This window comes from Oryctolagus cuniculus, chromosome 4 (genome assembly GCF_051225735.1).
Source record: "Oryctolagus cuniculus isolate XC-2025 breed Fujian yellow rabbit chromosome 4, ASM5122573v1, whole genome shotgun sequence".
In the NCBI taxonomy this organism is placed as follows: Eukaryota; Metazoa; Chordata; class Mammalia; order Lagomorpha; family Leporidae; genus Oryctolagus; species Oryctolagus cuniculus.
In genome coordinates, this window is record NC_142870.1 from 113,407,685 (window position 1) to 113,551,863 (window position 144,179).

Genomic DNA, 144,179 nt, shown 5'->3' on the forward strand with positions numbered 1-144,179 from the left:
CCACCTGTTGGGGTCCTCAGTAAAGCTTCCCACTGCTGCTTTCATCTCATTTAAATCATGCATTTTAAAATAGACCCATATGTTTGGGAGGCCACTGGGTCCCACCACCTCCTCCAGGAATAACATTCCAGCACCCTCTGTGCTAGGGGCTGGAGGTTGATTCTCTGGGAAAGGGAGTGGGGGCTGTTGGCTCCTCAGGAAGCTGAGGGTGTAGTGGCCTTGTGGCATCTATGGGGGCACTATCTTGCAATGGCAGCTCTTTTGTTTGGCTTCACAGTGGACTCTTGATAATAGAGCAAGTTAAGTTAACATTGCTGAATCCAGCTTGCAATTTTTGTAGAGTCCCCGTTTTTTGCTTAAGTGCCATAAAGACCTGTACATAAGGGATTTCTGTCCATTTACCATGCTCATGGCAGTACAGATATAATTGGAAGATGGTATTAGAATCTAAAGTCCCGTATTTTGGCCAGGCTTCCTGATCACCTAGTTTATATTGTAGACAAACAGTGTTACAGAGGGAAATTAGTAATTCCTTCTTTAAGACCCGGGAGTCAAACTGCAACCAGTTTTTGAGAACGCATCCTGTTGTTGCATCACTTGGTGATGAGAGCTGATTTCCCATCTTTGAAGCTTTCTCAGGATCCCTTCCTGGTTACCGGAAACATCACTGAAGAAAAGCCATGGGTTCTTGTCTTCGTGCAAGAAAAAATTCAGGCGTGAGACAGCAATAGAAAGCAAAATAGCAAGGTTTATTAGGGTAGGGCATCCTTAAGAATGGATGGGCAACTCTCCAGACAGAACCTGAGACAGAGTGCAGGAAATACTTTTCTTATGAACCTTCACTTCAGACCTGCTCCTTTTTCAAGACTCGGGTTTTTCAGTTTGGAAGAATTTAGCAAATGTTCTTGTACTTTGGAAGTACCGTGCTTGTGTCTTGAGTGCTGGTTAGAACAGTTCTGTAAGGGCAGCCTGAAAAGCAAGAATAGCTTTGGAGAAGCAGATACTCTTTTCCACAGGTTGCAGCTGTGAGAACTGAATTTTCCTGAAGACTGAGTGAATCTTGTGGAAAGACACAGCCTGCTTGCAATACTCTACTAAATAAATTAATACATTTTTAAGTAGAAAAAAAGGATATCATAGGGTTAAGAGGATGTCAATAGTTCAATGTCGCAAATGAAATATATATTTCAGTGCTTAAGAAGAAATATTGAGATTCTGTTTCAGGCACCTTGGCATATGAAATATTCTAGAAAAAGCACAGTGTTAAAAGTTCTCTGTTATAAAATACGTGGGAAGCCTGAAGAAAATATCACCAAAGTCCTTTAACTACAGAGCTGACTTTGTAGGAGAGTAAAAGGAGACTGAAAACTTAAATGTATAAATTGAAATTCAAGCTGTAGCTCCCATGAGAGTGAATCGTGATTCCTGGATGTTTGAGATGGATGGGGAACATTTAGCAAGAAGAATCCCCCAGATTCGGTTGGTGATCAACTGGACATCACGACTGAGGGAGCCTAATGACTGAGGGAAGATTGAACAAAGGAGTAAACTTTCCAACTTGAGAGGAGAGAGGTATGTAATTAGGAAGGCAGCGAAATAAACACTTGCAGTCCTGGACAGAACTCTGTGTTCCAGTGGGTGATGTTGGTCCAGGTTATGGGGGCACCAGGACTGAAAAGCAGACCTTGGGAATCTGTAGGATAAATAAAGATGATGGCTGCACCCTGAATCTCCTACTCCTACTCCTTTCAATTTCCCAGCTTTCTCTGAGTGTACTTATCAGTCCTTTTATTTCACTGATGATAATACCACAGATGAGAGCAATTTACCAAGTTCCCTAAGACTGTGTGTGTATTGTATATGTTTGTGTGTGTGTGTATGTGTGTGTTGGTGTTGTTAGATGGGGTATGGAGGGTGAAAGATCTAGCTTACTGTCCATTTCTGTATCGGAATGGTATTTGCATTTGTAAATGGTAGCATTTAATTGTTTTAAAATTTTTTGTGAGGGAGAGATAGAAAAATTGTGCTGTCATCCCCTGGTTTACTCCACACTTGCTTTCAACTACCACGGCTGAGTAGCCCTGAAGCAAGAGCCAAGAACTCAATTCCAGGTGTCCCACGTGGGTGGCACAAATCTAATTGCCTGATCCATCAACCACTGCTTCTTAGGCTCTGCATTATCAAGAAGCTGGAACCAGGAGATGGAGCCAGGAACCAGAGCTGGGCATCGTATCCAGATATTCTGATATGGGATGTAGACATTTAGCTGTGTCTTAGCTGCTAGACTAAATGCATGCCCTATAATGGTTACATTTAAATGGTTATGTAACTACCTGCTTAACATTTTTCATTTTTCCTCTTTCTGCTGTCAAAGCATTAAATATTTACTTCTGACCCTTTATGGAAAATATTTGCTGACCTCTGGTCAGCTGTTTTGAATGTAAGTAAAACAGATGGGTTACAGTCCTTATAATTGTCCATTTCACCCCCACAACTAAGTGAAACAATAGAACAAACCAACAATTCTTACAAAGAAAACAAAATAGCTTCTTTGGATGAGCTAAATGTTGTTGGAAAGTATTATTTTATTATATAAATATAAAAATAAACACTGGGAATGCAGCCTGATAATAGAAATGCAGAAATCTTAGATGATCTTCTGGGTTGTTTTTCAATGGATTTTTATAGTTTAAAGCTCAATGCAATGGTTTCAATAAATTAAAGTATCTGGATGATGATTCATACTGGCCGGATGGGGAAATATAGATTTTCGTCTAGTCTTAAAGTTTAAATGCAAAATAGATTTCATCTTCAGAGATAGGAAGAAGAAATTAAGAGTTTATTTTACTCCAAACATGAGACACTTCAGAATTTATATAAAATCTGAAAATGTATCTGATATCTCTTCTGTTTCCTTCATTTGTAATATCAGTATGTTTTAATACATATCAAAAATAAATTATTCACTCTGGGGAGATACTTAATATGCTGAACCAATCAATGAATAATGAATTCCAATTCTTTCTCTTTTTTCACTTAATCAAAAAAAAAAAAAAGGTATGGGAAAGAAACATCCCATTTTGAAGGGACAAACGTCTGTCTTAGCTCCTCTTTCAGTAGCTATGTACCCATTACAAGGTCTTGAATCTCATTGCTTCTGTGACATCAATTGTAAATTGAGGAGTTGGGAGCCAGCGCCTTGGCTCATTAGGCTAATCCTCCGCCTAGTGGCGCCGGCATACCGGGTTCTAGTCCCGGTTGGGGCGCCGGATTCTGTCCCGGTTGCCCCTCTTCCAGGCCAGCTCTCTGCTGTGGCCAGGGAGTGCAGTGGAGGATGGCCCAAGTGCTTGGGCCCTCCACCCCATGGGAGACCAGGAGAAGCACCTGGCTCCTGGCTCCTGCCATCGGATCAGCGCAGTGTGCCGGCCGCAGCGTGCTGGCCGCGGCGGCCATTGGAGGGTGAACCAACGGCAAAGGAAGACCTTTCTCTCTGTCTCTCTCTCTCACTGTCCACTCTGCTTGTCAAAAAAAAAAAAAAAAAAAAAATTGAGGAGTTGGGTAAATTGAGGAGTTGGGCAAGGCCATGGGAAGTATTCATTCATAAAAGGAGTGTGAATTCTATTATAGGCATATTATCAATATTAAATGAATTAATACAAATGAAATTATTTGTAAAAGTATATGACACTACAGGATATTAACCTTGTCTAAGAGGAAAAAGATCTCTAGTTCAGTTAAAATTGTTATTTTAAAAACACTGGCAAATCTGTCATGGTTAATAGTAAAATCATGGCATTTGATTAAAAGCCTTAATTTTTATTTAAGATATGCAAACTTTATGCATTTAATAAATGCCAATTTAGGGACATAGTGATTCTTCCAACCTGCACCCCCACCCTTCTTCCTCCTCCTTCTCATATTCCCATTCTTATTTTTTATTAAAGATCTACTTTCAACTAACTTTATACAAGTAAGATTAACTCTACACAAAGTAAAGAGTTCAACAAATAGTATTGAAAGCAAACAAACACACACACAAACTGCTCTTCAACAGTTGATACAAGGGCTGTTCAAAGTCATCACATCTCAAAGTGTCAATTTCACTGCTATAGATTACTTTTTAGGTACTCTGTAAGTTACCACAGATAGAGGATAACAAATGGTATTTGTCTTTTTAGTACTGGCTTATTTTACTAAGTATAATGGCTTCTAGTTGCATCCATTTTATTGCAAATGACAGGATTTCATTATGTTTTTAGCCACGGTGGAGTATTCCATAGTGTACATATACCATAATTTCTTTAACCAGTCTTCAGTTGACCAACATCTGGGTTGATTTCATATTTTAGCTATTTAGGTTGATTCCATGTCTTAGCTATTGTGAATTGAGCTGCAATAAATGTTGGGGGTACAGAAAAGATTGTGAAATTTTTGTGAAAATTTTCGATCAGTAAAATTCGGGCAATTATAACTGAATGTTATATGTTATATCAATGTTAACATGTACTGTGTTCTGAGTATTTGTGTCTCTCTCACATTCAGTTGCTGAAAGCTTAAGCCCTAGTGTGATGGTTTTAGGATTGAGCCCTTTGGGAGGTAACCAGGTTGTTTAGCTCGTGAAGATGGAGCTCACATGTTTGGGATTTGTGCCCTTTCAAAGAAACTTCCAGAGGGCTAGATGTCCCCTTCTGCCAAGTGAAGCCTGCATGGAGGAGCCGCAAGGAGCCAGAAACCAGCCTCCACCAGACTCCAAGTCAGCCTGGACCTTAGGATTCCCAGACTCCAGAAATGTCTTTAAGCTACCTGGCTTATTGCTTGAATGCACTAAAACAGCATGACTATGTTTTCATTGTATAACAATGTTCATAAAATAGAAATTAGTTCAAAAAGTAGATTTTCTGTTTGTACAAAATTACAGAATAAAAAGCATAAGGCTGTGAAGAAAATGAGAAGCTCAGCTTTACACAAATTGATGTCTGTTAGATAAAATGAAAAGAACTATCTGGCTCAAAATATAATTTTTATTTGTTCATTTATTTTTATGTTTAAATAACCCTTTAATTTGAATATACAGTGCAAAAAATACAAATATTATTTACACACTATGAAGGGACTCAAAGAACTCTAGGGAAGAAAAAGCAAGAAGCTCCAAAATTATCACTATTAATGCCTTATTCAAATATATCAAATACAAAACAAAGACATCAAAGAACTATTCTGTAGTCACTAGGTAACGAAGATACAGACCTACAATATAATTGGGTATGGACTTGTGGAGCATGATGAAACAACACGGAGGCAGTTGGATTGTAGGGTGACATACCGCTCTAGAGAAAAAAGTAGATAAAAAGAACTTATGGAACTATGGATTTATTGGTGAAGCCTATCTAAATTAAAAGAGAAAACAAGGAGTTTTTAAAAATTGTGTAAGTATGTAAAGTTGATTTTGTGTATTTAAGAACTTTTGTTTTATTCTAGGCTTGTTGTTCCTCACACTGATCTCTTTGCCATGTCAGTGTAAATAAATCAAAATTGGCAAAACTTGGTGGTTATCACTTACAAACTGGTTCCTGGATGAGCTTAGGGAAGTCACGTTCCTGAGTGACACCACAGAAGGCTGAGACAGTTGCGATTGGGAGAGCAAAGGAAAGACTCAAATAATCACTGATAGACCTTTCACTTGGCTTCTTTGAAATCACATGAATTTTAACTTTGCATTTTGATGCTAGCAAGTATTGTTGTAAATTCTCACATACATTGCTAAAAAATAAATTTGATAGGCAGGCGCCGTGGCTCAATAGGCTAACCCTCCGCCTGCAGCGCCCACACACCGGGTTCTAGTTCCAGTCAGGGCGCCAGTCCTGTTGCCCCTCTTCCAGGCCAGCTCTCTGCTGTGGCCTGGGAGTGCAGTGGAGGATGGCCCAGGTGCTTGGGCCCTGCACCCGCATGGAAGACCAGGAGAAGCACCTGGCTCCTGGCTTTGGATCAACGTGGTGCGCTGGCCGCAGTGCACCAGCCTCAGTGGCCATTGGAGGGTGAATCAATGGAAAAGGAAGACCTTTCTCTCTGTCTCTCTCTTTCTCACTGTCCACTCTGCCTGTAAAAAAATAAATAAATAAATAAATTCAGAATTTTGTATTGTCCACTGTGGCAGGTGGGGAAAGACATTTTAAGCAAGATAAGACTAATTCTTAGCTATGAGTTTATGTTGAAAAACTTTCTTGTGTGTAACCCACTGACATTGTACTGGAGAGACATGTATCACTGAAGAGAGATAAGAAAGTGTCTGTCAGTCCATATTTTCATTTTAATTTAGTCTAAAAATAAGCAATTTTTTCAGCATTTATGCATTTTAAGATTTCTACTTAGGGAGAAATAGACACATCTTTGTCATCATGCATATATCAACCTGTTGGTAATTCTACTTTGAACTTTGGGAAGTTCAGATGATTTCTGCCCCTATATCTGTCTGCATCTAACACATTAGAGACATGTGGACAATAATCTCATGATTTTTCCATGTTTTTAATGGTTTCAGAAGATATATGTTTCAATAATTTCCCTTAGATTTACCCAAGATCTTCTAAAGTACCTCAGAAAATGAGGCTATGAATTAATCTCTCTCTTTCAAATTTTTTTGAGTTTGGACTTTTCCATCCCTAAAGTGACATTTCTGATATCTTCATATTATGGCTAATTTTGAGACCAAACTTGAAAATATGATTATTATAGGCTTTATTTCCAAAAATGTTGAATACTTTCTGAGCAGGGGATAAATTATCTTAAGAATCAATGCTGGAAAAAGAGAAATAATGAAGTATGAATCTCCTTTCTTTACCAACACAGAATAGCCAGATGTCATTACAGGGACTTTATCAAGAGTACTGGGATTTTTCTTCTAGTGAAATTTGGCTGCTACAACGAAACAAACAACAAACAAACCTCTATGGTCTTGAATAGGTTGACAATCTTGGAAATTTTAAAAAGGAGCTCTTAAAATAGCCAGGCATTTGAAATATTATCAGTAGTACATATGCAGTAAATACAGGAAGTGGCTGAATTGAGAAAGATAGGTATTTTCAAATTATTGCCCAGTGCAGGAAAATGGCAGATCGGCCAAATTCTTTGAAAACTGGCCTTAATGTCAGAGAATGAACTTCAGAAATATTCAATTTGGTGATAGTATGTGACAGTATTATAGACATATGTAAGTACATCCTTTGTTCTTCTGCTCAAAGCTATAAGCAGATTTTACCTTTCCCTGGGCGCATAAATTACCATCCAGCATTATTTTCTGCATTTGCTAAAAGGATCAAGTATAATGGGAACATGGAGTGAGAATGCTTTTGTTTTTGGAAAAATCAAGGACTCAAGTTCCAGGCTGGTCAATTTAAGCCTTGTTATTGTCCAAAATTTCATAACATTCATTCATAGCTATAAAGTGGCCTTGTATTTTCTTTACTGTCTTTTTGTGTTTTTTTTGTTTGTTTGTTTGTTTGTTTTTGTATTCTTGCTTCACTGTCAATGATCTTGACATTCAAGACTCAGCTATAAAAATATAGTGGAAAAATAAACAATGATAACAAAGCATAAATATTTTCTTTCTTGTAAAAAATGGGTTACTTGGTACCTTAAATACAAATGATCAGAAATCCTCTGTAGAAATGCAGAGACTTTTGGTCAGGTTAATTTGAAAATAAAATGCACCTGTAAATTGCATATAAATATGCTTAGAAAAAAACCTCTTAGAGAAAGCAATTATGTTAGTTTTATATTTTTTAAAAAACTTTTTTTAATTTTCATTTTTATTGGAAAGGCAAACACATGCAAGCAAAGTGAGAGAGAGAGAGAGAGAGAGAGAGAGAGGAGAAAGAGTGAAAGATAGCTTTCATTCACTGGTTCACTTTCCAACTGTATTCAACAAGTCAGGCCAAAGACAAGAGCTTGGAACTCAAACCAGTTCTTCCATATGGGTGGCAGGGCCTCATCTACTTGAGCTATCACCTGTTGCCTCCCAGGGAACTTGCATTAGAGGCCAAGCTGGGACTTGAATCCAGGCACTCTGATATAGGTTGTCCCAAGTGGTATCTTAACAGGTCTGTCAAGCTCCTGCCTCTCACAGGGTATTTCTAAAAATTAATTTCTAGAAAATAAAAAGCCCAAAAGCAGTACAAATAGTGGGAATGATTACATTGTTCGCCATATATGTGGCAAGGCATTTGTTTGGAGTAAAATAATTTTTAATGACATAGCATTATATAAATAATGAAACCAATTTTCTTAAAGCAACAAGAAAATTTTGCAAGGAAAAATAATTTTCATTGCCATTTTAAAATTATATTCATCAGGATAGAGTGCATTTTTAAAAAAAATTTCATTTATTTATTTGAGAGGTAGAGCCACAAATGGTGAGAGGGAGAGACAAAGAAAAAGGTCTTCCATCTGCTGGTTCACTTCTCAAATGGTTGCAACAGCCGGAGCTGAGCCTATCTGAAACCAGAAGCCAGGATCCTCCTCTAGGTCTCCCACTTGGGTGCAGGGGCCCAAGTTCTTGGGCCATCTTCCACTGCCTTCTCAGGCTATAGCAGAGAACTGGATTGGAAGAGGAGCAGCGAGGAATAGAACCTGCACCCTCACGGAATGCTGGCGTCGCTGGCAGAGGATTAACCTACTAAGCCACAGTGCCAGCCTCGTATATTCTATTTTATTTTGCTTGCTTTAAATTAGCTTTTTGGAGTAGATATTTGATAACTTTTCAATTAATTAAACTTAATAGCTTATTATTAAAATTTGGGACAGTTTACTTCCCATTCATGGAAAATTACTCTGTGCTTAGAGTAGAGTTCAACACATAATTATAATTTTTTAAATTCAATTCAAAAATGAAAAGTGTGAGTATTTGCTCAGGATCCATTTTTCTATTTTTTTCACTTTTCTATTTTTTAGACATAAAATATCATCAATAATACTTGAAAAGTTTAAGCATAAATACTTTGAGTTAATTTTAGTGCTTCATAAGAGTTGCAAAATTCAGACAATATATCTCCTTATACCTTAATCTCATGTGGTCTTATGTCAATATCTTAACCATAGTAAGTTCATCAAAACTAGGAAATTAACCTTGGCACAATACCATTAACTGAAATACAGAACTGAACTAGGTTTTACCAGCTTTCCTAGTAATACTCCTTTAAAAAAAAAAAAAACACATTTATTTATTTAGTTGAGAGTCAGAATTACAGAGACAGGGAGAGAGAGAGAGAGAGAGAGAGAGAGAGAGAGATTCCATCTGCTGGTTTACTCCCTAGGTGGATGCAACGGCCAGGAGTGGACCAGGCTAAATCCAGGAGTCAGGAGCTTCATCCAGGTCTTCCATGTGGGCAAAAGGAGCCCAAACACTTTGTCCATCTTTTGTGCTTTCCCAGGCCATTAGCAGGGATCTGGATTGGAAGTGGATCAAGTGGGACTCAAGTCAGCGCCCATATGGGATGTCGGCATCACAGGTGGTAGCTTAATCTGCCAGGCCACAATGCCAGCCCTGCTTTTCTGTTCCAGGATCCAGGTCAGGATCTCACATTTAGTTGCTATATCTCATTAGTTCTTTTCCAATTTTTGATGGTGCTTTAGCTTTTCCCAGTCTTCCTTGACCTTGCCACTTTCAAAACTATTGGTCAGTTACTTTGTACACTGTGCCTCAATTTGGGGTTGTTCCTTTCTTTCCCCACATGCAGATGGAAGTTGTGCATTATTTGGAAGGATGCAGAGGTGAGGTGCCTTTCTCAGTACATCATATCAGAAGACCTATGCTGGTGGGATATTTTTATACAGTGATGTTATACTTGATCCTTTGGCTGAGGTGATATCAGCTGGGGTTTTAGCTATAAATTTATTAATTTTCCCTGTGAAATTACTTTTTTTTGGAAAATACACTACCTGGGACTACAACTTAAACTGCTTAAACTTTTAACTCTAATTTTAGAATTTATCATTGTATGTCAAATATGAGAATGTTCAGGGAAATAGCCATCAGAGAAATGCAAATCAAAACCACAATGAGGTTTCAACCAGCCCAGTTAGAATGGTTTTCATAGAGAAATCAACAAACAAATACTGCAGAAGATGTGGGGAAAAAGGTACAGTAATCTACTTTGGTGGGAATGTAAACTGGTAAAACCACTATGGAAGTCATTTTGGTGATAACTGAGAAATCCTACTATAGGCCTACCATGTGACCCAGCCATCCCACTCCTGGGTGTACTCAAGGGAAACGAAATCAACAAATAAAGGAATTATCTGCACCCCCATGTTTATTTCAGGTCAATTTATAAGAGCTAAGAGTTGGAATCAACTTAAATTTCTGTCAACTGAAGACTGGATGAACAAATTATGAGATACGTGCTCTATGGAATACTAGACAGCAGCAAAAAATAATACAAAAAATCCAGTAATTTCAAACAATATAGATGAATCTGGAAAACATTATACTTAGTGAAATAAGCCAGTCACAAAGGGACAAATACCATATGTGTTCTCCCTTATCTTTGATAACTAGTAGAGAACCTAAAAGGAAATCTGTAAAAGTGATGATGACACTTTGAGCAGCAATGACTTGAACAGCCCTTGTCTGGACTGCCAAGGAACTGCAGTTACTTGTTTTGTTGCTTAAGTGCAAATTTTGCCCTTTCAAGTTGATTCTTATTTCCTTTGGTCCTACAACGTGTTTCAGGACATGAAATCAATCAGTTCTCCACAAGCCTTGATTCCTTTTATTGCAAAATGATAGATACTTATGTATGAAGACAAGATCAAATTCAAAGTTCTAAAATTAACTTCATTAGGATATAACTTAGATCCACCAAAAGATTTTGTTTAAAACATGCAATTGAGGGGCCAGCGCTGTGGTGTAGCAGATAAAGCCACTGCCTGTAGTGCCAACATCCCATATGGGCACCGGTTTGAGTCCTGGTTGCTCCACTTCTAATCCAGCTCTCTGCTATGGCCTAGGAAACAGTAGAAGACGGCCCAAGTCCTTGGGCTCCTGCACCCGCGTAGGAGACCTGGAAGAAGGTCCTGGCTCCTGGCTTTGGATCAGCTCAGCTCTGGTCATTGAGGCCGTTTGAGGAGTGAACCAGTGGATGGCAGACATCTCTTTGTCTCTGCCTCTGCCTCTCTCTGTAACTCTTCCTTTCAAATAAATAAATACATATTTTTTAAAAAGATGCAATTGAATCAGGTGTTTGCTTAATTATAAAATATTGACAAAAATATTGTCAAACTATTTTCTAATATGATGGTGCCATTTTATACTCCAACCAAAAATATGTTTTGACTTTTGTTTTTATATAAAATATTATTATACTTATTTTCTTAGCACATTATAAAGAGCAGTAGCATGATGGAAGATCGCTTATTTGTTAAAATGGTTTACTATTTGCTGTGCTACTTCAGGAAGATTTAATACAAGTGCATGAAGAATATGATTAGGAAGTTTGCTTATTTTTTAATCTGACTTATATTCATATTCTGACTTTTATTTATAACTGAAAATTAATGAATTGTATTCCAAGGCCAAAAGTTGTGCAAACAAATAGATGGATTGTTTGACACAATTGTGGTAGTATTTGAAACTGCAAGAAATCTTCCATCTACTGGCACACTTGCCAAATGCCTGGGTAGGGGTGGGGCTGAAACCAGGAGCCTTGAACTCCATCTGGATCTCCTTGAGAGTAGCAGAGACACAAGTACTCCAGCCATTATAGACTGCCGCTCAGGTTTCTTATTAGGAGGAAGTTGGATTGGAGCAGGTGCTGGACTCAAACCAAGGGACTCTGATATGAGAAGTGTTTTAACCACTGTGCCAAACACCAGTCTGAGTATTAGGTTTTTCTATTTTTCAAAATCTCTCTAGTTAGCATTTCAATTTTTTATTTATCTGCTGTAAAATTCATTCCTTGTCATGTACAACTCTATGGATTTTGACAAACATATATAGTCATATATTCACGTTTATCATCATGATGACCAGCACTTTGAAAACTGCCATATGATGTCCTCTGATATTCAGACCTGACTCTACTCCCAGTCCCTAGCAATCAGTTATGCTTCCATCCTGATAGTTTTCTTCTGTTTTGTTCATATTTACAAATTTATTTCATTTATCTTTAAGAGACAGAAATTCCATCTACTTCCATTTATTTCCAAATACCCCCAATACCTGGGCCTGGCTGTAGTCAAAGCCAGAGCTGGGAACTTAGTCCAGGTTTCGCACATAGAAGGCAGAAACTCAAGTATTTTGGCCATCACTACTACTGCTTTCCAAGGTTATTGACAGGAAGCAAGAGTCAAGAGCTGGCGCCTAGGAGCAAGCCTAGGCACTACAACGTGCGTGGATTGTGGGCATTTTAATTGGTATGCTAACTGCCTTATCTCTGACTTTTATCTATGAAATCCATTTCATACTCATATGCAATTGGTTAGATAAGAATTGGTTCCTATGATTTTGTGTTGAAACTTTAAAAATTATTATTTCTAAATACTCAAATTTCACAGGCATAAGTTAAAATAAAAGTTGGGCAAGATCTCTTTATTTTTTGTTTTGTGACATATTAACCTTTGTTTTACTGCATGTGAGTACAAATGAAATTTGTTCAGTGAAGCATAGCTTCAGAAAATGAACTCATATTTGTGAAGTAGAACAAGAACACATGTTTCCTAGGCCAGAGTTGTCCAATGCTTTGATTGTTTTCAAATGGAGTCAAGTAGATTCGATCTTTGCTGTCCATGTGAAAAATAAAATAGACTAAAGATTAATCAAAATAAATGGCCTGAATATTGCTGGGTTAAAAAATGTCTATAGGATTTTAAAATCTACAATTTTGATGGTAGAGGAGAATCAGAGCAATAAGAGATGATCACTTTCTTCAGTTGGAGCCTTTTAGAAGATAACACATGAACACCAAATGACAGGAGGATGGGCTGGAAACTTTCTCATTATGGAAGATATGAAAAAGTTGTGCAAAAACACCCTCTTCATGCTGATTACTAATTCAGAGACTTCTGTTCTAATCAATTAAGTTCATTTTATATTTTGAATTTAATATAAGGTTTAGTGCTTTAAAACATAGACATTTAAAGTTGAACTTAATTTAGAATTTAATATGAAGTATTAAGTTTAAGTCATGTGGACTTACAGTATCCACCAGATTCTTTCTGAGGAATTCCACATATTAATTTGAGTTGATAATTTATGTCTTTATATCAATAAAGCAATGCTAATTCAGGAGTCAGTAATTTCATTTTCCTCTCTGAAACCATGTTAAGAAATTATTAAATATAAGGCATGGTACTGAGATGTCTTATTACAATGGAAAATATACTTTCTTTGGAAGAATAAAATAAATAAAAGGAAAACTTATGTTCCAAATTTCTACAAGGATATATTTTTGACAAATATTCTACACTATAGGATTACAACAAAAATCAATACAATTGTAAAGATTTGAATTTCTAAAATATAGCTAGAGAATTCTAAATCTTAAGATCCAAAGTACTAAAATTTGAGAAAGAAAATTTCTTTATGAAAAAGACAAAGTATCCAAAGGGAATAATGGAAAAACAATCTAGTTTTAAAATGATAGATGTGTGAAGCTGCAAAATCTTCTTACTGCTTGACTATTTTATTTATAATGAAATAGTATTCTAAGTGCAATAATATTATTGATTCATTTCAGACTTAATAGAATTACTGATGCAATTATACAGAAATTGATTTCTGAAACAATAGGGGGCAACAATATCAGCTGAGAAATAATGAATCCAATAATGGTTTGAATAGTTGCCCTACATTTATTTCCTCATCTGTGGGCTCTACTTCTCATGGGCAACACAGTTAAGCTAAATTTGCCTATTTCATGAAGAAAGAAGAAAACCCATTGAAGATCTTCCTAAGAATTGTTAAAATTTTCAAAAATCATCAAGCTTTACATATTTTTATTTTTTTTCTGCTGTATTTTGCTTTAAATAACCTAATACCCCATCCATATACTGATGGCTTTGTTTAAAATTATATAACCAGGTGTTTATACTGCCTATATATTCCTTATTTCATCTCCCTCATTATTATATCTACTATTATATTACTGAATGTGACTAAATATTATATGTAGCAATCATTTTTCTTTTTTTAAAGATTTATTTTATTTATTTGAAAGACAGAGTTACAGAGAGAGGTAGAGAGAGAGAGAGAGAGGTCTGCCATCGATGGTTCACTCCCCAGATGGCCGCTACAGCCAGAGCTGCACCGAAGCCAAGAGCCAGGAGCCTCCTCCTGGTCTCCCACGTGGAGTGCAGGGGCCCGAGGACTTGGGCCATCTTCCTGTAGGACCCCAAAAGCGGTGTCCTTTTGTGACGACCCCAGAAACACAGACTCCAGACCAGACGATGCAAAAGGCAGGAGGCAAATTTTATTTCATTTGCGCAAATGGGCCCTCTACTGCTGCAAGCACCGAGCAAGAGAGAGGAGCCCCGAACAATCATTTTACACAGTTTTTAAAGGGCAAAACCACAAAATTAACATACTATAGGGTGGCGTAAGTTTATTGGGCAACTACAAGGGGAGGAGGTCGTCGAGGAGGAGGAGAAACAGGGGGCTACGTGCCCTACGTGTCTAAGCTTGGATATGGGGAGGGGGTCCTTGAAGAGCAGAAAGGGGTGGCTATGTGCCCTACATGTCTCGCGGTTTCTTTGTTAAGCTTGAACAAGCACAGGGGAGGGGGCTTAGGTGCGTACCAGGATGTTCTGTCGCCCTTATCTCTGGGTAGTAGCCCTTATCTCTGGGTAGTAGCCCTTATCTCTGGGTAGTAGCTATCTGCTTTCTCTGTGAACTTAGTTTACTCCCCATTTCCCAGGACTGTTTTATTAAGGCCATTTTATGGCGACTCTCGGCCGCTCCTTTCATTCCACAGCTTTCCCAGGCCATAACAGAAAGCGGGATTGGAAGAGGAGCAGCTGGGACTTGAACCAACACCCATATGAGATGTAGACACTTCAGGCCAGGCATTAACCCGTTGCACCACAGCGCTGGATCCACAATCATTTTTCTTTATTTCTATTTCCTTGCATTCTTTTGTCCCTGTATAAATGTAATGTTACACAAGATTAAATTCAAATTATTTCAATTATTTTTGATGACTTAAATCTGAGGTGATTATCCCATTTTATAACTTCTTATAGAAATATTTATATGTACATGTCGAAAGGCAATCTCCTATAGTTGTTCTGAATGATTATTTAAGCTTTCTGCTGTTCAAGTTTTATTGTAAACCATGTTGTTTTAAAGAAAACTCACATGTATACTCCAGTAATACCTGGAACATTGCCTTTTTGTGGAATATATTCATGATACATGTCTCAGTTTCATATATCATGTTCTTCAGCACACTTTTCTGAGCTTAATCACATGTTTACCTGGTAACTATATTGGATGTTAATTTGAAAGTATTGTAGGTGTATGCTATTTAAAAATAGCATTATCCCATTTATATTTCTCTAAGCTACATCTATAGTATAAAAGTAAAATTGATATGATACTATTTATCTTCCTATTATGGATTGAATTGGATGAACTAATGACTTGTCTGCTTTCCTGAAGGACATAATATTTCTTATAGCAGGAAATTACACTTTCCTGATTTTTCAATAAGAAGAAACTGTCTAGCTTTTTGGGAAGTTAACAGGAAGGTAAACATAGAAATTGTGGATAATTTGTCCAAAAAAATTATGGATCCTAGAAATATCCTCAAAGTGATATTTAGCTGAACTAAACTCCCAGAGGTTACAAAATTATCTACAAAAGTGGAGGATGATTGAAGCAAAAAGTGAAGATGTTATATTAATTTTATTAGATTTTGAATAAAATTAGAAAATCCTGATGGAATTTCAATGTGAAGAAAACATTTTATTTATTTATATGAGGGGAAATGTTATGATTAACACTCCAGTTTTGATCTTTAAAAACAAATCTTGCTTGGCAAAACAAGCCACATCAGGGGCTGTATTTACTTAGATCAAAATTTTATAATTAGATTTTGGGACAAGTGGGAAACTATATAAATGTTTTGATACAGTAAAGGAAATTAGGGTCAGTCTGTTAAAAATGTGAGGGAAATTTTTACATGTACAAACACCCTGGTTAAGTAAATGAAACAACATTCCTTGAAATAACTTTGTAGAAAATAACTATTTCTGCCTACATATTATGTGCTAGATCCTATGACTTCACCCTACCTCCATAATGATCTAACTGGTCTTTGGACTATGTAAATGATCAAAGACATTTACAAATAAATTATATGATTCTGTTACCTATATGCATAATTGGATAAATCACATTTTAAATTACTAAGATAGAGATATTAAAATTTGATCCTGTAAAAAAATAAATTGCATTTTCCATATATAAACTGATATATTTTAATGTTAGATTAATAATAATTAAGATTTTCATGTATTACATAATAGCTACTTCGTTAACTGTATTCTGAATTATCAAAATAAAAATAACCAGATTAAGATATGAGAGAAGTATTTTACAAATATTATCCATAAATTACCACTGTGATATGGCCTTGATTAAACAAGTTCAGAGTTGGTGAACTCAAGGGGCTTCCATAGCCTAGACAGCTCATGGCAAGAGCCTCAGGTGATTGCTGACATCATAAATAAGAGTGCCAATTGTTAAATCAACAACGGGAGTCACTGGGTACAGGTTCCCCACGTAGGATCTCTGTCCTTAATGTGTATTACTATGAAACTTAAAAACAACACTACTAGTCGAACAATACCCTATACCTTGTGCGGTCGTGTGAGTGCAGCCTGTTGAAATCTGTGGGCAGCCACAGGTAGTCGCTCCCTTTGTTTACACTTAAACATATGAATGGAGACTTCCTGGGCACAGACAATTGGGCTAGGGAGATTCCAGAAGAGGCAGGAAGAATGTAAACCTCTCACAAGAGATAATACAGATAATCAGTCACACCTGAAACCTGCATTTATCACCTAAGTGTTTTATTGTAACCTTAAAAGCCTTTTTGATATGTAAATCTTTTGTGCTCCTTCTTGTAAACAACTGGTCTTGTTTAAATACTACTGGATTTGTTCAATAAAGGAGCCTTGATCAGGACTTGTCTTGGCTCCATTCTTTGCATCCTTGTCCCCGCATTCCCACTCTCTGTTTTAGGAAACCCAGTTCATTGTGCTGCAGGCCGGCACAGAAATCCTTGCTTAGTGTATACTAAGCTGATCTTCAGTATAGGAAGGTAATTGAAAATGAAACTCGATGAAGGGCAGGATGGGAGAGGGAGTGGGGGAGGGGAGGGCCGCGGGAGGGAGGGAGGTTGGGAGGGGAGAAGCCACAACAATGCAAAAGTTGCACTTTGTAAATTCACATTTATTAAATAATAAAAAAGTAAAAAAAACACAAATATTATCCATAAATTAGTTTCAAAAATTATTTGTAAAATAAAGGAAAACAATGAACATAGCTTGCCTGAGTTTTGGTTTTTACAAATGTATGCTACCTACTTGAATTTTCTTTAATGTAATTAGAACTTGATTTTCAGTCTTCCATGATGTTTTTCTTCACTATAAGAAGTATGGTTAGGCCAGCGCCTTGGCTCACTAGGCTAATCCTCCGCCTAGTAGCGTCAGCACGACGGGTTCTAGTCCCGGTTGGGGCGCCGGATTCTGTCCAGGTTGCACCTCTTCCAGGCCAGCTCTCTGCTGTGGCCAGGGAGTGCAGTGGAGGATGGCCCAAGTCCTTGGGCCCTGAACCCCATGGGAGACCAGGAGAAGCACCTGGCTCCTGCCATCGGATCAGCGCGGTATGCCGGCCACAGAGCGCCGGCCGCGGTGGCCATTGGAGGGTGAACCAATGGCAAAGGAAGATCTTTCTCTCTCTCTCTCTCTCTCTCTGCCTGTCAAAAAAAAAAAAAATTAAAAAAAAAAAAAGAAGTATGGTTAGATTTTAGTGAAGGCATTCCTAACGGTGAGTGCTTCAAGATACTCTGGTTAAAGAGTGTACACATTTTTGTTAGGTTAGACATTTTCCAAAGATAAAATCTATAATAGCCCAATCTGTGGATGCACCACTTTGTTTTTAAAAAATTCTACTGAGTGTATCCTTAGGAGTAGAATTACTGGGTCTTATGATAACTGGAATTATACATTTAACATTTTGAAGAACTGCGGCTGCACTCTTTTACAATCATAATAACAATGTGTGAAGGCTCCAGTTTTCCATATCTGCATCAATACTTGTGATTGTATTTAAAATTTTAAACATACTGATATGTAGTAATATTTGTTCTGATTTTGATTTCTTTTTGCCTAAAAATTAAAGTGACAGTTAATATTTTTTCACTTACAAATTTTATTTTCATTTTCCCTCTTCCTCTCTAACAATTGTTGCTGGGCAGGCCTGATGGCAATGAATTACTTAAGTGTTTGGTTATTTGAAGTAATCTTTATTTCTCTTCCAGTTTTGAAGGATAATTTTGTTGAATATAGGATTGCATGTTGGCTTCCCTCCTGCCCCAGCCTCACTTTTAAAACTTAATATTTAATTCCACAGTCTTCTTACATGTGTAGTTTTCTTGAAACTACACAATAATAACATTAATAAGAATTAATATATTATAATAAATATATTAATAATAATAATTATTACTTTTATAATTAGTTATTAATAATATTGTTATTATAACAATAAATATAATAATAATATCCTCTATAGGTAAGGTTTTGTTTTTCTTTTTTTCCCCTATGACTTCCTTCAAAATTTCCTCCTTATCCTTGGTTTTCTGAAATTTGAAGACGATTCTCCTGGAAGTGGTTGTTTTTGGTATTTTGCTTGCTTGGAGTTCTTAGATCTCTGGTTTGGTATCTGTTACTAATTTTGGAAAGTTTTTTTGCAATTTTTTCTTCAAAAATTTCTTCTCCATTTGCCTTGTTTTTTTTCCTTTTGGTGTTGCACAGATATATGTATTACACTTTTGAGTATGACCTACTATTCTTGGATGTCCTCTTTTCTCCTCCCGTCTCCTGCCCAACTCACCTCCTCACTCCTCTCCTCTCCTTTATACTCGTGTTTACCCTGAAGTCTGAGATGTTTCTACTGACCTACTTTGAAATCACTATATTCTTTCTTATTCTGTGCCCAGTCTTCCAATGATGTCTTCCAATTATGTTCTTTAATATTGTCTATTTTATCCACTATACTTAATTATGATAATTTAATTTGTTTGGTAATTCTTTCTTTTCTTTTCTTTTCTTTTCTTTTTTTTTTTTTTTGACAGAGTTAGACAATGAAAGAGAGAGACAGAGAGAGAAAGTTCCTCCTTCAGTTGAGTCACTCCCCAGATGGCTGCTATGGCTGGCGCTGCACAGATCCAAAGCCAGGAGCCAGGGTCTTCTTCCTGGTCTCCCATGGGGTGCAGGGCCCAAGCACTTGGGCCATCCTCCAATGCCTTCCCGGGCCACAGCAGAGAGCTGGACTGGAAGAGGAGCAACTGGGACTAGAACTCAGTGCCCATATGGGAAGCCGGTGCTGCAGGCAAAGGATTAACCAAGTGAGCCATGGCGCCGGCCCCATGTTGGGAATTCTAAAATCTGTCTCTTCTGATTCTACTTCTTTTTTGCTCTGTCTCTTCAAATTGTATTTTCTCTTTTAGCATGTGTTCTGCTTTCTGGTTGAAATCAGTTGTATCCAAGTAATAGGATTGGAGGTTAATTATTCTTCAGTGTTGGATTTTATGCTAATCTGATCAGAAGCTGGGCTGAGCTTTGTGTTGTGCTTCCTGTGGGTACCAGCAGTTTTAAAATCATCTTGTGCCCTCGTTTTGTATCCCCTTCTGAGTGTGGGATTCCTTCAGCACTCCTAGTCAGAGTATCTCATAACTCTGTTGAATGTACTCCTTTGTTATTATGCTGGTTATCTATTGGAGTGGTGGTAAACTATAGAGGAAGGGACATATCCTATAACAATTTGAACTTTGTGTGTCAGAACCATGTTTCTGGGCTCTTTTACAAGTGTTTCTTAGCCTTTAATTCTTTAGAAATAAAGAAACTCTAGAGGGGGTGTGAAGTGGGAGAAAACCCTTCAAGAGAAGGGTGTTACTAGGGATGATGTGCTGAGTGTTTTTTGCAAATATTAATTATGTATAAATGTTAATGATTTCTTAAAAGTCAAATTATTGCAATTTCACAGGTGTAAGAATTTTTTGTGTATGTATTATAAATTTGGACACTATATCTCCTTTCTTCTCTAGGAATAATGTTAATGATTTTCCAAATTCATCTTTTCCACCTGATTTAGGTTAGAATCTGCCAATGAGATGAACTAATGTGAGATATGGCAGACAGAGAAGAATAGAGGATTTTGCTTAAGAAGCTTTAGCTGCTGGAAAATTGTTGTCCTTAGTGTCATGGATCCAAATGGTCATTGAAACTGGTCATTTCACTGGTTCCTGAAACAATTTTGGGCAATTTCCTCCTTTAGTACCATACGCTGAAAATGTTGGTAGGAGTGTCATTATCTTTACCCCCTTGGCTAATGTCCAATGGGTTTGCTAGCATTCAGATCTTTACCTGCATTAAAGTCCTTCACACTTGAACAAATAAAGTAGGTTCTATTTTCATGACCAAACACTGTTTGAAAATATATTTTCCTTTAAATTAGGGCAGATATACATGGTAGAATCTAGATGTGTGTATACATTTTAAATAAACACAAAGAACCTGTGTAGGATCACCATACTTCCCACCATCCTATGCTTGTTGGCCAGAGTTACCGGAGAATCAGAGAAAGAAACAAAGCTGAAATAACAAATCAATAAAAATAAAATAAAATAAAATACTTCTTATATCGGTCTTTGACAAGCATTGTATGATCTGTCACCTCTTCTATGTCATATATACACAGCTAGTCAATTGATTAAATATCTAGGGAATTTTTGCAGAGAATTGAGTTAATACTAGTATATGTTATGTGTCGTGTAAGAAAAAATCTTTTAAAATAGTGAACTATAGGGGCTGGCATGGTGGCATAATAGGCTCAGTCTCTGCCTGCAGTGCCAGCATCTGATGTGGGCTCTGGTTCGTGTCCTGGTTGCTCCTCTTCCAATCCAGCTCTCAGCTTATGGCTTGGGAAGGCAGTAGAAGATGGTCTAAGTGCTTGATCCCCTGCATCCACATGGAAGACCTGAAGGAAGCTCTTGGCTCCTGGCTTCAGATCAGCTCAGCTTGGGCAGCTGTGGCCATGCATGTGGAAAGTGAACAAGCAGATGGAAGACCTCTCTTTCTGTCTCTCCTTCTCTATGTGTGTGACTATACCTCTCAAATAAATAAATAAAATCTTTTAAAAAGTAGTTAACACTATGCCAGTCAACTGTAAACACTTAAAACAATAACACTTGGTAAAAATCAACTATGATTGCTGGTCTCTGTTTCCCCGGTGCCTTTTGACGGTGCTGAGAGGAGACTGACTTCACACTCACAAGTGCACCCAGAGGTGGTTAATGTGGGCTTTTGTAATAAGGAAATAATTCTTTGCATTGGAAAATTTAGAATTGTTTCTTGCTGAATACTAAATTGAGATATAATCTCTAGGAAATGCCTAAATTTCTTTGTGTGGCAATTCCATTAACAACTAAAGTAGTTCTCCTGGTTCTGAAGTCTTTCTTCATTCAGAGTGAAGACACACCAAGCAGCAGAGGTCACCATGACACAAAGGAAGTTAAGAGGTTTGATTCCACAGAGAATTATTTTGGCTTTCTCTGTTTAGAAAATACGTATGCATACATTTCAAACTATCTGCAGCCAAAGAACCAGCGGACTTCCTTCTTGTCAGGCTTCATAGCAAACCAATCACCTTGATATGGTACCCACAGTATCTCCAACGCAATAGAGGAAGACTATGTGATGTGAGCAGTTTTTACTGACTTCTCTAAGGCATTTGCTTTTGCTGTTCATAAATTACCGCTACAAAACTTCAGGGATTTGGGGCCCACTGGTGACTACACAAAACGGTTTGCAATAACGAGGAATTGCACAGGAACCATGGCCATGTGAACATGGATTCAAGGGAGTTACAAATGGGACGCCTGAGGGTATGTTTTATTTTGTCTGCCTGACGATTATCTTACAGTCTAATGTTTTTTGTCTCCCCTGTGTACATGTATGCTGATGATATAGTATGATTTTACAGAAAACAGTGATGCCCTGGGGTAGCCCCAGCAGCTTGTAGTTCAAGTTACTGAGCTGTGTTTTTTCTCTAGAAAGTTGCCTCAAATGAAACCCGAAGCCAAAATTTCAGTCTTCTGTTTTATTTCCAGGTTTCATAAATTCAGCGTCTCATTAATGATTAACAACTAGGTAATGTTTCAGAATAAGCTGAGTAAGCTTTGGTTCTGGATTTTGACCTAACCTTACTTCAGATATTTAAAAAGCACACCTTTCTGTTTTTCAATGACTTTAAAAAGTCTCTGTCGGAAAGGATTGTGTTACTTAAATGTGATTACATCAGCCTTTCTTTTCTTTATGGTAGAGAAGGAGTTGGCTCCATGCCAGCCAGGGTATTTCATGGACAATTGTGACCCTGGTGCACCTGGTTTGACAGGTGTCTAGGTGTCTCTCAGAGGCTCTTAGTGGCTTGCATTATCTTGCACTGTGGAAGCTGACAGAGCCATTGTGATGTGAAAATCTAGGATCTTCAGAGGCAGAATGTATACTAACCCCTGCGACTCACACTAGTGTGCTGGTGTGTATTACTAAGTCAGAGGGGAAAACTGAGAAATTTATTTGCACCAAATGTGGACTTGAAAATCTGTCTCTGATCACTCCTCTAATTATCATAATATATAAACAGCACAATCAAGTACTTAAAGTAACAACTGCAATTGTGATTTTTCATAGAAGAAGGTAATGTAGGACATTCCAAATCATGGAATGATACATGGAACAGTTATTTTAGTTATTTTTTATTTAAATTTAGTTATTTTATTATTTTTTCCCAGTAGAATAACTACAATGCAGGAAGTTGATATGACTTCCCAATTTTATAGAGCCTATTTAAATCAATTATTTATTTAAGCAAATATCTTGGTTTCATAGAGTAGAAATATAAGGTCCATATGATTTTTAGCTTCATTTCATTTCACTCTAGTAACTTTTAAATCATGTATAATAGGAATAAAAGATAAGGAATGAAATAAAATAGAGCACAAATATTTAAAGGAACAGTGCTTAGTCAACTGTCAATCATTTCTTTTGTTCTTGAAAATATTGAATTAATTGTTAGCATAAAGACAGAGCATCTTCATCATATTAAATTAAATGTACTACAGTAAATACATGTAAAAATATTTGGTCCTTCATTGAAACTCAGAACTATCTATTTATTTGTGTTGAATCTTTTTCCTCATGTGTGAATTTAATCATAATTTATAATTTCTCATGACAAAATAGAAAGACTAGATATAATAGTAATTCTAGTTTAGAATATTTATAATTCTTGAGTCAATCATAGAAATACACATTTTGCATGATTACCTACTTCTTGTCATTACAAATATGTTTATACAGAACTGATCCTTAAAATTACAATGAACACAGTACTGGTTTTGCTGCTTTTCTGCCTTTAGGCATGGGTTGAACAGGAAAATCATCAGCCTTGAGGAGCTGTGTTCAAGGCACCATCTACTGTAATTTGGGATTATAGAAAAGCAGTTTTGCAACTAGAGCCAAGATCCAGAAAAGATGCCTGAATAAATGTCAAAGATAAACAGAATGAAAGCATTTCCACTGAGATCTGGTACCAGACAGGGATGCCCACTCTCACCACTGCTATTCAATATAGTTCTGGAAGTTTTAGCCAGAGCTATTAGGCAAGAAAAAGAAATTAAAGGGATACAAATTGGGAAGGAAGAACTCAAACTATCCCTTTTTGCAGATGATATGATTCTTTATTTAGGGTATCCAAAGAACTCTACTAAGAGACTATTGGAACTCATAGCAGAGTTTGGCAAAGTAGCAGGATATAAAATCAATGCACAAAATTCAACAGCCTTTGTATACACAGTCAATGACACAGCTGAGGAAGAACTTCTAAGATCAATCCCATTCACAATAGCTACAAAAACAATCAAATACCTTGGAATAAACTTAACCAAGGACGTTAAAAATATCTACGGTGAAAATTACAAAACCTTAAAGAAAGAAATAGAAGAGGATACCAAAAAAATGGAAAAATCTTCCATGCTCATGGATTGGAAGAATCAATATCATCAAAATGTCCATTCTTCCAAAATCAATTTGCAGATTCAATGTAATACCAATCAAAATACTGAAGACATTCTTCTCAGACCTGGAAAAAATGATGCTGAAATTCATATGGAGACACAGGAGACCTCGAATAGCTAAAGCAATCTTGTACAACAAAAACAAAGCTGGAGGCATCACAATACCAGATTTCAGGACATACTACAGGGCAGTTGTAATCAAAACAGCATGGTACTGGTACAGAAACAGATGGATAGACCAAAGGAACAGAATGCAAACACCAGAAATCAATCCAAACATCTACAGCCAACTTATATTTGATCAAGGATCTAAAACTAATCCCTGGAGTAAGGACAGTCTATTCAATTAATGGCGCTGGGAAAACTGGATTTCCACATGCAGAACCATGAAGCAAGACCCCTACCTTTCACCTTACACAAAAATTCAATCAACATGGATTAAAGACGTAAGTCTACGACCTGACACCATCAAATTATTAGAGAACATTGGAGAAACTCTACAAGATATAGGTACTGGCAAAGACTTCTTGGAAAATACCCCAGAAGCACAGGCAGTCAAAGCCAAAATTAACATTTGGGATTGCATCAAATTAAGAAGTTTCTGTACTTCAAAAGAAACAGTCAGGAAACTGAAGAGGCAACCAACAGCATGGGAAAAAATATTCGCAAACTATGCAACAGATAAAGGGTTGAAAACCAGAATCTACAAAGAAATCAAGAAACTCCACAACATCAAAACAAACAACCCACTTAAGAGATGGGCCAAGGACCTCAATAGACATTTTTCAAAAGAGCAAATCCAAATGGCCAACAGACACATGAAAAAATGTTCAAGATCACTAGCAATCAGGGCAATGCAAATCAAAACCACAATGAGGTTTCACCTCACCCAGGTTAGAAAGGCTCACATTTAGAAATCTACCACCAATAGATGATGGAGAGGATGTGGGGAAAAAGGGACACTAACCCAATGTTGGTGGAAATGCAAATTGGTTAAGCCACTACTGAAGTCAGTCTGGAGATTCCTCAGAAACCTGAATATAATGCTACCAAAGGGACAAATATCATATGTTCACCCTGACTGGCGACAACTAACTGAGCACCAAAGGGGAAACCTGTTGAAGTGAAATGGACACTATGAGAACAGTGACTTGATCAGCTCTTGTCCTGACTGTTGATGTACCTTGTAATACTTTATCCATTTTAGTATTTTCTCTTTGTTTTGTTCTAGTACTATTGGTTGAACTCTGTGATTAACATACAATTATTCTTAGGTGTTTAAATTTTAAGTGAAAAGTGATCCCTGTTAAATATAAGAGTGGGAATAAGAGAGGGAGGAGATGTACAATTTGGGACATGCTCAATCAGACTTGCCCCAAATGGTGCAGTTAGAATCATGCCAGGGGATCCCAATACAATCCCATCAAGGTGGTATGTACCAATGCCATCTCACTAGTCCAAGTGATCAATTTGAGTTCACAATTGATCACACTGACAGGTCTAAGAGTCAAAGGGATCACACAAACAAGTCTAGTGTCTGCTAATACTAAATGATAGATTCAAAAAGGGAGAGAACGATCCATCATGGGAAGTGGGATACACAGTAGACTCATAGAATGGCAGATGTCCTAAATAGCACTCTGGCCTCAGAATCAGCCCTTGAGGCATTCGGATATGGCTGAAGAGCCCATGAGAGTATTTTAGGCATGGAAAGCCAAGACACCCTGGAAAAAAAAATATAAGAAGACCTAAATGGAAGATCTCTGCGAGTGAGATTCCAGTGGAAAGATCAGGGCCATCAAAGAAGGAGGTACCTTTCTCTGAAGGGAGGAGAGAACTTCCACTTTCACTATGACCCTGTCATAATAAGATCGAAGTTGGTTAACTCAAAAGGTTTCCATAGCCTTGGCAACTCATTACTAGAGCCTAGGGAGATTAATGACGCCATAAACAAGAGTGTTGAATTGTTAAGTCAACAACAGGAGTCACTGTGCACTTACTTCTCATGTGGGATCTGTCCTTAGTGTGTTGTCCAATGTGAAGTAATGCTATAACTAGTACTGAAACAGTATTTTACACTTTGTGTTTCTGTGTGGGTGCAAACTGATGAAATCTTTACTTAATATATACTGAATTGATCTTCTGTATATAAGATAATTGAAAATGAATCTTGATGTGAATGGAATGGGAGAGGGAGCGGGAGATGGGAGGGGTGTGAGTGGGAGGGAAATTAAGGGTGGGGGAAGCCATTGTAATCCATAAGCTGTACTTTGAAAATTTATATTTACTAAATAAAAAATAAATTAAAAAATGAAAAAAAGATAAACAGAAAAATAGTATAATAGTATATAAAAATAAAATAATAATAACATATAATTCATATAATATATAATAAAATAATATAAATAATAAAAAATAGCATAACCTCATGCTACCAATCCTCATTGTCATTCTACAGCATTACAACAATTCTTGGGAAGAGCTAAGAGTGGTAAATGCTGTTCTAATAGTCTCCTGAATTTCTAAGTACATAAACTGCATGTAAAATAAGTGACATCTTACTACTGTGACCTGGACATAATATTTAATTATTTTTGATATGAATAACCTTGTCATATAAAATATTCAAGCTATCATTAAGCCATTCCTCTCAACTGACCATACTTACATAACTTATTCACCAGAATAAGAATTGTTTTCAACAATTTGTTTAATTATATTTAAGCAATTATCAATTATTAGTAAAATGCAGGTTAAATCCTAAGATTAATTAGCAACTGATAAATTACACAACCAATGTCATTATTTTGTTATAAAATATAGCATTCAGTACAGCAAATTTCTTACAGAGAAAGGATATAGACACTTATGCTTCCACATAGATTGAACATCCCTATACCATTTGAATTAAAAAAAGAAAAAAAAAAGACATCCAGACTATAGGGGGAGACAGAAGGCCAAATATGAAAGCCTTTTACTGTAACATTCTCAAAGTTAATTGTGAAAGTAAAAAGTATCCACATTTAAAAAATTTATATAAATTATGTGAACTGTTATTTCTAGAAAAGTCAAAATGAAATGCTCTGCATAGGACCAAAGATAAACCTAAGCAGCATATCATATTTGCACAAGGCCACTGAATGTCATGGATATTAGAAACAAACAAAATTGTTAATTTTATGGCAGACTAAGTAGATTTTAGTTTGGTATTCTGTAAGCCCAAGATTGTAAACTCTTATCTACAGAGGCTGTGCAGACAGGGTTTTGTGTAGTAACTTTTGTGCTTCTGGTTGGCACATTAACTACTTTTTAATATGTGAAATTAATACAGACATTTGTGAAAGGTTGTGAAAAATTGTTGTATTTAGAAAAATGGCACAAAAGTGAATTTAAGTCAACGCACATGCATACGTCATTCATTCATTCACATCTTCAACAACAAAAGGTTTTCTACCATTATAGAACTGAATAAGAGTACTAGCTTCAATAGCACCTGCTAAGTACTGGAGTTACACCAGAATGGGCCAATATTGCCCAAGTAAAATTCTACTGTTAAGGCTGAAACAGGTTCAACGCCATTCAATTTCTTTTCTTTTTTCTTTTTTTTTTAACTTTCATTTAATGAATATAAATTTCCAAAGTACAGCTTATGGATTACAATGGCTTCCCCCCATAACGTCCCTCCCACCCGCAACCCTCCCCTTTCCCACTCCCTCTCCCCTTCCATTCACATCAAGATTAATTTTCATTTCTCTTTATGTACAGAAGATCAGTTTAGCATACATTAAGTAAAGATTTCAACAGTTTGCACCCACATAGAAACACAAAGTGAAAAATACTGTTTGAGTACTAGTTATAGCATTAAATCTCAATGTACAGCACACTAAGGACAGAGATCCTACATGAGGAGTAAGTGCACAGTGACTCCTGTTGTTGACTTAACAAATTGACACTCTTGTTTATGACATCAGTAATCACCCTAGGCTCTTGTCATGAGCTGCCAAGGCTATGGAAGCCTTTTGAGTTCACTGACTGATCATATTTAGACAAGGCCATGGTCAAAGTGGAAGTTCTCTGCTCCCTTCACAGAAAGGTACCTCCTTCTTTGATGACCTGTTCTTTCCACTGGGATCTCACTCGCGGAGATCTTTCATTTCGTTTTTTTTTTTTTTTTTTTTTTTTTTCCCCAGAGTGTCTTGGCTTTCCATGCCTGAAATACTCTCATGGGCTTTTCAGCCGGATCCATATAAGGCCATTCAATTTCAACCACAGAAAAACAAATCTTTTGGAGTTCCCATTAGTTTTGTTTGAATTAAGTGATTTTTCTTAGAACTTGTGGTCTTAAGGTTTTACAAAATCCAAAAGGAAAATACAGAAAAAAATCAATACAACAGAGGTTATGTTAAATAAGAGTAACATACAAATCCATACTGAAGATGAAGTAAGTAAAGCCAAACCATTAAAATTGTGAAAATTGTTACTTGTTGGAACCTACACTAGGATTTAGGTAATATATACAATTATTTTCAAGTAGATGATGTTGCTCTAACGTGTCTTTTTCGTCAGTTCACTGTTCAATCAAAAACTCTACACATGTATATTTCTTACTATTATTGCTGCACACAATACTCTAACTATTATTGCTGCACACATTACTCTAACTGCAAAGCTGTCAGTCTCAAATGACTTACAGAATGAAAGGAAATAAGTGGATAGATAGCATTGTAAGAAGAAATAATGAGAATTAGACGATTCGTGAGTTGGCTCTTTTAATCAGCCATCCCAGCCAGCTTGCTAGCAACAAGGGACGGCTTCCAGTGGGGAAGGTCCCGAGGAGTGCCAGTATGGTCACTAGTGACCTCCGTTTTATCCGGGGCTGCAGTAGACAGTTGCTTGTTCTTCATTTTGGCTTTTGCCAGGTTGTAATCCCCAAGAAAGAAAGTAATTTTGCCCTTTCTACAAACATTTCCTTAAGAAATCTGAACCTCCATGCTTTTGTCCCAGATGAGGATACCTTGTTTTTAATTTTGCTTCTTCAGCTTCCTCTGGACTAGTTACTTTATCTTCCTTTTCCTTCTGCTTCTCTGTTGAAGCTATCTCGTGGACTTCTGCAGACAAAGAGGAGACACCAGGAAAAGACAGGATTAGTGGGTGGCAAAGGCTGCCAGGCGCCACCTTAGGACCACCCCACCCCCCAGGCCCGCCCTAGCTCTCCCGGCACCCGCTTGGGCCACCTTCCTTGTGTTGAATTTAAAGCACTGTTGAACTGAAATTAATGGTAGCAGAGATATACTGTGTGTGTGTGTGTGTGTGCGTGTGCTTGTAGTAGCATCTAAATTTTAAATTGGCGAGCTTAAACATAATAGTTTGTCTCTAAAATTTGAATGAAATTGTACAATTTTTAAAATATATGCTGTTCTGTTGGTATGCCTTATGTATACTCCCATCAAAATCCCACTAATAAAAATGTAACTGATAAACTCATCTTTACCAAGGTGACAAATATTGTATATGTGAAATGTTGTTTTGTTATGAAGTACTTTCATGAACAGTAAAAAGAATGACAAATTTTGACATTTTGGATATCTATGTATTGCTGAGGAATAGACCTTATGGGGAAGTTTTGCGTATATGCATGTGTATTCCCTGTATTTAAAAACGTATGGCAAAAGTAAATGTCAACAGCACTTCCTGTAACCAAGTCCAATCTCACTTGAAAATCAAGAAGCAAAATGACAAAAGATACTGGAATGCAGGATAGTAAAGGAATATATGTTTATGTTTTTGCCTTCTTTTGCATCCCTTGTTTCTCTCTCCCTTGCCTGTACTGAGATTTGGTCTTGATTTTCAGCTTCCCTTCTTTCCAGGCTGCTTCTTAAACATTTTGTACTTTGCTGTCCTTATAAATTAGCTATGGATATTCCATTTGTCAGGAGTGCTCTTCTATTCTTGGGCCCTTATGGAAATCCATCCCATCCTTTAAGACCTGGTACTTTCTGTGCGAAAGCTTCCTCAATCAAATGACACTGAAAGTGCTATCATTCATATTTTCATAGTTATTTATTTTCATCAATTCAATCACAATTATATTATCTGGTAACATAAATTCACTGTGCCTTATTGCCTCTATTAGATTGTGATTCTGTTGAGGAATGGAGATGGCTGTGTATTGTAACTCATGCAGAATGCTCAACAGTGCTATACACACAGTCATTACTCAAGCATCCCTTGAAAGATAAATGACATTGATTCAACATGAATATGTCAGCAAACTTCAGACTCTGAAGGCAGTATCACTTTAGGACTTTCGAGATAATGAAATCCTATACAGGAAGTCCTATTTCTTCTATATCCTCACACTGCAATGAAGAATGAATATTTTTCTCTATTAACATTTTTGTTAAAAATGCAATAAATAAATCTAATCTTCCAAAATGGCAAACAAATAAACAAACCTGGCATTGTCAGGGTATGATTTAATAGATACCTCCAACCTTAATTGCTGCTTTGTATTATGAGTTACAATTTGAAGTAAAATGTTGTTAGTGTCAGCTAAAATATATGATAAAATGTAGAACATCATAATGTTGAACAATTAAGCCCTTAGAAGAGTCTAAGTTCTGTTTATAGTTTCCATCTGTATTTTTGTTGTTGTTAAGCTAAGAAAGCAATGCAAAAACTATATTCATTTTTGAAATGGATAGAGCTTCTAGATTTTGGCAGCTCTAATTTGTCTTGTAAAATTTCAGTGACATTTAAGTGTTTTGGTTTTGATGTGTGATGTATTCTTGAAAATTCCTTTGAAATGTATCCAAAATGCTTTTTAATGATGTTGGCATTTGCTGAAACTTTGTATACTTGGTATCTATATGTGTACATGTTGAATTTTTCATAAGGATTGTATTTGTTAGCCAATCAAGTAACTTCAGGTTCTTAAACTATATTGTTTGTTTCTGTACGTTTCCACATGGTTGGATGGAGATTTAGCTGAGTTTGTGCAAATGGAGTACAGAAGAGCTTAATTAATTCCTTTAACAATTGAGCCACTCCTTTGAATATATGCATATGCTGCTCTACTAACAAAACTCATGAACAAATAGATCCATTATTCTCACCATATAAAAAAAAAAAAAACTTAAGAAGGATCAAAACCTGAATTTAAGACCTGAGACTATGAAGTTACTGGAAGAAAAACTCAAAAGACTCCAAGACATTGGTGTACGGGATGACATCTTGGACCCTCAAAGTACAGACAACAAAAGCAAAACTAAACAAAATGGACTATATCAAACTCAGAAGATTTTGTATAACAAAGGAAATATTCATTAGAGACATCTAACAGATTGTGAAAAATATTCGCAAACCAATTATCTGAAAAGGATTAATATCCCAAACATATCAACAACTTAAACACTTAAAACAGCACCAAAATAAAGTTGAGAAATGGGCAAAAGACTGCAATAGAAAGTTTGCAAAAGAAGAAATACGGAGGCTGGCACTGTGGCACAGCGGGTAAAGCTGCCACCTGCAACATCAGCATCCCATATGAGTGCTGATTTGAGTCCCAGCTGCTCCTCTTTTGATCCAAACCCATGCTAATGTGCCTAGGAAAGCAATAGAGGATGGCATGAGTACTTAGGCCTCTGCACCCAGGTGAGAGACCCAGAACACGCTCCTGGCTTCGGACAGGCCTAGCTCTAGCCGTTGTGGCAATTTGGGGAGTGAACCAGCTAATGGAGGACCTCCATCTCTTCTTTATCTCACTGTCTCTCTGTAACTCTTTCATGTAAAATAAAAAAAAAAAAAATCTTTTAAAAAAGAAGAAATACAAATGGCCAATAAATATATGAAAAAAGGCTCAACATCACTAGCCAGCCATCAGGGAAATGCAAATCAAATTATAATCAGATATCACCTCACTCCTGAAAGAATTGCTAAAATCCAAAACTGAGCGAATAACAAAAGCTAGCAAGGATGTGGACAAAGGGGAATGCTTGTACACTGTTGGTGGGGATGTAAATTAGTGCAGCTACTATGGAAAACACAGTGGAGATTTCTTCAAAAATTAGAAATAGACTTGTCATATGATTTAACAATCCCACAACTGGGCACATACCCAAAATTCTTGAGTATGTTGTATCAAAGAGACACCTGCACCACCATGTTTATAGCAGCACTGTTCACCATAGCCAAAATTTGGAAGTATCCAAAGATGAATGGATAAAGAAAATGTGGTATATAAACACAATGGAATATTATTCAGCTTTAAAAGAAAGAATGAAATTCTACCATTTGTAGCAAAATGAAAGCTTTGGAGGATAATATGTTTAGTGAAATAAGCCCAACCTAAAAAGACAAATATCACATGTTCTCATTTATATGTGGGAGCTAAAATTCAAGACACAAATAAAAAAGAAAGAAAAAAAAAGCAATGCCTGGGTGTATCAATATTGCTGCAAATACATTTTTGTAAAACTTTGTTTTACACCTTTCTCAAACCAATGCTTAGGAATGTTATGCTGTAATAATTTTAAAGATCTGTGACAACTTTAAAATTTAGTATACATGGATGAAATGAAAACTGAGTAGTTATTGTTTATAGTCATTGTCTATATTCCCATTAAACGGGGGTCTTTTTGCTTTTACATCTTAAACTTCTTGTGTCCTATGTTGTGCTGTGCATTGTTTTGAGTTCTCAATATAAAATATATTTGACAAAGTGAATAGAAAAGTGAAATAAGAGCTACAGCCATCATCTAAAATTTTTAAATGGACATGCAGTAATTATAAACACTTATTAATATAATGTGATATTTTCATACATATTATACATATAGTGTAATCAAATCAGGGTAATGATCATATCTATCACTCATACTTGTACTATTTATTTATGTTGATGACATTAAAATCTCTCTTTAAGCTATTTGGATATCAAATGCATTACTGTTAACTATATTCCCTGCAGAGAACTAATTATGAACCCGAGGCTCCAAAGGGAAAATGTATTAGGAGAATCTAGGCTTGGTGGGCTTTTAAAACAGTGAAGAGTGAAATATAGTTCTGAATAAATGGTTTACATTTTAGATTCAGTGTAATCAGAGCTTGTGGATGGTGATTAGAACATGCTAGATGCACTTGGTTTGAGATACAGCTGGAGTGTGTGTGTGTGTGTGTGTGTGTGTGTGATGCAGTATTGTGGGTATTGCTAGACTCTTAGATCAATATTGTGCAGGTGGAAGTTGTATGGGAAAGGGGAGAGGCTGAGATTTAGGATCAAGGATCATTCTTCTTAAGGGAGTGATAACTTTTAGTACAAACTCTTTACCCTAAAACACTATGCATTTAGCTGCTGCGAATATGATTTTCCCTTAGTGACACAGACTTTCCTTAAGCATCATGTTCAAACTTCCACTTTGACTATGACCTTGTCTAAATATGATCAGAGTCAGTGAACTCAAAAGGCCTCCATAGCCTTGGCAACTCATGACAAGAGCCTAGGATGATTACTAACGCCATAAACAAGAATGTCAATTTGTTAAGTCAACAACAGGAGTCACTGTGCGCTTACTCCTCATGTAGGATCTATGCCCTTAATGTGCTGTACACTGTGATTGAATGCTGTAACTAATACTCATACAATATTTTACACTTTGTGTTTCTGTGTGGGTAAAAACTGTTGTAAGCTTTACTTAATATATGCTAAATTGATCTTATGTATATAAAGATAATTGAAAATGAATCTTGATGTGAATGGAAGGGGAGAGGGAGCGGGAGAGGGGAGGGTTGCAGGTGGGAGGAAAGTGATGGGGGGGAAGCCATTGTAACCCATAAGCTGTACTTTGGAAATTTATATTCATTAAATAAAAGTTAAAAAAATTCTCAAAATAATTTTGTTATAATCATATTAACATCCTTTATTATTTAAATTTAATTTAAATTTTAATTGTTTCAATATAGTTCATAGATACAATTCTAAGAATATAATGCTGTCTCCTTTCTCCCTCCCTTCTCTGCTCTCTCATCCTCCCTCCCTCTGCCTTTCCCCACTCTCTCTACACTTCTCAGATAACATACCTATAATTTACATTTCAGTCAATGGCTTCATGCTCCTCTAAATAAAGACTTTATGAAGAAAAAGCAAAAGACCCTAGTTAAGTGGAAATATTGGCAGGGCTATAAATAATAATCAAATGGAAAAATAACTGTTTAACCCATTTGCACTCAATGACAAAGCAATCACAGATTATTAAACTATTGCAGTGTACCGTTCTTAACCATTACTTTGACAAAGTATGACACAAAGTTTTACAAAACTATACTTGCAGCAATACTAATACACATAGGAATTTTTTGTTGTTTTTTATTCCTTTTTAAATTTTAGCTCACACATATAAGGGGAGCATGTGGTATTTGTCTTCCTGTTGCCAGCTTATTTCACTCATCATGATGTCCTCCAGTTGCATCCATTTTGCTTCAAGTGGTACAATTCCATTTTTTATAGCTGAATAATTTTCCTCTGTGTATATATGACACATTTTCTTTATTCATTCACATGAATATTTTATTATTCTTAATTTATTTGGCCTGTAACTTAGAACATTGCTAAGATACTTATTTTCGCATTTTTTTCTGTTTAGAAAATTAATTGGAGAAGCTTTGGAAATGATGAGAATATATTAATTAAATAATTAAAATTAAGTAATGATATAATTAATCATATGGTTAACCTATTATATGGGTGAAATTGTGTCTCTTTCCATTTCAGTATTCATATGTTGGAGTTCTACAGTCCAGTAACTCAGGATGTGATCTAATGTGGAAATTGGGTCTTTACAGTGGTAATCAGGAGAAAATGAAATCAGAAGGCTAGATCCTAATCTCACGTGACATTAGACATCTACCTTCCAGAATGGTGATACTATGCATTTCTGTTTAGGCCTCTTAGCTAGTGGTGTTTTACTGTGGCAATCCTTATCAGGACTGGAACTAATGTATTCAGTGCCACTGTATTTTGGAGGTATTTGGTATTTGGTATTTGGAGGTATTTGGTGTACTTCCTTTGAATCTACTTATATACACATCTGTGGGTACACAAACATGCATTCAATTTTATAGGCAACTATCTGTGTTAACATTATAAATGAAGCATTTATCTATCATTTAATTAGCATCCCATACTGAGTTTCACCTAAGTTATGAAAGGGTATAAGAAGGGTTAACTCTAGATCAATTTGTGTCCTGCTGCTTTTCTAGATTCTGATCTGAAAATAATTCTGGCCATTGCTGGGACCTGTCACCACATTGTATCAATAACCGCATCATAGTCTATTTATATGAAATGGAAAGAATCACATTTCTTAGGTGTGTCCAGTCCCAAGCTGTCTTCACAGATGTGCCACTTGTGCATGTGTTCAGGGCCCACCCTTTGTACAATTCCTCCTAGAACTCCATTCCTGGTTTAGTGCTATTGTTTTCCTGTCATGCAACTTTTCACTTTGCACTGGAACCAGCAAATTGCATAGTTTATTCTACCCAGTTCCTCACTGTAGTACTAAGACAATCAGTGGATTCTGCCTACTCTGGAATCCCCAAATTCACTTTTGCTGTTCCTTGTTGTTAGTGGCTTCTCTGAGTCTTCTAATGTTTCATTCTTCAGAAAATGCTTCAGATATTCTTTTTTTTTTTTTTTTTGACAGGCAGAGTTAGACAGTGAGAGAGACAGAGAGAAACGAGAAACGTCTTCCTTCCCTTGGTTCACCCCTCAAATGGCCACTACGGCCTGCGCTGTGCCCATCTGAAGCCAGGAGCTAGGTGCTTCCTCCTGGTCTTCCATGCGGGTACAGGGCCCAAGCACTTGGGCCATCCTCCACTGCCTTACTGGGCCATAGCAGGGAGCTGGACTGGAAGAGGAGCAACCAGGACAGAATCTGGCGCCCCAACAGGGACTAGAATCTGGGGTGCTGGCGCCGCAGGCGGAGGATTAGCCAAGTTAGCCACAGCGCCAGCCCAGATATTCTTGATTATGTGGCTTCTTTTAAATAGCAATTTCTGCCCCAGTGTTTGCATTTTCCCTAGTGACTTACTCTAGCTATCTTTCCATGATTTGATAAAATGTTATCATGAGTAAGATTTTTTTAAAAAAAGATTCTACTGTCATAATAGCAGAGAGACATAGGCATAGTCTTCAGTTAATAAAATATAAGTAGTCAATTTACTTCTAGTCCTATTATTCTAAGACTTGTTGTACTTTGAATTTCTGCTAATAGGAAAATAACTTATTATGAATTAGAAATGTGAGCTATGTCTGCTTGAATTTTTCTAGTGGCAAGTAATAGAAAATTCAGCTAGTGACTCAAAATAGTTCATGAATGATCTTATATCATAAGAAAATCAGAGACAAGGAGTATCCACACTTGCTAATGCAGTTGTTCAGGGGCCTTATTGCTGGTACAATGCATATTTTCCAGTCTGCCTTGTTCTGCTTGTCGGTGAGCTCCTCATGGTTACCTGGGAGCTGCAGCATATCCAGGTATCACAGGCAGACTTGATGGCCTATAATGAAGAAGAGAAGATTTTCCTCCTGCACTTCTCATTTTCTTGACCACCAATTCTTTCTTATGAGCCTCACAACAAATCCTTCCATTTCCATTGACTAGAATTATATCATATCCCCATGACTCAAATACTCACAGTTAGGATGAATGAAGCCATCATGACTGGCCTGCCAGATAGAATTCCTTCCGGGGGTCTTGGGAATCCTTCAGATTTACAGAGGTTATAGTAACCTAATAACAGAAGAGAATTTGGGTCTATTGGAAAAGAGAGAAATTGGGAATTACTATAAGTTAGACAACAAACAATGTCTACCACCCTTAAAATTGAATATATGTAAAATCTACAGTAGAGAATCAGCACTCATGTGCATGTATGTGTGTGTGATCAAGCCAGAGAGGTTTTGCTTTCTCCTTCCCATTAAAATGACTAAACTGTTTTAGCATCAGCCTGGTAGATTGGAGCATGCAGTATCATAATCAAGTAGTGAATAAACAGCTGGCAGTGTGTGGGATGTCCATACTTATTTCTGGATGTGATTCCTGTCCTGAGGCACTGCTAAAGCACTGGGTAATGATTGCTGAATGGCCATTCATCCGAAGGAACAAATAATATGTGAATCTGCCTGGGGATACAACCAGCTAAAATTGGTGGAGTCATGTAATATGCATTTAGCTTGGTCAAGAGAGGAAGCCAGTCATAAGCTCAGGCAGGGTGTAATTGGCTCAGGACAAAAGAATAGATGAGATGATAAGGATTCTGGATAATATCCCCAACTCAGCTGATGCTACTCTCCTTCTTGGCCACTGTGTGGTACCTTTCAGGTACTTCCTTTGTTACAACATAGCAGTTGCACTGATGGCATAACAGTATGATACCACAATACAAAATAAAAATAACAAAGAAAAAATCTAGGAACCATGAGAGCTAGGGAAAATGTTAGGTGCCAAGAATTTCATTTTCTCAGTGTGCATTGTAATGCAAGCACTGGAGAGGATAATAGCCCCCTAGTGGCAGAAAGATGGAATGTTTATACTAACTGACAAAATGCAAGAACTACTAGACGTCCTAATTAAAGTCAGAAGCAAGATTTATTAGCAGGAATTTATGAAAACTGGCTGGGTGGCTAGAAGCCTCTTTATTTCTCTTTGTATCTGATTTTCTCTTTTTCAAAACCATAGGGTAGAAAAAAAGTATTAGTTAAAAGTAAAATGTGTAATTGCGTCATGACAAACTAAGATAAATAAATTCCTGCAGTAAATGATACACAGTTTATAGGAGAGTATTCCTACTCAGCAATTAATGAAATTGATTTAAATATTAGACCTCTAAATCAAAGGTCTAGGAAATGGCCTGTGAATACTTTTATGAATACTTGTATAGTACCTAGAATCCAGAGGGGCCTTCTTATATTGGTGGTATAGGGCAGCGGTAGGATAGCAGTTTTATTTTCAGAATCCATTCCAATGTCCATGCTATATTTTTTGGATCAGCAATGTAATGGAGCAAGCAGCATTAAGCTTTCTTGAAATCCAGAATATATAACATAAGGAAATGTGTTTAAACTTGGGTCTAAGCTTTGTCAAGATGGCAGAAGGGAAAATACACAGAGGGCAGAAGGTGATGTCCACCTCTGAAGCTGGCTTTTTCTGAGATCTTCACATGGCCTTTATGATAAATATCTACACTTGTGTTCCACTGAACAAGAATGTGCCTTTGATACTGACATTATTATTTTTATTTCAGAGATCATTGTTGTCCTGGCTTTTGCCAGTGGCAGATCATTTGTTGCCATATCCAACATGCTATCTCTGAGAATTTATTTTTAGCCTTCTCTGTATTACACTGGTTTCCTGTCTTATCATCTCTCTCTGAATGTAATGATCATATCCTAAACCTGTATTCATTGGGCTTTTTTTTTTTGTATATTTCACTTATGTATTCCAAACAGCATAATTTCGCTCTTCTGACTAGGTTTGTGATTTTTGAAAACGTGTACAAGATGTCACATCACTGACTAGAAGTTTTCCAGGTTCATTTTTCATTTCCTTTTAAGATTGCATATCTCCTAATTTCTGAGTTTGGGCTATTTTATAAAAGTGACAGATCAAATATTAATGTTTCCAGAGGATCAGTCAAAATTTAGTGTCAGAGGTCATAGCTACTTTCCTGCTGGTAAAGAATCTCCCTAAAAATAGAATAAGAGATTTCAGCCATTTTAAAACATGAGAGCATGCATCTTCCACATGGTGGGAAAGTCAAGAGGGGTTGTGTTGGTGGTAATTCCTTGTATGTGCTTCTATTGTTGCTCTTACCATGCTGTAATAATATTGGAACTATTTGCTTACATGGCTACCTTCTTTCTAATTTGTCTGTGTCCAGAGGGAGAGTCCATATCCCACTCATTTTATCTTCTAGAAGCCCAAATCACACAAACACAGTACTGGTAGAAGAGTGGATGTTTAATGAATATGTACCGAATGCATGAAGAATACACAAGAGATGCTTTGTCATTTTGTGCTCTGGAGGAGAGATTTTGGTAAGGGAAGTATCTCCTGGGACAAAGTCCCAGGTTGAAGCTTCAGGGCGAAGAGGCAAGAGAATGGGCTTAGCCAAGATTATTTCCCACCTGCTATGAAGCTGGTGTGGGGGACCCTCTATCATCCTGAATAGGTCAGAACCCCTGGGTAGTCACCTTCTTGACTTCCTGTTCTAAGCTGACACTCAGTTGGGAGTGAAACTGAGACCAGTTTCTACTTCAACTACTTGTCACCGAAGAGTTCTCAGTGTGCTGTAACAACTATCACAGACAGCAGCTCTTGTGTTGAACCCTTTGCTCTGAAGGCTCCGATAGCATTTACATTGCTACTCAGAGTTATAGTCTCACACTGTTCTCATAACAAAAATCCCTCAGGTAAAGGGGCTAATTAAATATACATGGGTTTTCCTTTTGCCAAAGGACAGCCAAATACCACTTCCTTCACATTTGCTTAAGGACAAGAGTATTTCAGTTTCAAAAAGGAATGTGTTTTGTTCTAAAATAAAATGTGGCACCTATGAAATCATATAAGATGTAATTTAAGGAAAACCAGCTCGGTATTATAACAGGATTTTCTTATCAAGCTCTCTCCAGATGCTGCAGCTGTCACTTAGGCCATGCCAATGTCTGGTGTCATGCCAGTTTGATGCAAGTTGGTTCCACTTGTCACCCCTTCAATTTCCCAGATGGCCTCAATTTTAAAGGGCATATTAGCATTATCATAGCCATCTTAAAGATGTGTCTTGGCTTGACTTTAAGCCCGTTTTGTTTCTAAGCCACAAAGTATAATGAAATACCACTGAGATAAAAAGGATTTTATTGTCTATATATGACATCAAATGCTCTAATCTTTGACCAGAGAAATTGAAGATTTTTAAAAAGGTTGTTCTATGAGATACACTGCAGTGTAGCATCAAAGAGAAAGAGAGATGCTTTTAGAACATACTGGTTTAAATAACAGGTAGGGGGGTGCTTTCCCTTGCACATTTTGAAAAACCCCATGCCTGTTTTGTGCACAGAAATAGTCTGTAAAAGACTACAGAACTGTGCGACAAAAATAGAAAATTCTGAAGACATAAATGCAGTCCAAATTAAATTATTAAACAGTAAAATTACTTGATCTGTCAATTATTAATAGCAAATCTCTAGCTTGCTTAAAATACAGATGTTTACCTCAGCACTTTCAGATGCCTTCCGTTTGGAAGATGTTTTGTTGCCTTAATATTATAACATCCAATTTTGTGATAAGGATGTTTGCTTCAGATGAAAGGAAGTCTCCAAGAGACTATTAATTGGCAATAACATTATCTGGCACTCTAAGTCGTGTTCTCTATGTTTGCTTAGAAATCTAGAACTTTAGTTTTTCTTATACACAGAATGGGAATAATGATATCTCCTTCGTGGGTTTGCAGTGAAGCCCAATGGTAGGTAATAGTTTAACAACACGCAGAGGACTTGGTACTCCATAGTTACTGGACTTGCTCTTGTTATAAGAAACACACGAATATGCCTTTTGGAAATATATGATAGGAAAACTTGTTTACAATTGGTTGCATGGATCCAGTTAATTGGGAGAGTTAATCTAAATTTATTTAAAACTCATTAGGACTCTGAATTGTATTATGTAGAGACAGCCAACCTTTGCCTCGCTAGAGGACAAAAGAGGGCTGTGTGTATTTCCTGTAATACAATCAAAGTGAAGTTTTGAGCTGGAAAATCTTCAGATCTATTAGTCCCCAGTCCACCATTAGAACAGAATAGGTCCTCAATCTGCTGCGTGTATAATTGTGCACTGCCCTCATTTGGTCTTGGAACAGAGAATGGCACCATTTCTCAAAAGGACGGAGCAAGGCAGAGGGTTGTTTGGTCAGATAGCGAAATAAATTTTTACGTATTAAATAATTAGTTTTGCAAGAGACATTAAATTACTTTTGCACAATTGAGTTGTGTGTCTAGATCTGTGTTTTATAAAGATGATGCCTTCAGCTGCACCATGCATGCATGCATGTACTGAAGCAAAGAGAAACACACAGGGGAGGAAAGAAAGTACAAAAAGCAGTTTGAAGGATAAATTGTTGGCACGTACTTTCCACATTCTTCATAGAGAAAAATGGCAGAAGATGGCGATGGTGGTTAAAAGATTTTTTTTTTCTGAATGTCGATTTGAATTCTAGTTTTACTATTACTGCCTGTGGAAACTTGGGCAAGTTACCTGAATTCTCTATAATCATGACTCAGCTTCTCTTCTTCATGTTTAAAGCATTGGTAAGGATATCATAGGATTCCTGTGATGACTAAATTCATAGATTTAAATGTATTGAAATCATGAAATGTTTCTTGAATACTCTAACATAAATTGCATAAGAATATCATTTTAGGTGATTGACACTGCCTTTCTTGTCTTAGGAGGGAGAAGAGTAGTTTACATTTTAAATTGGTGCAGAATCAATCTAAATTGCTTACAGTTCTTAAAACATTGTAACAATCCTTTTTTTCTATTTGCAATTTGAGATCTATATTTAAATCATATGATAGTGATTGGTGCTTGGTACAGTGGTTAAAACAATTTGAAATACTTTTATCTCATATTGAAGTGCCTGGGTTTCAGTCCCACCGCCTATTTAAATCCAGTTTCCTGCAATGCACACTCTGGAAGGCAGGAGGTGATGGCTAAAGTATGTGGGTCCCTGTCACCCACATGGAAGGCCTGAATTGAGTTCTGGGCTTCTGACTTTGGACTGACCTGACCCCAGCTGTTGAAGGCATTTGGGAATGGATGGATGATCTCTCACTCCTCTCTCTCTTTCCATCTCTTGTTCTTGCTCTTGTCCTGTATGGATTTCAAAACAAAGTAAAAATAAATAAATTTTAATTATTTTTATTTATGAAAGCAGTAGATTATACGTATTCACATTATGAATCTTGGCAACCCCACAAAGAGAAATTCAACTTTTCCATGTATCCATTTGATAGTTCTGGTCCCGTGGAATTGTTAGCTGGTTAAACAGGAGTACAGTATGTGAAGGTTCCTAAGGAATGAGTACTGCTGTACTCATCTTTATGCCTTGATTTTCACTGTAAGGGAAGAAAGGGTGAAATGCTTAGACAAAAACCTTACCAAATTTGATACAGAGTTACTTTTCAAATAGAGTGGAGCAAGAGTTCCTCCAAGCCATAGGCTCTGTCTGGGCAACTCACGTTTGGAGGGTTCAGCCAGATGGATTATTTTCTTCCATTGGATGTGATTGCTCCAACATGAGCCACCCTAATGTTTAGCATCGTTGTTAGTTTTCACTCTGCTTGTAACCAGCAGTGAGATCTTGCACAGGTCTTGGCTTTCATATTAGGATGTTGTAGACAATAATGCCTTCCTTATTTCATTTCTAAGGTTATTTTGTAAGAACAAAATATTTTGTGAAGCCCTACAAATATCTAGAATTTTAGCCCTATGTCAACTTCTTACCACCAGAGGTCAGAATTGTGGTAAAATCATCTGCTTTCTTCACAAGAACATAACTGCTTGGCGCAAGGCAAAATCAGCAACTTGCAAGCTGATCTTAGTTGAACTTTTTGATCCTTTTATTTATTTATTTTAAACCTATCTCACTCTTATCTTGACATCTGTTAAAAGAAGGTGAGAATATCCACCTTCTGAGGAATGTATAGAGAATTATCTCATTCAGGTATCTGAAAGTGATAAGGAATGAGTTCTCTGTCACGTCTCATTTCAGATGCTTTCTTTATAGAACGATTTTCCACATTCACAAATGCTGATGCCCAAACTGCTTAGATGTATTTGTGGGCTTAATGGGAATGCTCTTAGGATCAGAATGGGGGTTAATATCCACAGTGTTTCCTAGCTATTATGATTATTAATTTTACAGTGCACAACTGTTCATAGCGACTTTACTTATAATATCCCTGAACTGTGGTCAGTCCCGATATTCTTTAAAGAGTGGATGGTCAAACTATGCTTTAGCCTTTTCATGGAATATTGCTTGGTAATTTATAGCAATCAAACTACTGATGTAGGCAACGAGGTGGATGAGTCTCTAGGAAATTATAGGTTGAAATAATCCAGTCTCAAAGGTTTCATATTGTTTTGATTGCTTGATTCTATTTATACAACATTTTGAAATGATAAAATTTTAGAAAAAGAGTATCCACCTACCTTTGATGGTGTTCAGAGACTCTTCAGGGGGAAGGGAGGAACTGGATGGAAGTGGATGTGGTTATAAAGAAGCACAATTGGAGATTCTTCTGGTGTTGGAAGTGTTCACTCTATTGATTGAGTGGTAGACCCCAGATTTGCACACATGTCAAATTGTATAGAACTTAATACACATGAATTCAAATAGAAGTTGGGAATTTGAATAAGACCACTAACTTGTACCAATGTCAATATTCTGGTTGTACTATTATATTGCAAGGATACTTCAAAAAGTTAATATAAAATGGAATTAAAAGATAAATTGGTTTTGGTACAAAAATTTTTGAAATCCACACATAGTTTTTCCATAACACACACTTTCAATGAACTTTTTTTCTTTTTCTTTTTATTAATTTAAAGATAACAGATTTCATGTATTTCGTAGATACAGTTTTAAGAAGATAACCATACTTCTTTCCCTCCTCCTCTCCCTCCTCCTCTCCCTCCCAAAGTCCCCTCCTTCATTCACCTCATTTCCTTTCATTTATTTTTACAAAAACATAATTTTAATCCACTCTATAATCACCAAATTAGTTCATCACTAACCATAACATATAAAAAGTAGGAAGACTACAGCTCCACAGGAGTATAAACAAGGGCTAATAACAACAATCATGTCACAAAGTACCTATCATGCTTAGCTATTTTGATAAGCATCTTCTCTGTTTCATATATCCAGGCTGGCTTTTGAAAAATGTCCTTTCTTGAGTAGTCTAATTCTTCTATAAATAGAAAAGATGTAATAGACTCATTTGTTTATGTTTTCATTTTATTTTTACATATTCAAAGTTCTAATTACAAAACAACAGTTCAATAATGACAAATGGGATTCTGTCCCAGGCCAATTTCCATTGGCAACCATTTTCAACTCATCTACCTGTTAATTTTTATGGAAAATATTACTGTTAAAATGACTTCTATTGTAATCAGATTTTCTTTTTTACTTGATTTGCTTGGCAAATCACAGTCTAGTTTTCTGCAAACCTGAACCTATTTGATAATCATTTCTTCCAGTTTTTCTTTCTCCTGATGATAACCCAGAAACTACTGTCTGGCCTGCAACCAAGTTGTCTCCCAAGTTTTTGTTATGTGCTCTTGGTGATTTTGTTTATCTCCCTTCTTGTATTGGTCCTTGGTTTTTTGATTCCCATGTCTTCCTCATTATTGATTTTCTCTAGCTTCTCTAGTTGATGAGTGAAATTTCAGTGCTCTCTTTGTTTTTGCATTCTATCCTTAAAACTGCTAAACCACTTGTTTGTAACAACTAGTGTATGTGCTACTATGATCATTTGTGTGGAAATGGAGAGAAAGAACTAGACATGTCAGTTACAGAAATAATATCTTTCTTGCAATAGGTTATTGATTTGATAATGATAGTAACTATGGTATTCATTTGAGTCTTTATATTGTACCCAAACTGCTCAGTGGATGGGTCCTCTTGTCAAAGCTCTGTAACTTATATTTGTTATGATTTTCCATTTTGACATGATAGTTGCTATATTCTACGTTATTTGTAACTCTTCTTGGTTAGTTAAAAGGACTTCTAGAATTTTTGTGTGGTAATACATTGTAGGTGTAGCTACAAAGAAAACATCTGATAGCAAGCAAAAAGAAGGCATAAAGATCTATTTTTGTGAATATCCGTTATGTTTACAGAACTCAAAACTTAAAATGACAACTCTTAATCAAAAAGAGAAGCATTTTTGCTAAGCAATGATAAATCTATCTATAATCTAAAGAATTAATTTTTGCAAAAAGTTGCAATAGTGAATATTATTCTATTGTTTCCATGTCATAGCTTTGGTGCAATTAGAAAATATCAGATTAAGAAATATGAGGGCATAGTCACTAACAATGTAGTGTTTTCTCTTAAATATGTTAAATGCTATTGCAATTTTTAAAATATTTATTTTATTTATTTGAAAGGCAGAGTTAAAAAGAGAGAGAGGGAGAGACAGGGAGAGAGAGAGAGAGAGATCTTCCATAAACTAGTTTACTTCCTAAATGGCCGCAATATCTGGCAGGGCGAGGCTGAGGTCAGGAGCCAAGAGATCCTTCCTGGTCCCCCACATTGGGGCAGGGACCCAAGGACTTGAGTCATCTTCTGCTGATTTCCCAGGCACACTAGCATGGACCTGGATCAGAAGTGGAGCAGCCAGGACTCAAGCCAGTGTGCAAATGGGATGCTACACCACAGCATCAGCCCCAACATTGGAAGATTTTTCTCAGGAATATTACTAGATGCACAGTGTGTAGAGAAAGCCACACCATGAGAGCTGTCTGAATAGTTTCCTTGTATTATTTTTTTCTTTAAATTCTTGTGTAGCTTAGAACAGTCTGACATGTGGAAAGGAATGGATTAAAAACATTTTACCTTTGGGGAAGTTGTTGTGGTGTAGCAGCTTAAGGCACTACTTGGGGAGCCCATATCACATGTTCAAATGTTGGTTCAAATGGGGAGCAGTGCACACAGCAGACTCATAGAATAACAATTGCTTTCAGTAACACTCTGACCTCAAAATCAGCCCTTAAGTCTGATTCAACCCTGGATGGCTGAAAAGCCCATGACAGCATTTAAAGCTCAGAAAGCCAAGACATTGTGGCAAAAAAATGTCCTACATGAAGGATCTCTGTGAGTGAGACCCCAGTGGAAAGAAATGGTCATCAAAGAAGGAGGTACCTTTCTCTAAAGTGAGGAGAGAACTTCCACTTTGCTTATGGCCTTGTCTAAATACTGACAGAGTTTGTGGATTCAAAAGGCTTCCATCGCCTTGGCAGCTCATGGCAAGAGCCTTAAGTGGTCATGGACATCATACATAAGAGTGTTAATCATTTAAAAAAAAAATGGGAGTCACTGTGTGCTAACTCCCGGTGCAGGATCTCTGTCCTCAATGAGTTGTATTATGAGAGTTTACTGTAAAACTAGCTCTCAGTTTTTTGTTTTTGTTTTTTTTTTTTTTTGTGAGTGCATGCATGTGTGAATTACTGAAATCTTTATTTAGTATGGAGTTGCCATTCTGTGTACAAAGTTAATTGAAAATAACTCTTAATGGAGAATGGAACTGGAAGGGGCAAGGGAGGAGGAGAAGGAGGGGTGGGAGTGTAGGTGGGAGGGCAAATATTGTGGGAAGACTATTTTCCTAAAATTGTGCTTATTAAAGTTGTAATCTTTAAAAAAATTAATTAATTAAAAATGCTGATTCAAATCCTGGAAACATTGTTTTCAATTCAGCCTCCTGCTAATGCATCCTGGGAGGAAGAAGATGATGACTCAAGTGCCTGGGCACCTGCCATCCACATGGGACCTCCTGCTGGAGTTCCAGACTTCTGGCTTCAGCCTTTCCAGCCTCAAATGTTGTGGGCATCAAAGAGTGAATGAGAAGAAGGAAGATCTGTCTTTCTCCTTTTTTTATTTAGTAAATTTAAATTTCCAAAGTACAGTTAATGGATTACAATGGCTTCCCCCACCCTTAATTTCCCTCCCACTCACACCCCTCCCATCTCCTGCTCCCTCTCCCATTCCATTCACATCAAGATTCATTTTCAATTATCTTTATATACAAAAGATCAGTTCAGTATATATTAAGTAAAGATTTCATCAGTTTGCACCCACACAGAAACACAAAGTGTAAAATACTGTTTCAGTAGTAGTTATAGCATTACTTCACATTGGACAACACATTAAGGACAGATCCCACATGAGAAGTAAGTACACAGTGACTCCTGTTGTTGACTTACCAATTCGACACTCTTGTTTATGGCGTCAGTAATCTCCCTAAGCTCTAGTCATGAGTTGCCAAGGCTATGGAAGCCTTTTGAGTTAACTGACTTCGATCTTATTCTGACAGGGTCATAGTGAAAGTGGAAGTTCTCTCCTCCCTTCAGAGAATGGTACCTCCTTCTTTGATGGCCCTGTTCTTTCCACTGGGATCTCACTCACAGAGATCTTTCATTTAGGTGGTTTTTTTTTTTTTTTTTTTTTTTTTTTTTTTTTTTTTTTTGCCAGGGTGTCTTGGCTTTCCATGCCTAAAATACTCTCATGGGCTCTTCAGCCATATCTGAATGCCCTAAGGGCTGATTCTGAGGCCAGAGTGCTGTTCAGGACATCTGCCATTCTATGAGTCTGCTGTGTATCCTGCTTCCCATGATGAATCGTTCTCTCCCTTTTTGAATCTATCATTTAGTATTAGCAGACACTAGTCTTGTTTGTGTGATCCTTTTTACTCTTAGACCCATCAGTGTGATTAATTGTAAACTGAAATTGATCACTTGGACTAGTGAGATGGCAGTGGTACATGCCACCTTGATGGGATTGTATTGGGATCCCCTGGCATGATTCTAACTCCACCATTTGGGGCAAGTCTGATTGAGCATGTCCCAAATTGTACATCTCCTCCCTCTCTTATTCCCACTGTTATATTTAACAGGGATCACTTTCCAGTTAAATTTAAACACCTAAGAATAATTGTGTGTTAATTACAGAGTTCAACCAATAGTACTAGAACAAAACAAAGAAAAACTAAAATCGATAAAGTATTACATTGTACATCTTTGTCCTTCTTTGTCACTCTACCTTTCAAGTAGATGACAATCAACAAAAACAAACGTTTTAAAATAATTAAAATATTTTCATTTTTATTTTAAAAATAATCTTCCCATGATACAAAGTAGCAAAGAAATACTGCCAATATTCTTAGCATAAGAATAAAAATGGAAAGGTGGTCGCTGAATGCAGTCTCACAGCCTGAGGCTTTCATCAATGCAATTAAATAAATTTTTGTTGAAGTCTTACTGCATATGCCTCATTTTTTATTTTCTTAAACTTTTATTTAATAAATATAAATTTCCAAAATACAACTTTTGGATTATAGTGACTTTTCCCCCCATAACCTCCCTCCCACCTGCAACCATCCCATCTCCCACTCTCTCTCCCATCCCATTCTTCATCAAGATTCATTTTCAATTATCTTTATATACAGAAGATCAACTTGGTATATACTAAGTAAAGATTTCATATATTTTATATATAGAACTTTGTTATGTTCTCTACAACAAGAATCACCCATATGATAAGAAAAAATTCTCCACTCTCAAGATGGCTACAATCTAGTGTTGCTGACCAAATGTACACAGTCACAACAAAACAGAAGGCAAAGCTCCATGGTACAGAACTTAGCAAGTATTAGGGCTGCATAGCGATGAGAAAGTTAAATGTTAACCAGGGAGCTTCAGAAAACCTCCAAGGCAAGAAAGATTTAGTGCTTTCAGTGAGTGGTAGCAGGTCATTCACAAGGGAAAGGATGAAGCTTATGAAATGTCTCACATTTACATGACTTTTCAGCCTCCACAGTTCTGAAAGATTGCTTTTACACTATAATTACACTATAATTATTATTATTGTCCATTTTAAAGAAAAGGAATGTGAAGTGTTAGAACGCCTGAATGACTTTATTAAGGTTATAATTGTTACAAGTGGTTAGAGATAGCATAGTTGAAAAACGATTCCCAAATCTAATCTGATGATGGTTTTAAATATAATCTGCTCTTACTATGTTATGGTTGGCAAAGACCTAGAAATGTCAGTCTCACCAAATGTGATTTTGTGTGCAGGAGCAGAGTGTTTCTTTGATTATAAAGTATCCCTGCAATGATTCTTTAAAAATATTTGCTACAGTGATGGTTTATAAGACTGCTTCCAAACCTTCCATGTCATCAGGTAGATTCAGAAGGATATTTTAAGAGTACACATTCCAGCACCAATCATCACTATACATCCCCATCTATTTTATTTGAGAAACTATTTCTAGTGGCAAAAGATCAGTATTTTTAATTGCTTCTCTAGGAGCTAGAATCATCTGCTAGAAATGGAATAGACCATTCAAAAAAGTAAAATGAGAAATATAATTATTTTCATCATCCATTTCCAATATAAAATTTTGTATCACATCACCTCTACATATAACTAATGAAACTTTTTGATGAAACCTTAGGTGACAATGTCACAAGATTTAAAACTGGAAATATCTGATTAGTTACCGCTTTCAGCTAAGAATGCACACACTCATATCTCAATGATTTTTACTGAAGAATTCTGTCAGGTCCAGGAAGATTCTTCAGTTATTTGACTCTTGGTATATCTCATGAAAACTCTTTATTTGTAAATACAGGACCTGTCTGATTTAAGAAGGAAAAACAACTATGACAACATTTATGTAATGCATATTTTTAAAAGCAAATTTTTCTTCTTGCGTATAGTGCAGTTGATTTACCCACCTACATAAATTATAGAAATGATAAGAAAAATTTTGAAGTCACTGGAAATAAAAAAGATATAGAATAAATGACTTCAGAATAAATTATAACAGGAAGTAGCAAGCAAGCAACCCACCACTAACCACATGCTTCCCTCTGATTTAAAATGCATCAGGCATGGATTCAGTCTCAGTCTGGGAACTGTATCATCCAATCAAAACACTTGCATGATATTAACTGAGTGATTTCTTTTCTCTAGGCCTCTTTCCCATGGCTCAAAATATGGATTACATAGTTTCATAAATTGTAATAAGTGATTTAGTGATTTGATATGCAGATAATGAGATGGTAATGATGATGATGTCTGAGACTCAAGATTACCCAGAGTGCCTTAATAAAAATGCAAACACAAAACCTCCCATCAGACAGGTGCAAAACGGATCTGTATATGGAGATGGTATATGAAAAATGGTGTAATTCTGTAACTTCTTAACTATTTCTTTACAAGTATGATTGGTTGATGTTTACTAATATTGAATGATAAACATTTATTTGAAAAAGTAATTTTAAAACTCTTGATCACACTCTGAAGACATGGCTGATGCTATTCCAGACTATGATAAACGACACTTATTCCATTTCTCACTTTGTCATTTTTCTTTGTGATCTTTGATAAATTATTTTGCTTTATTTCAAAAATGTTTTTATTTATTTCATAGGCAAAGAGACTTAGGGATACAGACAGACAGAGAGCCTCAGGGATCCCAAATACTTGAGGCATCAATGCTGTTTCCCTGGATCTGCATTGTCAGGAAGCTAGAGTCAGGAGCTGGAGCCAAGAATCAAACCCAGGCACTTTGATATCCAATGGGGATTTTTCAACTGGCATTTTAGCTATAAGTCCCATCCTGATATTACCCATACTCACTAATGTAGCAGGGTTATCTGGATTATTTATCATTGAATTTAGAGAAATAGCTCTCATTACCCGATCCATAGTAAGAATTCAAGCTAGCATTCATCATATATTTATTTCAAACTCTATAATATTCATTTCCATCTTTATTAAATGTCACTTGGAGTGAGTATAATTTTTTATGTTGGTGTATAATCCCACATGATTATTCTCCTTACTTACTATTATAAACTGAGTTGGGTTATCCTGAAGCATAGATGTTGAAATCTTAAATCTTAACCCTCAGTATCTCAGAATGTGACAATATTTTGAGATGGAGTTTTTAAACAGGGGAGTGAGTTAAAATGTGGTCATTTTTGTAAGCCATAATCCACTATGACTGGTTGCCTCATTTAAAAAAAAAGCATATTTGAGCATGGACACATTCAGAGGGAAACCCATGTGTTGATACAGGGATTAGTCATCTACAAACCAAGGAGAGAGGCCTTGAACAGACCTTTGTCTCATAGCCCTCAGAATAAACCAACTGTGAAGGAACCTTGACGTCAGAGTTTTACTCTTCACAAATATGAGGAAATTAATTTTTGTTGTTTAAGGCACTGAGTCTGTTGTACTTTGTTAATGCAGCTACAGTAGAGATCCAGTTAGACAAGCTGTTTGAGTGCTAAGTTTTGCAAGGCTTAGCTTAGACATTGCAGCAAGCTGTGTACTCATCCTCTCCTTTTCCCATGTGATGTAGCATCCTGGATTCCATGGGCATAAAGGTGCTCTTTGATGGACAAGACCTTCAAGGCTTCCACAACAGTTGTGAAGTACCAGGGAACTCTCACTCCGAGGGCAAAGGTTGTGCATGTAGTCTGCCCACAGTTATGCTCCAGGAATTTAGGCTTGTAATTAAGGCGATCATTTCCCTCCCTTCCTGGCTCAGAGATTAACCAAAAAGTTGAGCACATTATCTAAGCTATGAAGATATTTTCAAATACGCACTGGATATAAAGAGCCTTTATTGACTGGCGCCACGGCTCACTAGGCTAATCCTCTGCCTTGCGGCTCTGGCACACCGGGTTCTAGTCCCGGTCGGGGCGCCGGATTCTGTCCCGGATGCCCCTCTTCCAGGCCAGCTCTCTGCTGTGGCCAGGGAGTACAGTGGAGGATGGCCCAAGTACTTGGGCCCTGCACCCCATGGGAGACCAGGAGAAGTACCTGGCTCCTGCCATCAGATCAGCGCAGTGCGCCGGCCACGGAGGCCATTGAAGGGTGAACCAACGGCGAAGGAAGACCTTTCTCTCTGTCTCGCTCTCTCACTATCCACTCTGCCTGTCAAAAAAAAAAAAAAAAAAAGCCTTTATTTATCTGACTCTGGAGTTGAGTCAGATAAATAAAGGCTCAAGATCTTTTTGCACAGAGGTAGGCCAGTCTCACAAAAGAAGCAACAGTGACAGATAAGACAAAGAGACTCGAATATATTCATATTTCCACAAATTAAGCTTCAATCCTACTCTTCTAGGATTGGTTATTTTAAGCAAGATATATGTCATCATATTCATGAAAAACACAACTAATACAGGGTATACACAATTTTTGGGAAAAAAAAGAGATACTAACATTCCAAAATACAAGATGCTATTTTCTCATTTTACATAGTAATTTACTTTTAGTTTTGCATATATTATTAAATTCATATAGATAACATATATTTGTTGTAAAATAAGTTCATACATTAAGCAAATAAAGTAAAATGTGATGGCTCATTCTTTATATCTCCCCTCATTCCCTATGGTAAGCATGATTTTCCTTTAGTGTGTAACCTTTAAGAAGTTATTTGTCTACATATGTATAGATCTGTTCTATATACATACAAACAATGAAAATTTTAGAATCATTTTCTTATTTTTTAAGATTTTTGCACAAATTTATGCATATTTATGGGGTACCATGTGAGATTTTGATTCATGTATACATTGTGTAATCTTCAAATCATGGCAATAATATATCCTCAAACATTCATCATTTATATGTATAAGGTGAAAATATCCAAAATCCTGTCTTCTGGCAATTTTATTTTATTTTATTTTATTTTAACTTTTATTTAATGAATATAAATTTCCAAAGTACAGAATATTGATTACAATGGCTTCCCCCCCATAACGTCCCTCCAACCCGCAACCCTCCCCTTATCCACTCCCTCTCCCCTTCCATTCACATCAAATTCATTTTCGATTCTCTCCATATACAGAAGATCAGTTTAGCATACATTAAGTAAAGATTTCAACAGTTTGCTCCCACACAGAAACATAAAGTGAAAAATACTGTTTGAGTACTAGTTATAGCATTAAATCTCAATGTACAGCACACTAAGGCCAAAGATCCTACATGAGGAGTAAGTGCACAGTGACTCCTGTTGTTGACTTAACAAATTGACACTCTTGTTTATGGCTTCAGTAACCACCCTAGGCTCTTGTCATGAGCTGCCAAGGCTATGGAAGCCCCCTGAGTTCACTGACTCTGATCATATTTAGACAAGGCCATGGTCAAAGTGGAAGTTCTCTCCTCCCTTCAGAGAAAGGTACCTCCTTCTTTGATGACCCATTCTTTCCACTGGGATCTCACTCATGGAGATCTTTCATTTAGGTTTTTTTTTTTTTTTTTTTTTTTTTTTTTGCCAGAGTGTCTTGGCTTTCCATGCCTGAAATACTCTCATGGGCATTTCAGCCGGATCCGCATGCCTTAAGGGCTGATTATGAGGCCAGAGTGCTGTTAGGACATTTGCCATTCTATGGGTCTGCTGTGTATCTCACTTCCCATGTTGGATCATTCTCTCCCTTTTTGATTCTATCAGCTAGTATTTGCAGACACTATTCTTGTTTATGTGATCCCTTTGGTTCTCAGTCCTATCATTACAATCAATTGTGAACAGAAATTGATCACTGGGACTAGTGAGATGGCATTGGTACATGCCACCTCGATGGGATTGAATTGGAATCCCCTGGCATGTTTCTAACTCTACCATTTGAGGTAAGTCAGATTGAGCATGTCCCGAATTGCACATCTCTTCCCTCTCTTATTCCCACTCTTATATTTAACAGCAATCACTTTTCAGTTAAGTTTCAGCACTTAAGAAGAATTGTGTATTGATTACAGTATTCAACCAAAAGTATTAAGTAGAACAAACAAAAAAAATACTAAGAGGGATAACATATTAAGCTGCTCATCAATAGTCAGCGTGAGGGCTGATCAAGTCACCGTTTCTCATAGTGTTCATTTCACTTTAACAGGTTTCCTTTTTGGTGCTCAGTTAGTTGTCACCTATCAAGGAGAACAAGTGGTATTTGTCCCTTTGGGATTGGCTTATTTCACTCAACATAATGTTTTCCAAATTCCTAACAGGGATCACTTTTCAGTTAAAATTTAAACACCTAAGAATAATTGTGTGTTAATTACAGAGTTCAACTAATGGTACTAGAACAAAAAAAAAATACTAAAATGGATAAAGTATTACATTGTACATCAACCGTCAGGACAAGAGCTGATCAAGTCACTGTTTCTCATAGTGTCCATTTCACTTCAACAAGTTTCCCCTTTGGTGCTCAGTTAGTTATCACCAATCAGGGACTGGCAATTTTAAAAGTGTATTATAATTATGTAAAGATACCCTATTGTGCAACATAACAGCAAAAATATAAATCTTACCTAAGTTTCACTTAGCACTCATTGGCCAAGATTTTCCCATTCCTCTCATATTTCCCATTGCTTCCTCAATCCTCCATTAACCTCTGGTAACCACCATTCTATTCCCAACTTCCATGAGATCAAAGTGTTAGATTCTGCACTTAAATTATATCGTGTAATACTTGTCTTTTTGTGCCTGGCTAATTTATAATTTATTTTTATTTTTATTTATTTAATTTTAAGCACTCATTTATTTATTTGAAAGAGTTACAGAGATAGAGAAAGAGGGAGAGATAGAGAGAGACAGACAGAGAGAGAGAGAGAGAGAGAGCTTCCATCTGCTGGTTCACTTCCCAAATGGCCACAATGGTAGAAGCTGGGCCCATGTGGGTGCAGGGGCCCAAGTATTTAGGCCATCCTGCTTCCCAGGTGCATTAGAGGGGAGCTGGCTTGGAAGTGGAGCAGCCAGAACTCAAACTAGCACCCAAATGAGATACCAGCACTAGCCCTGTATTTCTCTTGACTTCATGTTTTCTGGTTCTATCCATGTTGTAGCAAATGACAATATTTCATAATTTTATGGCCAACTAGTCCATTGTGCATATATTACACATTTTATTGATGCATTCATTGGATGATTAACACTGAGGTTGTCTCCATATCTTGGTTATTGGGAATAGTGGATGAGAGCACTCTGTCCATGCCTTGTCACTTTACTACTCAAATAAATAAGTTAAAGGTCCAGTTCAAGCCCTAGCTGCTCCGACTTTGAACCGACTTTCCTGCTTATGTGACTAGAAAGTAGACTATGGCATAAGTACTTGGGCTTTTGCCACCCATGTGATAGGCCACATGGAGTTTCTGCCTTCTGGGTTTCTGACCTGCTTGCTGTGTTCATTTGGGGAGCACTCTAGCAGATGGGAGATCTTTGATTCTCTCCATCAATCTGCCTTTTAAATAAATAAAATCCTTGAAATGTAATTAAGTTAAAAATTTTAAATAAGCTAAAAAATTAAAAATACTGCATCAAATTTGGTATCATCTAAAGGTCATTGATCATTGACAAAGGTGCAAATATCATGCATTGGCAATACCAATCTTTCCAATAAATGGTGTTAGGATAATTGGATATCCAAATACAGAACAATGAACCGGATGCATACTTCTCATCCTATACAAAAATCAACTAACATGATCAAAATTTAACACCTAAACTATGAAGCTACTAGAAGAAACTTCAGGAAATTGGAATATTCAACGATTTTTTAAAAAATAAGAGTCCAAAAGCTCAGGAAGCAGACGACATCACAAATAAGACTACCTCAAACTAAAAAGCTTCTGCACTGCAAAGAAAACAGTCACCAAAGTGACAACCTTTGACAAAATGACAACAACAATGTTTACAAAGTACACAGATGAGAAGGAGTTAATATCCAGAATATACAAGTGGCTCTGAGAGTGGATATTTAGCCTAAGGGTTGATATACACATCCCACATCAGAGTACCTGAGGCCGGTTCCTGACTCTGATGCTGCCTTCAGCTTCCCATCAGTGAAGAATCTAGGAGGCAATAATGATGGCACAAGAAAATGAGTCCTGACCACCCATGTGGGAGAGTTCATCCATTTTACTGAAAATTTCAGAATTTTATTTTTTGTTTGGCTGAATACTATTCGATTTTCTTTACCCATTCATCAGTTGATGGACATCTAGGTTGATTCCATTACGATGGTGCTCTGAATTGGGCTTTAATAAACATGGGAGTGCAGGTGTCTCTTTCATCTGCTGACCACATTTCCTTGGGATGTGCTGCTAGTAGTGATGGAACTGTGTCAATTAAATTCTCTCCCTTTTTAATTCTATCAGTTAGTATTAGCAGACACTAGTCTTGTTTATGTGATCCCTTTGACTCTTAGACCTATCATTATGATGAATTGTGAACAGAAATTGATCACTTAGACTAGCGAGATGGCAGTGGTACATGCCACCTTGATGGGATTGTATTGGAATCCTCTGGTGTGTTTCTAACTCTACCATTTGGGGCAAGTCAGCTTGAGCATGTCCCAAATTGTACATCTCCTCCTTCTCTTATTCTCACTCTTATATTTAACAGAGATCACTTTTCAGTTAAATTTAAACACCTAAGAATAATTGTGTGTTAATTACAGAGTTCAACCAAAAGTATTAAGTAGAACAAAAGAAAATACTAAAAGCGATAAAGTAATAAGTAGTACATCAACAGTTAGTACAGGGCTGGTCAAGTCACTTTTTCTCGTAGTGTCCATTTCACTTTAACAGGTTTCCTTTTTGGTGCTCAGTTAGTTGTCACCAATCAGGGAGAACATATGATATTTGTCCTTTTGGGACTGGCTTAGTTTACTCAGCATGATGTTTTCCAGATTCCTCCATTTTGTTGCAAATGACTGGGTTTCATTGTTTTTACCGCTGTATAGTATTCTATAGAGTACATGTTCCATAACTTCTTTATCCAGTCTACTGTTGATGGCATTTATGTTGATTCCAGGTCTTGGCTATTGTGAATTGAGCTGCAATAAACATTAAGGTGCAGACAGGGGGGAGAGAACTTCCACTTTGACTATGACCTTGTCTAAATAAGATCAAAGTCAATGTACTCAAAAAGCTTCCATAGCCTTGGCAACTCATGAAAAGTGCCTAGGGAGATTGCTGACGCCTTAAACAAGAGTGTCAATTTGTTAAGTCAACAACACGAGTCACTGTGCACTTACTCCTCATGTAGGATCCCTGTCCTTAATGTGTAGTTCAATATGAATTTATGCTATAACTAGTACTCAAACAATATTTTACACTTTATGTTCTGTGTGGGTGCAAACTGTTGAAATCTTTACTTAATATATACTAAATTGATCATCTGTATATAAAAAAAATTAACCACTGCATGGTAATTTATTTAACCACAATTAGTCCATTCACAAGTGCATAGAACAATCACTAGATTTAGTTGCAAAAGATTCCTTGTATTTTAATGATGGCTAGGCTTCTCGAATAAAATCTTCTTGATCAATCGCTTGATTAGGAAAGCAGTTGTTTCTTTTATGATTGAAAAGAAAACCACTGTTTCTTTCTAACTCAGAATACTTTCTGTATGCATGAAGAAAGTAAATACAATTAAAAACTTTGTTCCCAGAAAATTTATCCATCATGTCAGGAAATCATTGTGGCATATTCCTGTAATTACATAATCATTTATATTTTCAGTCTCTATTAAAACATTTTATTATGTTTTATTATTCAGTTTGAATGTATCTTATAATTGAATTCTAGTGGGAGATAGAATTTAAATACAAAACCTTAAGGAAGACATCCCTCATTATGAGGTAGGTACTCATATAAGAGTACTTCAGAAAGTTTTAGGAAAATGCATACTATAAAAAATTACACAAAGATTTAAATGTTTTTGCACCAAAATACTCTTTTAATTCCATTTTTTCCACAAACTTTTAAAAGTACCCTTGTAAAAACCCTGTGCACTTTTATTTTAGTAATAAATGCAATTTTATAGTTGTGTACAAGACCAGGTAAGAAAAATATGCTGTGTATGATGTTTTTAAAAGGTAACCAGATGTAATTCATCTGGTTATTTAGGTTGACTATGCTTTCAGAATTTGATCATTATCATTTAATATCATATTGGGATGTTTTCAAAGCTGCTGTGCCAGGCATAGATTGTTCTCTTTGAACTTGATGCATGTCAAAAGAACTTTGTAGTTAAATATAGACTTGGGATTTCATGGCTAAAATATGCCTGCTGGAACAAAAATAAAAGTTTGCAGAGACTAATCATTTTCCTTTCAGAGTTTAGAAACACCAATCTATTACCACTGTGAACTTTTTCTGTCCTCTCTCTCTGTGCCTCTTTCATTTTATAACACATTACCTATTAAACTTTTTGCACTGCATACATTGCAATCACATTACTGAACTTGAGAAACTAATTGACTCAACATCTTGAAGCTTGCTATTTAAATATGTGGGGAAACTCATTATAGAGAAGATGAAGTGAAAATTATTGAAAGTGGATTTTACTATTGCTTTTGTAAGCACATTCAAACTTAGGAGATGCTTTCTTAAAATATTCTGTGACTAAGGGATGTAAATAATATTGAGATTAATTAAGAAAACAAATGGTAGTTATTGCAACTTTGGGAAAATCATATGTGTGGAAGTATTTTGAATTCTAATTAATTTTGAGGAATTTAAGGAGTAGAAATCAATAAAGGCTGTATTCAATGAACAGTTATAAAAGGATACTGAGGCTCATTCTGATCATATCTCTGAGCCAAACTGACAAACCACGCCGTTGAATGGGAAGCATCCTGAGGTAAATGAAGTGTAAAAGTTGATGTTAAGCACGTCTGTTTTATGTTTCCAAACTATATAAATTAGAACAAAATATTCTAATTTTCTATTCTTCCATTTTGTTACCTGAGGAGTTTTCCTATGACTATTTCCTTTCTTCTGGAGAGTATTAGATAATATATCTGTAGACAAGACATAAATAAATTGCTAAGGGCAGTGCCAAGCTAAGAGAAGATGCTTACAAAATTCTAGCTATTTTACTACTTTTATCTATGCAGCATCCTGATAGTTATTTACGTACAGTTGCTACAAGTTTCGATCATTTTTTTAATGAAAGATATTTTGGATGGACAATTTGGACCTATGTCTCTATTTTTTTTACCTGACCATGGCTATGGAACAAATAATGGTTTTCCATGGTCATGGTTCTTGAAGTTTCCAGCATGTAAGTGTATATCTGTGTATGTGTGTGTGCAAAATCCCCAAATGACTCCAACTTCCATACTCTTTCCTCCCTATTCTCCATTAGAAGCAATTATTCAGCTCCTCCAATCATAAAAATCAGGATATTTTAACTTTGTTTTCTTTTGGCTCAATGTTGATTATATTTAAAGGCATAAGTTTTCATAGATGAGGAAGGTATCATTTCAAATTTGTTAATCTTTGAAATGGAAATTTCACACAAAGCATCTTGAAGATTTATTGTCATCACAAAACAATATCTTTTATCAGATGGACACATATGAAATGACATGAATATTGACTAATAATCTTCACCCAAGCTCAGCTTGAATTTGTTTGCCTGTTTCCTTCCTGAGGAAGCTGCAGTACATGCTTCCTAATTATTTGTGAATTTTCCAATTTTTTGATACTTTCATGCTGCTTTTTCTCACAGCCTCTGACAGCTGTTTTTTCAGGGATTATTTTAAGACATGGCAAACATGAGAGAGTGGAAGAAGGAAATTTATATCAGAGCTTGAGTGTAAGATTTTGATATAATTGAAGGAACTCTTATTTGGACTATAATCTCAAAGGCCCTAAAACACATGGATGAACTCTGGCTGACGTCATCTTTCCTCTTCCTATTCTGTCACAGTTACCAGTCAGTTAGATTCATGTTGTCATAAGGGTGAGGGCCCGAATAAAGCAGCTGACATTCAAAGTACTTCTCCATGATTCAATTGTAGGGAAGGAGAGGTTATTGGGATATTTTTATTCTGTTCAATCTGTGATCACATTTATTTTTATTTTTATTTTTTAACTTTTATTTAATAAATATAAATGTCCAAAATACAACTTTTGGATTATAGCGGCTTTTTTTCCCCCCTAACCTCCCTCCCAACCATAGCCATCCCATATCCCACTCCCTCTCCCATCCCATTCACATCAAGATTCATTTTTAATTTTCTTTATATACAGAAGGTCAATTTAGTATATACAAAGTAAAGATTTCAACAGTTTTCACCCACACAGAAACACAAAGTGTAAAATACTGTTTGAGTACTTGTTACAGCATTAATTCACATTGTACAACACATTAAGGACAGAGATCCTACATGGGGAGTAAGTGCACAGTGACTCCTGTTGTTGATTTAACAATTGACACTCTTATTTATGGTGTCAGTAATCACCTGAGGCTCTCTTTATGAGTTGCCAAGGCTATGGAAGCCTATTGAGTTTGCCAGCTCCGATCTTATTTAGACAAGGTCATAGTCAAAGTGGAAGTTCTCACTTCAGAGAAAGGTACCTCCTTCTTTGATGGCCCATTCTTTCCACTGGGATCTCATTCACAGAGGTCTTTCATTTAGGTATTTTATTTTATTTATTTATTTATTTTTGCCAGAGTGTCTTGGCTTTCCATGCCTAAAATACTCTCATAGGCTCTTCAGCCAGATCCGAATGTCTTAAGGGCTGATTCTGAGGCCAGAGTGAGGACATCTGCCATTCTATGATTCAGCTGTGTATCCCGTTTCCCATGTTGGATTGTTTTCTCCTTTTTTATTCTATCAGTTAGTATTAGCAGACACTAGCTTTGTGTATGTTATCCCTTTGAATCTGGAAAACATCATGCTGAGTGAATTAAGCCAGTCCCAAAGGGACAAATATCATATGTTCTACCTGATCGGTGACAACTAACTGAGCACCTAAAAGGAAACCAGGTGAAGTGAAATGAAAACTATGAAAAACAACGACTTGATCAGCCCTTGTCCTGACTGTCGAGGAACAACTTACTACTTTATTCCTTTTAGTATTTTTTTGTTCTGCTTAATACTATTGGTTGAACTCTTTAATTAATACATAATTATTCTTAGGTGTTTAACTGAAAAGTGATCCCTGTAAAATATAAGAGTGGGAATAAGAGAGGGAAGAGATGTACGGTTTGGCACATGCTCAATCTGACTTGCCCCTAATGGTAGAGTTAGAAATGTGCCAGGGGATTCAATCCCATCAAGGTGGCATGTACCAATGCCATCTCACTAGTCAAAGTGATCAGTTTCAGTTCATAATTGATCAAAAAGATAGGATTAAGTGTCAAAGGGATCATAAACAAGACTAGTGTGATCACATTTAACAAAATTTTGGTTAAGACTCTGTTGCAACCATTTCCTGAGTTTTTTTTTTAACTTTTATTTAATTAATATAAATTTCCAAAGTACGGCTTATGGATTACAATGGCTTCCCCCCATAACGTCCCTCCCACCCGCAACCCTCCCCTTTCCCATTCCCTCTCCCCTTCCATTCACATCAAGATTCATTTTCGATTCTCTTTATATACAGAAGATCAGTTTAGCATACATTAAGTAAAGATTTCAACAGTTTGCTCCCACACAGAAACATAAAGTGAAAAATAATAGATGATTTTTTAAATGATGATGAAATCACATCAGACCTATTGTCATGTTTAATCCCAGCGAGAGTCAAGTTGGGAATTGCTAATTTCTTCTTCTTTTTTTTTTTAACAGAAGATCAATTTAGTATACATTAAGTAAAGATTTCAACAGTTTGCACCCCCATAGAAACACAAAGTGAAATACACTGTTTGAGTACTCGTTATAGCATTAAGCCTCAATGTTCAGCACATTAAGGACAGAGATCCTACATGAGGAGTAAGTGCACAGTAACTCCTGTTGTTGACTTTACCAATTGACACTCCTGTCTATGGCATCAGTAATCTCCCTATGCTCCAGTCATGAGTTTCCAAGGCTATGGAAGCCCTCTGAGTTCTCTGACTCTTATCTTGTTTAGACAAGGTCATAGTCAAAGTGGAGGTTCTCTCCTCCCTTCAGAGAAAGGTACCTCCTTCTTTGAAGACCTGTTCTTTCCACTGGGATCTCACTCACAGAGATTTTTTTTTTTTTTTTTTTTTTTTTTTTTTGCCAGAGTGTCTTGGCTTTCCATGCCTGAAATACTCTCATGGGCTTTTCAGCCAGATCGGAATGCCTTTAGGGCTGAGTTTTAAAAAGATAATCTAAGTACAAAATTAAGAATTCCATAGGATTTAAAAAATTATTTAAGACCCTTTTCATTCTCTACAATTATCAGCATTCCAATCACCTATGTAAGATGAGTCTTTAAAAAGTTCATGGAAAAGGAATATAAAGAAAATGCATGGATTTCAAAAGTTTTTACAACCAAATATATTCTCTTGTATCTTATTTATTTATTTGAGTATGAGACAGAGAGAGAGAGAGAGAAGGAGAGAGGTTCCATCCCCTCCCTAAATGCGAAATGGCAGGAACTGGACTGAGGCAAAGGCAGGGACCCAGCAACTCAATTTTGGTCCTCCATGTTGCTGGCAGGGACACAACTACTTCAGTTTTCGCCACTGACTTCCAGAATGTGCATTAGCACAAAACTGGAATCGAAAGCTAAGCCAGGACTGGAACCCAGGCACTCTGATACCGGACACATGGGTTCTGATTAACATTTTAATTGCTTTTCTAAACAGCTTCCTTCATCCTTGTATTCTTAAAATATTTATTTATTTATTTGAAAGTCAGAGTTACCCAGACACAGAAGGAAAGGCAGAGAGAGAGAGAGAGAGAGAAAAGTCTTCCATCTGCTGGTTCATTCTCAAATTAGCTGCAATGGCTGGAGCTGCGCCAATCCAAAGCTATGAGCCAAGAGCTTCCTCTGGGTCTCCCGCATGGGAGCAGGGGCCCAAGAACTTGGGCCATCTTCTACTGCTTTCCCAGGCCATAGAAGAGAGCTGAATCAGAAGTGGAGCAGCCGGGACTTGAACCAACACCCATATGGGATGCCGGCACTGAAGGCTGAGGCTTTACCTGCTACGCCACAGTGTTGGCCCAATCCTTGTATTTTAATTTCAGTCTTCACAACCTTTTTGAAGTCCTCGTGTATACATGAGAATAAACAAATGAAAGCAATGCAGCTTTCAGTATAGCAATATACAGCAGTCTTTGGGAACAACTACATATAGCGTGATTTTGAGAATAAAGCACTTTCAATGGTTTTATTATTTTTATTAAAGGATTTAAACAACAACAGAAAAGTTTTAAGGTAACTAAAAGAAGAAGAAATTTTCAACTGTGTTCTGTGCTCTTAAGCTGTATTTCCTTCTTTTGCATTATGTATGTATTAAAAAATGCTAGGGGCTGGCGCTGTGGCATAGTGGTAAAGCCACCGCTTGCAGAGTCAGCATCCCATATGGGCATGGGTTCAAGTCCCAGCTGCTCCACTTCCCATCCAGCTCTCTGCTATGGCCTGGGAAAGCAGAAGATGGCCCATGTGCTTGGACCTTTGCCCCCTGTGGAATACCCAGAAGAAACTCCTGGATCCTGGATTCTGGTTTCATTAAGGCCATTTGGGGAGTGAACCAATGGATGGAAGTACTCTCTCATTTTCCCTACCTCTGCCTCTCTGTAATGCTGCCTTTCAAATAAATGAATAAATCTTAAAAATGAAAAAAGAAAGGCTTTATCATTGTAAATCATCTTAAACCAGGGACTGTTTTGAATCCTCTAGCACTCTTATTAAGTTGGCATTTTTATGCCAATTTTACAGATAAGGGAGATTTGAACAAATGAGTTGGTTTCTTGTAGGTTGGTTAGTTATAATGTGCTTAATCAGAGTCAAGCTTGATCACTCTTTTGGTATCCATATAGAAAACCAAATAGTAATTGTTCATTTAATGAATGAGTACATGAATGGATTTACAAGAATGATTTTTCAATTTATCAGTTTTCAACAATATGCTATTGATGTTTTGGTATATAATTATTTGTTTTAGTTTATCCCATTCACAAAGCTTAACTGACTTGTGTAACCTTAGTTTACCACTTTCCATGAAGATTAATACCATTATAATGGCACATGTCTTGGCTAATAAAGAAATGACCTACAATTATTCATTATTAAATACGTATGTGCAAGTTCCAGACCTATCCAAAAAATGATACCTTTGACTAATTAACTTTGATTTATGATCTCTTCAGGAAATGACTATGAGTGGGCAGATATTTGCATCATTATGCTTCTCCACATTGTACTGAAATGGAAATAAGTTTGTGTTTAATTGCTCACACATGTCACTTCTCTTCTGTTATAAAATTAAAATGTTATGGGTGTAATTCAATCAAATTTGAAGGACTTGCCATCTAAAGCACTGATAAAAACATAATCATATATTTCTGATTATATTATGCTAAAAGTTTAATCAATTGCTTACTTAAGAACACAGAGAAGTTTTTAGGTATTGTCTATTTTATTGTTATTTATTTATTTATAAAGTTTATTTATTAGAAGGGCAAAGAGAGAGAGAGACAGAGACAGAGATTTATCTTCCTTCCACCGGATTTATTCACCAAAAGCCTGAAGCAATCAAGGCTGGGCCATGTTGAAGCCAGGAGCCAAAAAGTGAATCCGGGTTTCCAAGTGGGTGGCAGGGACCCAAGTCCTTGACTAATCAACGGTTTACCTCTGAGGGTGCACATTAGCAAATATCTGGAATTGAAGCAGAGCTGAGACTTGAACCCTTGCACTCCCATAGTGGGTGAAGGCAACCCAAGAAGTATCTAAACCTCTATACCAAACACTTATCCTTTTGTTTTTATTAGCAGTATTTTAAGTAACCTGATTGTATGAAGAATATTTTCAGGACTACTTGGTAATTAAACCTCTGAACCTACAGGAATTCTTAATTTTATTTTCAGATGGATAGGAGGTAATCCAAATCTGTAACAATCACTTTTCATTCTTGTATTGAGGAGCCCTGGAAATCTGTCAGATTTTCCTGGAAGTCATCACTTCAATAGGAGAACTGGTAGCAAAATGTGAAGAAGAGTAAATAGCTGTCAAATGCAGGCTTTTTATGCCATTGACATATACACCAGTTTTGTTTACATGCTTTTTCTAGAATAGACAGTGATTTTATTTGTCATAATAAAAGTCAAATCTTTGTAAGAACACTGTCAAAGATACTCTTACAATTTGAGAACCACTACTATTTTCTTTGAATTTTGCTTATTAAATTTCATAGGGTATAATTCAAGATAGAGTCGCCTTCTAGACTTGATTGCATTGCAATGAGTTATCATAAAGTTCCATAAACAATAACACAAAATGATGAACATTTGTATTGGAGGCAATATGTTCTGGGTTTTAATGCCAGTATTTCTATTTACTAGCTGTAAAAACTTGGCCAGTTTTCCATCTCTCTGAACCTCAATTGCTTTATCTATAAAATAAGATATAGATAATGTTTATATTGCAGAGTTATAAGAAACAAAAGGTAAAATAACATCTACTTAGCATTTATTATTGTTTTGCCAGTAGGTGCTTCACATAAACTACCATTTTTCTGGTCCTAAAACAATATTGTTCAATAAGAATTACAACCCACATCATATTTCAAGATAAAATAAATCACCCATGTTTCTATGGTTAATCTGATTGATAAGCAAGAGTGTCTCCTGTGATTCAAATTTAGGGTTGTCATCTTGGTTTAAAAATCTATGCCCTATACTAACAGCATCATACCAGGCTGTTTATATCACATGAGCAAATACTTAATGGATGATAGGCACTCATCAAATGTCAAATATAAGTGGATTTCTTATATTAAATGAAAAATTTACCTTCCCTTTTAATATCACTTCTTTAACTTCAATTAAAAAGTGAAATCAAAGGGATACATTTTGTATGAGTGCAAAAATGAAGAGTGTGTATGAGTGTGTGTCTGTGTGTGTGTTTAAGTACTTTCAGTATATGACCTACACTGCATTCAAGTGAAAGCACTGAGCATTTTTCTTTGACTAAATTTCATACTCTGAAGTAACAAACCAACAGGGGGCATAAGAGCACTATTACTAACTGTCATTGATGCTTATCTGTTCCCTAACAGTTTTCATCTGACATTCCTAAGACACTTAAAATATCATTATAGTTAGGTGTAGCATTTGCAATTGCTTTACTGGAATTACATGCTAAAATTTAGTGTATTGATAAAGTGCTGTAACTCTTTGCAATGCTAATGAATCAAGCTTTTTGATTAGCATGGTATGTGTAGGGGAAAAAGTTAAGATTGAGTATTCAAATGAAAGTAATTAAAATGAACACAGAGCTGAAAATGAAATTGTGACACACATAAATGACCCTATTATCATACGATAACAGAATGCTGTTCAGGCATTTTTCCTGTAACTGAGTGGACTACTTGTTAATTGTCTCTTTGCTCTTCCACTTTCCACTAGAAACACTTTTGTGCCTGCTATTTTTAAGAGAAAAAATTTAAAGGCAGGATTCCAAAAATGTTTGGGGGTATATCTTTAGAATGCACGACCATGCAAAGAAATTCAATAGTAAACCATTCGTTTTATTTGTCTAATGTCAAATACAGAATTACCTGTCTTGTTACTGACCAATGCACAAGCCATGAAGGAGTGAGAAGGAAGTTTGTACCTGATTTGTTCCATGACTCTTATAAAGAACCTCAAGAGTCATCAAAAACTTCAGGTAAGCTTTAGGAATATAATTTTATCATGGGATTTCCCCAAAACTTTTGAAAAAGAGCACTAGTTTTCTTAAGAATGGAAGCACAAGAAGTATGTATTCTTTTCCTTGTTGGTGAAGAAGTGCAACACAAAATGAATTGACAAATGTGTTGGTTAAAAGAGGACAGGCAGCTGGCACCATGGCTCACTAGGCTAATCCTCCGCCTTGCAGTGCCGGCACACCGGGTTCTAGTCCCAGTCGGGGCGCCGGATTCTGTCCCGGTTACCCCTCTTCCAGGCCAGCTCTCTGCTGTGGCCAGGGAGTGCAGTGGAGGATGGCCCAAGTCCTTGGGCCCTGCACCCACATGGGAGACCAGGAGAAGCACCTGGCTCCTGGCTTTGGATCAGCGCAGTGCGCCTGCCGCAGCGCGCCTGCCGTGGCAGGCATTGGAAGGTGAACCAACGGCAAAGGAAGACCTTTCTCTCTGTCTCTCTCTCTCACTGTCCACTCTGCCTGTCAAAAAAAAAAAAAAAAAAGGGGGGGGGGGGACAGGTAACCTGCAACCTGTACTGTGCACTTAATTTTGATTCTTAAAGTCACCACAGCCCTTCTACTAGAGGTGACTTTCTTGATGGTCATACTGAAGATTTCTTTATCTGGTGTGGCATTATGATGAAGATTGCCCAGCAAGTTAAATTAATTCCATCTCTTTCTCATATTTTTCTGGGACTGCCATAAAATTCAGATCCAAATGTGCATTTTTTAAACATAATGACTACTGCATGTTTATAGAATTTAGTTGTAAGAAATGTTTCTATGTCATAGGAGGAAAGAGAATTGTCTGCAAATTTTCGCTTGGGATAAATCAGCTTTGTTGATGTCTTTGGGAATTTTATAATAAGTTTAAGACAGGTTTTGTATAGAATCTCACCTTCACTTGACTTAAAATGGGCACAACTTATAGACATAAATCTATTCACACGATTTTTTGGACTGGCTATGGGATAGGCTTGTTTCAGATGGAGTAAGTGATGAAGCAGGTGACTCTTCTTTCTGTTGTTTTTCTGTGAATAGCTTTCTTTCCTTTATTTCTGCATGACTTCATTGTTTAGCCTTGAAGACAATTTCTCTATCTTTTCTCTCTCAGTTCACATCCACTTCACTTGAAATCCCTATTCTAGTCATATCAGAATTTAGATGTCTGAGAACTCAACTAAAGAAAAACTATAATAAATTTATCAGTCAAACTTCTAATTTGCCAGAAGACACTAATTATTGTGATCAGAAAGTCTAAATTAATTTCCACATCTCTGAACTTTGTAGATTTTTTTCTCAGGTTTAAATGATTACATGAAGTCTTCATTACAACCATGCCCTTGAAAGCTATGCTCTGGATTTGTTTTGTCAATGGTAATAATAGATTGTCTCTAATCCACCCTTTATTGTCTAGTTCCTCTTTGACCGATAGAACTCATTTGGTCTGTAGCCATGGAATTGAGTGTAGTTAACTGGTCCATATGGCAATTGAACTTGTAATCTTGACTTCATTAACACCACGCTAAAACCAGCTGAGCTAACAAGCCAAGAAAATCAAATTAGACACTATACAGAGATTCTGGCTAATTACATTTTCCTCTTTTGGGCTCTTCATTATAGCTACTTTCACCGATTAACCATCTCTTAAATGGTGATGATTGAGTCTATAGAGTTATTGTTCATTTTGCTCCTTAAGCTGAGCTTGCAGAATGGAAAGAGCAAAGACATGAGCATATATCAGCAAAATTATTGTACCTAATATTCTTTGTCAGAGGTTGAAGCAACACATTTCAAACATCTCAAGAGAAAACCTGAATTTTGTGGGCCAAGGGATTATGGAAATGGTTTTGGCAGCTCTTTGATCTATTTTCCGTGCATCTCCTCTTCTGTCTATTAATCTCATTTCTGCCTTTCGTTTGTGCCTTACAATGTATGTAGTGCTTTCATGTCAACCTTGGATCACAGATGAAACCTTACCCCTGTCATGCTTGATAACCAGGCATCCCAGCATTACATCTACAGCTCAAATCTATTGTTCCCAGAAATATGACATTCAATGTTTCATGGCCCAACAACAACAATCTGTCTGTGATTCTTGATAATTAATCCAGTATTCTACTCATTAGGCAGCAGAATGAACAGGACCTCATTCTTTCTTTGCCTAAATTGTCAGGCATGGATAATAATAGTTTTGCTAAATTTAATCCATTTTAATTAACATTTTGACATGTATGCATTTGTAAATTCCCTAGGCATTTACTAGATTAATGTTTTATGATGAATGATCATGCCAACAAATATTGTGGCTGAAATGTTTAAATAGGTTGGAGCTTAGAATGCATTGTTGGTATTGCATTGCAATGTAATATTTACCATTCTGGTTTTTGAGGTTGAGAGGAATTTATGATCATAGGTTTGTGAAATGTCTTTTAATATAACCTTCCTTTTTGGTTGTATTTCTCTGTGGATTATGACAATTTATTAGAATGAAACAAATACTGAATATCATAGCATATTATTATATGCCATCCTAATATTCAAGCTCTGGACAAAGATGTTTTTATATCTTATTTATTAATTAAATAGTAAACATTAAATTTATTTTGTGAGGGACAAATCCAGATATTTTGTGTTTTCTTGAGATACATTTAAACCATCCACTTTGACTTCTTTATACACATCAAAAACAAGAAAAGGATGAAGAAGACGAAGATGAAGATGAAGAAGAAGAAAGAATAGTTAGAGGAGCAGAAGAAAGGAAGGAAGGAAGGAAGGAAGGAAGGAAGGAAGGAAGGAAGGAAGGAAGGAAAGAAGGGAACAAGAAAGGAAATAAGGAAGGGGCACAGAGAGGGAAGGATGTGCAAAGCAATTTATCTGAGCCAAGGGTAGAGCCCGTGTTTCCAAGTGTTATGGGTTAAATTGTATTCCCCTCCCTCACTAATTTTTATGTTGAATCTTTAATCCCTAATTTGACTGTAGTTGAAGATACATTTTTGGAGAGTATAATTAAGATTAAATGAAGTAAAAATGGTGGAGATCTAATCTGGTAGGATAAGTGTTTTTATAAGACCTTTGGAAGAAAGAACTTCTGTGGACACATTAAGAAGACAGCTCAAAATAATAAAAAAATACTTCACAAGAAACCAACCCCATTGACACATGGATCTTGTACTTCTAGGCAAGACTTCCAAAATTATGGGGAAATGTGTCTTTAAGTTATCCAGTACAGGATGCATATTGCTATGTTAACTAGAGCAAATATACCAACTTTCAGCTCAAAGTTCTTCTATTATGCTGTATTGTTAACAAAATGTACCCTTTTAAGCTATGACACATGTCATTCAATAGATGTCACAGGAGCTGACCTCTTCAAAGCTTAGTAAAATTAATTTTAAAGTCAAATAGTCATGCTGATGGGTTGTTTGACAGTGACTGAATCTCTCCCCAGTCCTCAATCTGGCACAAGGCATTAGTAAAGAGTTGATATTAAACTGCCTTTGGGACTTTCTTTTTTCCTCTTTTTCACCTTTTCAAAAGCACTCTCAAAAATAATTGTCATTTTATAGCCTAATCTCAAGGAATCCCTGTATACTTTATCCCTGGTCAATTGGCAATAAGATCTGGAGTCAAGATTACTGCATAATTTGACTGAAGAAAAATATTTGTAAGAATTTAGTAAAATTCTGTATTAAGTATAATATAGTTGAGAGCAAATAATTTAATGTTAGAAAAATTAGTGGCATATATTCTATATTGTTCTTGTTTTTGTAGATTCTAAATACAATTAAGGCAGAAGAGAGAGGGAGTTTATTAATGAAATTTTTCTGTATTACTTATCTGGTTTGGTGAAAGTAATGCCCAGCTTCCATAAGTCACACCTTAGTCTTTTTTTTTTAAGTGTGGGAATTTTGTTTAACTTTTATTTAATGAATATAAATTTCCAAAGTACAGCTTATGGATTACAATGGCTCCACCCCCCCATAACTTCCCTCCCACCCGCAACCCTCCCCTCTCCCTCTCCCTTTCCTCTTCCATTCACATCGAGATTCATTTTCAATTCTCTTTAGATACAGAAGATCAGTTTAGCATACATTAAGTAAAGATTTAATCAGTTTGCACCCACACAGAAACATAAAGTGAAAAATACTGTTTGAGTACTAGTTATAGCATTAATTCACATTGAACTACACATTTAGGACAGAGATCCTACATGAGGAGTAAGTGCACAGTGATTCCTGTTGTTGAGTTAACAAATTGACACTCTTTTTTATGGCGTCAGTAATCACCTTAGGCTCTTGTCATGAGTTGCCAAGGCTATAGAAGCCTATTGAGTTTTCCAGCTCTGATCTTATTTAGACAAGGTCATAGTCAAAGTGGAAGTTCTCTTCTCCCTTCAGAGAAAGGTACCTCCTTCTTTGATGGCCTGTTCTTTCCACCGGGACTGGGACCTCACTCACAGAGATCTTTCATTTAGTTTTTTTTTTTTTTTCCAGAGTGTCTTGGTTTTCCATGCCTGAAATACTCTCATGGGCTCGTCAGCTGGATTCGAATGCCTTAAGGGCTGATTCTGAGGCCAGAGTGCTGTTTAGGACATCCACCATTCTATGAGTCTACTGTGTATCCCACTTCCCATGTTGGATTGTTCTCTCCTTTTTTTTTTATTCTATAGGTTAGTATTTTCAGACACTAGTCTTGTTTATGTGATCCCTTTGACTCTTAGACCTATCATGATCAATCGTGAACAGAAATTGATCACTTGTACTCGTGAGATGGCATTGGTACATGCCACCATGATGGGATTGAATTGGAATCCCCTGGCATGTTTCTAACTCTACCATTTTGTCAAGTCTGATTGAGCATGTCCCAAATTGTACATCTCTTCACTCTCTTATTCCCACTCTTATATTTTACAGGGATCACTTTTCAGTTAAGTTTCAACACTTAAGAATAAGTGTGTATTAATTACAGAATTCAACCAATAGTATTAAGTAGAACAACCAAAAAAATTGCTAAAAGGGATAAAGTATTAAGTTGTTCCTCGACAGTCAGGGCAAGGGCTGATCAAGCCACCATTTCTCATAGTGTCCATTTCACTTTAACAGGTTTCCTTTTTGGTGCTCGGTTGGTTGTCACTGATCAGGGAGAACATATGATATTTGTCCTTTTGGGACTGTCTTAGTTTACTCAGCATGATGTTTTCCAGATTCCTCCATTTTGTTGCAAATGACTGGATTTCATTGTTTTTCATTGCTATATAGTATTCTATAGAATACATGTCCCATAACTTCTTTATCCAGTCTACTGTTGATGGGCATTTAGGTTGATTCCAGGTCTTAGCTTTTGTGAATTGAGCCGCAATAAACATTACAGTGCAGACCACTTTTTTATTTGCCAATTTAATTTCCTTTGGGTAAATTCCAAGGAGTGTGATGGCTGGGTTGTATGGTAGGGTTATATTCAGGTTTCTGAGGAATCTCCAAACTGTCTTCCATAGTGGCTTAGCCAGTTTGCATCCCCACCAACAGTGGGTTAGTGTTCCTTTTTCCCCACATCCTCGCCAGCATCTGTTGTTGGTAGATTTCTGTATGTGAGCCATTCTAACCCCTTAGTCTTTAAGAACTTATTTAGAAGTATTAAAATTATAGTAAAACCACAAATCCTAATATTCTGATCCTAATATCCCATGTTTGCCTGCCCTTGAAATTTTCTCAAGCCTTCAGTGATCTACACTAGGAAAATCACACCAAAAAATGTGATTAATTTCATTTGATGCTGTCAGCAGGTATTTGAGTTACAGACAGGTAAAATCATACTGATTTTTCACCTTGTAGAAGACACCAAATCTACTTCTAAAATTAGCCATTTTCTGAATGCTCTTTCCTGAAGACTTAACAAGGTTGCTTCCTTGTCTTTTAGGCTTTAGCTCAAATGGTACCTCTCCAATTAGGTGAATTAACTTACCTAAATCTAAACAACACTGTTTATATTCATGACCCTATATATTCAAAGGATTGGGCACTACTTATAGTCAACCTGTCTATATTTTTACATGAACTGTTGTCATATATGAGATAACTTCAAAACGTCTGTGAAAATGGAATTAAAGATTTATTTTGCTGCAAAAGTTATAATTCATGTATCTGAGAGTTTTTGGAGATTCATGGAGCATATATGCTATGAAGAATCTGCATGGATCACAAATTTCTGGGCACCAAAATCAATATATCTTAATTTTTATTTTTCCATGAACTTTTGAAGTATCCCTATAATTATATCACAGATGAATAGAAGGGAACATCATATTTACTAGACAGTTAATCAATAAGTGTTAGACTAACTGAACAGTTATTTAGCTACACATAGAAAATTACAGGCTGTATACTGTATATCAACTTTCAGTGTCTACATCTGTGTCTTCACCATCACCTCCATCACCCTGACTGTCTTTCACAGTAGACATGTTTGGAAGGATCAGATTTGCATTCTCTCTGAATGCCTTCTAATATCTTTTCCTGTAAGGTGTGCATTCAACTTCCAGTTCTTCTCTTGCATGTATAACTATTGCTTAAAAAAGCTGACCATCATCTCTAATTCTAGTGATTCTTTCAATTTAAGAGTCACGCCATTCCTAAAAAAGCCAGCTACACATAGAAAATTACAGGCTGTATACTGTATATCAACTTTCAGTGTCTACATCTGTGTCTTCACCATCACCTCCATCACCCTGACTGTCTTTCACAGTAGACATGTTTGGAAGGATCAGATTTGCATTCTCTCTGAATGCCTTCTAATATCTTTTCCTGTAAGGTGTGCATTCAACTTCCAGTTCTTCTCTTGCATGTATAACTATTGCTTAAAAAAGCTGACCATCATCTCTAATTCTAGTGATTGTTTCAATTTAAGAGTCACGCCATTCCTAAAAAAGCCAACAAAAAATTAGAAAAAACGACTCCAGGATAGACTGAGATAGTTGCTGATGAATAGATATTTTCCATTTCTGTGTTCTGTAATCTGGTGTTGCTGTGAATTTGGCTTATGGGTTTATTCACATAGTTCATTCATTATCCAGACATTTGTTGAATGCTTTCTATGTGTCAGCTACTTAACCAGAAACTAGAAATGTTTTGCCTAAGAAATACACACAGTCATTGCTCTCAGGAGATTGCTGACAGTTGAAGAGACATAAGTACATATAAGCACAAATAAATACCTATTTACAAAATATCCAGTACCATACAACAAACAAACAAACTGAGTTGATTAATAAGACATGAAGCTGAAAACCACTTAAGGAAGTTAGAAAGAGGTCTAAGATGAGTGAACCTTAATTCAAAGTTAGAAAAATGAAAATAAATTGGTAGAAGTACTACAGGCCTCAGAACATTTAGGGGAAATATATATCTATATCTCTATCTATCTATCTATCTATCTATATAGACAGGCAGAGTTAGACAGTGAGAGAGAGAGACAGAGAGAGAGAGAGAAAGGTCTTCCTTTTTCCGTTGGTTCACCCCCCAAGTGGCCGCTATGGCTTGCGCGTTGCAGCCAGCGCATTGCACCGATCGGAAGCCAGGAGCCAGGTGCTTCCTCCTGGTCTCCCATTAGGGTGCAGCGTCCAAGCACTTGGGCCATCCTCCACTGCACTCCCGGGCCACAGCAGAGAGCTGGACTGGAAGAGGAGCAACCGGGACAGAATCTGGCGCCCTGACTGGGACTACAAGCCAGGGTGCCGGTGCCGCAGGCGGAGGATTAGCCTAGTGAGCCGTGGCGTCGGCCCTAGGGGGAATGTATATTGTGAACAAATTATGTACTTCAGAAGTTTTGTAAAAATAAATGTATGTTTTAAGCCCATTCCCCATGAACTTTCTGAAGTACCCTTGTATTTATGGCAGTAGTAAAACTTGAGACAATTATTTTTCTCCACTCCTTTATTTTTGGTATGTATCACCCTGAATTCTATTTTGGAAACCAACCAACAAAGTGTGATGGTCTTTGTGCTGTGGCCATGTTTTCTTCTTAGGGTTTTCTTCAGAATCAAATACTGAGTCAAAGTGGTATTCATTTTCCAACAGTCTGTCTTACAACTTGCACACTAGAAACTGGATTCAATTGTAAATCTGACAACACAGTGCAGTGTTCTGTGAACTCCAAACTGCCTTTGAGAGTACAAGGGAGTTCTGGATAGTCTAATCACTTTTCTACAAGGCACCTGTGATTTTGCTCATTTGCCTCTGAGGAAGCCCCTGAAGAGGCAAAGAGGAACATAAGGCTCTCAGTAGCTGGAGGTGGTCAGCTGCTGGTTTGTACTTGTTTTTGCCTTATTCATCGTTTTGCTAGAGGAGCTCTAAATTGGTTAGCCAAAAGGATTCCTGAAATGCTTTATTCTATTTTTCTCTTGGAATCTATTTGATCTTGAAACAGATATCTGTATGTGTAAAGATTATTTGGAGACTAAATTATGCTCCAGAAGGAGGCTCCAATATTTAAATGCTAAAAGACTTTAGGGCCAAAAGGCCCTGCTCCTGCAATAGGGTTCTGTGTAACTTGATTCCTTTATCAGGGCTATACTGAAGTAATTCTTGGTGATAATGTTCAGGGTGATATTAAAGTAGAGATGAAGATTCTCAGTTCTAGTGATAGTGTAACAAAATGTATATATAAATACATATGAATATATGCACACGTATATAAATATGTATGCACCCATGTGTAACAACACATACATACTGCATAGCATTTCGGTGTATGATGGATATGACTGGATATGATGTGACAAGACTTTAACATTTGGTGATATTGTGGTTGTCTTTTTATTTTTTTAAAGATTTATTTATTTATTTGAAAGTCAGAGTTACACAGAGAGAGGAGAGGCAGAGAGAGAGAGGTCTTCCATCCGATGTTTCCCTCCCCAGTCGACTGCAAACTACCGGAATTGTGCTGATCCGAAGCCAGGAGCCAGAAGCTTCTTCCAGGTCTGCCACATGGGTGCAGGGGCCCAAGGACTTGAACCATCTTCTACTGCTTTCCCAAGCCATAGCAGAGAGCTGGATTGGAAGTGGAGCAGTTGGGACTAGAACCGGTGCCCATTTGGGATGCCAGCACTTCAGGCCATGGTGTTAACCCACTGAGCTACAGCTCTGGCCCCTTGTGGTTGTCTTAATTTATGTTAGCATGCATATCCTACACCATTCGTGTAATGACAAAAATCTCCTAATGAAACATTTCTCAGAACATATTCTCATCTCAAGTGATGCATGGCTGTGTACAATATTCACACAGGTGAGTATCCTTAAGGGCTACTTCGATGCACCCCACTGGATACCTGAGATCCCAGATAGTACCAAACCCTATATTATAATTCATATACATGTATACATAACTACAATGAGGACTGGCATATAAACTAGTATAACAATTATAAGAATATACATACCATAGGAGTGAACATTTTGGCACAGGTGTTAAGACACCATGCGTGATGCCTGCATCCCACAGTAGACTGACTGGTTTGGAGTCCTGGTTCTGCTCCTAATTCTAGTTTCCTGTTAAAGGTCACTCTGGGAGGCAGCAGGTGACGGCGCAAATCCTTGAGTCCTTGCCATACTCATAGGAGATCTGCACTGAGCTCTTCTACCTTCAGTCTGGCCCAACCCTAGCTGTATGTTTGTGTATATGTGTGTGTATAAAGAATTTTTTAAAAGATTTATTTGTTTATTTGAAATCAGAGTTACACAGAGAAAGAAGGAGAGGAAGAGAGAGAGTGGTCTTCCATCTGTTGGCTCACTCCGCAGTTGGCTGCAATGGCCAGAGTTGTGCCAATCTGAAGCCAGGAGCCAGGAGTCTCTTCCGGGTCTCCCACATGGGTGCATGGGCCCAATGCCCTGGGCCATCTTCCACTGCTGTCCCAGGCCATAGCAGAGAGCTGGATCGGAATTGGAGCAGCTAAGACTAGAACAGGTGCCCATATGGGATCCCGGCGCTGCAGGTGATGGCTTTACCCATTATGCCACAGTGCCGGCCCCTAAAGTAGCTTTTTTAAAAAATATTTCAGATAATTTCAATATTCATATCATTTTATTGATGTTTTTACTTCTTGAAATACACATTCTGAAAATGCAATTTAAAAGGAAAAAATTAAAGTCATTAAAATATTCTCCACTTTCTTATGATAGCATAATCTTGGAAGTCGTCCAAATGTCCCACAAATGTAACTTTGGTTGAGTTTAATCTTTGTAATATCTTGTATGCCATAAATTTTGGCAAATAAAAACAAAATTGGAAGACATTTAAGCTAAAATGGAAAGTTTTGAGGATGAAGAAACAATTACATAATTTTCCATTTTCTTCTAAGTCACTGTTCTCTACATGTCCCACAGAAGCCTTAAACACAAATTGCACGGGGCCAAATTTCCACCATAACATTACTTTCCATTTCTGTGTTTCATATCTTGTTGCAGTTTACCCCTGTAAAATCCCAGTTGAGAATCTAGAAACCTCAGCTTTATCCTTGAAGTTTTCCTGTTTGACAAAACCTAAGCCTCCTCTTACTGCACCTAACCTGGCTCCATGGCATCATGACTTGACACCTGATGCATGAACCTGATTGTCTCATATTTTCACCTTTGGGTTTTCCCTTCTGTAACAAAAATCTTCCACTAAAATATGATGAGATTCTGTCCATGTTCTGCTTAGAAGTATTGACTGCCTTTTAGTATAAGTGAGATAAAACTTCACCTCTCTTCTACTAGACAAATGGTAAAATATATGAATTTTTATATTTTACCTCCAAGTATCTACTGCCAATTTTAAGATTTGAAAGTTTGGGCATTGAGTAACAATGATAAAGTGTTTGTCAAGTGACAGTCAAAGAATTATCTGAACCCTATGTTTATAGCAACTTAATTCACAATAGCTAAAATATGGAATTGACTAAAATGTCTATCAACTGATGACTGGATAAGAAATTGTGGTATGTATACAGGATGGAATACCACTCAGTCATAAACAAGAGTGAAATCTTGTTTTGTACAAGAAAATGGATGCTACTGGAGACCATTATGTTTAGTGAAATAAGTCAGTTCCAAAAAAAGGCAAACATCACATGTCTTCTTTGATTTGTGGTGACAAATACATAGAGTACAGAAAAAATTTAATGCCTATGTGTGAAATTGACATTTTGAGATTTGATGATTGCTTATAACCCTTGTCTATACTCTTGAGGAATGATTATTTTTCTATTTACTACTTGTTGAACTATTTAGTTAGTGGAGAATTAACCTTGTCATTATAAAATAAGTTGAAAGTATGTCATTGCAATAATTCAAAGAATAATAAGGGAGGGTGAGAATGCGGCATATATGAAAGGTAGGGTGGGAAATAACATTATGTTTTTAAAAATGTATATATGAAATATGTGAGATTTGTTGCCTTTATATAAATAAACAAAAAAGGAGCATTTTGTCTGTGCTCAGTTCATCAGAACATCTACTAAAGTTGGAAGAAAAGAATTAAAAAAAATTAAGATCAGATGCAACACCAAAGATTTCACCTGCTGATATCTATGTAGAAAGTTTTGAGAGCCTACTCCATGTCACGCTGTTTTGAAATACAGAGTTATCAAATATTACATGTGTGTGAATTCATTTGAATTAGCATGGAGAAAGGTACAAAAGATATACATTAGATTATTAACACAGAATGCAGAAGATTATTTTTAATTTATTTACTGGGTGAATGGTTATGGTAAATCTTCTATGATTTAAAATTATAGCATTACATTTATTTAGTATGAAAAAATTTTAAAGAATTAGGTCCTGGATGGTAAGGAAGTATACAACTGACAATTTTTGGTTTTGGGTTAAGAGTGATTGATAAGAGGAATTTTTTTCTTGTATTTTAGAATGCTCATTTCAATTCTCTGGGACAGGAAAGAATAGAAAGATTTAGGGCAGATAGTTGATCATGTAGAAAGTACATTTAGCTCAAAAATAATTTCAATTATGGTATTTTTAATCTATTAAATAATAGATACCTCTTATAGTAAACAGATTAATAACAAAATTATACTTCTTTGGAATTCATATATATCTTACATTGAAGAAGAGAGTAATTTTAAGTAGTCTGTACTGTTTTTATTTGAGAGACAGATAAACAAAGAGACAAAGAAAGAAACAAAGAGGCCGGTGCCGCGGCTCAATAGGCTAATCCTCCATCTGCGGTGCCAGCACCTGGGGTTCTAGTCCAGGTAGGGGTGCTGGATTCTGTCCCGGTTGCTCCTCTTCCAGTCCAGCTCTCTGCTGTGGCCTGGGAGTGCAATGGAGGATGGCCCAAGTACTTGGGCCCTGCACCTGCATGGGAGACCAGGAGAAGCACCTGGCTCCTGGCTTTGGATCAGTGCGGTGTGCTGGGCCCAGCAGCCATTGGAGGGCGAACCAACGGAAAAGGAAGACCTTTCTCTCTGTCTCTCTCTCTCTCTCACTGTCTACTCCGCCTATCCAAAAAAAAAAAAAAAAAAAAAAAAAGAAAGAGTGAGGTCCCATTCACTAATTAAGTCCCTAAATGACTACAATGGCCAGGGTTGCATTGTGCTGAAGCCAGGAATTGGGTATGCCTTCTAGACCTTCTACATGGGGGGCAGAAACCCAATTACTCCAGCCATCACTGTGACCCCTAGGATGTACATTAGCAGGAAGCTGGATCTAGGTGTATAACTTAAATATTCCACCATAGATGAGAGTACCTTAACTAGTATCTTAACCAGCAGGACAAAGGACAACTGACTCCAGTTCTTTTTCTTTATTCTTGATATAAGAGACAAAGTACTGAGAGATTTGCCTTGTCAGCATTAGGCACAGGGAGCTGGATGTAAAAGACTGAGCGCAAGCAATTATAATCTCAACAACCTTCAGTCCTCCTTGAAGTGACAAAAAGAATAAAAGACTTTTTAGCTTGTACCTAAATTCACATAAACAGAGATCAAACATCTGTTCCTAGGGAGGCTACAAGCAAGAATTGATTGGATGCACAATTATCATTTGAATCTGCATAAGAATTAACACATTTAATCAATAGGTATCGAATAAGTAATTCCTACATGGTCTTCTAGAGGAGAAATATGTTGGTGGCATATTCCTTTAGAAAGGTTAAGTATTGTCTTTCTCAGTCACTTTCAAGAACAATTAAAACTTTAATTAACAGAATTCTACTTTATTTGGCAAGAATTTTAAGCATCCATTTAGGAAAATTATTCCATTTACCAGTTATTGCTGGGCCTGTTTGGCAAGCATCATGGAGAAAGTAAAATTACTTTTAGATGGATGCATCATTCAACTTTTGGATATTTTCACTCTATAACTTTCTGTTTGCTTCAGTGATTTTTGCTCTTTTCATGGCCTAAAATATATTGTATACGAATTGAGATACAAAATGCGTAAGTGATTTGAAATGAATTTTCATCATCATTCTCATTCTTTGGTAGTTATAATTCTGTTTTGCACCATTCCTGAACATTATATCATTCTTGATCTTTCAGTCCTTTGATATTTTACACTTTATTCTTTATTATTTGAGAGGTAGGAAGACAGAAAGAAAAAAGAGAGAGAGAAAGACACAGACAGACAATAAGAGACTTTCCATTGGCCAATTCACTCAAATGCTTGAGGCTAGGCTAAGCCAGAGCCAGGTGCTAGGAAGTCAATCTAGTCTGCCACATGAGTGGCAGTGACCCATTTATGTGAACCATCACCTACTGCTTCCCAAGACACATTAACACAAAGTTTGAATTGGAGGGGGAGCTGGGACATGAACCCAGGCACTCTGATATGCGACCTAGGAATCTTTTTTTTTTTTTTTTTTTCAGTGAGAGAGAGAGAGACAGAGAGAAAGGTCTTCCTTTGCTGTTGGTTCACCCTCCAATGGCCACTGCGGCTGGTGTGCTGTGGCCGGCGCACTGCGCTGATTTGAAGCCAGGAGCCAGGTGTTTTTCCTGGTCTCCCATGCGGGTGCATGTCCCAAGGATCTGGGCCATCCTCCACTGCACTCCCAGGCCACAGCAGAGAGCTGGACTGGAAGAGGGGCAACCAGGACAGAATCCGGTGCCCCGACCGGGACTAGAACCTGGTGTGCCGGCACCGCAAGGCGGAGGATTAGCCTATTGAGCTACAGCGCTGGCCACAACCCAGGAATCTTAACCAGTGTTTTTAGCCCTAGGGCAAATGTCCAACCCCTTTGACATTTAAATAAGACTAATAGGAATGAACTAAAAGCTGAAATCAGTAAATAGAAAATAAATTTATAGGACTGGAAAAATGTATCCATAGAGTTGAAGGTTGCATAATAGATCACTTATCAGTTTACATGGCTTCTCAAAAGACTTTTCAATACCACCCCTCCACACACACTATATGATTTTCTTTATACTGCTTCTCTACACTGTACTATTTGAATCAGTTGAGATACAGCAAAGTGTGTTTTCCCCAGGGAATACTTTCCTCTCTTCAGCACTCCCATGTAGGCTGGGTAGCTCTCTTGTTTTCCACAATGTAGGTCACCTGTGCTGGCTTATCATTTCTGTCCTGCCATGTCCAGTGATACTGGTTTACATTCTGTTTTTCTTGCAAAGATGAATTCACAATTTTTCTAACTGTACATATATGAAATATTTATAAAGAAACAATTACTCAGACATAATTTATTTGCTTCCTATATATTTACCCCTTTCATTGTTCTTCATTCCTTTTTGCATTGCTAGTATGGTTTTCCTTCTCTATGAAGATTTCCTTTTGTTAGATAGGAAGTTAGAAAGTAGCCTATATGTGTCTGAGAGGGGCCGGAGGAAGCCATCTATAGAAGCCCACTTTGGAAGCAGCCCAGCATCTACACTTCAAAGTCCTGCCCAGGCTGGTCCCAGCCCTTCCCCCATGGGAAATCTCTCTCCTCAGCACCAAATAGGTTCCCTGGCCTGGTAACACTGAGCAATAAAACTTTACATCCCTTCTCAAAGGCAGGCACCTTTGGTGTCAGCATGGCTCCCCCTGCCTGATAAATCCTTTGTCCTGGAGGAGAAGGGGGAGGGGGTAAAAAGAGACCCCCTTAAAAATCGGAGCCTAAACAAAGACTGAGCTCAGCTCTCTGCTCTCCTCTGAGACACTGCCTGGCCTGCCAGGTGTGTTCTCTCCATTTAACCAGGTAACCTCACTTTCCCACAGTCTGAGTGACTGGGCACTCTCTCTGTCCCTTCTGTTCTGACGAATGCCCTGTCCCAAATAAAACCTTGCTACTTTGCTCTCTGTCTCATGCCTGAAATCTTGCTTGCGCGAAGAACCCCACGACTTCTCTCTGGTGACACTTTATGCTGTGTCTTTAGTATCTTTTAGAAAACATGACAACACGCTTTCTAAGGTCATGTTTGCATTAGCATTTCAACTTGCTTTGACTTTTAAAGAACGTTTTAGTTGGACATATAATGTGAGGCTAGTAGTCCATCTACCTAACCCCCACCCTCAGCGCATCCAAAGCATCAGTCTGTTCTCATCTGGTTTTCACCTTTTCTGTTGCAAAGCTAGCTTTCAGTCTTGTTGCTATCCCTTTGACTGTAGTGTGTCTTGTTTGTCTCACTATTAATAAGGTAAAAAAAGAAAAAGACAAAGTGATAGGGAAAGTGGGAGATGAGGGAGCAAGCACATAGCCCCTGCATTCTTAGGCAGGCTTGTTCCCTTGACACATATTCTGCTCCATCCCACAGTCTGCACAGAGGAAGGCCCACCGAGTTTGAAAAGCCCAAGCCAGCAGCTAGTCCAGCTACATCCCAGCTCATGGCCCTTACCTGGTGAATGCTATATAAACCCAGCCAGTAACTAAACTCTTGCTCTCTGCCACGTGTTTGCTCTGTGTGCACACTGGCAGTCAGCCACCTCTGCAAACTTATTTCCCTTGAATAAATTAATTTTTGGTTGCAAGTTCCTACCATGTATCTTCTCTGTTCTGCCTTACAGCAGAGACTGAGAGAGAAAGGTTTGGGGGTATCTTCCAGCCCTTGGTTCACTCCCCAGTTACCTTGGAGAGGCCAGGCTGAAGCCAGGAGCCAGGAACTGCATTTATGTTTCCCACATGAGCGGCAGTTGGGTCACTAGTCATTGCCTCCCAGAAAGCGGGATTGGAAGTGTGGAGTATCTGGTACTAGAACCAGGAACTGACAGATAAAGACTTAAACCTCAGCCATTCTACCACATTGCCCAAAAGAGAGATAAAATCAGAATTTATCCCCTGCCTTAAAATCTCATTTCTGTCTCTCACCCTATTGTCTTCACGCCCTCCCCACCCCGCATTTTTCCCAGATTCAGAAGTGGGTGGGCCAAACTTGAAAGACCAGCATGGAGGAGCTCACCTCCACCTACTGCCCCCACCTCCACCCCCACCCCCACTTAAGATACAAAAAGGCCCAGCCCCTGGGGTCCGGGCCTCGCCACCTATTCAGTGTAAATGCATGCTGGCAATTGGTCAGCTCTCTTGAGACCTCTGTCGTGTGTTCTGTCTGTGCACACTCACAGTTGGTCGACTTCTGCGAGTTTATTTTTTCCAGATAAATTCAGTCTGGCTGTGAGTTGCACCCTGTCTTCTCTCAGTTCTGCGCCTCTTTTTCTTACAGGAACTCTAATATAGAATGAAGGCATCCCAGTCTCAGTGCCACAATGTCTTGTCTGTATTTATAAGATTTTAATAAACTAAACATTTTTCCTGGTCAGTTGTATTACGACTTTCCTACACACTTCTCTTTATATTTACACTGCTCAGGGTTTCAGAACTGGAATTTTCTCTTTGGTTTAGAATTTAGAGGTCATTGTTCTGCCAACACTATCCTTGACCTGTTCTTTCTTTTTAGAGAAAGTTTACAGTCTTTGTATACCACCTATTCTTTTTTTTCCTCTTCATGTTCAAATCACTATATTCCATAAATTTATGTAGTCAGACTCACTAATCTTTATAGCTTTCTCAAATCTATTCAGTTCTTAAGCCTAATTATTATTTTTTTGAGTTCTAATTTTATTTTGCTCTATTTTGTTGATTATAGTTATCTGGCAAAAATTTCCATCCAATATATTTTCCAAATTGTAGTTATTTTGATGTTTATGAATGATAATTTCAACATCTTTATAATCTATTTCTTTTAGTACTATTCCTAGGTATGCCTTTAAACTTTTACCTAAATTCTAGACATTTTTTTTGAAAAATTGGAGACTCTAAAGATAAGATCTCTATGCACAGAGTACTCCACTCTATGCTAATAACTGTCTCCATCTATTTTCCCACTCCTCTTGTGGGTTTCAAACTGAGAGCAGGTTTTCCCTCATTGTTAGGATTTGGACTGCAATCTTTGAATCCTAAGCAATGCACTAAGGCAGTCATGTTCTGTCCTTCAGTTATTCTCCCCCTATATTTTCATCTTCTTGTGCAACTTAGTTCAGAAATGCCTTGTGGAGAAAACCAATGCCCTAAGTTAAGCTTACTTCCCTGAATCTACCTTGTCTCTGGGGTTTGTGATTTCAAATCCAGACTACCCATGTGTCACGTGTTGCAAACTTCAGTTGTTCTCTTTTGGGCTCTGTGAGTTGCGTAATGCTCTGTTGTTCCCTCTTTATAGAAACTTCCTGTTTGGCTCTCGATCCCACACTCTCTTCTCATAATTAATGAATATTCTGAGGGGAAAGTTAGGCAGACAGGAAAATGGAGAACATCTCAGTGAACTTCATTTTAAACCATACTTGCTTTAGTAATTTCTGAAGTATTTTTCATATTTTTGAAATATTTTTTTCATTTCTCTTTAATGAATATTCATTAAGTACAAACTGTTTCATCATGCAGAAGGTGATACTCTCTATTACTAACATAAAATGTAATTTTTTTATATTTTGCTTATTTCATCAGTACTTTTGGCTTATTGAAGAAATTGATAAACTATGGTTTATTTTTTTTTTTCCTATTTGTCTGTGGATGGATACTTGGATTGGAACATAACCATACAATTCATATGGAACACAAAAGATAAACCAGATTTCAGAAAAGAACAGAGATGTATCATACATTTTGACTTCAAAATAGCTGATAACATTAGAGTGATCAAAACAGTTTGTTCTGGAATAAAGACAGATACATAGATCAACAGAATAAAATGAAGAACCAAGAAATAAATCCATGACTTTGAAAAGAGTAACATGAATGCACAATGGGAAAGAATAACCTCTTCAACAAACAGTGTTCAGAAAACTGGATATACAAATATACGCAAATAAAATTGGACCCTTATATTAACCACACAGAAAAATAAACTCAGAATGAATTAAAGACCTTGACTTTAATATATCTAGAAAAAATAGCCTCCATAAAAAAGGGGGAAACTTTTCTTGTCATCAGTATTGACAATTATTTTTTTCTTATATAAAAGCAAAAACAGTCAACATTAGTAAAATAGACAAGTGGACCAACATCAAGCTAAAACCTTTTTTCACAGCAAAGGAAGCAATCAACAGAATGTAAAGGCAACCAAAATAGTTGGTGAAAGTATTTGGTGAATAATATATAAATATATAACACACTATAAGGAGTTAATTTCTAAATTCCATTAGCAACTTCTATAATTGAAAAGCAGAAAGAATGAATAACATAATTAACACATGCATAAAGGAGTGTGCAGACATTTCTTCAAAGAAGACCTAAGAATAGACAAAAGGTAAATGCAATGATGCTCAACATCACTAATCACCATTTTTCAGGAAGAAAATAATATATATAATGTTCCTAAATCAGATTCTCAAAAGTAACATAACAAAGAATAGGAGAATACATAATCATATTGAAATATATGTACAAAATATTAAAATACAGTTTAAAGTTTGCAAGATAGGATAATTTGCCTGTGAAAATTAGGTACAAATACATGCATAGGAAATAAAATGTACCACAAGTATTAAAAGTGGTTTTCTCTGGTTGAATTTAGCCTTTTTTGTTTTTGCTTACATGTAGTCTTCAATTTCTGTGCAGTAAGAGCCAAAACAATATGAGTTTTCAAATGTGTTAAGATTAGCAACCATTAGCAAAGAAATCTGGTTGTAAATTAATAATAACAAACACAGGTTGCTGATCCTCATATCAGTAACTTGAAAGTCTCATTCCACTGCTAACTATGCTATTTATCTTCTGCAGATATAAAACACTCTCTCCCTCATGGTTTTGTGTTTAGCATTTACTAGATTTGTTCTTCTTATTTTATTAAATCATGCTTCACTACCCAGAAACATCTTTATCTTTCAAGTCTTCTCAGTATCTGGACTCTAATAAATCCTTAATATGTGTTGTTTGCCTCAGTGGAGAAATGAAGGTGCCATTCTTTCAACAACTGGATATCGATACATAGGTGGAATTGAGTTGACAGAGAAGAGTGAAAAGGACATTTCAGAGCAAGAGAAAACTTGAGTCATTTAGGATTGATGCTTAATATTCAAGCCACAGGGAATAGAAGGACTTTTTTTAGGAGAATCTGTGTGAAGAAAAAAATTTGAAGAAGAGTTTGATATAGGGAATAGAGGCCAAAAAGAAAGCATGGAATTCCAGAAAAATTTGGGCATATCTGAAATGCCCTCTCTGACTGGTAAACATCATTGAGAAAAGAAAAATGTGAGTAACCTTCTTTGGAAATAATTCAAGGCAAAATGAGTCATTTTCTCACATTCCAACTTTAAATCCCATGGGTTTATATCGTTAACTTTCAGGTTTTTAACAGGTCTTTTTTTATATCTGGCAGTGTTTTTAGTATCTCATATATTACAAACAGCTAATATCCATCTATACATACATATACCCACACATTCTCTCCCTCCACACAAACACATAAGCCTTGTTATGTGGCAGAAGGCAATTTCATTTAATGATGGCAATGATGGATTGTTACATATTTTCCATCGATTGCTTCAATACCTGCTCATAATCCTACAATATTAAAAAGAATCCCTTAACATTTACTCTCGATGCTCTTTAGAAAGCAAATATATTTCTGCTCCTGAATAAAACACTGAATCTTAAAGATTTAGATAAATTACATTGACTGCTGCCAATGGTGTCCCCTGCAGTGAATTAAAAAACACATTTAGCGTGAAAACAAGGACCAGATGTTATTTTTACAGTCATTGTTCAAATTGCTCCAGTGAGCTGCATTTTCCCTAGTGCTCTTTTGACTTCTCATAGAGAGCATGACTTATGGGGTTTTTATGTCTATGAAAGGATAGACAAGGCAGCACTGGTGATGATAATTTACCTCATAATTATATTGTGAACTATCTTTTTCAGGTTAAGCAAAGCAACAAACTACAAAGATCCAGCCTACTTGGGAGCCCTAGATTAGCAACATTCTTTCCCTAACACTATGGCACAGAGCCATGAGTATTTGCTTGACATATTAGCAAAGAGAGAATCCTTGCATCGTGCTGCTTTACATTCCATTACATTCCATTTAGGCTAAGTGATGAGACAGAGAAGTCTCAGGGAAACCCATTCCATCTCTTTAAGGTTAATCTAGGATATGTTAAAGAGCAAAGAGTGTCTGAATGGAGCAGAATGGAGAATCTGATGAACATTTCTCTGTAACACCAAAGTAGCACAGACAGATGGTATTAAGCTGTTATGTATAGTGTGACCTAAATAGTCACACCTTTACCACGTAAAGCTGGTCTTGGAACATCAATGAGCATGGATAGAGAAAGACTTTCAATTAATATTTAATAAGTAAAGGATTTAAAAATGATTTTTTTTAGAATCTTCTGATTGTTAGACATGAAGTAGATTGTTTCATGAAAAATTAGAAGATAAAATAGTTAATGAAAAGAACCTGCAGAGTATTCTTTAGATTTAGATACACTAGGAATTGAATTATAATTCTGCCATCTACTTGCTGCTGGACTTCAGAAGCTGGTTGATTCCAGAAATCTCCAAGTTTTATTTTCTCATTTATAAGCTTTGTGTAAAAACACATTCCTTGTAGGAGTGTTGTGAGGATGGACGAAGGGACATCCTATTGCAATCTAAATAAACGTGTCTCTTGGTGTTTGCCTATTTTCTTCCTCTCAAAACAATCTTTTGATAAGAGCTTCTCCCCACTGTTTCCTTTGGTGGAATATCTGTTGCTTGCCTGTGAGGCAGCCCCGACTGCTCCAGAGAGGTTGTGCTCACTCCTTCTGAACTTCTAGCATCCTCAGTGTAGGAACATTGCTGGACTATGTAGTCCTGGGGGTCAGGAGCTGTTAGAACTTTACTCTCATTTTCTCCAGAGCCAAACACAATGTCTCCCTCACAGTGGGTGCTTCTTATGCATTGCGCCCTGATTGATTGATGACTGATGAAATAAATGAAGTGTTCATCTAAAACATTAGTAGTTCAAAAGGTTCTCATATATATTTTTGCAAGGTAGGGGAGATTTTTTTTTTTTTAATTCTAAAGACTAGCAGTTGTTACTAGCTTTTGAGTACCTAGCATGTAATGAGTGGATCATATAATATATACACATTTTATACACACACATGGATGTATATAACACAATTTTCAAAGCTAAATATTATTATCTTCTGATTACAGATGAATGCTTAGAGCAATTACTTGCAATTAATGTACACTAATAACCATGCTATATCTCAAAACCCATGTCTTCCTTTCACATTCCTAACTGAAATGAAAACTTCAAAAGATGCTGTGATTTGATTTAGGACACTAATTCAAGAACAGAACAAAAACTAGAACTTCGTTCTCCTTAAAAGCAAGCAATCAATAGATGAAAGAATGAAGAGAGTGAACAGCTTCCATTTTTACTCTAACCTGGAAGGACAACCTGGAGGCACACAATACAGAAAGCTAATGACCTGCCAGGAGAACACATTCCCAGAGATCTATATCCCTACCAATGAATGTGGTTCACAATGTACATTGTTTAGGCTTGGTCCTACTCCAAAAAGTAAAGTTCTTTGAACTAAATATAGGAAAAATAGAGAATCAGCCTCAAATTCCTCATTACTCAAGACACAGATGGAGGAGCGGTCATGAGATTTTCAGAGGCCTTTCCAGGGGCTAATTAGTTCTGAATTTGCGCTGTGGTGCTGTGAGCCAAGAGCAAACATTCATTCCTACCAAGATGCATACACTGAGGAAGGACAACCACACCATCTTTTGCTTAGATGGTTGCAATAGCCTCCAAGCATGGTGTTCTGCTGCCGGTACTCTTGCCGTTTTAGAATCATTTTCCCACAGGAAGCCAGAGTGTTATTTTAGCATTGTAAGTAATTAGATGCTGTCAGTCTTTCTACTTAAATTCTCCAAGGGCTTCCTTTTGTACACAATATCTTGTTTAACATCCCTGCATATTCTTTATTGTGCTTCTCTCTTCAGACTCCTAACTCGCTAGTCTAGAGTCAAGATTTTCTCATGTTGCAGATATAGCATCTGTGATTGTCTTCATCTAGAAGATTCTTCTACACTTCAGCTGGCTCATCTTCCTTGATATCTCAACTTGAGTAGTTGGAAGACTACTATGGAAGACCTTTTCTGATTTTTTTTTTTCAAAATAGGAATTTGCTCATTTTATTCTCATGTAGAACTGCACAATTTGTTTCCTAGCATTTATAAACATGTGCAATAATATTTATTTCACACTCTACTTTCCTTAGAGCTTCCTTTTAACTGAAAATCTAAAAGCAAACCAAAATACTAAGTAACTATTTTATGATAAATCAGTAATTCAATAAAGCAATATCCTGGAATAAGGAAAGATTTTGTTTACATGAGGTTTGCTTTTCTAGATTTTTGATAGAGCTATTAAAATCACCAAGAGCCAGGCTGAATTGACATCAATGTACATCTTTTCATCTCCTTTCTAAGTATCTAATGTCACAGCAACAAGGCTAAAGGATATAGAGAGCCATTTTTAAAAGTTGATTAAGGCCATAATAAAACTGCAATTTATTTCATCAACAAAGTGATGCCCCAATAGGCATTATTTAGCAGTTCTAAACCCAGTAAAACACCAGAAATTTATCAAAGGGATTCAAACATCATGCTAAAAAAAAGATGAATGAAACAGAACACAACATCAAAATTGAAAAATTATTTTGCAGGATTTCATTTTATTTACTCATTGATGAAGCTGTAAACCAAACATGCATTTTGTCCTATTTTCTATATGTCCCCTGAGTATTTTTTAGCACACTGGAAGTATTGTTCACTGAATATATACAAAGATATCATTTGTCCTTAACATCTATTAACTAATTTAACATGTTCAACAACATATTAAGCTTTGATGTATTTTCTCATGTGTTAAAGTGGTCTCAGAGAACATATAGTTTCACAAATTTTGATTTATAAAGCTAGCATTTCCTCCCTGGACCAAATGTCCTCAAATACCATGATTTCTTCATTTTATTTCTTTAGTAAATCTCATGTTGAAATATAAGTTATTATCACTAACTTCAAAATATAATGGGGTGATTTGTGCAGCAGCCTGTTAAGCCATTGCTTATAATACCACCATCCCATAAAAGTACCAGTTCAAGTCCCAGATGTCCCATTTACCATCCAGCTCCATGCTAATGCACCTGGGAAAGCAGCAGAGGATGGCTTGAGTTCATGGGCCCCCTTCCACTCACATGGGGTACTCACATGGAGTTCCAGTCTCCTGACTTTAGCTTGACCCAGCCCTGGCGATTGAAGCCATTAGGGGAGTGAATCAGAAGATGGAAAATGTCTCTCTGTCTCTCTCCTTCTCTATATAACTCTGTATTAAATTTAAATAAATAAATCTTTAAAAAAAGAAGTATGTGTATATATATATGAGAATTTATTGTTTTTTGAGGAAAATTTGAGCAGACATAAAAATTGTGCATATTTACTGGGCATCATGTGATGATTGCATGCATGTATATATTGCATGAAGTTAATTCAATCTGGGTAAATAGATCTGCTTTGTGACATTGTCTCTTTCTTAATAAGAAGTGGAGAATGTATACTTCATCCTATTATGCAATCATTTATCAAACAAATGTTAACAGAAAACAACTAAATTGGTGATATATAATAGAGATGCATGCCACAATAGGCTTAAAATGCTTGCAATTTACTAGAACACATTCAATCTTCTATAAGAAGGCAAAATAGCACTTAGCACATGGATTTGCAAATCACGTCCTATGAGAATACTTTTAAAAATTCATGGAAAAGTGGAATGAAAGAGAAATGTATTTTAGTGAAAAAATTTAAAATCTATAACATATAGCTTTTTGAAATAACCTTGGCCATACTAGCAGACTTTGGTTAAGCACTAGTTTAAGGAAACTGCTTGGCCCAAAATCTGATCCCCTTGCTTTTCTCATATGGTTACACTTTTAATTTTTTATTTTAGTATCTAATTAGGTTTTTTTAAACAGATTCAATGTGCTTTGTAGATACGATTGTAAGGACATAATGATATTCCCTTTCTCCCTTTCTTTCTCTTCCTCTCCCTCACCCACACTCCACCCTTCTCTCTCTCTCTCTCTCTCTCTCTCTCTCTGTCTTAGTTGAGCACATGCTCAGTCGGACTTACCCCTAAGGGTAGAGTTAGAAACATGACAGGGAATTCCAATTCAATCCCATCAAGGTTGCATGTACCAATGCCATCTCACTAGTCAAAGTGATCAGTTTCAGTTCATAATTGATCATAATGATAGGATTAAGAATCAAAGGGATCATATAAACAAGACTAGTGTCTGCTAATACTAACTGATAGAATTAAAAGGAGAGAACAGTACAACATGGGAAGCAGGATACACAGCAGACTCATAGAATGGCAGATGTCCTAAACAGCACTCTGGCCTCAGAATCAGCCCTTAAGGCATTCGGATCTGGCTGAAGAGCCTATGAGAGTATTTTAGGTATGGAAAGCCAAGACACTCTGGCAAAAAAAAAAAAAAAAAAAAAGACCTAAATGAAAGATCTCTGTGAGTGAGATCCCAGTGGAAAGAACGGGCCATCAAAGAAGGAGGTACCTTTCTCTGAAGGGAGAAGAGAACTTCCACTTTGACTATGACCTTGTCTAAATAAGATCGGAGTTGGTGAGCTCAAGAGGCTTCCATTGCCTTGGCAACTCATGAAGAGAGCTTCACGTGACTACTGATGCCATAAATAAGAGTGTGAATTGTTAAATCAACAACGGGAGTCACTGTGCACTTACTTTCCATGTAGGATCTCTGTGTTTAATGTGTTGTACTATGTGAATTAACGATATAACTAGTACTCAGACAGTACTTTGTGTGTCTTTGTGGGTGCAATCTGTTGAAATCTTTACTTAGTATACACTAAATTGATCTTTTGTGTATAAAGAAAATTGAAAATGAATCTTGATGTGAATGGGATGGGAGAGGGAGTGGGAGATGGGATGGTTGTGGGTGGGAAGATGGTTATGGGGGGAAAAAGCCGCTATAATCCAAACGTTGTACTTTGGAAATTTATATTTATTAAATAAAAGTTAAAAAGGAAATAAAATATGAAATTATATAATTAAAATAAAATAAATTAATTTATAAAAACATCTCTGATGTTCTCTAATATTTGATGTTATTGGGTCTTTCATTAGATAGGTAAGATTGGTTAAATAACTGATCCTTGGTGATCAACTCAACTCAACTCAACATTTGGCCTCCTTTTTGTTCAGTTTCCAATCTCCAGAAGCAGAAGAGCAGGGCTGAAAGTCCAACTTTCTAAGCAACTACTGGTTCCCTGGATAAATAATTCTCACTGTGAGGCTGTCTTTGAGCTTTATCCATCAAGTTCTCATTAGGCTAAAATAAAAGACTCTACTTCAGAAATTCCAAGGGAGCTGTGTGACAGGAAATGAGAACAGAGAACAAACATATATAGCTATGTGTGATAAAATCACCAGGTGATTTCTCTATTGCTTCAGAGTTCTTAGGGCCTAAACCTGGAGCCTGGGTCCATTGCTCAATGAGTTTATGCCTAATGGAAGGACAAATGAGATGTAATTTGAGGAATAAAGTACAACATGCATTACCGGAGGTAGATAATTTATATATTTTTCAAGTTCCCATGATTAAAATAGTAAGTAAATGTTCAGCAATATATGTATATATATAATATTTATTTAGTAATTTGGAGAAAGAAGCTGAATCCAGCCTGCACCAGGGCAAAGAATTAACAGGAAGGCATGTGAAAAAGTGGATAGAGTGACTAGGAACCTCTCTTTCAAGAATATGACTGGAAAGGAAGGAGAGAGTGGTAGCTAGAGAGGCGCAATCACAGCTGAAAAGGGAATCATTAACCCAAACCATGGGAGTGAAAAAGACAATGTCAGTTAGTTTTGAACAAAATGTTTATTTTGAAAATTTTCAGAAGTTAGTTCACTTCAAGATTAACACTTCGATTAAAGGAGTACTTAGACTCCAAATGAGTGGTTTATTCTGAGATTAATTTTGTTAAACCTTACTTCATTTTGACATCAACATGAACTGAAATATCATGCCTTTGGTTTCTTTCTGTGAGAATATAATTGGAGATTTCTTTTTTCGTAGAAATCTGGGAACTCCTATGATCATGTCAATAAGTTACCTGACACAAACTTTGGTATTATAGCAATCAATAAATATTTTTCTAGTGTCTATCTCCATCCTTGAATCTCACTGATAAAATAGACTAAACTGATCATCTTTTTTTTTTCTTTTTTTTCTTTCTTTTTGATAGGCAGAGTTAGACAGTGAGAGAAAGAGAGACAGAGAGAAAGGTCTTCTTTTTTCCGTTGGTTCACCCCCACAATGACCACTATGGCCCACGCTTTGCGGCCGGTGTGCTTCACCAATCTGAAGCCAGGAGCCAGGTGCCTCCTCCTGGTCTCCCATGCAGGTGCAGGGCCCAAGGACCTGGGCCATCCTCCACTTCACTCCCGGGCCACAGCAGAGAGCTGGACTGGAAGAGGAGCAACCGGGACAGAACCCGGCGCCCCCACCGGGACTAGAACCCCGGATGCTGGTGCCGCAGGAGGAGGATTAGCCTAGTGAGCTGCTGTGCCAGCCCTGATCATCTCTAAAGTGTATAAATTTTATTATTTTATTTTCAAAGTATGCCTAAGTACAAAAGAAGGTATCAGTGATAATAGAAGCAAATTAAAATAATTCACCTGTAGGAGCAGGAGAGGCTCCCACTATATCTGCTGATTTGGGATTGTTGATTGGAATTCACTGTGATCTACATCCTATTTCTACAAACACTAAGCATTTGTGAGTTAATGAATAGAAAAATACTGGTTATGTTTATGCCAATTATTTTATCTTCTATGTTATATATAAGGTTTAATCCTGGGCCATCATTATTGTACAATATGTTTATCAACTAACAGACACATGTGCATTCATTTATAAGAAATTAAAATTATGAGTTTCTCCAAGAAATATGTAATTAGTAGTTACCTCTGCTGTGAGAATACTACCCATAGTTCTAAGTCAACATGCAATATATTATTATTTTTGAACTTTCACTTTTCTATATGTTATTACAAGCATCTTGCATACCAGATCAGTGATGGTCACTGTGTATTATTATAAAGTTAATGCATCGTAGGATCATTCTGATTTGTGCTGTACATCATCCTAGGCAGAATTGTCAGCTTTGTGCTTGCAGCTGCTCTCAATCTGTCATCATAAATGATAAATGAGCAAGGGAGTCTTATTTTCTAATGTACATTATTGTCACTACAGGAATGCAAGACCAGCATATCTTGGCTTACACACAAGACCCTTTATAAAAATAAGAACTTTATTAAAAAAAAAACAAGGAATCTTACACTTCTAACTAAATAAGTAATAGTCTAAATATGTTAAAGGTTTGAATCAATAACATTGTAAATTAAGATAAAACTATATTTTTCTATATACATATGAATTTAATTATTTCAATTATTTTTATTTCTAATATTCTTGGTCCTTGAACTAGAACTGGTGTAATTTTTCAAGTAAATGCTTTTGAACATTTGTCAGCAAATGTGAAATACATAAATATTGGATGACAATTCCCCATAGTTCTACATCTCTGCATGCCGTATGAATTAGATGTTAATTTCTATTTGTTCTCATCTATTTTTTTAAGGATTTTTGTTTAGTGGAAGATAAAGATGTCTTCTTCCAGAGCCAATTACAGATTTGGCTACAGTTTTGGGATAAAGAGATATTGTCTCTCTCCAAAGCAAATGTTAGGGATGCGTGTTGCCAACAATGTCTCCCTCTGGAGCACAGGGCAAGTACGTTACTGCCTATTATAAAAATTAGGGATTTCCTAAGCTCTGGAGTCCTTTCTTTTGATTCAATTCACTGAGTGTACAAAGATATTGTTGAATCTATCAGTATTGTTCCTGAGGATAAACAGATATAAAAAGATGGAAATATATTGAAGTTCATGCTGTTTGTTGTGCCATGAGGATTTAATTTCTTATTTTTGAACTGGACTCTCATTTGTTATGACAGTTTTTTGCAATGAAATTTAATTAGGTGAACTTATTAGTATACAGGTGGGATAAAATCAAAACACTTCATAGTTTCTGACAAAAAGTGTCAGAAAATAAAAAGTGTTCTGAGGATTTTAATGGAAAATTTTTTTTTCTTAAGAAATCAAATGCAACAAAGACAAATAAGTGAAATATATACTGATTTATGCTTACTTTAGTCCATTGATTATATAAAAATGTATTTGCCAATAAGTTTGTGTGATATAAATGTTATATGGCTAATACAGAAACAGCATCAACATTATCATGAGTGGATTAGAAAATGTTAAAATATTTATTTAGAAGCAAGAACTAGCATGCATGCATATGTGTATATAGAATTAATTAATGTTAGCAATTGCTGTTTCAAAGACATGCAAACAATGCTTAGAATTGATGTTGGTAAATAAATTATCTTTAAGTTTACATGCAGAGAAATTCATTCCGGGTGCTTTTGAAATGAAGTTAACCAGAGTAGGTCTTAGTCTAGGGATCTGAAATTCCATATCATCATTTTATTTTAATGAACTAATTGTGCTTTCCTTAAGAATGGTTATAATGACTTAATTGGCATTTTATATAATACACCGCTTTGTTCATTGACCCATTATTTACTTGTACCTTCTTCCAATCTCACTTTCCTATTTTCAGTGGGTTCTAAATTTTATTCTAGTAATTCCACTGTCCTTATGTAAGCATGAATTTCAACAAGCCATGGCAATTCTATTTCCCTTGCAAATACTCTATCTATGCTCTGTCTAGAAATGGTAATTTGATAAAATATTATTTTATTTTTTAAATATTTATTTGAGAGAGAGGGAGACACACACATACAGAGAGAGAGAGAGAGAGAGAGATATTTTTATCCAGTGGTTCACTACCCAAATGGATGCAAAAGCAAGGGGTGGGCCAGACTAAAAGCAGATGCCTGGAGGTTTATCTAGGTCTGCTATGTGGGTCCAGAGGCCCAAGTTCCTGGGCCATCTTCCACTGCTTTCTCAGGCACATTATCAGGGAGCTGGATCACAATTGGACCAGCTGGGACTCAAATGGACCCATATGGGATGCTGGGATCGCAGATGGCTGCTTAATCCACTATGCCATGACACTAGCCCCCATAAATTTTTTATTTATTAGAGGGGGGGAAGGTCTTTCATATGCTGACTCATCTCCCACATGCCTGCAACAGCCAGGGCTGCACCAGTCAGAAGCTGGGAGCTAGGATCTCTACTGACATCTCTCACATGGTTTGCAAGACCCCAAGTACTTTGACCATCATCTGTTGCTTTCCTAGAGTGTATAAGCAGGAAGCTCGATTGGAAACAGAGCAGCCAGGACTAGAACCAACATATTTCAAGCAGATGATTAATCATTGTGCTATGCTGGCACCAGGTAGTCCTCTTTTTATCTCCCCTTATAATCTGAGTTTAATAGGCACAGCAGCTTCAATGGTTGTTGTCTTGAAGATACTATAGCAGTTCCTCCATGAAATCTGTATTGGTTTGTTATAGCTAAAATTTCCTTGTTGTCTAACAAAACCTTTCTAATTACCTTGACTGTCAGCCTTGAGACAAAACATTTGTGAGCGTGAAGAGAGAATATGGAGCATCTATGTTAACTACATCAGAGATGATATGATAAGTGAAGAAGATAAGACAATTAAGAAATAAGTTGATTATTTATATATCAACTTCTGCAAAATCAATTATCCATTACTTAATGTTTATTCTGTGCTAGAATCCAGGTTAGGCAATTATGTGTTATCTCTCTTATTCAGCCAGAGTATTCCTCATTCAAAAAAATATGATTTCATCACCCTTGCTTGGAATCCTCTAATAGCTTCCCACTGAGCTTAGTTTTAAATCAAAGCAATTTTTCATAGCTATAAAGTCTTACATGCCTGGACTGTGTCTAACACTTTGATCTCAACTTCTCCCACATTCTTTCTTGCTCCCTAAACCGCAGTCTCATTGCCCCAAGCTCCAACTTTGAGGATTTTATACTTACTTCTCCTTTTGCAGAAAACTTTTCGCCAAAATTTCTACAGTGTGGAGTTCTCATCATCTAGCTCTCTGTTCAGTTACCATCTCCTCAGGGAGGCCAAGGCCTTTTCTCTTGTCAAGTCTTCTTGTTAAAATTCTTGCATTTAGATCAGAAGTCTCTGCAATTTTTCTTTTGGCACTCACAGTTTCAAAGTCACCTTATTACTCTGGTTAGTAGTTCTGTCTTAATGTATTGGTCTGAGTTAATCTCTTTGCTTTTTTTCCCTGAGTTCAGTTCTGCATGTATCGGGATTTTTCTCAATAGTATTTCTATGTGCTTTTCAGAATATATAATTTCTTCTAAAGTTCCCAGACCATAGTTTAGTTGATAGATCGAATTATGTCTTCCCTCCTTTACTTTTCAATACTAAAGAATGATGAAGAAAGCTTAAATATGATATTGCATATGTAAATATTTTTAACCTTAGAAATATTTTATGATCAAGCTCATAAGACTATATATACACACATATATATGTCTAAGGCTATATGTTTAATATGATTCTATTAAATGTCTCAATAATAAAAACCTTTCCTTCAGACACTCAAAATTAAGTTATTTTATATTTGGACTATGAATTTTACAGTTGTAAAAATATTTTCTCAAATTTTTAACTTTATGGCTAAGGAAAACATGAGAGCATTCTTTACCATTAAATATGAAAAAATTAATTATTTTATTTATATAGAGAGTTCATTTTCATAACAGCTTTGTAATATTCCTTAGAATCCTTGTTTTTTAAGTTTTGTTTTATTAATCACCCTGTTTCTGAGATCCAATAGTTACCTTCATGGTTTATTCTTTGCTTACCAACATATATCCACAAAGAATATATGGAGGAAACCTTTCTAGATGATGCTGGAACTCAACATTCCTTGGCTTTTTCTCACTTGAACACAGTAGGACATGAAATCCTAGAGACAAATTATTCTCTTTCCTTGAGGACTCATGGTTTTCAACAATACATGACAAGCTTTGCAGGTACTAGCTTTTTTCTTTGAATATTTTTAAAGATTTCTCTTTATTCTTAATGGTATAGAAAGCAGTGGATTATTTTAGTTGTGCATCTTTGCTATCACTTGCTAAAATTTCTCAATGTGAAAATTTGTCATTTTCTTCCAAAAAGTGTTGATTTCTTATATCTAATTTCTATATCTTCTCATTCTAGAAGTTATTTACAATTTTAAAACTATTTATTTGAGAGGCAAGACACACACAGAGAGACACACACAAAGACAGAGATGAGAGAAAGAGAGAGAGAGTGATTGAGAGAATCACCATCTACTGTTTCACTCCTCAAACTCTTGCATTGGCATAGAGGAGGAGAGGCAAAGCTGTGACCTTGTGATTCAATCCAGTTTTCCCACATGAGTTACAAAAATCCCATTATTTTAGCTATCACCATTGCTTACCAGAGTCCACATCAGCAGAAAACTGGAATTAGCAGCGAGAGCTGGTTATCAAACTTTGGTACTCTGATGTGGGTCATGGGCATCTTAACCAACATCTTAACTGTTAGGCTAAACACTTGCCCTAAAAGATATTTTTGATAGATGTTCACAATTCTGAACTGATTTTCTGCCTCGTTTTCTTTCTCATTTCTCATTTTTTCTTTAAGTTTGTCAATTTTATCATGTTCTTTCAATTTCACATCAAACAAATTAAGCATCATATTTTAGTTGTCAAGAATTCTCATTTGGATATCTCTTCATTTTTCAAATTATTCATTTACATTTTATTTGAAAGGTGGAAAGACACTGAGAGAGACAGAGACACTCACTAGTTGCTGGTTCACACTCCAAATGCCCACAGCAGCCAAGGCTGGGCCAGTAGGAAGTTAAGTTAAGACGCTGGAACTTCCAATACTTGAATCATCATCTATTAACCTCTCAGGATGCACATTCATAGGAAGCTAGAATTAAAAGTGGAACTAGGATCCAAAACCTAGGCACTCTGACATGGAACGTAGATGTCCATAGCCAAATGGATTTCCAAATACTCACTATTTTTATTTTTAAAAGTAGCCAATTATTATTTTGTAGGTGGATAATATTTTAAAGGAATGTCTCTGAAGATCTTATTTTGAATCCGTCTAAGTTCTTTTTTTTCAGGGTATTTCATTTCCTTTGGGTTCATATTGGTTCTTATTTTTTGAGGATTTTAACATCCTTCAATTTCCTATAATGTGTTTGTTTAACAAGTGTGGCTTTGTTATTTCCACCTGCCTTTGCTGGCCTTTTAAGAAATGTTTGTCTCTACGCTGATTCTATCAGATGGTACCTGTACTTCAGGCAGACACTATTTTCTATCTCCTCCCAGTTAACAAAAGTAGAAGGCTTTCAAGTGGACCTGAAGCTTCTGTCTGTAAGTAAAAGATTTTCATGAAAATTACACTAATTTGGTATAACTGAATTTCTCAGGCTTCAGTCAAGGCTCCTATACTATCTTTAAGAGTGGATTGGATAGAGAAAGCTTTGGGAGGCCACGAAAAAAATGTTAAGAACAGACACCACAGAAATAAAAAGAATCATCAGAAACTACTATAACGAACCGTATGGCAACAAAATGGGAAACCTAGAAGAAATGGGTAGATTCCTGGACACATACAACCCAGTTAAATTAGACAATGAAGACATAAAAAAATCTCAACAGACACATTAACAAAACAGAAATTGAGTCAGTAATAGAGACCCTACCAACAATGAAAATCCAGGACCAGATGTCTTCCCCACTGAATTCTACCATACATTAAAAGAACTAACTTCAATTCTTATCAAGTTATTCAAAACAAAAGAAAAGGAGGGAATCCTCCCAAATTGTTTCTATGAAGAATCACTTTAAAGCATCACTTTAATTCCCAAACCCAGAAAAACAACAGAGAAAGAGAACAACAGATCAATTTCCCTAATGAACATAGGCACAAAAATCCTCAACAAAATTCTGGTGAATCGAATCCAGTAACACATCAGAAAGATCATTCACCTGGATAAGTGAAATTTATCTCTGGTACACAGGGATGGTTCAACATTCAGAAATCAATGTGATACATCACATTAACAAACTGAAGAACAAAAATCATGTGATTATCTCAATAGATGCAGAGAAAGCATTTGATAAAATACAACACCCTTTCATGATGAAAACTAAGCAAATTGGGTTTAGAAGGAACATTCCTCAACACAATCAAGGCAATTTATGACAAACCCCTGGCTAGCATCCTATTGAATGGGGAAAATTTGGAAGCATACCCGCTAGATCTGGAACCAGATACAGATGCCCACTCTCAACATTGCTATTCAATATAGTCCTGGAAGTTTTAGCCAGATGATTGGGCAAGAAAAAGAAATCAAAGAGATTCAGATTGGGAAAAATGAAGTCAAACTATCCCTATTTGAAGGTGACATGATTCTATATAAAGGGGATCTGAAAGACTCCAGCAAGAGACTATCTAAACTCATAGAAGAGTTTGGTAAAGCAGCAGGATATAAAGTCAGTACACAAAAATCGACATCCTTTGTATACACAGACAATGCCACTGCTGAGAAAGAACTTCTAAGATCAATCCCATTCACAATAGCTACAGGAAAATCAAATACCTTAGAATAAATTTAACCAAGAATGTCAAAGATCTCTATGATGAGAAACAAAACATTAAAGAAAGAAAGAAAAGAAGATACAAAGAAAATTTAAAAACTTCCATGTTCATGGATTGGAAGAATCAATATTATTAACATGTCCTTTCTTCTAAAAGCAATTTGCAGATTCAGTGCAATACCAATCAAAATACCAAAAACATTCTTCTCAGATCTAGAAAAAATGATACTGAAATTCATTTGGAAACACCGGATATCTCAAATAGCTAAAGCGATCTTATACAACAAAAACAAAGCTGGATGCATCACAACACCAGATTTCAAGACATACTAAAGGCAGTTGTAATCAAAACAGTGTGATACTGGCACAAAAACAGATGGATAGACCAACAGAACAGAACAGAAACACCAGAAATCAATCCATGCATCTACAACCAACTTATATTTGATCAAGGAGCTAAAATCAATTCCTGGAGTCCTGACAGTCTCTTCAACAAATGGTGCTGGGAAAACTGAATTTCCACATGCATAAGTAAGAAGAAGAACTCCTACCTTACACTTTACAGAAAAATCCATTCAAAATGGATTAAAGACCTAACTCAATGACTTGATACCATCAACTTATTAGAGAGTATTGGGGAAACCGTGCAAGAAACTGGCACAAGAAGAGTTCCTCGAAAAGACCCCAGAGGCACAGGCAATAAAAGCCAAAATTAACAAAAGGAATTATATCAATTGAGAAGCTTCTTTACTGCAAATTAAATAGTCAGGAAAGTGAAGAAGCAGCTGACAGAATGGGAGAAATCATTCGCAAACTATGCAACTGATAAAGGATTATATAAAGAGATCTAGAAACTCAACAATTACAAAACAAACCACCCAGTTAAGAAATGGACGAAGGACTTGGACATTTTTCAAAAAAGGAAATCCAAATGGCCAACAGACACATGGAAAAAAGTGCTCAGGATCACTAACATTCAGGGAAATGCAAAGCAAAACCACAATAAAGTTTCACCTCACCCTAGTTAGAATGGCTTTCATACAGAAATCGAAAAACAAATGCTGGTGAGGAAGTGGGGAAAAATCCATCATTAGTGGGAATGTAAATTGTTAGAACCACTATGGATGACAGTTGGAGCTACTTCAGAAATCTGAATATAGTCCTACCATTTGACCCAAGCAACCCACTCCTGGGAATTTACCCAAGGAAAATGAAATCACCAAATAAAAGAGTTACCTGTACCCCCCATGTTGATTGCAGCTCAATTCACAATAGCTAAGACAGGGAATCAATCTAAATGCCCATCGACTGCAGACTGGATAAAGAAATTATGGGATATATATATACTCTATGAATACTACAAAGCAGTTAAAAAAAAAGAAATCCGGTCATTTGCAGCAAAATGGATGAATCTGGAAAACAAAAACTTAAAAATAAGTGGTGCCAGCATCCCATATGGGCCCCGGGTTCTAGTCCCGGTTGCTCCTCTTCCAATCCAGCTCTCTGCTGTGGCCTGGGAAGGCAGTGGAGGGTGGCCCAGGTGCTTGGGCCCCTGCACCCGCATGGGAGACCAGGAAGAAGCACCTGGCTCCTGGCTTCGGATCGGCACAGCGCCGGCCATTGCAGCCGTTTGGGGGGTGAACCAACGGAAGGAAGACCTTTATCTCTGTCTCTCTCTCTCTCACTGTCTATGACTCTACCTGTTAAATAAATTTAAAAAAGTAAAAAAATAAAAATAGATTACTGGTCAGGTATTTTGTGGAATACCCCTCAACGGAGCTTGGCTGATACTTTTTTCATGGTCAGAACTAGGTTATAGGGGCTGGTGCTGTGGTGCAGTAGGTTAATCCTCTGCCTGCAGTGCTGGCATCCCATATGAGCACCGGTTCTAGTCCCAGCTGCTCCTCTTCCAATCCAGCTCCCTGCTATAGTCTGGGATGGCATTGGAGGATGTTCCAAGTGCTTGGGCCCCTGCACCTGCATGGGAGATCAGGAGGAAGCACCTGGCTCCTGGCTTTGGATCAGCACAGCTTGGGACATTGCAGCCATCTAGGGTGTGAACCAACGGAAGACCTTTCTCTCTGTCTCTTCCTCTCACTGTCTGTAACTCTACCTCTCAAATAAATAAAAATCTTAAAAAAAAAAAAGAACTCAGTTATAGTGTGTGTGTGTATGTGTGTGTGTGTGCATGTATGTATTTTGAGGAAGAACAGAGAGGTGAAGAGCCATTCTCTTCACGTGTCCAGAACACATGCTATGAATGTTACTCACTAGTGATACTAACCTTGATTACCTGGTATAGGTGGTGATTGTCAGGTTTCTCTTTTGTAAAGTTGCTCTACTTTTTCTCTTTTTTAATATAGAAATTTTGGGATCCTCTTATGCATAGTCCTGCCCACTTAAATCTTGAAGAAGTTTGCTCTGTCTCCTTTGGAGCGATTTATCATTTTAAAGATGTCCATCCACTTCCATTTCTACTTTTTATGTCTGTTTTCCCATGCATTATTTTTATTTTTTCTCTTTGGGTACTTTTTAAATTGTCTCCTTAAGTTTATGTATTAGTAGTTTGGCTTTTCTGTTCGTGTAGGCTAGGTTCTTCGTGGTTTATCTTGTTTGTGAACCATGGAGATTCCTAGATAGAAAAACATTATTTTGTTTATACTTTCTTGGTTTCATTTCCTCCTGGGATTTCAATGATATGTATCCCAGATTGCTTGACATTGTTCGACAAGTAATTTTGGATATGCTTCTTTTCAAGACTTTTTTCTCATTTTATGTCAAGTATCTCTATCAAGTATCATTCCAATTTGCTAATACCTTGTTTATTATATCAATATATTCTCAGTTATGGCTAGATAAATTTTCATTCTAGTTATTTTTATCAATTCTAGAATTATTAATGTTTTCGAACTCCTGTGTGTCTCTTGAAATTTCCAATATTTCATTATAAAAAAGTCTTTCTGTGGCATTTTTAAAAATACATTTGTCATACTTATTTTAAAATTCTCATTTCCTAAGTCCACTATTTGTGTATTCTCTGAATCAATGAATATTTACCGATTTCTTATTCATGACTATGTATCATATTTTCTAATTTCTTTGCATGTGTAATAATCTTTGTTGAATATACTAGTTTCAGTTTTGTGATTTCTATATTTTGTTACTTTCCTCTGAAAATTGTGTCTTGTTTTACATGATCTCATTACCTTGAGACTATCTTTCAAGCCATCTAGTATTGGTCCAGGGTACTTAGTAGTAGTGTTACTGGAACATGAAGAAAATCTGGGTTCTTGTTTCAGATAGAAGAACTTCCATGTGGACAATGACAGCAAGCAAAGTAAGATTTATTTAAGCGAGAAGTCTCCTGCCACAGCAGTTGGGGTTGGGGGAACTCCAAGGGAGGAGTTGCTTGGGAAACTTGCCAGAGCTTGCTTGGTCTTTTATACACAAAGTGGCTATCTAGATTTAGCCAGTAAGGGGAGAAAAGAAGAAGAAGAAGAAGAAAAAAAAAAAAAACAAAAAACCAGCAGCTAACAATCAGATGCTTAGGATAACAACCAATCAGAGATAAGGATAAAATGTGCTGGAATGAGGACTGTGCCACGGCTCACTAGACTAATCCTCCGCCTGCGGCCCTGGCACCCCAGAGTTCTAGTCCTGGTTGGGGAGCCAGATTCTGTCCTGGTTGCTCCTCTTCCAGTCCAGCTCTCTGCTGTGGCCCGGGAGTGCAGTGGAGGATGGCCCAAGTACTTGGACCCTACATGGGAGACCAGGAGGAGGCACCTGGCTCCTGGCTTCGGATCGGCACAGCACGCCAGCCATAGCGGTCATTTAGGGGGTGAACCAATGGAAGGAAGACCTTTCTCTCTGTCTCTCTGTTTCTCACTGTGTAACTCTGCCTGTCAAAAAAAAAATGTTGTGGAATGAGAAGGCCATGCCAAGATGGCCGCTGGCAAGTGAGCATCAGTTACTCTGGAACGGCTTTGGAAACCACCTGGGAAACCACCTGGCAACGGAGCCTGCCTGGCAACAGGCTGTGATTGGTTAGGTCATAAACTGCCCCTTGACTGGATTGGCTGCTTTGGCTATATAAGCTGCTGTACCAACTGAAATAAATGAGTCTGCGGGTTGCTCACTTCTAGCCTGCTTTCACCCGACTCCCGGGGTCTGTGTGGTGACTCTGTGCCTCTTGCGCCCACCATGCTCCTCCTCTCAGAACAAATCCACAGCAACAACAAAACCCACTAGAGGGGTTGGGGATTGGTAAACATGTCTAGCCTGCTTATGATCAGAATAAACTAAATATTGTGATAGGCAGCCTTTGAGAGAAGGCAAGCTTGTCCATTCTTAAAGGGACACTGCCCCCTTGTTTTTTTTTTTAACTTTTATTTAATGAATATAAATTTCCAAAGTACAGCTTATGGATCACAATGGCCTCCTCCCCATAACATCCCTCCCACCTGCAACCCTCCCCTTTCCCACTCCCTCTCCCCTTCCATTCACATCAAGATTCATTTTCATTTCTCTTTATATACAGAAGATCAGTTTAGCATACATTAAGTAAAGATTTCAACAGTTTGCTCCCACACAGAAACATAAAGTGAAAAATACTGTTTGAGTACTATTTATAGCATTAAATCGCAATGTACAGCACACTAAGGACAGAGATCCTACATGAGGAGTAAGTGCACAGTGACTCCTGTTGTTGACTTAACAAATTGACACTCCTGTTTATGGCATCAGTAATCACCCTAGGCTCTTGTCATGAACTGCCAAGGCTATGGAAGCCTTTTGAGTTCACTGACTGATCATATTTAGACAAGGCCATGGTCAAAGTGGAGGTTCTTTCCTCCCTTCAGAGAAAGGTACCTCCTTCTTTGATGACCCATTCTTTCCACTGGGATCTCACTCACAGAGATCTTTCATTTAGGTTTTTTTTTTTTTTCTTGCCACAATGTCTTGGCTTTCCATGCCTGAAATACTCTCATGGGCTTTTCAGCCAGATCCGCATGCCTTAAGGGCTGATTCTGAGGCCAGAGTGCTGTTTAGGACATCTGCCATTCTATGGGTCTGCTGTGTATCTCACTTCCCATGGTGGATCATTCTCTCCCTTTTTGATTCTATCAGCTAGTATTTGCAGACACCATTCTTGTTTATGTGATCCCTTTGGTTCTTAGTCCTATCATTATGATCAGTTGTGAACAGAAATTGATCACTGGAACTAGTGAGATGGCATTGGTACATGCCACCTTGATGTCACTGCCCCTTTTTGACTCTGACCAGGGACTTGACCTATCTTCCTGATTGCCTAACTCCCCATATTGGGACATAATATTTTTCTGGGCAATTTTTTTCATGAAACTGACTCGAATCAGATTGTACGCCTTTTCTAACAATTGTGAGCTACCTACCAATATATCTTCCACCTCTTGTTTTCTCAAGAGCTCCTTGGAGACTTGCTCTATAATGGACATTTCCGTACTGGAGCCCGAGAAGATACACTCAAACATTCAAGAGGTACACTTAACCCTCTGTAATTTCCTCTTAGATTTTTCACCCTCTATTTCTGTACATTCTTGCAGTCATCAATTCTGGACTCTTGATTCCTCAATTCAGTAAATTAGTGATGTCTTGTTCATGTAGTGGTAATGATGTGGGGTAAGTCAGATAACTAGAGTAAGTTCATGAGCTGGGAGCCAAACCTCCCCAGCTACATGGACTCTGTGTAATATTATCCACCAATTTGTCAATGAGATGGACTCTTCACTAGGAAGTACTTTCACTTATCCTGCACCTGGGGGCGGTACATGTAAACACTTCCCTTTCAAGCTCATAAAAAGCTGGATGAAGCAAAAACTCTCCTCTCTTCAGGTGGACCCAGAGAAAGTAGGGTATGAATGTCTCTCTCCTTACCCTTCCTGGCCCACACTCCTTAAATAAAGCCCACATGTGAGCATGTATTTTCCTCACTTTGTAAAAAAAGTTATCATTTTGCATGTCATGTTAGGAACTGTACTTGGAACGCTTCTATAAATAAAAAGCAAGAATCTGGGATACAAATATAGGCCCAGCTTAGCCCACAATGTAGCAAAAATAAAATTGCAAATGTTGATTATACCTATCACGGCTCTCTTTTCTTAATGGTCAAATTCTCTGTAATTTCTGCCTTCTTTCAGTAACTCTTCATTGGCTCTAATAGTTACCATGCCCTGCAAGTTATTAGTAAAAAATATATGATTTGCACAGAGACAAAGTGAATCACCTGTGCTAATGTCTTTAGGAATCAACATTTAATTTAATTGTTACATGTTTTGTCCCATGCAATTATTGATTTCAGCATAATTCTTTAGGAATCCCAAATCTATTTGACCAAATTTTAAAATAGTAATTTAAAATGTTACTTAAAAATACATACACATACAGACAAAAACACATTTACTCATAAAGACACAAAACATTAATTCATGGCATAGTGGGTAAAACCACTGCCTGCAGTTCGGCATCCCTTATGGGTGCCTGTTTGAGTCCTCGCTTCTCCACTTCCAATCCAGCTCTCTGCTATGGCCTGGGAAAACAGTAGAAGATAGCCCAAGTCCTTGGGACTCTGCACCCATGTGGGAGAACTGGAAGAATCTCCAGGCTCCTGGCTTCGGATCCGTGCAGCTCTGGCTGTTGCAGCCCTCTGAGGAGTGATCCAGGAGGTAGAAGACCCCTCTCTCTCTCTCTCTGCCTCTGCCTCTCTGTAAAGCTGCCTTTCAAATAAATAAATAAAAATCCAAAAAACCCCACTTATATAAAAACATATTAATCCCTTCTTGATAAACTTGTTCTTTACTATTCAGGATGAATTTTATCCTCTAATCACTACCAAGTTAAAACTGTGAATTTAATCTTTAGCTAGGTGAACTAATTTTCGTTCAATAGTGTAAATCTAAAGCAAAATTCAGAAAAAAAATTGGCATCATGATGATGTTACAGAGCACAACTATTATGCATTATTTCTTATTTTTAAATCCTTACTTGTTTTCTTTTCAACAAATATGAATGTAAATAAGAAAATTATATCACAGGAGCCAAAATAAGATGGTAGCCGATGGAAACTTTCCAGCAATTGTCTTCCCTACAGGGACACAAATTTGAACAGCTATTCAAACACCAAATCATTTTTACAATAGTTAAGAAAGGCAGGCAAGCTGACTTGCCCCAAATGGTAGAGTTAGAAACATACCAGGGGACTCCAATTCAATCCCATCAAGGTGGCATGTACCAATGCCATCTCACTAGTCCAAGTGATCAACTTCAGTTCACAATTGATCATAATGAAAGGACTAAGAGTCAAAGGAAGCACATAAACAAGTCTAGTACCTGCTAATACTAACTGATAGAATAAATAAAGGGGAGAGTGATCCAACATGGGAAGCGAGATATTCAGCAGACTCATAGAATGGTGGATGTCCTAAACAGCACTCTGGCCTCAGAATCCGCCCTTAAGGCATGCGGATCTGGCTGAAAAGCCCATGAGAGTATTTCAGGCATGGAAAGCCAAGACACTCTGGCAAAAAAAAAAAAAAAAAAAAAAAAAAAAAACAAACAAAAAAAAAACAAACCCTAAATGAAAGATCTCTGTGAGTGAGATCCCAGTGGAAAGAACAGGTCTTCAAAGAAGGAGGTACCTTTCTCTGAAGGGAGGAGAGAACCTCCACTTTGACTATGATCTTGTCTGAACAAGATAAGAGTCGGAGAACTCAAGGGGCTTCCATAGCCTTGGAAACTCATGACTGGTGCATAGGGAGATTACTGATGCCATAAACAGGAGTGTCAATTTGTTAAGTCAACAACAGGAGTCACTGTGCACTTACTCCTCATGTAGGATCTCTGTCCTTAATGTGCTGTACATTGAGGCTTAATGCTATAACGAGTATTCAAACAGTATATTTCACTTTGTGTTTCTATGGGGGTGCAAACTGTTGAAATCTCTACTTAATGTATACTAAACTGATCTTCTGTAAAAAAAAAAAAAAAGAAGAAGAAGAAGAAATTATCAATTCCCAACTTGACTCTCACTGGGATTAAACATGACAATAGGTCTGATCTGATTTCATCATCATTTAAAAAATCATCTATTATTTTTCACTTTATGTATGTGTGGGAGCAAACTGTTGAAATCTTTACTTAATGTATGCTAAACTGATCTTCTGTATATAAAGAGAATCGAAATGAATCCTCATGTGAATGGAAGGGGAGAGGGAGTGGGAAAGGGGAGGGATGCGGGTGGGAGAGACATTATGGGGGGGAAGCCATTGTAATCCATAAGCCGTACTTTGGAAATTTATATTCATTAAATAAAAGTTAAAAAAAAAAAGAAAGGCAGGCAAGAGATAACAATGTCTTCTTTTAGCATAATAATAAGAAAAGATGCATTAAAGAAGGCAAGAAGGAAATTCTCATGTCACCTCCTTCCAACTCCAAACAGTGCTGCATGGAGTCAGATGTCTTCCACTTGATTAAGAGTGAGGAAATTAAGTTCATTCCTTGGATTTTAAACTTGTTGTGAGAACTGACAAGCAGAGCTTGCAAGTGTAGTCTTTCCTACAAGACTGCTGGGCTAATAACCCATGTGGCACTCCTTAGGCAACCAAGTTAGAGTTTCCGAAAATTGGAGTGTCCATAGGCTGGCCTAAGTTTGCAGTGGTGGTTGTATACTGCCGAGTAGGAACACAGTCTCATCAGTCCTGTGAGAAAAGGAGCCAGTAATGTGACCCAATACACGCAATATAATATTATGCTTTCATTTAGATCAAGATTTTGTGAGGAGTCAGATGGGTCAATCAGCAGGTAGGTTGGTCCCAGCGGAAAATGAGGAAAGGGGAGCCCCTCTAAAAAGGTGCAAAATGCTTCCTTCCTCCAAAAGTTATCTTTATCAAGAGCACAGTGCCTGTTCTGGTGCCTGTTCCACTCCTTGGGTGCTTCTGCTCTTATCATAAGAATGGCAAGGGAGTGGTGATTCAACCCTTCTGAGTTTCTAGTTTACTGTGAAAAACAGAAGTCACCAATCCCACTCTTCTAATTTTTCTTTTTTTGTCTTATCATTAGCAAGCTATACAGGACAGGCAAGAATACAAGCCTGGACTTGTGATGGATTTTATCCGTGCCTTATAACTGCTTTTAGCTACTGTTCTGTTTTCCCCCTCCAAAAACTGTGCTTCAAAGACTCAGACCCTCACAGTTCAGGGGGTCTGCCTCTCTTGGAGCTCCCCTCCTGGTCACCGTAGCAGAAGGCTTCTGAATTAAATCAATCTCTATCTCTCTGCCTTGTCCCCATGGAAATTCTTCTTTCATGTGAGACAAAGAAAAGAGGTCATCTTTCTCTGCATTTCACTCGTAACAATATCACACACTACATCACATAATCTAAGTAATATTGTCAAAGATTGTATTGTAATAGTCTGTTTTTATCAGCTATTAATCTTACTTTCTCCACAATATAATTTCTTTTAAAATAGTATTAATATGATTTTCATATAATTTTTTTTAAAATTGAAGCCAATTATATCATTCTTTTTATTTTTTTGGGGGGGCTAAATACAAAGATATTTTATTTTGCACAGGTGAAATGTGAGTATAACAACATAAGTTATTTTTCCTTCAATTATCAAAAAGTTACATTATTACACTTTCAAGTATTTCCATTTTAACTTCCTTTTCAATTTCTCCTTCTGAATCTTGTACAGGCATCTCTACACCTTATAAAAATGATCTTCTTAACATTATTGCATTGCTATCATGTTAACAATTTGTTACAGCAACAGCAATTTCTTTAATAGTGTTGTCCAAATTGTTAATATTTCTTTTTTTGTTTTTTTTTTTTAACTTTTATTTAGTAAATATAAATTTCCACGGTACAGTTTATGCATTACAATGGATTTTTTAAAGATTTATTTATTTATTTGAAAAGCAGAGTTACAGAGAGGCAGAGGCAGAGAGAGAAAGAGAGAAAGAGAGAGAAGTCTTCCATCTGCTGGTTCACTCTCCAGATGGCCACAATGGTCAGAGCTTTGCTGATCCGAAGTCAGGAGCCAGTAGCTTCCTCTGGGTCTCCCACGCAGGTGCAGGGGTCCAAGGACTTGGGGCATCCTCCATTGCATTCCAGGCCATAAGAGAGAGATGGGCCAGAAGTGGAGCAGCCGGGACTTGAACCACCACCCTTGCAGGATGCCACAGTGCTGGCATCACTATATCATTTCTTATTATAATCTGAAAATTTACAACTTCTTCAAATTCCTATGGTGAAATAATAATCACCAAATTATCTTCCTAGGAGATGAGGCTCTCTGAAAAGTATGTATATCACAAGGGCAGAGACCTCATGGTGTGTATAAATGCCTTTATAAAATAGAAAATTAGCTAGCTTCTTTTTATCATGTGAGAAAACAGCAAGAAGGCAGCATTTATGAAATAAGATATGACATAGACCCACATCAGAATTTGTCTAGGTGTTGGGTTTCCAGTCATCAGAAATCTAAGAAATGATTTCTGTTTCTATTATATAATGTTAAAGTAGCCAGGTAGATATTAGCCTATTTGTGTAAGAGAGGCTGAAAAAAAATGAGAATTTGTTAAAGGCGTTGAATTTTTGTGCAATTACACCTTAAAGTACTTGCTTTTGTTCTACAGCCCTGTTGCATGAGTCTCAGCCCTTCAGGTAGGAATTTTCTCTGCCTTGCACCAAGGGAGCTATACAGGTCTGCTAACATTTTGCTGATAACATCCTGGGAGAATTGGGAGTAATTCCACATCCAGAAATCACCTACCCATACTTTTCCAGAAGAGGGAGGAAGAGAAAAAGAAACAGGGTGCAAACTGTTAAAATCTTTACTTAGTATATACTAAGTTGATCTTCAATACATAAATATAGTTAAAAATAAATCTTAATGAAGGGTGTTATGCGAGAGGGAGTGGGAAATGGGATGGATCCAGATGGAAGGGAGGTTATGGGGGGAAAAACCACTATAATCCAAAAGTTGTACTTTTGAAATTTGTATTTATTAAATAAAAGTTTTAAAAAAAGAAACAGGGAATCATACTCATGTCTATAGAAGCTCCAATCTGGATGTAGACTGTGCTTTCAGTCTTTTCTGAGATGCCTTCTTGGTCTATCAGGTGTATTCCTCCTCATTAAACTTTACTATCTCGCTTACCAGGACTCTCTGTCTCACGTCTGAATTCTTTCATGGGCAAAGACAAGAATACCTGAGCAGCCCATCTCTGGTAACATTAAGTACCCAGTGTATGAAGATTCATTGTAGAGGCTTGGGTGGACACTCCCCTTGTTGCCACTCAAACATACTTCTCTTGCATGTTTACATTAGTAAAATTCCTAAAACACAACAGGGCATGAGCAGCTGAAACATCTTAGCACTCACTTAGATCTCCCTTCCTCCACTGCTCACCTCTCTAGCCTTTCACCATGTTCATCTCCAACATCTTTTACTCAAGGACTATTTATTTCCCTACATAAGTTAACAGATTTTAGTAATATTTATACTGATTAATTATATCATTATGAACAATAGCGTTCTTCTAGACAATACTGTAGACCAATTATTTTATTTTATTTTTTAAAAGATTTATTTATTTAAAAGATAGACTTACAGAGAGGCAGAGAGAGAGAGAGAGAGAGAGAGAGAGAGAGAGAGAGAGATCTTCCATCTGCTGGTTCACTCCCCAAATGGCCACAATAGCTGGAGCTGGGCTGATTCAATGCCAGGAGCCAGGAATTTCTGCATCTCCCACTTAGATGCAGGGGCCTATGAACTTGGACCATCTTCCATTGCTTTCCCAGGCCATAGCAGAGAGCTGGGTCAGAAGTGGAGCACCTATACGGGATGCTGGCATGCAGGTGGTGGCTTTACCTACTACTCCACAGCGCCAGCTACTTTAAACACAACTTAAGTTGATTCATTAAATGCTTTTAATTTGAAAATACTCTTAAAAATAATTGCATTAAGTGACTATCAATAAAGTTTTAGTATTTATTGTTTTTCTTTTAAATATACTTTTATTAACATAAAGAGAAGATATTTCATGTATTTCAAAGACATAATTCTAAGAACATAAGGATATTTCCCTCCCTCACATTCTCCATCCTTCCTTCCTTTTCCTTTTAATTTTTAAGACAACATACTTTTTTCAATTTATTTATTTATTTATTTGAAAGTCATAGTTACACAGAGAGAGGAGAGGCAGAGAGAGAGAGAGGTCTTCCATCCAATGGTTCACTCCCCAATTGGCCACAATGACCAGAGCTGCAGCGGTCTGAAGCCAGGAGCCAGGAGCTTCTTCCGGGTCTCCCAAGTGTGCACAGAGGCCCAAGGACTTGGGCCATCTTCCGCTGCTTTCCCAGGCCATAGCAGAGAGCTGGATCAGAAGAGGAGTATCTGGTACTTGAATTGTCACCCATATGGGATGCTGGCACTGCAGGTGGTGGCTTTACCTACTGTGCCAGTTCTGGCCAAGACAACGCACTTTCAATTCACTTTATAATCATTGGCTTGATACTCCTCTAAATACAGAGTTCAGCAAATAAAAGGCAGAAAGTCTACTGGTCCACAGAAATAAAGCCAAGGGCTGTAAATAATAATCAAATCATAAGATGTCAATTTCACTCTTATACATTCAGTTTTTATTTTTGGTATACTACATATATGCAGTGTACATATATGTAGTTGTACTACATATCAGAGAAAACATGATATTTTTGGTTTGGGATCTGGCTTATTTCACTAAGCATCAATTTTGTTACAAAATTTAGGATTTGATTCATTTTTATAGTTGAGTGGAATTCCATAATGTATATACACCACGTCTTCTTTCCAACTTTATTTTGAATATCAGTGTTTAAAGGTTTATTTGAAAATACAGCATCATTTTGGAATTTTCTTTCCAATTCTATTTATCTGTATTGATGTTATCACTTTAACTTTTCTAATAGATATTTGTGACATTTATGTAAAGCATACAACGTAAGAATTTGATGTACACTTATGTAATTATGATTCACATTTATGTAATCTGTCAACAAAATTTATTGAACATATGTTAAATGCACAAAGTCAGTATAAATTAATAGACAATGCACAAATTTTTCTTCTACCAGAGAAGATAAAATCAAATTAAGGGTAAAACTATATTTATGGGAAGAGAGAGAGGGTCTGAAAAGGCATGACTAAAAAATAGGTCACACTCTATTTTTCTGTAAAGCATCCTAGTTTAAAAATAGTTCCAATAAAGGATTACTTGAATGAGGTGAGTTTTGAATGTTTGTGATGGATAGTAGGCATGAAATTGGTGAAGAAGAGAAAATGTCAATCTTTTTCTCAGGATTCTATTTTTTACTGTGGAGCTTAGCATGAGATAGATCTCATGCAGGCAAGGTCTAAGTACCTTTTATCCCCACCCCACCTCCGAATCTATCTTATCAAATAAGTTTGAAATAATTCCTAGCAGGCCACTTGCAGCAGCCCAAGAATTTCCTCTCATCAGTTGAAAGTAATTGGAAACAGGATGAGTTCTGGACTATGAATAGGGTCCTGACGGTCTGATTTTCAATCCCGTTTCAAATCAGGTTGAATGAACATGTACTGATTGAGGTTTTATTGGCCACTGATATATATATATATATATATATATATATATATATAAAATATATTATTTTTAAACACCTAGCTACAGCTGGAGAAACATTTTCAACTTTGACTTTCTTTTGTGTATGTGTGAAACACTGCATCCAGTTTCCTTTCAAAAAGAATCAAAGCATCAAATTTATTTGTATTTATCCTGATACTCTGTAGCCTTTTCAGTCCATGGTGGTAAACTATACTTTATTCAACTATTTCTATTACATTTTAAATGTTTATTTAATTTGGGGATGTTTATTTTACGGAGACTAGCAGGTAGAAACACTATCAAGAAGTGGTTAGAATAGCCTATATATGCTTCCATTAAAAGAGTTAAATTTTTCTCTGTCAGTTCTTTAGAGATATGGTTGGATGTCACGATTAAAGTAGCTACCTCAGCAGGAAACAATACTTTTCTTTTTTTAATACTACATTCTAAAACACGACAAAAGAGTTTTCCTCCAGAAATCCTGGAGATGAAAGACAGTTAAAAGTCACATTTTCCTTATAAAAAAAAATTCATTAGTGTCTCTCTCAATGTGACTGACTGGATACCCTTACTGATGAAAAGAAATACATGTTGGGTAAGATGACATTATGCTGGTAGCAGGAATCTACAGAGACCCATTGGATGGGAAGTAGGAAGTGAATAAAAAATGAAGAAGGTGAGCTCATGAAACCTGCCTCTGTCTCAAAAGTTTCTTCCATTTTCTGAGATGAACTTCATATTTATCTGGTCTAAAACTGATTTTTGTTCTTGCGATCCACTTTGATGTCCTCATGAGTAACGGAAGATGAAGTCTAGAATCTACTTAAGGGGAAAGTAATATAGGCTCCTTGTGTAAAGCTTTTGCTTTACATATCTGGTATAAGACACTGCTAAATAGTTGCTATATATCTACCATGATCATTTAAAATCATAATCTTGCTGACTCAAAAACTTTTTATCTGAAGTAGTGCCTACAAGGTTTTGAAACCCCACTGAGAGAATTCATTTTAAAGTAAATTTTCTTCACTCTTCTAGAATATGAACAGAGAAGATTGGAAGTACCACTATGCAATCTGCAAAACCAACAGAATCTTTCCTGGAGGACTGCAACTTTAATACAGGTATTCTATGACTTCCATAGGTGCAGAGTCAAAGAACAATGGTAATAATTCAGGTTATACCAAAGGGCAAAAATGAGAGCTAGAAAAAAATCATAGAAAATGTAATTGGATTTTGGAGTTATCAGGCATAAGATATAGGATTGTTTAATGATATGATAAACTTTTAGATAAGGAAATACAAAGGATATTAGAAGAAATGTAATCTAGAAACAAAAGAGCATAAATTATAATGAAGAAGATCTAAGAAATAATCAAATAACAAATTTATTAATTTAAATATGATAATTGAAGTTAGAAACTAGAAAGTAAATATTAAGTAGCAGATTTGTTTTTGTAGTGCGACAGAAAAACAGTGCTCTGGAAGATGTATCTAAAGAAATTATTTGGAATAAAAACTGCAGTGTTAGGAAAAAGAAAACATGAAAAGGAAGTTACGAGACTTGGAGAAGTTCTGCCAGACTTTCTAACCAGAGAAAATAGACTGATAAAGATTCAGAACGTGCAGCACATATAATGGCTATTGACTTCCCAGAATTCGTGTAAATCATCAATCCTCAAATCCTTGCGAACTTGGTGAATTCCAAGCAGAGTAACAAAACACAGTCTACACCTAGATACATAATACTAAAACCTCATCATTGAAAGAGAGAGAGAGAGAGAAAGAGAGAGATGTGTGTGAGACAGGGGAGATTCCAAAGAGAAGCAATTAGGCTGAATGACAACAAACAGAAAACATAGGAGTCCGAAGACCTTAGAAAAATTACCACTCATGTTCTTAGAGTAGATACAATATAGTTCTGTTTTCAGAAGCAAAATGTTTCCGGAAGGAGAGTAACATAAGACACTTAAACAGACAAAAACAGAGCTTTCACGCCTAATGTATACTACTTAAAGATTTAAAGTTCTCAAGGTAAATTTTCTTAAGGTGATGATAAGAGGTGTAAGAAAACAATACAAAAAAATATTTTTAAAAAGTGATTAACTGGGGGCCTGGGCTGTGGCGCAGCAGGTTAAAGCCCTGGCCTGAAGTGCCGGCATCCCATATGGATGCTGGTTCTAGTCCTGGCTGCTCTTCTTCTGATCCAGCTCTCTGCTATTGCCTGGGATAGCAGTGGAAGATGGTCAAGGTCCTTGGGCCCCTGCACCCACATGGGAGACCTGGAAGAAGCTCCTAGTTCCTGCCTTCGGATCAGCGCAGTTCCAGCCTTTGTAGTCATCTGGGGAGTGAACCAGCCGATAGAAGACCTCTCTCTTTCTACCTCTCTCTGTAACTCTTTCAAATAAATAAAATAAATTTATTAAAAAAGTGATTAACTGAAACTGACATGACCTGTAAAATGCAAAAATGGAGTTCAGTTTACATGTCTAATACTTCTGTGGCAATATATTAGGCATAGATATGAGCACTTTGTAAATATCTGTAAAATTGAATAACCTATTAGTTTTTTGAGGGATACATTATTATTATCTGTGTTGCTGATAAAACATGAAGAAATAACAAAGCTGATACATGTTACAATGTCTCAAGCAACAGAGCAGCAGCTCAAGTTATGAATATAGCCAGTTTTGGGGACAGCCCTGTGGTGCAGTAGGTTAACCCTACGCCTGTAGTGCTGGCATCCCATATGGGCGCAGGTTCTAGTCCAGGCTGCTCCTCTTCCAATCCAGCTCTCTGCTATGGCCTGGGAAAGCAGTAGAAAATAGCCCACATGCTTGGGCCCCTCCCTGCACCTGCGTAGGAGATCCGGAAGAAGCTCCTGGCTCCTGGCTTCAGGCTGGTGAAACTCCTGCTGTTGCGGCCATTTGGGGAGCGAACCAGCAGAAGGAAGACCTCTCTCTCTCTCTCTCTCTCTCTCTCTCTGCCTCTCACTGTCTGTAACTCTACCTCTCAAATAAATAAATAAATAAAACTTTAAAAAAAAGAAAATAGCCAGTCCATCTTCAGTATCTGCATTCTTATGCACTATACTTGACATTTTTATAATTTGTGGAGTACAAAGCAGTTTCTAACAAAACTTTTGAGGATAGCCACAAGTGAGATAATAAACTAATATTTACATCTATGCATTCTCATTTGAATTTTTTAAAGAAGCAAAAGCATTACTATTTAATTTACATGATGTCTCTAAATTAAATATCAACCCACCATATCCATAGCAGGACTCATAATGTAATTTTTCATTAAATTTCTCATCTGTAGTGATTCTCAAATCTCTCTAAATGCTTACTTCAGGTGTAGAATAATCAGATATAATCATTTAACATGAAAGTGTCACTTTTATTAGCTTCCGTTTAAAATCAAGCCATTGATTTGATGGGATGACTCAACTGATTATATGTTCAGTGTCTGAAGCAGTTTCACTGAGCTCTGGTTACCCACAGGCCCAAGTCAGGTGAGACAGCACACTCTGACACAACTTACATGAAGCAGGTTTACCATTTATAGATAAGCAGCAAGGGGCAGTCACTGCCTGGGATTCATAGTAAGCTGGTCCACGAATGTTCAAGGCAGCTGCCCAGGCTGGTTGGCATGTCATTGCCGAGTCCTGGAAGGCAGACCACTCTGAGTTCTATAGCTCCAGTACAACATGACACATTGGGCTTTTCCAGTGTCCTGTTTCTGGGGGACTTGAGGGAACTGGAGCAGGGATTGCACTGTTATGATCCATCTTATCCTGTCGTAGGACATTCCCTTCAGAGCACATTCTATATTTACCATGAATTACAATCGAGGAAAGAGAACTGCGTCTGTCCAAGGCTGCCCAGAAAAATGTCCTGCAGTTTCAAAACCATTTGCTGAGCCTCTAATTATATCTAGATATTATACTCGCTTCCTTCTTACAAAATTATAACAAATTACTTCATTCATCTTTCACAGGCAACAATATGGAACCTCCTGGAAATGATTTATTTGATTTGAGAGTGCACGATTTTACATGGCGAGGGTGGGGGTAGGATTTGATCCTAATTCTTTGGAACCCAAGACCACACAGTGTTGTGTATTTGCTCTTGTATTATGAAGATGAGAAACATTTGGGTTGGTGTTTAGATTGTTTTTGAAAGAAATTTTCAGTTGAATTATGGTGCCTGGGGGTTATTCTGTTTTTAAGTTCCAAATTCAAAAGGTGTTTTGGTATTTACAAAACTAATTGGTTATTGATTCATTAATCAAAATAAAAGTAGACACAAAATTCCAAAACTATTGATGCTGTGTCTGCTTTCTATGAAGGAAGTTTCTTTTTTCTTTTTTTTTTTTTTTTTTTGACAGAGTGGACAGTGAGAGAGAGAGACAGAGAGAAAGGTCTTCCTTTGCCATTGGTTCATCCTCCAATGGCTGCCGTGGCCGGCGCACCGCGCTGATCCGATGGCAGGAGCCAGGTACTTCTCCTGGTCTCCCATGCGGGTGCAGGGCCCAAGCACTTGGGCCATCCTCCACTGCACTCCTGGGCCATAGCAGAGAGCTGGCCTGGAAGAGGGGCAACCGGGACAGAATCCGGCGCCCCGACCAGGACTAGAACCTGGTGTGCCCGTGCCACAAGGTGGAGGATTAGCCTAGTGAGCCATGGCGCTGGCCGGAAGTTTCTTAATTACTAGTTCTGTTCTTAGTGCAAGAGCATCATGACACCTTTTCACCCTTCTTAAAATCAAACTAACTACTTCAACATGATATAGTTTTCAACAAACAACCAGTGCACATGACCTACTTAGATCTATTCTCTACCTTCCTGCATCAAAAATATTTACATTATTTAAATATTTTAAATACATTAATAGTTCATCAAGCAGTTAATTCTCCTTAATTGCCAATACTGCAAAAATGGAGACATGTATCTAATTCCCTACCAACCCCCTTCAGTTGAAAGTGTTTCTGTTTGTTTATTTATTTTGTTTAAGTCTAATGGGTTGAAAGTGAGCTACTGAGATCATAGGTCTTCATATAATACGGGTAGTATGCATTTACCCTGCCTAGTCTATGGTTCTTTGTTGGTCGTCAAGGCCTTTACTTTTTGTAAAATCTACCTCCTATCTTAAACAAGGTAATGGTTTAGAGACCTGTTTCAGAGAAAAAAAAATTGAAAAGTAAAACCATCACAGTGCAGATGAGCAAAGACATCCCAGTGTTGGATTTGAGAGATAGGGCAGCTATCCCATGGCAGAGAGGGATGCAGCTAGGCTGTGCTTGGGAAGGAAGACTGCAAGGAGGAAGGGTATATTCAAAGAGTTTTTTCCTGAATCCCTGATACTGCTCTGTTATATGAAAAACCTTACGAAGTCCTAGTGCTCCAGTATATGGAATTCATGGTCTCAAAATCTGTGGTTATTAGGATGTTTCTCTCCTCCTGGGAGAAATGTTCAAGAAAAGGTATTTCTTTCTTTTCTTTTTTAAAAAATAAATATATAGGAAATCTAAAGCCCAAAGTGGCAAGCAATATTTCCTTGAACACTGAGGGTGTTCTTGGTCACATTTAAGAGTAAATCTGTGGGAATATATCAAGCAAATATATAAAGAGTAAACAGAGATACACATTTTCCAATTGCAAATTGTGATCTTATGGTTCTATTATTGCTATTATTATTATTCAATTTTAAATTTTTATTTATTTTTAATCTGCCTGAAAGGCAGAGTGAGCAAGAAAGAGAGAGAGAGATCATGCATCCATTGAGTCACCACCCAAATGCCCACAGGAGCCAGGGCTGAGCCAGGCCAAAGCCCAGGAGCCAGGAAATTCATCAGTATCTCCTATGTGGGTGGCAGGAGCCCAAGCACTGAGCTCTCATCTGCTGCCTCCCAGAATGCATTAGCTGGAAGTTGGTACAGAAGTAGATTAACTGGAACTGAAACCAGGCACTGTGACATGGGATGTTGATGTCCCAGGTGGCAGCTTAGCTTGCTGCACTACAATGCCCACCTCAGTGGTTCTATTTTTGTATCAATCATTAACTTTACCAGGTCATAGTTGACCTCAGGATGGAATTTTTTTTTTTTTTTTTTTGACAGGCAGAGTTAGTGAGAGAGAGAGAGAGAGACAGACAGAGAGAAAGGTCTTCCTTGGCCGTTGGTTCACCCTCCAGTGGCCACCGCGGCCGGCGCTGCGCTGATCCGAAGCCAGGAGCCAGGTGCTTCCTTCTGGTCTCTCATGCGGGTGCAGGGCCCAAGAACTTGGGGCCATCCTCCACTGCCTTCCCGGGCCAGAGCAGAGAGCTGGACTGGAAGAGGTACAACCGGGACAGAATCTGGAGCCCCAACTGGGACTAGAACCCGGTGTGCTGGCGCCCCAGGTGGAGGATTAGCCTAGTGAGCCTTGGCGCTGGCCTCTTTTTTCTTTCTTTCTTTTTTTTTTTTTTTTTTTTTGAAGGATTTATTTATTTATCTGAAGGGCAGGGTTACGGGGCAGGGTGGGGGGGAGATCTTCCAACCACTGGTTCACTTTCCAAATGGCTACAATGGGTGGGACTGGGCCAGGCAGTAGTCAGGACCCTGGGTCACCATCTGCTTCTCCCATGAGTGTACAAGGACCCAACGACCTGGACCATTTTCCTCTGCTTTACCATGAACATTAGTAGGGAGCTGGATTTGAAGTGAAAAGGCCAGGACTCAAATCAGTGCTCAGATGGGATGCTGGCATCCTGGGCAGTGGCTTAATCTCAACACTGGCCCCAGGATACAATTTTCTGAGCATGGGAAGTTTCAAATGGTCTGACTTTTGTGTGATCTTTAAATACTTAGGACCTATACTATTACTTAAAATCTATACAGCTCATGTTATAATATGAGTATTGCACTACACAGACTTGAAAAATTTGAATCAGAGTTTGAAGGGACCTAACTTTTGTCAAAAGCTTTCTAAGAAAGTCTGATATTAGAGAGGTGTTGGAAAAAGACATACTGCATTTCATTTTCCTGGATTCAAATTTTATCAATATATCAAGTTGGATCATCACAAAGCAAAGTAAATGACCTGTGTTATATCTGACACCCACAGATATGCCTTCAATGAATTATGATTTAATGTGATTCTCTCAGTTTGGATAACTCTGTCAAAGCTGCCTGAGGCTGATTAGATTGTACTCCCCCACAGGTATTGAAACAGCAGGTGAGTTAAGAATCTTGTTCTCCTGAAGGGAGTGTGCTGAACTAGATACTCAACGGCTTTTTTGCATAGTAAGGGATGCATTAGAAATTTGATCTGGATTCTGTAATAATCATTTTGAATGTCATTTTCTCTGTGTATCTGTGAATACCCATTTGAAAACATGTTGCTTAAAATTTTATCTATCACTTTTCCCTGTGATATTTAGTTTAATAATATAAATGCTATACCAGTAGTGAAACATGATATTTTGGTTGGTTAGTGCTTATTTAGTTATTTTTAATTTTACAATTTATTTTATTTGTTTATTTGAGAGACAGAGGCAGAGTGATAAGCAGAAAGAGCTGCTGTCTGCTGGATCACTCACCAAATGCTCGTAAGAGCTGGAGCTGGGACAGGCTGGAACAGGGTACTGGGAAGTTAATCCTTGATCCTCTTGTGGGTGACAAGGACCAAAATACCTGCACCATCACCTGCTGCCTCTTAGAGTGTGCCAGAGCAGGAAGCTGGAATTCGAAGAATAGTTGGAAGTTGAGCCCAGGCGCGCTGATGTGGGATGTGAATATCACCACTGGTGTCTTAACCACTAGGACAAATGCCCATCTCTACAAAGTTATTTTTAGATGTGGCCTATAATTACAATCATACTGATGATTCTTATGGGCTTTGCAATATATAATCCATTTTGACTGCAATCAATGGTTATATGAGAAAATATACAAATGCTGAATTCTTTGTGATTAGTACTTTGGAGGAAAAGAGAGAAATAAATATGAACATTTTCTGAGATTAACAGAACTATAACTATTCTTGAAGAAGAATTTCAGCTGAAATTTTTTTTTTGACAGGCAGAGTGGACAGTGAGAGAGAGAGAGAGAGAGAGAGAGAGAGAGAAAGGTGTTCCTTTACCTTTGGTTCACCCTCCAATGGCCAACGCGGCAGGTGCACCGCGCCGATCCGAAGGCAGGAGCCAGATGCTTCTCCTGGTCTCCCATGCGGGTGCAGGGCCCAAGGACTTGGGCCATCCTCCACTGCACTCCCGGGCCACAGCAGAGAGCTGAACTGGAAGGGGGCAACCGGGACAGAATCCGGTGCCCCGACTGGTACTAGAACCCGGTGTGCTGGCGCCGCAGGCAGAGGATTAGCCTATTGAGCTCGGAACTGGCTTCAGCTGAAATATTAATCTACAACATTGAGAGAGAATGGGGAAGAAGGAAAAGAATGAGCATTTAAGAAAGAAAAGAGAAGTAAGGAAGGGAGGGAGGGAGGGAGTAAAGGAAGGAGGGAATGGAAGGGAGAGAAAGAGAAAGAAAGAAAAAGGGTGATTATATATTGTTCTCATACTAGCAAGAAAGAATTAGACAAAACACCATAAAGTCAAAGCGAAACTTCATACCTTCTAACAAATTTTGATGATATGGCAATAAAATATATAAATTTAGGAATGCAGAGCTAGACAAATGGAAGTTTTGCTATAGCACACAAACTATGCTGGATTATGTTTAAAAGACAGAGAGCGCTGGTATTTCGGGGGGACTTTCTGTTAGGCTATAATTTACCAATAGTGTGTTTCAAAACTCCATACTCAAGGGTCATTTGGAAAAAAACTTTTTAAATATCTGCATACCTCCTCATCATACATCTGTACTCATCCCGTTTTCATACAAGAAGTAGAAAAATACATTTAATACCTCTAGAGGGGAACCCTGGTACCTATATTTGAAATATCACCCTTAAATAATTCTGGTGAGTATGGTTCATGGACTGTGGTTTGAGAAATGAAAATTTTCATTTTACAGTAGTTGGGAAAAGAATTACATTTTAAAGTTCCCAACTATAGTTAGAGAAAAACACATATATTATATTATGTGTGACAAGGTTAAATATCACTTTATAAGATAGCTTCGAAGGCATATTATTCAGACTGGTCCAGGAAGCAGGGAATGACACCTATATGTGGGCATTAATTCTAGCATATTTTGGCTATATGATCCTCATTGCATCATTTAAATTTGTTGAACTTCAACTTGTATTTAATAAAATGAGGATACTAGCACTCAAAGCACAACACTATTGTGAGCACTGTAGAAAATGAGGAATAAGAAAATGCTTTGGAACATTATTAGTGTCATTTTCTTCCGAATTTTAATCCAATTATTGCTAGTTGTCATTATCTCTAATGTGCAAATCACTTCACGTATTTTAAAATGTTATAAATTAGTGGACATATGTAGAAAAGTTTTCAGTTTTTATGATAATTATTCAGTGAACACACAGAAAATTCAATTTTAGATGAAAACAAAATCTTTGATACAACAGAGATTATTTAAAGTATAAAGTAAAGCAGAAATATTTAATGTCATAATACATCATTAATCTCAAAATCTTATAAAATCACTAAAGTTAAAATTCTGTAATATGACTTGACTTTAAAAATATTACTAGCAGCACAAGGGCTTTGAAAGGGTTTGCTTTTCCTTGAAGTAAATCAAATGGAATTTAATATCTCATCCTTGTGAGACAGACTGTTAATATAAAAAAATTTGCTGTGGACAGGGAAAAAAAGATTCTGGTCACATAACTACATCATATAGAAATGAGTCTCCAGTGTCAGTACAAGCAGCATTTTGACAGACAAAAATAATGCACAAAAAGATATTGTCACATTTGAACATCACCTGGATGTCAAAAAGACTCCAACTGAGGAATTCGTGGATATTGCAATAGATTCCAAACATTTTGCCACACAAGTTGACTTTGTGATGGTTACAGTAAGAATTTTTAATTTGGTAGTAAGTGTGATGTTTTATCAGATTCCTGACAAACTTTTGGCTCTTTGAGGTACACATGGGCATTAGAATATTAGCAGAAATTCAAAAGTATTTTACACAAAGTGATAGCTTTATTGGGTGCTATTGATTTTAGTATTAATTTAGCATAAGATAACTATTTAGCAAATACACGTAGTTTGGTTCCACTCTGTTATCTTTTCAAGAAAGATACTGTAAAGTAAAGGAGAGTTATCTTAATCTCACTAGTTGACGTGAAGGGGCCCAAGTGAGTGCCTTTATTCACTGGTGTGGAGTCACCAGTAACCCACTTGATAACTTTGTGAAGATTATATAAAATGCCCTTCTTTCAAACAGGTAGTGCTCAATATGCAAGATTTACCAAATGCACTACAGGCTGAAATTTATTGTCATCTTTTCCCCATGATGAAGTGTCCTTGCCCAGGTCTCAGCCTACACAACAAAACCATGCTGTGAGGCACAGTGGAAAGTGTCACTGACCTGATTCCTCTGCTGCTGAGTTGTCTCAGGGTTTAGAATATCCCATGTGGATACTGGGCAGAGCAAATGCTCTGTTGGACCTGACTTTTCATAAGCTTCCTGCTGCACAGCTGCCAGTGCCTACAGCTGCCTTGGCCTATAGCATCCCTTGTGAGGTCTCTGGAACATTTGTGTGTTGGGGAGATCAAAGCTGTGGATCCATAACAGCTGGAGGGCTATTTTACTAAAATATGCATTCCCATAGCTCATTAGTATGGGCAGATTTTAACTAGGCAAAAAAAAAATACACATTTTAGGTTTATTTCCCTCCCGATTATAACTCTTACCCATTGAAGTAATTTAATTTTTGTATTTGTCTATTTTCAATGTTAAGTTGCTGTGAAGGTGGACAGTTCACACACAAATGCTAAATTATTGAGGACAGTATTGAATGATACATACATATTTCAGTCGTAAGATTGAAGTATGTTAAATTTTGCCATGTATATGGGCCAAAAGACTAGGGAGGCACCTTGTGAAGTCCAGTTGGCTCAACTCATTCCAAAGAAAGGACTGGTTCTGGGTTGCTTCTGGGAGACAGTCTGGGAGTGTATTTCTAGATTTGGTATCCTTGGACCATGTCAGATAGTTTACACTGAAAATGTAATTGATGAAAAGGTTGAAAATCGATTATGCTATTCTGGTTTGGCTGCTGGAGAAGCTGGAGAGAGATTAGCGGATCAACCAAGACATTGCTTCATGCCTATGTAGCCATTTGCCACTAAAAAGCTTCACTGGGATCAAAGTTCAGGCGAGCATCCTTGATGGGCAAAAGTCCCCAGCTCTGTCACACATCACTGGTAGAGGAGTGAGCACTGTCTATACAATGCCACTGGGAGAGACAATAAGAGGCTTGAGCCTAGCATCTTAGGAACTATGCCCCATGCACTTTTTTTTTGATTATTTCAATCTATAAATATTTGTTGTAATAAATCATAATCAGGAGCATAATAGCTTTATAGAAATTCATGAGTCTTTCTTGTGAATGGTAGGTCACCTAACAGTATTCAGGGCCCCAAAGGGTGATCTTCAATACTTCTGAAATGGAAAGAAGATATTTTCCATCTAATCTGTATTTGAAGAAATGTAATGTAATGTATTGGAGTGAAATGGACATTTTGAGATTCACTAATTGTTTACAGTACTTGTGTCTTCTTTTAAGGAACAGTGTTTTTTCTTTCTGCATATTATTTGTTGAACTATTTTATGAAGTAACAATTGTTAAGTGAACTGAAAGTAGATCTTTGTAAAAATTAAGAGTGGGAATGGTAGAGGGAGGATGAAGAAAGGTTGGAGTGTGTGAGGGATAAAAGGAAGGGTGGGAACTATCAATATGTTCCTAAATCTGTATATATGAAAATACATGAAACTTGAAAAGCAAGACATGAAAATGAAAATCAATAAAATATCATGCTTTCTTGGCAAAAAAAAAGCAACAATTACAGCAGTTACAGTTAGTATTGACAATAATATGAGTCAATATAAATTCTGATAAATTTTGACCTAAAGTTCTACTTAATTTGCTTTCAGCAAGTTATTTTGTGAATATTTGGAACTAACATTGATTTAATGACTTATATCCATGGTTAAGCATTTATTTCACTATTACTTGTAATATAAAATTTAGGAGCAATCTAAATATCTCTTTTATTTTAAAGATTTTATTTATTTATTTGAGAGGTGGAGTTACAGACAGTGAGAGGAAAAGACAGAGAGGAAGGTCTTCTGTCCATTGGTACACACCCCAAATGGCTGTAACTGCTGGAGCTGTGCCGATTCAAAGCTAGGAAGCAGCTGCTTCTTCCTGGTCTCCCATATGGGTGCAGGGGCTCAAGGACTTGGGCCATCTTCTACTGCTTTCCCAGGCCATAGCAGAGAGCTGGATTGGAAGAGGAGCAGCCGGGACTAGAACAGGTACCCATATGGGATGCCAGCACCACAGGCGGAGGATTAACCTATTGTGCCTCCGTGCCAGCCCATAAGTATCTCTTAATAAAAAAATGATAAACCATGGTAGATTGAACTACTGAAATATCAGGTTGATGTTAAATATAAAGTTTCATACATAGACAATGAATATGCAGATCTTAGGTAAAAAGAACAAGCCTCATAACAAGTTGTCCATTTCAACTTTTTATGCTTAAAATATATATTTGTGTTTTTATGTATTCTTATATAAGTGAATTCACATTCATTTGCTCACACAGAAACATGCGGGTATATGCAAATATAATTAAGATACAAAGAGGACAATATTATCAGTGGTTGCCACTGAGAGAAAAATAGAACAGAGGATTTTGCATTTCCTCTATTTTATATAGTTGATTTTTATTTAATTTATTTTTAATTTCATCTACATTTTTATTTACTTATTTTTACTTTGTATTAGAGAACTGTATAGTACAGTAACATTATCTACAGTTTCCCTACTGTGCAATAGAATCCCAGAACTTATTCCTATCTAGCTACAAGTTAGTACCCATCAGTCAACTTTTCCTATTCCTCTTTCCTGTTTCCTTCCCAGCCTTTGATAACCATCAATATATTTTCAATCTCTATGAGATCACCTATTATCTAGATTCTACATGCAAGTGAGATTATGTGATATTTGTCTTTCTGTGCTTGGATTATCCCACTTAACATAATGCCATCTATTTCTATCCGTGTAGTTGCAAATGACAAGATTTCATCTTTTTGTGGTTGAATAATATTCCATTGGGTATAAGCACCATATTTTCTTTATCCATTAACTGGTGGATAGGCACTCAGGTTGTTTACTTTTTTTGCCTATTGTGAATAGTATTGCAATAGACACAGAAGCGCACATGTCACCATGACAGATAGATTTCATTTCCCTTGGTTATAATACCCAGGAGTGGGATTTCTGGATCATATGATACTTCTGGATCATGTGATACTTCTATTTTTAACTTTTTTGAAGAACTTCATAATGTTTTCTATAGTGGCTGTGGTAATTGACATTCCCAACAATGGTTTGTCACATCCTTGTTAATACTTGCTATGGTTTTCTATTTGATAATAGCAAGTCTTAATAGAGTGAGGTGATACCTAATTGTGCCTTTCATTTGCATTTCCCTGGAGATTAGTGATGTTGGGCATTTTTTCATGAATGGGTTGACTTTTTGTATTTCTTCCCTTGAGAAGTGTCTACTTATATTTATGGTCAATTTTAAAATTGAATTTTTTTATATCAAGATGTTTCAGTTCCTTATATATTCTGGATATTTATCTCCTTGTCAGGTATCTATAACTTGTAAATACTTTTGTCTATTCTGTAGGTTGTCTTTTGACCATGTTGATTATTTCTTTTATTCTGCAGATCTTAGTTTGATAAGATCTCATAGCCTACTTTCACTTTTATATAATTTGCTTTTGGTTTATGATCTAGAAAATCCTTGATCATTCCAATGTCCTGAAGTGTCTTTATCTCTCTCTATTTTTTTTTTCCTCAAGTAATCTCAAAGTTTTGGCTCTCATATTTAGGTTCTTAATTGATTTTTGTGTGAGATAAGGCTTTGGTTTTGAACTTTAAGATGTGAATTTTCAATTTTTTCTAGAATCACTTTTTTTAAAAATGCTATACCTTTTCCGGTATATGTTCTCAGTATATATATCTTTGAGGGCAAGCCTTTTGCTTTTCCCTCAGTCAATATGGTGTTAGCTGTTTGACTTGTTATATATATGGCCTGAATTATGAATGTTCCTTCTCTACCTAGTTGGTTTAAATTTTTATCATATGAGAGGATGTTGAATTTTATCAAAAGTCGTTTCTACATGTATTGAGATGATCATATGATTTTCATCCTTCATTCTGTTGATGTGCTTCTTCACTAATATTAATTTCCTTAAGTTGAACCATTTTTGCATCCCTGAAATGAACTCCACTTAATCAGGTTGAATGACCTTCTTAATGCACTGTTGGATTCAACTTGATCATATTTGTTGATGATTTTTTAATCAATTTTAGTCTACAACATTGACTTGTAACTTTTTATTGTGGGTTCTTGCCTTGTTTATATTAAGGTAATACTGGCCTGATAGAGTTAGTTTGGAAGAATCTCCTCTATTTTTTGAAGTAATTCAAGGATGATTAATTTTAATTGTTATTAAAATACTTGTTGGATTTCTGGGGCTGGGCTGTGGCTCACTTGGTTAATCCTCTGCCTACAGCACCTGCATCCCATGTGGGCACCGGGTTCTGGTCCCACTTGCTCCTCTTCTAATCCAGCTCTCTGCTGTGTCCAGGGAACGCAGTGGAGGATGGCCCATGTGCTTGGGCCCTGCACCCGCATGGGAGACCAGGAGGAAGCATCTGGCTCCTGGCTTCGGATCGGTGCAGCTCTGGCCGTAGCAGCCATTTGGGGAGTGAACCAACGGAAGGAAGACCTTTCTCTCTGTCACTCTCTCACCATCTAACTCTATCTGTCAAATAAATAAAAAAAAATTGTTGGATTTCAGCAGTAAATCCATCAGATATTGGATTTATCTTTGATGACATATTTTTTATTACTGATTCAACCTCCTTGCTCATTATTACTTTGTTTAATTATTCTATTTTCTCATGATTTAACCATGGTAATGAGTATGTATCCAAGAATTTTTTTCATTTTTTTTTTTTTTTGGTTACCAATTTAGTTGCCATTAGTTGCTCATAGCATTTTCTAACAATCCATTACATTTCTGTATTGTAATGTCTGGTTTCATCTCTGATGCTATATAATTGAATATTCTCTCTTTCTCTTGGCTTTCTAGCAAAGAGTTTATTAATTTTATCTTTTCAGAGAGCTTATACCTCATTCGTTTGATGTTTTTGTAACTTTTAGTCTCTAGTTCAATTATCTATGCTCTCATCTTACTTTTTCTTTCCTTCTACCAATATATTAGTTAAATTAGTGCATGTATAATTTTGAAATTTAAATATTTAAATTAAAATAAGGGCTTTTTTTGGAGGGAATGGTCACTGAAAGGAGTTCACCTTGGTTTTTTTTTTTTTTTTTAGTTTTTAAATATTCTTTATTTATTTGAATGACAGAGCTACAGAGAAAGACAAAGAGACAACACAGAGAGATTTTCATTCTGCTGATTTACTCCTCAAGTGGCCAAAATAGCTGGGGCTGGGCCAGAAAAAAAGCCAGGAGCTTGGAACTACATTCAAGTCTCCCACATGGGTGTCAGGAATCCAAACAGTTGGACCATCTCTCACTGCTTTTTGAGGTATATCAGCAGGGACCTAGATCAGAAATGGAGTACCTGGGACTCGAAATCTAAGGCATGAGCAGCATCTCTTCTGCTATCTTAGAAAAGTCGATTTTTCTTTATACTTTAGTTGGTTCTCTTGCAAAATGATGGACTTGGATTAGTAGACCTTTTATAAACCTTCTAGATTTAATTTTCTGTGATTCCCTAATCTTCATTTCCAGAAGAGTTCATGAATCTTGCACTGTAACTAAATGTATGCACATGCAAATTGCTGGTTAAAATTGGAACCCGCATTCAAAATAATGCCAGATGTAATGCTGCCCTAAAGGTGCTTGGCTTCATGAAGAGTTGGGATGATGCTGTCTCTCTTGGTGCTGAGGCCATATAACCTATTTGCATGAGGTATAAAGCTAGGTGCTCTCTCCTGTCAAATTTTTGCTATGTAACCACATAGTGAATATTCATCGGATAATGAAGAGAACAGCAGAGAGTAATAAATAAGATGCCTTGAGACTATCAGAAATGGAACATGGTGAAATAGTCTTGCCATTGAGTCTCAGGGTGGAATTTTTCTCAAGGCCTAGTTATACTGATGTTCTGCTGTCTATGAAACACCCCATTGTTTTTATAATTCACTATTCTATTTGCTTAGGCTACTTCAATTTTTATTTTGGTCACATGCAGTGAAAAGAATCTTGTCCAATGCATAATTTCTTTTCCTGTTTATTTCTACTTCACTGTCTATGCTTAAGGCGATTTCATAAGTCACTTTTGTAAGAGCACAGAGTAAAGTGTTAAGTTCATTTATTAAAAGTGCTGGTGACAACACAGCACATATTTCAGAAACATCTGTCACTCATAATATAGATGATTTTACTTTTTTGTCCAAGTAACAGACATTGATGGTATAGTTGTAGGTACTCTGACTCCTGGCATAGACTTTAGCTTGGTGCAGAAGGAGGTTTGAGCTCTTGTTGAAACTGTGTAGATGTAAGCTTTTTGTGACCATGTACAAAGCTAAATTTGAGGAATTTGTCAAATGAGGCTGAAGATTGATCTTTCTCTGTAAGAGGTATTGGATTCACTTATTGCTTCAATGATTTTGCTTTTTCTCTGGGGAAAGAAGTAGACATTCTTTTTTGAATGCTTTTGAGTTCAAATTTGAATGTTTTTGTATTAGGAAGCACAATGATCAAAATCTTGCTAGCATTAAGAAAATGAGAGCTATAGTTCTTTAAATTGAGATCATTAAAATAAAATTACATTGTCAGCCTTTATATAACATTTGAAAGATTCTATAATTAAAATAATGCCCTCATTTAAAACATGGACTAATAACTCACAAAGAGACATTATTGCCTATTCAAATACTGCAAAATGTAAACAAATTTCCACTAGAATGCCCACACAATGAAAAAGAAATTGCTTTTATTATTTTGGATACTGCTAAGTAATTAATAATATGATTTAATTGGATAATTTAAAGTTGTTAACATTATGGATGTCAAAACAGTCTAAATCAAATAAAAATATATCTTTATATATTATAAATTTCAAGTCCATTGATAGTAATTTTAAATATGTATGTACTATAAAGTGATAATTACTAGGTGTATATATTTGCACTAATTAAAATAGATACCTGGTTATTGAATCTTATTTATGTTTAAATACAACAGTGCTAATTCATGTGCCTGGATACACACACACACACACACACACACATATGTTTTATATATTATTATATATGGTGTGTATATATATATATAAATAGTGTGCATAGACATCATTATTATTACATATAAATTTTTTTTTTATTCTGGTAGCCAGAATAGATTTACTTCAGTGAAAGCTTATATGGACTTTAGTTTTCTGATTTCTATATTGGGGGTAATAGTAGTTCCCTCAGTTTATGATGAGAGTTAAACTGAACCAGAAATACAAAGTTCTCTTAATTTTGTATTGTTGATTACAGTGAGGCAAATCTACTTATTAAATTGTTATTTTAATTTTGATGTTCTAATCTTGCTCAGACCACATATAATGGGAAATTGAAACTACTATTTTGACAAGTGAAGTAAAGTGTATAATTTGTGCCACCAATTTTGGATATGGCCTATGTGGTATAGCATTATCTTGTGTTATCTCAGAGCCACTAGATCAAGTATTCCAGATGAAGATCTTAGGTAGAGCTCTTAATGACAGAAATGTGGAAAAATAAACAATAGTCAATTCAAGAAAATGTGACTGTGGATGAATGTGTTAGTTTATCTGGTTCATCTTGGTTCTTAGTAGGCAGTAGTCTAGAAAATTGTTCTTACCTCATTAACTAAACTGCTGGGAATTAAAAATGGATGTCATCTAGTCTAATTTGATCAAAGGAAAGATCTGCTCTCCATTACTTTACATATTATATAAATTTAGCGGAATATGCATGCTTAGTTGGTCTATATAGATACATGGGGGATTGTTATTTATTTATTTTTTTGGCCAAGTGTAAAATAAAAAAGCATTTCTACAGTGAGTAAATTTCACACGTTGGTGAATCATTGGTGAGATGTTAGAGAGGATGATGCTTCCTTAATGAGTTTAACAAGTCAATCTTTTTATAAGCTATCACATTGCCCATTCATCCTACTGATATTTAAAATATACCGTTTCAGAACATTTTCTCTAAATGAGTGATCACAAAAAACTCCTCAATATGAGAGCTATTTATATGAATTTCCTGGAGAATCACTTTTATGTATTTGTAAATCTAAATATCTAGATCACAAAAACAATCACCAAAGACTTACAGTTAACCAAAAGTAAAAATATGCTACTGAATTTCAAAACCTTAATCATGAGACATATTCACAAAGTCAGAAATATGTCTGAAAATTTCCTAATAGTAATGAAACCTGGTACTTTCACTCTATGTAAAGGTTAAAAATGTCTTAGAGACTCAAGTGGTGTTTTTTAATTACCAATTATGTGTAACAATTATGTGTAGAAAAATACTAATTAATAAGTTTACTCAAAAATTGGGAGCATAACATAGTGATGCTGAACATAGACATGCTGGGCAGGAAAACTATATAAGAAAATCAGGAAAACTAATTGCTTAGCAATTTGACATATTTTGATTTAGAGAATAATTACATTTTAATCAGAAATCAATTTTTCATTGTAAAACAAATGTCCCCAGGCCTCACAGTCTTGATGCTATAAGTAGTTCATAAATATCTAGATCGGATTTTCCCAGTTTGATACCCACTTCTACCACAAACGTGCACACAAGGCTTGTCTTTTAATTCAACTTTTTTCAAACTAACATGACTAAAGTTGTGGTAGAGACCTCCCCAGAGCCAGACAGAAAAAAGAAACTTACCCAGGAAATGGAATGTGGCCATTACCTGCTTGGCTAGGAATGCTTCAACTGTAGTTACTACCTGCACATACATTATCATTTCAGATTCTGCTTGCTAGTTCAGAGCAATGGTGTTAACCCTTGCCAGATTGCATATGGCTCAGTAAGAGTGTGAAAAACAATATAATCAGTAACTGTGTACCCATACACAGTGTTGTATCAATTCCTGTGGCTGCCTTGTACCATTAGAATATCCAATCAAAAGTATGCATATAACCATTTAAGGGAGACAGAGAAGCTGAAACTATATATAAAGAAATACGCCTCTTTGTTCTAGCCCAGGCTTTGGGATAAAAAATGCCACCTGAATCTTATGCTGGAATAAATATTAAAAGACAAATTCCTGTTAAGAGGCTCTGGTGTCTTGTCTCTATACAAAAATCCCACTACAACCCAAGTGAGGAGTCACTCTGGTTTGATACCCATCGTAGACTTCTGCTTGCACAATTGTTCTACACATTTCTAGACTCCTTTTGGATGCTTTTTGTCATTTGTCATAGAACAGCGTTCTGCACTGGGCCATTCCCATTGCTCTTCCCAGTATGGTCCTCACTCTACTCTTATGTAGACCACAGCACAAAGTCTCGTGTAACCACGCAGTCATGATGCCAAGTCTATACTTTTTCTGCTACTGTAAGATGGATCATGGGATATTTACTTTCTATTGCTTCCACTCTTCCTCAGAACTCTGTTGCTTATTGTAACTCTCAAAAGTGGGTAAAGAGAGGAAACATCCTTGTTTTTGGTCTCTATTGTTCTATGGTTCTGGGTTGTATCAGGGACCACTCTTGTAACTTGTGTATACTGCTTTCCTCTCCATAGTTTACATAACCACCATCCTGCAACTGGAAAACTTGTCAACTCCCTTCCAGCTCTTAGTTCTATTCCTGATTCAGACTTATCAAACCTCCATTATGATTTTATGAGTATGTCATTTGGCATAGAGGGCACAAATGCTCACTTCACTTGCAAATTAGTTTCTGTTTGTCCTTCATCTTTACCACCCAGTGGAAATTTATGAAGGATTCTTGTGCATTTCTGATACTTACACATTGATAAATGAATACATGTTCTTTACTCAGATACTTATAATATATGTATTGTGTTCGCTGTTTAGGGACAGGGAGGAAGTATATATATAACCTAACAGTTAATTTATCCCAGTCCAAAATCAGGGCAGTCAAAGTAGAATAATTGGTCATTTTATGAACTGTATATCTTGGGATAGTAGCTCCACACAAAAATTAAAAGTGATTATATAGATGTTGACTTTGATAGTTTAAGAGTTATCTATTCTCTAGGAATTCCCACCAACTTTAAGGTGCAATGAGCATTTTTTTTTTTATTTTCTAAGACACTATTTCTCAGACTTCAACATTTGAACTCCTTTTGTTAAGTGTGTTGCATTGATTTCTTTACTGAGCTTTTAACTTGAGAAGTTTTTCACCTGCATTCCCATGTTTATTGCAGCAAAATTCACCATAGCACAGATACATATCAAACCTAGTTGTCCTTCAACTGATGATAACTGGATAAAGGAAATGTGGTATACATATATGCAATGGAATATTACTGTCATAAAAAAAGAATTGAAGCCTGACATATGCAATACAATTGATGGAACTACAGATCGTTATGCTAAAAGGAATAAGACACAGAAAGATAAATATCACATGCTTTATCTTGTATGTGGAGGTTAATATAGAGTATTAAAACCGCATGGATATCATATTATTTTCATATAGATAGTTATAAGTATCCATATCACCTTAGATTTTACCATCTAATGGTAAAATACCCTTCTTTTGTTAATCTATGGTGATTATCATGTACTCTCTCCACACTTTGTGATATTAATATATCTGATTTTAAGAAAAATAGCATATATGTGTATGTTTGTAGTATCTACATATGAAGTTTAATGTGGCAAGATGTTAAAAATCATTGAATCCTGGGGCCAGCACTGTGGCACAGCAGGTTAACGCCCTGGCCTGAAGTGCTGGCATCCCATATGGGTGCCAGTTCTAGTCCCGGCTGCTCCACTTCTGATCCAGCTCTCTGCTCTAGCCTGGGAAAGCAGTGGAAGACGGTACAGATCCTTGGGCCCCTGCACCTGTGTAGGAGACCTGGAAGAAGCTCCTGGCTCCTGGCTTTGAATTGGCACAGCTCTGGCCATTGGGACCATCTGGGGAGTGAACCAGCATATGCAAGACTTCTCTCTCTGTCTCTACGTCTCTGTAACTCTGTCTTCCAAGTAAATTAAATAAATCTTTAAAAAAATCATTGAATCCTAAAATAAAACTAAAATTTAAAAAGAAGTTTCAGTTTTATACAATTATTGTGAAGATAATTTAAGTAATTTCCTTACCCTGTGTAGCTAAATGTCCTGTTAATAACATTTTATTTTAATATAATAAAATTTTCACAATAAGAAAATATTCTAAGAACTAAATTCCATCCTTTATTCAAATTTCCTCAGGTTTTTTTCTAAGACCTTTTTCTCTACCAGGCTATCATTACATTTGGTTGTTAGATTTAATTGGGTTTTTCTTTGTTGTGTGGTTATGCTAGTTTCTGGGATTTTCCAGATTCTTAGCAACCTTAATAATTGTGAGTTTACTAGTCACATACCTTATAGAATGTCCCTAAATTGGAATTGGCTTGACATTTTTTTCACAGTTAGAATAAGGTTGTATTTTTTTGGAAAGATACTAAAAAATTGAAATTTTGGGGCCAGAATTGTGGCATAAAATTTAAGCCTCTTCCTGCAGTGCTGGCATCCCATATGCATGCCCTTTCAAGTCCCAGTTGCTCCACTACTCATCCAGCTTCCTGCTAATGTGCCTGGGAAAGCAGCGGAAGATGGAAAAGGTGCTTGGGCCACTGCACCCACATGGGAGAGCCAGAAGGAGCTCTTGGCTCCTGGCTTTGGCATGGCCCAGCTCCAGCCTTTGCAACCATTTGGGGAGTGAACCATCTGACAGAATATCTCTCCCCCACCCTTTTCTCTCTCTCTCTCTCTCTCTCCCCCTTTCTCTCTTTCTTTGCTTCCCTCTCTGTTTCTGCCCCTCAAATAAATAAATAAATCTTTAAAAGAAAAGGAAAAAAATACATTCTTATCAGATCAAATAAAAGAATCAAGAGATATGCTCTATATCCATAAGGGTATATTACATGATTAACTTGATATTCTTATGTACAGTAGATTTGTTTCTCCCAATTTTTAAATCATTTGATCTTATGAATGTAGAATTATACCTATTTATTTTATCTTATGAGTTAGTGTCCAAGATTACTGTATTAGTTACTCGAATCTTTGTTCCAGGTCTTGCCATAGGGACATCTTTGGTTTTATTCATGTCTCTTTGATACTCACATTGTGTCTGTGTGAATGTATGTACTCTGTTCTTACACCCTCTTAACTTTCTGTTACTATGTTATACTACATACTTTCCCAGTTTTAGAATCAACCATTTTCTTCAAGAAGCCTTGATTATTTTCATTGGAGAATGTTATTGAAACCAACATCTTCAATACTAAATGTGCTTTTTGCAAGCAGGATGTGTTTCCTTCTAGATCCTTTCACTTGACAAGAGTGTGAAATTAGCTGTGTAAACTAACTTGCACATATACACGTGTGTATATATATACACACATACATATACATATATATACATATACACACACACACACACACACATATATATATACACAGCAGAATGAACAATCTTTAATCTGGAAATCAAAAATCTGAAATACTCAAAGATCCAAAACTTTCTGAGCCCTGATTTGATGCACAAGAGAAAAATTCAGACAGCTGACCTCAGGCGATAGGTAGCAAGCAAAACATAGATGCACTAAAAATATTATATAATCTTATATTCAGGCTATGTATATGGCATGCATGTGAAACATAAATGAATTTTACATTTAGATGTGGGTCTGCTCCTGTAGATGTCTCATTACTTATATGCAAATATTCTAAAACAAGTGTAAGAATGAAAACGACAGAGAATGTAGTGTGAGAATCACAGCAGAGGTATGCAATTGAAACAGGCCTGGGAAGCTTCATGCTATGCTTGACTTATTCTATTAAAATGGAGAATGAGACTATTGCTCTGCTAATATAATACCTGCACATTCCTCTAATGTTGCTGAAATGCTACAGCACTGTCTTTTACTGACAGTCATTAATGACTCTAATAAATAGGAGACCTTAGTTCAAATAAACACATTATTCCAAATGACAGAAGTGTAGCATGACTAATTAATGCATTTGCTAATATTTGTTCCCTATTTATGAGAACATTACCCTGAGTTAAAACTAATTGCCTATACACAAACCTCAGAAAATACACCATATCTCTAAGCCCAGGTATTCCATGTTATACTTCATATAATGATGACTTTTCTGTTTATTTTAAAGAGCTGATACATAAGTACTTCTTCTGAAGCCCAAATCACAGACATAATTATTTAAAAATCATGCTGTAAAATAAGAATTTTCTCTTCTAAATTTGAAAGCAAGGTTCAAAATGCTCTTCTACTATTTGAAGATTTAGTTACTTGTTTATTTAAGAGGTAGAGTCACGCACACACACACAAACACACACACAGAGGGTGAGAGAGAAAGAGAGACAGAGAGAGAGAGAGAGAGAATCTTCCATCTTCTGATTGACTCGTCGAATGGTCTGGGTTAGGCTAAAGTCTGGAGACAGGAAATCCATTCAGGTCTCCACAAGGGTGGCAGAAGCCTAAGTACTTGGGCCTTCTTTGGCTGTATTTCAGTACTTATTAGTAAGGGGAAATCTATGTTCCTGCTACAATTCTTTATTAAATATGGATGATATGAGACATAGAGATGGCTTTGACCCTTGACAATGTTTACTCAAAATCCGAGTTGAAAGAGTTCTTTGGATCCTGGAATAGAAGATGGCTAAATTATTTCAATTTCACAAAATACATGAAGTTATTTGTATCTCCTAATAACTTAGTCCCTTAATTGGCAGCAAGTGTTAAGAGGGTTTTGCTTTATGATGTCATGTATTTGGCTATCTGTTTTGAAATACAACAAGGTTTTGCATTTTAAATCATAGTCTTCATCTGTGCTATGAAATCGCACATATATATATATATATATATATATATTGACAGGCAGAGTGGACAGTGTGAGAGAGAGAGAGACAGAGAGAAAGGTCTTCCTTTGCTGTTGATTCACCCTCCAATGGCCATCACGGCCGGCGCGCTGTGGCCACGCTGATCCGATGGCAGGAGCCAGGTGCTTCTCCTGGTCTCCCATGGGGTGCAGGGCCCAAGTACTTGGGCCATCCTCCACTGAACTCCCTGGCCACAGCAGAGAGCTGGCCTGGAAGAGGGGCAACCGGGACAGAATCCGGCGCCCTGACCGGGACTAGAACCCGGTGTGCCGGCACCGCAAGGCAGAGGATTAGCCTAGTGAGCCGCGGTGCCGGCCTATGAATTCGCACATATATATTTTAAAGCTCATGCATTTGTGTATCAACACAAAGTAGAAGATGAGTAGTTTCAACAATATAATAAGAAAACTGCTATATTTAAGGTAAATTGATAGACTTTTCTATTTCACAGTAGAAAACATCACAATATTCTTATAATTCAAATATTAAATAGGGAGAAACATATAAGAGTTAGAAATCCTAGAAAATCTTAACATTAGTGAGTTAGGTCACAGTGTGTGTTTTTTTTTTTTTTGGAAATCCGGAAGAAGCAAGACATGTAGATATAGAAAAATTATTAAAATACATTATTCATATTCTAATGGTCCCTTTTTATTTCTTTTATTTTCTCTCCCCAACCCTGTTACAAAATCTTGAGGTGGGTAAACTCCCTTCATTCAAACAGGCCCCAGAGATAGTGAAGGATCAAAATCAGTCTTTTTTTTTTTTTTTTTTTTTTTTTTTTTGACAGGCAGAGTGGACAGTGAGAGAGAGAGACAGAGAGAGAAAGGTCTTCCTTTTGCCGTTGGTTCACCCTCCAATGGCCGCCGCTGCAGCCGGCGCACCGCGCTGATCCTGGCAGGAGCCAGGAGCCAGGTGCTTTTCCTGGTCTCCCATGGGGTGCAGGGCCCAAGCACCTGGGCCATCCTCCACTGCACTCCCTGGCCATAGCAGAGAGCTGGCCTGGAAGAGGGGCAACCGGGACAGAATCCGGCGCCCCAACCGGGACTAGAACCCGGTGTGCCGGCGCCGCAAGGTGGAGGATTAGCTTATTGAGCCACGGCGCCGGCTCCAAAATCAGTCTTTAATGCCAGCAGGCTCGGTGGGAATCATTTCCTGAGACTGAGCATCTAAACTCAGGTTCCTTACAATATTCATAGGTTCATGAGCATCATGCCTTACCTGTTTCAGCACTGGTGGGTTTAAATTGCAGCTTACATGACTTAGCACCACTTCAAGGGAACTGGTCTACGCGACTTAAGACCACATGCTCAATTGTTGGTGGGTCTACTACGTCTATAAAACAGATACCTGGGGCAGATTTATAGGACAGATTTATGACTGAAGTTACAGAAAACAGAGCTTAGGACATCTCCCCTCTCTGGACAAGATAACCATGGTCAGCTGCTTCTCCAGATAATTGCAAGATTTGTGTCAGGGATCTGCTTGCCTTTCTTTGTCTCTGGTTGCAGCCTTATTTCCCTTACAACCCCTCCTCCACCAAATGGCCAATTCTTTAAAAATATCTTTTTGGAAGGCAAATAATTCTAGTATCTAAGGTGACCCTGGAAAATGAGGAAGGTGACTGGCTCGCACCAAGTGCAAAGTGTGGTAATAAGAAGAGCAAAAATGAAAACCAGATTGAGATATGATCAGTGAATTCTGAACAGTGGGTGCATTAGAAAATTTCCATTGTAAGTTACTTTAAAATGAAAATAATAGCATCCCTTTTTGAGTTCAGAATTTCTTGAAATTTTCCTTTCATCAGTGTTACTCCATGTAGTTTTATTTGAGCCCTACACTGCTGCTTCTCATAATGTAATATCTTATCACTTTGTGTTGTGCTCCAAGATTTACAAGTGAGATCTTGACCTCAGAGTTGCACTGTGAGAAAATTGGTCAAGGCTGCAGAATCCGAGGCAAAGTCTCGATTCAACCACATCTGAAGGGACAGAAACTAATAGACAATTTCATTAAGCCCAAGGTTCTCAACTTCATGGCATAGCAAAACGCCCTCTGGGGCTTGTAAAATAGAATGCTTGTTAAAATAGTCTAAACCCAGAGTTTATGATTGAGTAGGTTTGGGGAGGGGTTTGAATAACGCCATTTGTCACAGGTTCCCAGGTAATGTTGATGTACTGGTCTTTGACTCACACTTTGAAGACCACAAAGCCTTTTTAGGGCTGTCCAGTCAGTAACAGAGTGAAGGTGTCCACGTGATTTTCCCTAGGGAGAAAAAACAACCGTACTTCTGCATATATGATAGATGTATGCCACTCTTTCTATTACTCAATAAGGGTTCTGTGTTCAATCTCTATTTTTTTCAGAGAGAGAGAAAGAGAGAGAGAGAAAAGAAAAAGAAAGGAAGAAAGGAAGAAAGGAAGAAAGAAAGAAAGAAAGAAACGAAGGAAGGAAGGAAGGAAGGAAGGAAAGAGAAAGGAAGGAAGGTAGTTTTTATTTTCCTTTTAGAAAAAACTATGTTTTTAGTATATTTTTGGGGAGGGACATTCATTCACTCTTAGAATCCTGACTTAGATATGTTTAAGTTAAATTAGTAACACTTGTTTTGTTAAGTGTAAATGTCATGAATAGATTTTTTTTAGTATTTATTTAGATTTTCATTTTGCAATTTTTTACTTGGGAATATTGTTCCATTAATTATACTATCACAGGCTTTTTGGCATAAATGGAAACAACAACCATGGATCATAAGGCTGTATGAGTATAAATGTGATATGTACAAGTATAAAATTAATGTGTTCATATGATATTTATATATATTACAACACAGATTATACATATATAAAATCATAATTGTAAGTATAAAATATGTGCAAAATCATAATTTTGGGGTGACTTAAATGATTTTTTAAGTATTTATTTGAGAAGCAGAGAGAGAGAGGGAGGGAGAGGGAGGGAGAGGGAGGGAGAAAGAGGGAGAGAGAGAGAGAGAGATATTTCACCTGCTGGTGCACTCACCATAAACCTGCAACAGCCAGGGCTGGGCCAAGGCTGAAGGCAGGAGATGAGAACTCTAAGTTTCCCATGTGAATGGCAGGCATTCTTTGTCTCTGGTTGCAGCCATTCCTGCTGCCTCCTGGTGTGTGCACTGGAATCAGGAGCCAGAGTCTGATCCAGGTACTCCCATAGTGCCCTACAGAATATGGGCATCTTATCTCCTGAACTATACACCTGCTCCAGATTTTTTATGATGATTTTGCTTAGGCATAACATTCAAACTTCTAGGAGATTTGATTCTATTTAAGAATGTTTAGTCATGTTCATTTTATGTTTTAGGGAAATTTTACCAAAATTGATAGAGGAAATATTTATCTTCTTTTCAGGCCATAAAGTATTTAATAAATTAATGTTATGTCAGCAAAGTAAGTGTGGAATTTTAAAGGATGAGAACCTTTATTTATTCTATCGGTTAGTGTTAGCAGGTACTAGACTTGCTTATGTGCTCCCTTTGACTCTTAGTCCTTTCATTATGATCAATTGCGAACTGAAATTGATCACTTGGACTAGTGAGATGGCATTGGTACATGCCACCTTGATGGGATTAAATTGGAGTCCCCTGGTATGTTTCTAACTCTACCATTTGGGGCAAGTCAGCTTGAGCATGTCCCAAATTATATATCTCTTCCCTCTCTTATTCCTACTCTTATGTTTAACAGGGATCACATTTCAGTTAAATTTCAACACTTAAGAATAACTGTGTATTAATTACAGAATTAAACCAGTCATATTAAGTAGAACAGACAAAAAAACTACTAAGAGGGATAATGTATTAAGTTGTTCATTAACAGTCAGGGCTATGCTGATCAAGTCACCATTTCCCATAGTGTCCCTTTCACTTCAACAGGTTTCCTTTTTGGTGTTCAGTCAGTTGTCATCGATCAGGGAGAACATATGGTATTTGTCCCTTTGGGACTGGCTTATTTCACTCAGCATGATGTGTTCCAGATTCCTCCATTTTGTTGCAAATGACTGGATTTCGTTGTTTCTTACTGCGGTATAGTATTCTAAAGAGTACATATCCCATAATTTCTTTATCCAGTCTACCGTTGATGGGCATTTAGGTTGGTTCCAGGTCTTAGCTATTGTGAATTGTGCTGCAATAAACATTAGGCTGCAGACCGCTTTTTTGTTTGCCAATTTAAATTCCTTTGGGTAAATTCCAAGGAGTGGGATGGCTGGGTCGAACGGTAGGGTTATCTTCAGGTTTCTGAGGAATCTCCAGACTGACTTCCATAGTGGCTTGACCAGTTTGCATTCCCACCAACAGTGGGTTAGTGTCCCTTTTCCCCCACATCCTCGCCAGCATCTGTTGTTGGTAGATTTCTGAATGTGAGCCATTCTAACCGGGGTGAGGTGGAACCTCATTGTGGTTTTGATTTGCATTTCTCTGATTGCTAATGACCTTGAACATTTTTTCATGTGCCTGTTGGCCATTTGGATTTCCTCTTTTGAAAAATGTCTATTGAGGTCCTTGGCCCATCTCTTAATTGGGTTGTTGGTTTTGTTTTTGTGGAGTTTCTTGATCTCTTTGTAGATTCTGGTTATTAACCCTTTATCTGTTGCATAGTTTGCAAATATTTTTTCCCATTCTGACGGTTGTCTCTTCACTCTCCTGACTGTTTCTTTTGCAGTACAGAAACTTCTCAATTTGATGCAATCCCAATAGTTGATTTTGGCTTTGACTGCCTATTCCTCCCGGGTCTTTTCCAGCAAGTTTTTGCCTGTGCCAATATCTTGAAGGGTTTCTCCAATGTTCTCTAGTAACTTGATGGTGTCAGGTCGTAGATTTAGGTCTTTAATCCATGTTGAGTGGATTTTTGTGTAAGGTGTAAGGTAGGGGTCTTGCTTCATGATTCTGCACGTGGAAATCCAATTTTCCCAGCACCATTTATTGAATAGACTGTCCTTGCTCCAGGAATTAGTTTTAGATCCTTGATCAAATATAAGTTGGCTGTAGATGTTTGGGTTGATTTCTGGTATTTCAATTCTGTTCCATTGGTCTATCCTTCTGTTTCTGTACCAGTACCATGCTGTTTTGATTACAACTGCCCTGTAGTATGTCCTGAAATCTGGTATTGTGATGGGGAGAGTGATCCAACATGGGAAGTGAG

The 144,179-nt window shown here is 37.0% G+C and overlaps 1 pseudogene; it reads right to left on the reverse strand.

Moving 5' to 3' along the window:
- Nucleotides 1–29,122: 29,122 nt before the first annotated feature.
- Nucleotides 29,123–106,487, reverse strand: LOC127482815 (cAMP-regulated phosphoprotein 19 pseudogene; annotated as a pseudogene).
- Between the last annotated feature and the right edge of the window lie 37,692 nt (nucleotides 106,488–144,179).